General features: G+C 36.4%; 2 protein-coding genes across 3 annotated transcripts; one reads left to right on the forward strand and one right to left on the reverse strand.

Annotated features, from left to right (window-relative positions):
- Positions 1-37,403: 37,403 nt before the first annotated feature.
- On the forward strand, positions 37,404-116,537 carry SPOP (speckle type BTB/POZ protein). Of its 2 annotated transcripts, XM_074261196.1 has the most exons (11): positions 37,404-37,568; positions 40,080-40,214; positions 92,264-92,413; positions 92,990-93,111; positions 95,924-96,075; positions 96,191-96,318; positions 104,684-104,861; positions 107,615-107,670; positions 108,845-108,967; positions 112,433-112,575; positions 115,129-116,537. In XM_074261196.1, exons 3-11 carry the CDS (start codon positions 92,336-92,338, stop codon positions 115,271-115,273), a joined length of 1,125 nt encoding a protein of 374 aa, XP_074117297.1. In that variant the 5' UTR covers positions 37,404-37,568; positions 40,080-40,214; positions 92,264-92,335; the 3' UTR covers positions 115,274-116,537. The 2 variants fall into 2 exon arrangements, with proteins under 2 accessions (XP_074117297.1, XP_074117298.1); XM_074261197.1 differs by lacking the exons at positions 37,404-37,568; positions 40,080-40,214 and adding an exon at positions 53,583-53,767.
- A 16,254-nt stretch (positions 116,538-132,791) lies between these two features.
- On the reverse strand, positions 132,792-136,935 carry NXPH3 (neurexophilin 3). Its single transcript, XM_074261199.1, has 2 exons — positions 136,380-136,935; positions 132,792-133,621 (listed from the first exon to the last, which is right to left on the reverse strand). The coding sequence occupies exons 1-2, from the start codon at positions 136,431-136,433 to the stop codon at positions 132,917-132,919; spliced, it is 759 nt and encodes a 252-aa protein (XP_074117300.1). The 5' UTR covers positions 136,434-136,935; the 3' UTR covers positions 132,792-132,916.
- Positions 136,936-144,179: the final 7,244 nt, after the last annotated feature.

Raw genomic sequence — 144,179 nt, forward strand, 5'->3', positions numbered from 1 at the left:
AAGAAATTTGAATTCTCTCTGATTTCCTTTCTGTCAAAATCTGCTATAAGGAAAGGGTATGATAAACCTATTTATGTAACTTTAAAGAGTGAAGAGCTACCACCATAGGAATAGAAGAAAACATTAGTAGGTATTATTGAGGTTCAAAAGGAGACCCAAAAAAGTTGGGGTTGCAGACCAATGTGGCGAGATATCGCAAAAGAATTTATAGGCTTGAACCACTCTCTAAGTCAAGGAGCAAAGTTTATTGTAATTGTAATGTCATTTGAAGCAGGCTAAGTTTCAAAAGAATTTAGCAAAGATCCAGGAGAAAGTAGATAAATTTATAGAGCCAAGTTAAAAAAACTAAAGCGTCATGTTACTTAGTTGATAATTTTATGGCTTACAGTTGTTTTGAAAGGCAGTCTATTATCTCAGGAAATTGTTTATCACTGACCAACAGATTATCTATCTGACAGTCAGCTATGTTTGCAGAACTATCCTAAGGCCAGAAAACTTTAGAATCATTAATAGACAGATTGTTAGAACAATAGCACTTTAAGATCAGGGGACCTCAGAATTACTGCTATATTTCCTCTAGAAGTTGTACCCTATCAGGTAAGAAGGTTGGGGATCAGGAGAACCCCAAAAAGGTTGGAGTTTTAGACCAAAGCTGTGAGGTATCTCAAAAGAATTTACAGAGTCTGACATCTCCAAGTCAAGGAGCAAAGTTTATTATAATTGTAATGCCAATTAACATGGGCTAAGTTTTAAAAAAACGAGCAATTAATCAGGGGCAAAAAGATAATTTTATGGGGGAAAATTAGAGAAACCAGGTGTTTTATGTCACTGAATTGCTAATTTTATGGCTTAAAAGTGTAGTTGAGTAGTGGTCTGGTTCTGACTTTGTTCATACCTATAGAGCCCATAATTCCCTGGGCAGAGTTCATGGGAAACCTTCTAAAGGAGCCTGAAATCTAGGTCAAGTAGAAGCTACTCAATTTTCTTTTGTGCCTATGTCAACTTTAAGCACCTCATTATTGTTGCTCATTAGTGTCAAGCTATTATTTGACAGCCAGCAATTTTTGTGGCTATATTGAATATGTTATGATATGTGAATGTTACGGAATATTATTGTTCTATAAGAAACAATCAGCAGGATGATTTCAGAAAGGCCTGGAGAGACTTATATGAACTGATGCTAAATGAAATGAGTACAAACAAAAGAACATTGTACACAGGAACAACAAGATTATATAATGATCAACTGTTATGGACTTGGCTCTTTTCAACAATGAGGTGATTCAAGGCAATTTCAATAGATTGTGATGGAGAGAGCCATCTGCCTCCCGAGAGAGGATTGTGGGTACTGAATGTAAATCACAACATAGCATTTTTACTTTTTTGTTGCTTGCTTGCTTCTTTTTCCTTTCTCACTTTTTTCCTTTTTGATCTGATTTTTCTTATGCAACATGACAATTGTGGAAATATGTATGGAAGAATTTATATTGGATATATATTATATTGGATATATATATATATATTGCTATCTAGGGAGGAAGAAAAATTTGGAACACAGAGTTTTGCAGGGGTGAATATTGAAATCTATCTTTGCATGTATTTTAAAAATAAAAAGCTAAATAATTAATGTGCAACAAGAAAATGGTATTTACACACATATATTGTATCTAGGTTATATTATAACACATGTAAAATGTATGGGATTACCTGCCATCGGGGGGAGGGAGTGGAGGGAGGGAGGGGATAATTTGGAAAAATGAATAAATAAAAATAAATAAATAAAAAGCTATTATTTAAAATAAATAAATGGGAGAGGCAAAAAATATATATTTGTGGTCTTGGCATCCTACTCATATAGCATAATTGGGGCAGGATAACCTAGGGGAAGAAATATATTCTATTACAAGGCCAGGTAGCTTTAGGGTTATTGCTACATCCTTCCTAATGGCTTCACTACATCAAGATCTAGGATAGTAGGTGACACTTAGGGAGTAGGTGAATCCTAGAGTTAGTTGCCTTAGGTTCATCAAGGTTCCTGACTTCCTTAAGGTCACAAAGCTAAATATGGAAGGGAGAAGGGGGATTTTACTCCAGTTTCCAGAGGCCAAGTCAGACACTCTTTTTGCTAAGCCTTGTTGGTTTCTTTCCTTAGTCACAAAATAGTTACAAATGATTGATATTAAAGGAATTGTGATTTCCCAAGGATATTTGAATTTTAGTGAGGGACATAGCTCTTGTGTGTGCTTCAGTCAAAAGAATAAATATTTGCTGATTACTTTGGCAAATGAAGCCATAAATGTAGTGGGGTTTATTTTATTTTTTGAGATGACTAAGTTTGTTATTCAGGCTTCTGCAGTTTGGCTCCAATCTACCTTTCCAAGGTTATTCTGAATCACTCCCTCACTCCTACCTTCCAGGCAAGTTGATTGTTCCCAGAAAACTTGTCATATCAGGTTCCCACCCCCACCCCAATCCTTTCCTAGCTTTCACTAAAGCCAGCTAGTCCTAGGAATGGCCTCCCACCTTACTATGACCTTTCAAAATCCTCCTCCCTCCAGACTTAACTCAAGTACCTTTTAATTATTCTTTGGTACAGTGGGTATTAGGGTTCTCTCAAATATTCTTAGAGTATCTTGAGCTCTCCTTTTTCACCTTTACTTAGAGCCTTATTTTTTTTTTTTTTTATTTTAAGAAAATTTCTTTTTAACCTACAAGTAAAATGTAGACTTCAGAGGACAGGGATTGTTTTTCATTTTATTTTAGTATCTTCACTTCTAGAAGATATAGTTTTTATGAAGGTAAAGACCCCAAATCCTTGGTATCTGGATAGGAATAGGGAGGGACACTAATAGGAGAGGTGCTGGATTATTACAAACAATCTGAAAGCCAAACTACTTACTCTCAGAGACTGGTAGGAAAGTGTTTTGGCAGAATTATCTGTCCTTAAGCGGGCCTTTTGTTCTTAAGTAGGCCTTTAGTTATTCTTAAATTGGCCTTTATAGGCCCTTGATGAATTTCTTGTGTTCCTTGCACAGACAAAAAATATCACGACCCCACAGTTGCTATATCCAAGCAGAAGGCCAAGCTATAGATGTTAACCCTGTCTTTCCTCCCCCCTCCTTGTTTAGTTTTCTCCTACAAAAAAAGCTATTTATCTCTCACTTCTTTGCAGGTTCATCAGGTACTGCTTGCTTTATGCAACAAGTTCTCTAGGATCTTTGCCTGTCATATGGCATCTTCCCCCTTGTTCATGTCGAGTTCCACTAGGGAACTTAATCCAAATCTTTCCCCTTGTTAATTGCTACAACTCTCTTTTGGAAATTAGCCCAATGCAGCATAATAAAATCTTTGCCTCTTGATTTGAAGGTGGCCTAATCCTATAAATTCTTTTGAGACACAAGCCTGAAATCCCAATATATTTTTTGGGTTCAACTTCCACATCCAAAATTTGGTGACTCTGCATGGACCTAGGGGTTCCATGGTTTTGCACTCCTGAATCCCAACCTTAAGGGTTCAATAAAAGCTTATGGAATTGATTTTTTTTTTTAATTAAAACTTCTTATTTACAAAACATAAGTATGGGTAATTTTTCAACATTGACCCTTGCAAAACTTTCTGTTCCAAATTTTTCCCTCCTCCCCACTCTCTCCCCTGGATGGCAGGTAATCCACTACATGTTAAATATGTCAAAATATATCTTAAATCCAATATATGTAAACATATTTATAGTTATCTTGCTGCACAAGAAAAATCAGATCTAGAAGAAGAAAAAAAAAAAAAAAACCTGAGAAAGAAAACAAAAATGCAAGCAAACATCAACAGAAAGAGTGAAAATGCTATGTTGTGGTCCACATGGTCCTCTCTCTGGATGTAGATAGCTCTCTTCATCACTGAACAATTGGAACTGGTTTGAATAATCTCATTATTGAAGAGAATCACACATCAGAAATGATCGTCATATAATTTTGTTGTTGCCGTGTATAATGATGTCCTGGTTCTGCTCGTTTCACTCAGCTTCAGTTCATGTAAGTCTCTCCAGGCCTCTCTGTATTCATCCTGCTGGTCATTTCTTACAGAACAATAATATTCCATAACATTCATACACCATAATTTATTCAGCCATTCTCCAACTGATGGGCATCCACTCAGTTCCCAGTTTCTTGCCACTACAAAGAGGGCTGCCACAAACTTTTTTTGCAACATGATGGTCTTTTAAAGGATATTTAGTAATGGGGGATCTGACCCCCATTATATACAGACCCCATTAACTTGCTCTGCCGATGCACTCTTTTCAGGGTGGAGGAAGCAAAGAATTTTGCTTCTGGATGAATCTTCAAGGAAAAAGAAAAACCATGGAGCAGGCATAGACATGTATAAACCACTTAACCATGTAGCAAAAGGGAGGGTCTTTGTCTTTGGGGGCATTCCAAAAGGCCTGTGGGTATTAGTCACTTTCTCCTTATCTTATTATCATTCTCTTCTGAGGGATCTTTGGAACTTCTAATTCCTGTGTGGTCTAAGGATTTTAAAGTGAGAAGAAAGGCCTTAGAGTCTTTCCTCTTCTGAAGTCAGTTGGCCTCCCAAAATAGGCCTCAATCCTTAGCCATTCCTTTTATCTCTTTTTAAGAGGTTTGGAGTCCCCCACTTTGGGTTTCAAACTTTAGAAGAGTGAGCTATGGGAGTGTCCTGAGGCACAAGGAGCATCCTCCAGAAGTGACCTTTGGATCCCAGCCCAGCAGTGACTGAGATAAAGACTCTCCCAGCAATAATGCCATTTTTGGATTTGAACTTGGAACCAGTATTGTGTAGGAACTGAGCTAAATTTTATGCCTACTCCGCCCAGAGATTATAGTAGTATGAGAGTTTGCCTCAGAGGAACTGAGGAAAAATGTTTATGCTATTACCCTTGCCACATCTTTGAAGTAAATATTCCTTTCTAAATCCAGTTGTTGTAAAGTGATTAAATGGAACTGAGGTGGTAGTCATTGGGTGCTATCAAGTGTAGGCCTGGGCCAATGGCAGTAGAGGCACTCTAATTCCCTCAGGTACCAGAGAATCCTGAGATGTACTTGGAGAACTACAGCATACTTGATATAATTTTATTTATATTCAGAATATCATAGAACCTTTTTTTATAACAAAGAAAAATGGTTTAGCAGTTAATCAATTAACAAGCATCAAGTACTTTGTACTAGGTTTTGTGCAAAACTCTAGAGAGACAAAGAAAAGCAAAAATAATCCCTATTCTTAGATTGTTCCAACCCTTTGATTCAAATATTCCACTTCTAGACATATGCCCTAAGGAAGTCATCCACTAAAAAAATTTCCCTTATATACCAAAATATCTACCACAGTTAAGGGTAGGGGTTGTTTGTTGGGTTTATGTTGTGGGGGATAGAGAAAATAGCAAAGAACTGGAAACAAAGTAGAAGCCCATCAACTAATGAATGGTTAAATAAACTGTGGTATATGTATGTAATGAAATATTATTATGTGCTGTAAGAAATGATAAATTGAATGAATATAGAAAAGCATGGAAAGACTTGAATGAACTGATACAAAACAAAGTAACCAGAGCTGCCAAGAAATCAATATATACAATAACTATATTAACAAAAAGGGAAAGAATAATTACCACAAAACAATAAAAAATGAATGTTAAAAAATTGCAAAGAATAAATATGGCCCCAAAGAAAAGATAGAAGTAGACACCTTCTTTTCCCCCACCCCATTCCTTTACAGAAGTAGAGATCCAATGTGTGGGTTGTTGCATATATTTTCAGATTTTTTTGATGTATTGACTAATTTTGCTGATTTTATCTCTTCTTTTTCTTTTAAAAAATTCTTCATTATATGGAAATGGCTCTCTAGAAAAGGGAAAGTCAAAGGGGAAAATACAGGGAGAAATTTAAGTGATATAAAAACAAATGGTATAAATAAGTATTTATTCAGTGGGAAAAGCCAAACAAAAGACTTTATATTTGATCCTAGAGGTAATAAGGAGACATTGTAGTTTACTGAATAGTAAAGTGACATAATCAGATCAACACATTAGAAAAATCTGTGTGGAGTATAGAAATCCAGAAGAAGGAAAAAAAAGTAGGTATTTATTAAGTTCTTGCTATATGTCAAAACAAAGCACTTTATGTTTTACTCTAAACATTATAAATAGCCATTGTTTCTTAAGTAGAGGTGTGACATAGTAAAATCTATGCTTAGGGAAAATCATTTTGGTAGCTGAATGAAAAAACAGATTGAAAGTAGAGAAATAAAAGAAAGCTACTCCAATAGTCCAAGACAATGAGAACCTCAAGAAGATTGGTAGCTGTGTGTGAAGAGGACCCATAGAAGAGATGAAACAGGCAAAACTGAAAGCAAGGCAATACTTTTCCTTGCCTACAATAACCTAATATTAATGCCTTTGTTCTCATCCCCTCTGTTTATCCCTTCAATTATTCCTTCTCTCTCCCTAATTTTTAACCTCCTCCTTTCTAATTGCTTACAAATATGATCAAATTTTCTCATCCTTAAAAAAACCCTTTATTTGATTCTACTATTCCCTATAGGTGTTCTTTTATTCTAGTCTTTCATTCATAACTGTAATGCTCTTTTCTCTAAATTATAATCATTCTCTTGGGGGCAGGTTTCTTGGGGAGCTTCTGGAGGCAGCCTTCATTTCAGTTCAGGTCAATAATCCCAAATAAAACCAGGGGTTAAAGTCCAGATCCTTTATTTTGTCTTTCAAAGTCCTGAATCTTTTTTAGGACCCAGTTAGCTTTTTTAGAGGCCTATCTCTCTCCTTAGCTCCGGAGAGCTCTTGTCCAAATGTCTCCAGTCAGCACAAAGTTGGAAAATGGAATGAATCAGACTTCACCTTCAAGAGTGTGGGATTGTGGGTTTCTAAGCCTTGTGAATCTCCTGGAAGTCAATCCTCGTTCTGAATCTCCCAAAATCCCCTGAAGTTCTCCTAGGAAGTCCTCTCCTTGACTGAATCCTGACTCTGAATCTTCCTCCAGCTTCTAGTGGGCTTGTCCTTTTATATGCTCTCTAAAGGTGTGAAGTCTAATGTGTGAACCAATGAGCAAACTCCTTTAAATATATGAACTCCTTTAAAGGTGTGAACTAAGTATATTACCTTGTCTCAAGTTCTGGCCCATAACATCTGCTTGTAGGATCAGATCAATCATACTGAACCATTCTTAAATTAGATAATTATTGTCTCTATTAATTACAGTGACTTAGCTCCTTGTAAGAATCCTAACACATAACCAAATTCCTAGAAAAAAGTGGCCTTATCACTTTATTTTTTTAAACATTTATTTTCTTCCCTCTCATTTTTTGTGCAACAGTTCAAAGATCACTGGAACTAAGTTCAAATCCTGCCTCTGACACTTTAATTTTACTTTTATTTTAAGTTCCAAATTGCCTTCCTTCCTCTACCACTTTCTTTTTTTCTTTCTTTTCTTTTCTTTTCTTTTTTTTTTTCTTTATACCTTTTTATTTACAAGATATATGCCTGGATAACTTTTCAGCATTGACAGTTGCAAAACCTTTTGTTCCAGTTTTTCCCCTTCTTCCCTTCACCCCCTCCCCGAGATGGCAGTTTGACCAATACATGTTAAATAAGTTAAATACAATATATGTATACATGTCCATACAGTTGTTTTGCTGTACAAAAAGAATTGGACTTTGAAATAGTGTACAATTAACCTGTGAAGGAAATCAAAAGTGCAGGTGGACAAAAATAGAGGGACTGGGAATGCTATGTAGTGATTCATAGTCATCTCCCAGAGTTCCTTCGCTAGATGTAGCTGGTTCAGTTCATTACTGCTCTACTGGAACTGATTTGGTTCATCTCATTGTTGAAGAGGGCCACGTTCATCAGAATTGATCATCATACAGTACTGTTGTTGAAGTGTATAATGATTTCCTGATCCTGCTTCATTTCACTCAGCATTAGTTCATATAAGTCTCTCCAGGCCTTTCTGAAATCATCCTGCTGATTATTTCTTATAAAACATAATATTCCATAATATTCATATACCACAATTTATTCAGCCATTGATGTGCATCCATTCAATTTCCAGTTTCTAGCCACTACAAAGAGGGCTGCCACAAACATTTTGGCACATACAGGTCCCTTTCCCTTCTTTAAAATCTCTTTGGGATGTAAGCCCAGTAGTAGCACTGCTGGATCAAAGGGTATGCACAGTTTGACAACTTTTTGAGCATAGTTCTAAATTGTTCTCCAGAATGGCTGGATGTATTCACAACTCCACCAACAATGTATCAGTGTCCCAGTTTTCCCACATCCTCTCCAACATTCCCCATTATCTTTCCCTGTCACTCTAGTCAATCTGACAGGTGTGTAGTGGTATCTCAGAGTTGTCTTAATTTGCATTTCTCTGATTAATAATGAGTTGGAGCATCTTTTCATATGGCTAGAGATAGTTTCAATTTCTTCATCTGAGAATTGTCTGTTCATATCCTTTGACCATTTATCAATTGGAGAATGGCTTGATTTCTTATAAATTAGAGTTAATTCTCTATATATTTTGAAAATGAGGCCTTTATCAGAACCTTTGACTGGAAAAAATGTTTTCCCAGTTTATTACTCCCTTCTAATCTTGTCTGCATTAGTTTTGTTTGTTCAAAAACTTTTCAATTTGATAAAATCAAAATTTTCTATTTTGTGATCAATAATGATCTCTAGTTCTTCTTTGATCATAAATCCCTTCCTCTTCCACAGGTCTGAGAGGTAAACTATCCTATGTTCCTCTAATTTGTTTATAATCTCATTCTTTATGCCTTGGTCATGAACCCATTTTGAGCTGATCTTGGTGTACGGTGTTAAGTGTGAGTCAATGCCTAGTTTCTGCCACACTAATTTCCATTTTTCCCAGCAATTTTTGTCAAACAGTGAGCTCTTATCCCAAAAACTGGAGTCTTTGGATTTGTCAAACACTAGATTATTAAAGTTATTGACTATTTTGTCCTGTGAACCTAACCTATTCCACTGATCAACTAGTCTATTTCTTAGCCAATACCAAATAGTTTTGGTAACTGCTGCTTTATAATATAATTTTAGATTTAGTACAGCTAGGCCACTTTCATTTGATTTTTTTTTTTTTTTTCATTAGTTCCCTTGAAATTCTTGACCTTTTGTTTTTCCATATGAACTTTGTTGTTATTTTTTCTAGGTCATTAAAATAGTCTTTTGGGAGTCTGATTGGTATAGTGCTAAATAAGTAGATTAGTTTAGGGAGTATTGTTTGAATTGAAACAATTTGAGTCTCTTTAATTATTACTTTATGTAGAATATTTTTTCATGTAATTTTTGCTAGCTTTGATTTTTTTTCCACTGAAAAAATGCCTGTTCATATCCTTTGACTATTTATCAATTGGGGGAATTGCTCCTGTCTTTATAAATTTGGTCCAGTTCTCTGTATATTTAAGAAATTAAGCCTTTATCCAAGATACTTGCTATAATATCTCAGTCATAAGATGGAATGTTGACTATGAGGAACAGTAAAAAGGTCAGTGTCACTGAGAAGAATGAGGAGGTAATTAACAGGAAAGAAGACTGCAAAGGATGGAAAAAGCTAGGTTATGAGGCTGCCAAATATCTCTAAAGTCTATAGATCTTACCAGGTCACTCACCTGCTCAAGAAGCTTTAAAGACTCCTTATTCTCTCTAGGATGAAAAGCAAGCTCCCCTGTTTGGTGTTTAAAACCCTTCACAATCTAGTTTCAGCCTTTCCAAACTAATTACATTCTCTATCTTCCTTCTTAGACTGTGTTTCAGTCAAACTAGCCTTTTTGTTTCCTTTACAGGGAATTTAATGATGTCTAGAATGCTCTCCTCCCTCACCTCAATCAATCAAGCAGCATTTATTAATTTTATTCTATGTACCAGGCAATGTATGATTGGCATTGAGAACACAGATACAAAAGTAAGACAGTCCCTGCCCTCAAAGACAAAATGTACAAATGCAAATATATACATAATAAATACCAGGTAATTTTGGCAGGATGCTAACAACTAGAGATCTCACATAGGAGCACCTGAACTGAGCTTTAAAGGAAGCTAGAGATTCTAAAAGGTACAGTTGAAGGAAGAGGAAGATCTGGGCACTGAGGGTAAACACACAAAGAGTGATCTATAGGAGAAACAATAAGAAAGCCAGTGTTTGGATCATGGAGTAATAGAGGGAAAGTAATGTATAAGAAGCTTGGAAACATAGTTTGGAATTGGACTTTAAATGCCAAATAGAGAAATTTTAACTTGAACATAGGCATAAGAAAAATTTTGTATTTGATCATAGAGTTAATCTTTGTCACTGGAACTTCTAAAGCCCACGGTTAGATTTGTACTTTAGGAATATCCCTAGGGTAGTAGTTAAGTGGAAGATAGATTGGAATGGGGAATGGCTGGGTGTGGCTGGCAGAAAGAAAGAGCATTGATGGATTTGTTCCCTGGGGCAGGCAAGGAGAAAGTTCGGTTTCGTTCCAAGGTCCCACCCTCTTGACTGCAGTCCAGTGAAGGTCATCCAGTCAGAAATCCACGTTAAGTATAGCTCCTGAGGCCCACCTTCTCTGGGGATCATGGGTAGCCTCACCTTGCTATATCCTATCAGAAAGCCCAGTCATGTCCCTGAGGTTAAATTCCTTATAAATCTGCTTATGGCATATGCCATCTTTGCTGTTCTCCTTTAGGTTAGTCTACCACGGACACTGTCTCATGGTCTTTCCCCTTACCCTTCCACCATGCCAAGTGGTATCTCTCAACCCCACTATGCCTTATGGTGTTTCTCTTCTGAAACTCTGCTTCTTCTTATAGGTAACTTTTGTTTTGTTTTGTTTTGATCATTTGATGATTATTTTCTAATTTGTTAAATTTCTAATATTATTTTTATTGTTTTTTATTTTCAAAACATATGCAAGGATAATTTTTTCAGCATTGATCTTTGAAAAACCTTATGTTACAATTTTTCCCCTTTCTTCCCACTCCCTTCCCTAGATGGCATGTAATCCAATATATGTTAAACATGGTAAAAATATATATGCTAACTCTTTTAGGGTGCTAAATCCTTTTTAGGATTTAACCTGCCAGCTAAGGGCATGTCCCAACCTCTTAAGAGTATTTCCTTTCTCCTGGCTAATTGGGATTTAACTATGGAACTTGTCTTTTCCATCATTAATTGTTAAAACCCCTTTCTTGCGTAGCATGATAATTGTAGAAACGTGTATAGAAGAATTACACATGTTTAACGTATATTGGGTTACTTGTTGTCTAGGGAATGGAGTGGGGGGAAGGGAGGGAAAAATTTTGGAACACAAGTTTTTGCAAGGGTGAATGCTGAAAATTATCTATGTATATGTTTTGAAAATAAAAGGCTTTAATAATAACCGAGAGGGACAGAGAGACAGAGACAGAGACAGAGAAAGACAGGGAGAGAGACAGAGCTCTTTGGTGACTTTTGGAGGAAACAGCTAAAGTTGTAGAATTTGAAAGTCTGATTGCAAAGAAGTGAGTGAGAAGACAGAAAGTGAAAGCAATCAATGTTAAATAGTCCCCTACTCCAGGGAATTTGCTTGTGAAAGAGAGGAGAGATTTAGGACAATGGTTTGAGGGAATACCAAATCCCAGTGAGAGTTTTTTTGTGATGAGGGGGATTTAAGGACAGCATGAGAAGCCAGTAGATTGAGTATCTGAGAGAGGGGATGATTATGAGAATATATCAGTTGGAAAAGAGGAGAGGAGTAAGGTCAAGGCTAAAGCAGAGAGGATGACTTTAGCACCTCCATGGTGGGCCTCTTTCTCAGGGCCTAGAGTAAAGGAAAGAGAAGAGACTGAGCAAGAAGAGGTGTATATAGAGGAATGATATCAATAAGTTTTGAATTGTAGAGCAGTGATATCAAACTCTAATAGAAAGTGTGATGAGGGGGTGAGAACACATCGAATTAGTCTAGAAATATAATATTATCTTTGTTTTGCTTAATAATTTTCAACATTCACTTTAATAGTATTTTGAATTCCAATTTTTTTCCTCCCTTCTTCTCTCCTTTCCACCTCCCCAAGACAGAAAACAATCTGATATAGCCTATACATGTATAATCATGTTAAACATAAATACACATTAATCATGTTGTGAAAAAAGAATAAAAACAAAAAGGGAAAACCAGAAGAAAGAAAAACAAACAAACAAAAAAAGCAAAAATACTCTGCATTCAGCCAAATGTGTATAGCATTTTCCACATGAGTCTTTTGGAGTTGGTTTAGAAGAATTAAGTCTATACTTGCTGTCTAGGGGAGGGGGGAGAAGAGGAAGGAGGGAAAAAAATATGGCAATAAGATTTTACCAGGGTGAATGTTGAAATCTATCTTTGCATGTATTTTGAAAAATAAAAAGCTATTATTAAAAATCATTGTTAAAGTAAAATCCCCCTCAAAAAAAAAAAAAAAAAAAAAAAAAAAAAAAAAAAAGGAGGTAAATTTATCAAAGTTGATCATTGCACAATGTTATTACTGTGTTCTCCTGGTTCTGCTCATTTTACCCAGCATTAATTCATATAAGTCTTTCCAGGTTTTTCTGAAATACACCTATTCATCATTTTTTATTTAAAAAATAGTATTCTCATATATTGTATTTAACTTATACTTTCACATAGTTAACATGTATTGGTTAACCTGCCCTCTGGGGGAAGGGATGGGGGGAAGGAGGGGAAAAGTTGAAACAAAAGCTTTTGCAATTGTCAATTCTGGAAAATTACCTATGCATAAAATTTTTGTAAAAAAAAAAATTAAAATTAAAATTAAAAAATTAGTATTCTTTTACCTTAATATACCACAATTTGTTTAATTATTCCCCAAGCATCTTTTCAGTTTCCAATTCTTTGTCATCACAAAAAGAGCTGCTATAAAAATTTTTTATACATGTGGGTTCTTTTCCATTTTTTTATGTTCTTTTTGAGATACAGATCTAATAGTGCTATTGCTGTATCAAAGGGTGTGTACAGTTTTATAGTCCTTTGAGCATAGTTCCAAATTGCTTTTCAGAATGATTATATCAGTTTATAACTCCACCAATAATGCATTAGTGTTTCAACTGAGTGTACCTCAGAGTTGTTTTATAATTGGCATTTCTCTAATTAACAGTGATTTAGAACATTTTTTCATAAGACTATAGATAATAATTTAAATAATTTTTTCAACTGAAAACTGCCTTTTAATATCTTTTGACTACTTATCAGTTGGGAAATGACTTATATTCTTATAAATTTAACTCAGTTCTTTATATGTTGGAGAAATGGTGTCTTATCAGAAACATTGGCTATAAAAATTGTTTTAAAACTTTCTGCTTCCTTTCTAATTTGGGTTTCATTGACTTTGTGCAAATTTTAAAATTTAATATAAGCAAAATTATCCACTTTGTATTTTATAATGTTCTTTCTCCCCTGTTTGGCCACAAATTCCTTTCTTCCACATAGATCTAACAGATAAACTATTTCTTACTCTCCTGATTTGCTTATAGTATTATCATCCTTTATGTCTATATCATGTACCCATTTTGACCTTATCTTGGTATATGGTATAAGATCTTGGTCAATGCCTAGTTTCTGCCATACTATTTTCCAGTATTCCTAGCAAGTTTTGTCAGATGGGGAGTTGTTATCCTAGAGGATAGATTCTTTGAATTTGTCAAACAGAAAATTACTACAATCATTGACTATTGTGGCTTTTGTATCTAATCTATTCTGCAGATCCACTATCATATTTCTTTGCCAGTACCAAATAGTTTTGATAATTTACTTTAAAATATAGTTCTAAATATGGTATGGCAAAGCCACCGTCCTTTGCATTCTTTTCATTATTTCCCTTGATATTCTTGGGCTTTTGTTCTTCCAGATGAATTTTGTTATCATTTTTTCAAGCCCTATAAAATAATATTTTAGAAGGGTGATTGGAATGACACTGAAAAAGCAAATTAATTTAAGTAGAGTTGTCACTTTTATTATATTAACTCAGCCTGTCTGTGAGCAATTGATATTTTCCTATTATTTATATCATCTGTCTTTATGTGAAAAATGTTTTGTATTTGTGTTCATATAGTTCCTGAGTTTGTTTTAGCAAGTAGACTCCCAAATATTTTATATTGTCTACAGTTATTTTAGTGGAATGTCTTTTCCTATCTCTTGATGCTGGGCTTTGTTAATATATAGAAATGCTGATAAATTATTATTTATGTCCTGCAATTTTACTAAAGTTGTTAATTATTTTGAGTAGTTTTTTTTAGTTGATTTTTTTTTTAGAATTCTCATCATATCATCTGTAAAGAGTGATAGTTTTTTGTTTCCTCATTGCCTATTCTAATTCCTTCAATTTCTTTTTCTTCTCTTATTGCTAAAGCAACATTTCGATTTGAAATCTATTGAATTCAAATCTATTGAAAAATAATGGTGGTGATGGGCATTTTTGCATCTATGATTTTATTGGGAAGACTTGATATCCTTGAGGTAGAGGGTAAATTAGTCTTTGAAAGGATCTTCTTGAAAGAGATTCCAAAAAATTCCAAGGAAAATTGTAGCCAAATTTCAAAATTATCAAGTCAAGGAAAAAATACTGCAACTAATTAGAAAGAAACAATTCAAATATTGTGGAGTCATATTGAGAATCATACAGGACTTATTAGTTGCTACATTAAAAAATAGAGGGAACTGACAACTTGTTCAGTAACTCTTTTAAAGTGTTTACTTCTTTGATGTGTGTATATATGTGCAACCATGTGCAAGTACTAAGTGGTTTTAATGCGTATAAAAGCTTACAGGCAAAGTCAAACAGTTTATACCTTTCCACTCTTCTGATCCACGTTAATTCTGTGTCAGGCAGATAATGCTAGCGGCATTTGATTGGATGAAATGCTCTACCTACTACAAAGGTCCTGAGTCATTTTTCTGCTGCTCTAGATAGCTCTTCAACCAAGAACTTTTCAACCACATCTAAATCTGATTAGGAATGCCCATCCAACATCTGTAATGCTTATGGTATGTAATTTCACCACCTGAATCCTAACTTGAAGCATGTTTTTCCCCCCAACATGTCTCTCTTATGCTCCTACTGGGTGACTGTCTTGTATCCATGGGGACAAATCTGTGCATGTATGTGGGGTTTTTTTTTACTTAATGTACCACATAGTAATAAAGCTCTTATTTCTATCAGCTTTCCAAGAACCTAGTTCCTAGAAATTCTCCAACCCAGGTCTTTGATTTTTTTTTTTTTTTTGAAGAGATAATTGGAGTTAAGTGACTTACCTAGATCACACAGCTAGTAAATGTTAGCAGGTCTTTGCTTTAAACAGATCAGTGAGGCCAAATAAAGCAGAAAGGTAAAGTGACTGAGCCACATTTAAACTCAGGTCTTTCAGATTTCAGACCCAGCTCTCTGTGTCATCTAGCTGTTTTAGAACATTAGGTCTAACCATTCTGTAGGGGAGGGGAAAAGGCAAGTTTAAGTGGTAAGAATAGTTTGACTTGCCTAGCATATCTTGCCTCTTGCCTCTCTTTCTTGGGATACTAATCTACTATTACAGCTTGTTTGGTTTACCTTCTACTTAAATGTCAAATTGGGAGTTGGGGAATCAATTATCCATGTTTGGGGTGCTTCAGACACAAACTATAACTGACATTTTATTTTATTTTATTTTTAGAGTTGGGGACTATGATAGTCCAGGCCCCCAGGATTGGACTTGGTACCTACATAAGCCAAGAGTCCTAAGGAGATTCCCGGCTGTGGATGACTTGTAGGAATAGCACCTTTGGTATATGAGCTTGTTAAGACATTTCAGGGATGCTCATCTATCTTTGGTGTCCATGTGGCACTCAACTTTCACCTGTGTCTCCAAGAAGCAGTAAACCATCCTGGCAGACTGGTTAAATGGATTGAGGGTAATTGAAACAGCCACAAGTCTATGGATGAGTTTGGGGGTGGGGTGTCTTCCCCAAGAATGTGAATTCTTTTCCCAGAAAAATAAGCAGATGAGAACAATCATTTCCAACTGTCATGAAGGCAACTGAAGCAGGCATTGTTGAATGAATGTTCAATACCTTGTTAGATATTGAAGTTGACAATATCATCTACTTCATGGCTGGCTATCTATCGCCAGTTGTTTTGACTTTTGTCTTGCTACTGAATTTCAATGACTAGAAGAAAGAGTGGGGCAGATGAGTTTGTCCAACACTGTTTCATTTAAATCCAATTCATGCACATTACAGAGATGTCATTAGTCATCTTCAAAATGAAGGAGAAAGATCAATTTGTGAGTATATATGCTGATTCCTGGAGAAAAATATAAATTCTTGTGAATTAATCCAACCATTCCAGAGAGCAATTTGGAACTATGCTCAAAAAGTTATGGAACTGTGCATTCCCTTTGATCCAGCAGTATCTATACTGGGTCTGTATTCCAAAGAGATCATAAAAAAGGGAAAAGGTCCCACATGTGCACAAATGTTTGTAGCAGCCCTTTTTGTGGTAGCAAGGAACTGGAAAATGAGTGGAAGCCCAATAATTGGAGAATGGCTGAATAAATTATAGTATATGAATGTAAAAGAATATTCTTTTTCTTTTTGAAGACAGACATTAATCCTTAATTTACTTTGTATTCCTAGGATATAAAGAAAATAATAATTTCATAGAAGTATCAGGATTTTGGATCCTTCACTACAAAAATGAATTCAATGCTCACTACTGGTATTATACACATACATATATACATACACATATACATGGAATATTATTTTTCTATAAGACACAATCAGCAAGACAGTTTCAGAAAGAACTGGAGAGAATGACATGAACTGATACTAAGTAAAGTAAGTAGAACGAAGAGAATATTGTACATAGCAACAACAAAATTATGTGATAATCAACTGCTATGAACTTGGCTTTTTTCAACAATGAGGTGATTCAGGCCCATTCCAATAGATTTGTGATGGAGAGAGTCATCTGCACCTAGAAAGAGGACAATGGAGACTGAATGTGGATCACAACATAGTATTTTCACCTTTTTGTTATTGTTTGCTTGCTTTTTTCTTCTTTCTCATTTTTTCTTCCCTTTTAATCTGATTTTTTTATGCAGCATGATGGATGTAGAGATGTGGATGGAGGAACTACACATGTTTGGCCTGCATTGGATTGCTTGAGTCCAGGTGAGAGGAGTTGGGGAAAGGAAGGGAGAAGAATTTAGAACACAAGGTTTTTCAGAGGGGAGTGTTAAGGACTGTCTTTGCATGTTTGTTTGTTTCTTGCTGAGGTAGTTGGGGTTAAGTGACTTGCTCAGGGTCACACAGTTAGGAAGTGTTAAGTGTCTGAGCCAGATTTGAACTCAGGTCCTCCTGACTTCAGGGCTGGTGCTCTAACCATTGCACCACCTAGCTGCCCCTCTTTGCATGTATTTTGAAAATTAAAAGCTATTATTAAAATTTTTTTAAAGAAAATAAGAGAAAAAAGAAAAGTATAAACTCCTTAAGGGCAGTTATTTATTTATCTTTTGTATTGATAAAATCAACATGGTTTTATATTGCTAGTGCCAAGCATATAAGACAATGCATTTTTGTTGAATTGAATCCTGTGAAGTAGGTATTTTCAAGATTTTTTCTTGAAGATTTTCACATAAATAAATTGATTATGAGAAAATTTAAACAACTTGTCCAAAGTCATACACAATGTGGTAGTTGTAAGAATCAAACTCAGGTTTTTCAGATATTGCCTTTAGCCCTCTAAAGCAGAAATAGCTTAAGTTTTTTGGCTTTATTTTCAAAATCTTGTAAAATAATTTCAGAAACTGTACATCAACATGGCACAGATTGTATGTTTTCTACTTTTGTTTTGACCTGCACAAAAGTAAAAGCTCTGGAACTGGGTAATTAAGAAAACAGCTTGCCTAACATATAAACTGGAGTCAATGTTTACCTCAGATTATTATTGCAGGAGAGTTAAAATTTATTAGTTTATGTAACTTGATATCACATAAAAAGAACATTATGAAGGAGACAGTTTATTTTATTTTTATTGTATTGTCTTTTTTATAATAGCTTTTTATTTTTCAAAAAACATGTAAAGATAGTTTTCAACATTCACCCTTACAAAATTTTGTGTTTCATATTTTTCTCCTTCTCTCTTTACCTTCCCCTTCCCCTACATAGCAAATAATCTAACATAGATTAAACATGTGCAATTCTTTTAAACATAATTATCATGCTGTACAAGAAAAACCAAGTCAAAATGGGAAAAAATGAGAGGGAAAAAAAAAAAACAAACAAGCAAGCAAACAACAACAATAAAGGTAAAAATACTATGTTGTGATCCATTCAATCCCCATAGTTTTCTCTCTGGAAGCAGATGACTCTCTTCATCACAAGTCTTTTGGAATTGGCCTGAATCACCTCATTATTGAAAAGAGCCAAGTCCATTACAGTTGTTCATCACATAATCTTGTTGCTGTGTATAATATTCTTTTGGTTCTATTCACTTCACTTAGTATCAGTTCATATAAGTTTTTCCAGTCTTTCTGAAATCATTGTTTCTTACAGAACAATAATATTCCATTACATTCATATGCCATAACTTAATCAGCCATTCTCCAACTAATGGACATCCATTCAGTTTACAATTCCTTCCTACTGACAAAAAGGGCTGCTACAAACATTTTTGCATATGTGGGACCTTTTCCCTTTTATTATGATCTCTTTGGGATATAGACCCAGTAGAGACACTGCTGGATGAAAGGGTATACACAATTTGGTAGCTCTTTGGGCATAGTTCCAAATTGCTCTCTAGAATGGTTGGATCAGTTCATAACTCCACCAACAATGTATTAATGTCCAAATTTTCCCACATCCCCGCCAACATTTATCATTATCTTTTCCTGTCATCTTAGCATTTTGAGATGTGTGAAATGGTATATCAGAGTTGAAAGAGATTTATTTTAAAAGCATATCAATGTTGATTAAAAATGCACTACCTTCCCCCTACCCCAAATATTAAGTTCAAAACAGTAAGAACCAGAAAAAGAAAACAAAAAAATTATATAGCAGTATGAATGAAAGTCAGTACAAGATAAGTTTCTAAGATGAATACTGACAAATTAATATCACAAGAAATCTCAATTCTCAATGTAGATGTTATAGGAAAATGTAGAATTCCATTTCAAAATATGCTATTTGCTACCTGAGATTTTTTTTGGGGGGGAGAGGTAGAGAGGAGAGAGAGGTAGAAACTTTTTTTAAAGCCTGATTATTTGGGAAAAAACAAAACCAAACAAAACTCTGGAGTATCTTTGAGAGCCAAATCAAGTACACACACACACAAAATTATCCACCAAGCTCTAAGGAGAGTCTCTATGTTAATAATGAATGTTAATTTTGTCATGTTGACCCACTGTAGGCCCTAAGAAGACTCCGACTCCATTCTATAATGTAGACTTGAAGAAACATTGCAGATATTCCTGACACAATTAAAAAAAGCAATCAGTGCATTCCCTACACAGTTCTAGTACTATAAAGAATCAAACTCTATATGATATTATTTAATAAAGGAGAAGAGATCATATGACATCCACAATCTATTCCTGTTAGAGTTGTATACTGTTGATCACTCTTGTACTCACACCATCCCTAGCACAATGGAGCTGTTTGGCTTTGTAATCTCATAGAGGGGTGACGCAGAGTACCCTGGGGGTGAATAAAAAGGATCAGGATCTTAATAACTATTTATTGTTCAGAGTTAGATACATCTAGATCTTTTTGTGGTAACAAACTACATGAGGAATGATGCTGAGACATGTCCACAGCTGGGCTTGGTGGTGGAACATTTGTCCATGTCCTCTTCCTGGTGGTTATCCCTATTCATTTTGATTCTCTCAACAAATCCCCACAACATTCTCCATAGATGACTCCTTCATAATGATGTGAATGAACATGATGCTAAAAGACATCAGAATTCAGATTAAATGCAATAATTGACCTCTTTATCCCTACACATATATTCATATAGGTATTCCTATGGTTCTCTATCTCATATTCATCTTTTTTTCACAATATAATAATGTTTCATTACCTTCCTATGTCATATTTTCATATTCTCCAATCAATAGACAACTTGTTTCCAATTTTTTGCTACCACAAGAAGTATTTCATATAATATGCTCTTAATAAGTGTTGTTGGTCTTAATTAAAATTATTTCCATTTATGGATTGACTATGATAACATTCTCCCAACAGGAGAATTTGAAAGCCCTTATCTTCATGATTTTGGTTGGATTTCTAAATTGTGTGGGCTCTTGAAAAGCTAGTACTTTCCCAAATTATATGAGGAATTGATTCAAATTTTGAGATTAAAAGTCATTCCACAATTCTTAAATGGCCTGAGGATATGAACAGGCAGTTCTCAAAGAAAAAAGTCTGAGCTATCAACATGAATATGAAAAAATGCTTCAAATAACAAATAATTTTGTAATGTAAATTAAAGCAACTCTGAGTTTCTATCTCTTATTCACCAGATTGGCAAAGAGGACAAAAAAGAAAACAATAAATGTTAGATGGACTGTTGGATGCACTGTTGCTAGGAATTGGTCTAGCCTTTCAGGAAGGCCATTTAGGACTATGCCCCCAAATCTACAAAATCATGCATATCCTTGACTTAGAAATACCACAGTTAGGCCTGTACCCCAAAGAAAAAGAAAAACAACCCCTAAAAATTTAACAGGTTTTTTTTTTTATAGTGGCAAAGAATTGGAAATTAAGAAGTTGTTCATAAACTAGGGGAATAGCTGAATAAATTCTGACATATGAGTACAATAAAATATTATAGTGTTGTCAGAAAAAGGAAGAAGATGGATCAAAGAAACCTGGGCAGACTTGTATAAACCAAGGTAGGGTGATGTGAACAGAATTAGGAAAACAATGTATACAAAACAACAATATTGTACACAATAACAGCAAACTCAACTTTGAAAGACTTAAGATCTCTGTTTAATGCAATAATAAACCATGTTTCAAAAGCACTGATTGCCATCCCTGCTATCCCACCTCCTGACAGAGAGATGATACAGAATGAGATATAAAATTTTGGACATAGTTAGTATAGGAAATTGTTTTGTGAGGTTATGCATATTTATTATAAGTTATGTTTTTCTTTTTTTAAGAAAGGGATAAGTGGAAGTGGGAGAGAAAATAAATGCTTGATAATTAAAATAGAGAATGTTGTCCATTATTTCTTAAAATTAAAATTTTGGAGATCTGAATGTCTGCAGAGGAATTTGAAATCAAGTTTGTCATTGCTGATAATCTAAACCCTTATGGCTTTGCAAGTATATTCTCAGCCTTTTGAGCTGAGCTAAACCTCTGCCAGACACCTAACTCCTGGCTACTACCCAGGCGCCAGAATGAACATGGCAGGAGACCAGGGAGCACCATCTCCTAGTAACAGTTCCACAAGTTTAGGAAACAGAGCCCCTGGGGGCTGTTCCCAAGGTACTTCTTCTCAGGCTTATTCTATGATCCTGAAGTTGATTGTTCTACCTTTCTGGGCCTTGGTTTGTCCTTTTGTGAAAGAAGGATAAGTTCAGAAAGTTATAATACCTGCCTAGGGCATAAGGAGACTGAAAAGAAGTGTTACATCTATGGGATAACTTATTTCACTTAATTCTGTGTAAGAAAAATAGATATACACATGTGTGTGCATCTATGTATTATATATACATATACAACACACATGCATATACACATGTAGTATATTTTTGCATATTTATATATACATAAAGTACAAAAGTATATATATTTACATATGTGGGAAACACTATCATGCCACTTTCCCTATTTACACTTGCATTCACTCACATGTTGGAGTTCCCAAATATATTTATTGCTATTCTCATCAGGATTGCCCTGAGAGCTTAGATTTCTAATACTGTTGCTTATGAGCCCCCAACCATTGTGCTTCCCATCGACAATCAGTCATCAATTAGTCTTAATTACTGAGAAGGTAGAATAAGAAGAATAGCTACAAAAACATTCTGTGGAAACCAGGCATATATTCTTTTGGACATATAGGATGACTGAGAAGATTTGGCTCAGACATAAAGTGCAAGTTTTGAGATACATACGTAAAGAATATATATATATATATATAGTAAAAAAATAACTCCCAATTCCTGGTTACTGCAAATCAAGTTCTCTATAGAATCCTTGTAAGGGTTTCCCTCTAGGGGTTCCCTGTTGGACAGGTAGCCCAACTGAATCTTGAGGGTCTATGTCCCTGTTGAGGACAGAACAGATATTTCCCTTTGAAATTAGGAAATCATTCTTCTTGAAGCTATTTTTCCTAAGGTGAAGATTGTTCTTCTGTGTCTATATTTAATGTCGGTATGTCTCTCTTTCTATGCCTCACTAGGTGTGTTGGATCCCACTGCTCCAGTCTCCTTGATAAGGATAGTGGAAGAAGGTAAGAAAAAGAGAAACTGTCCCCTTTGACCCCATCAAAAATGAATTCATCTTATGAGCCTGGAATCCTGAGCTCCTGAATTTAGAATCCTTCATCAAAATATTGGTTCCCTACTTAACTAGCCAGCTGCTGGAATTTCTCCTACTATTTAACACCTCAGAAGCATGGTTAGCTAATTATGTGGTTTAATTCTTGACTCAATGAAACAGGAGTCACTATGAAGACAATTTTACTTAAAAATTTAAAAAACCTAATCATGCTTGTTGATTGATTAAGAATATTAATAACTGGTTTTGGAGTCAGAAAAACTTAGGTTCGTAGCATATTTCTGACATACAATGGCTGTTTGACCCTAGAAAATTATTTAACTTCTTAGGATGGAGGTCGGAAGAGGTCAAATTTTGGCCCTCCAGCTGCAGGAAAACTCCCAATGTGATCTAATTAAAATGTAATTGGAAAATGTTTAACAAAATAAATAAAAACACAGAATAAGAAAAACAATGTTAATTTGTGATTTTCTAAGTAAATGTGTTATCTTTCCTATTTGAGTTTGACTCCAGGCAACAACTCTAAAACTAAATTTTAGACAAGCTTTCCTGGATTGGTTGGACTTTTCTCATCTGGATGCTTCTTGTTATCAATGAAGCTATAGGAAGATCCTTTGCACATGCTCAGGAGTCCCTCTATATAGTGTCATTAATGACACTAGAATTCTCTTACTCCTCAAAAACATGTAGGGTTTTTTCCTACCCAGTTTGAACAGAATTTTAGTTCGGCATTTCTTGGTAGATAGTTTTTCTTTATTTTTAATTTTTTTAGATGCTTACATTTTAAAAATATTTTAAGTTCTATTCGTAGAATTTTTTCCAGTCCTGAATGTTTTCAAAGGAAACTTTTTTTTTCTACTTTTATTTTATTTATTTTAGTTTTTTTCCAAATAGGTTGTCCTCTCTCAGGATTAATCTGCTGAATTCATAGAAAAAGAATTGTTCAATGTTACTATTTATTACATTCAATATATAGAGAGAATATGAAATGTATGTGAAATTGATTTTGGTTCATTAGGTGTTGTTGCCTAATCATAAACTAATTGTTGACATATGAATGTGATCACCAGTTTGCATGTGTGATGCATGTGCATTAATTACATTATTGACTCATTGTGTTAATGTGGTTTTATATTGCATTCCTAGTACTTATGTCATCATCACTGATTTGAGAGTGATTGAAAAAATGGGGGTTGACTTGGTTGAAATGTATTATGTGAGCTGTACCAAACTTAAATCTGTATTATAAAACTGAACCAGCAGTCATCAAAACCACTTGGTATTAGCTAAGAAATAAAGTAGTAAATCAGTGGAACAGATTAGTAACACAAGACACAGTAGTCAATGCCTTTAATCATCTATTGTTTAATATGCCCAAAGATTCCAAGTTCTGGAATAAAAATACCATACTTGACAAAAACTGCTGGGAAAACTGGAGAACAAAATGAAAAAAAGCTAGGCATAGACCAACATTTCAGACCACCAAAATGATTTAGACATAAAGGGTGATAATATAAGCAAGTAAGGCAAGCAAGTGATAATTTACTTGTCAGATTTCCAGAAAGGGAAAACTTTATGATCAAATAAGAAATAGAGAACATCATGAGATGCAAAAACATTATGAGATGCAAAATGGATACTTTTGATTACATTAAATTAAAAAGGTTTTGCACAAACAAAATCGATGCAACCAAAATCAGAAGAGAAGCAGGAAGCTGGGGAATAATTTTCATAATCAACATTTCTGATAAAGGTGCCATTTCTCAAATATACAGACAATTGAGTCAGATTTATATGGATACAATTCATTCCCCAATTGAAAAATGGTCAAGGGATATGAACAGGCAATTTTCAGATGAAGAAATTAAAACCATCTATAGTCATATGAAAAAATGCTATAAGTCACTATTAGAAAAATGCTAGTTAAAATAGTTTTGAGGTACCATCTCAAACCTCTCAGATTGGCTAAGATGATAGGAAAAGAAAATTATAAATATTAGAGGGGATGTAGGAAAACTGAGACACTAATACATTGTTGGTAAAGCTGTAAACTGATCCAATCATTCTGAGGAACAATTCTAAACTGTGTCCAAAGGGTTATAAAATTGTGCATACTCTTTGATCTAGCAGTGCCATTGCTGGGTCTGTATTTCAAAGAAAACATGAAAAGGGAAAAGAACCTACTTGTGCAAAAATGTTTATAGTAGCTCTTTTTTTTTGTGATAGCTAGGAATTGGAAATTATAGGATGCCTACTAATTGGGGAGTGGCTGAATAAATTATAGTATATGAATGCAATGGTATACTATTGTGCTGTAAGAAATGATGACCAGGTAGATTTCAGAAAAACCTGGAAAGACTTATATGAACTGATATTGAATGAAGTGAACAGAACCAGGAAAATACTGTACATAGTAATAGCAATATTATGTGATGATCCACTGTGATAGACTTAGCTCTTCTCAGAAATACAATCTAAGACAATTCTAAAAGACTTGTGATGGAAAATGGCATGCATGTTCAGAGAAAGAATTCTGGAGACTGAATACAGATTAAAGAAAATTATTTCCATTTTGTCTTTTCTTTTTTGTGGTTTTTCCCTTTTGTTCTGATTTTTCCTTTATAATATGACAAATAGGGAAATATGTTTAAAATGATTGTATATGTATAACCTCTATTAGATTGCTTGCTGTCTTAGAGAGGAAGAAGGGAAGGAAAGGAAAGAAAAACAAATTTGGAACTTAAAATCTTACAAAAATAAATGTTGAAAGCTGTCTGTTCATGTATTTGGAAAAATAAATACTATTAAGTGAGGAAAATAAATATATTGTGTGATAAGTATGGAAATGCATAGGAAGCCTTTTAATATTGAGTGGATCCAGAGAGTTAAAAATGTTATAAAATATTGACAATAAATATGAAAAAGTTGTGGGATTACAGAATACTTCACAACAAGTTTAGGCCTGAAGAGATCGCTATTTTGTGAGTTGTCAGATCCATTTACTGATTAGAAATACATATTATACTGACACTAGGAGATGCTGTAAATTAATCTACAAGGCTTCTTTCTCCCTCTCCACCCCTCAGGAATCCATTAGGAGAATAGCATATTGGGCGAGCAAGAAGAATATGTCTATCAGAGAAAGTTTGAAAGAATTATTTAATGAGGAAATCAGAAACCTCACCTATAGATAGGGCCAAAACTCAATCCCCTATAATAGAAAGAGAAACCTCTTGTGTGGGTATGCCTGAGGCTAGATATTCCATTGCAAAAGGACCTAATAGGCCTAAATTAGGGACAAATCCAGAAAAGAAACCTTGGAGAACAACCAAGGAAGTTTTTTTTTTTTTTTTTCCTTTTTCTTTTTCTGAGGCTGGGGTTAAGTGACTTGCCCAGTATCACACAACTAGGAAGTGTTAAGTGTCTGAGATCAGATTTGAACTCAGGTCCTCCTGAATTCAAGGCTGGTGCTCTATCCACTGCGGCACCTAGCTGCCCCTGGAAGTTTTAACAATATGATAGAATCACTACAGTAGTGGCAGGCACTTGAGTTGGAAAAAGAGGAAGATCAATGGAATACCTTAAAGCATAGGCTTTTGGGCATGTAAATGAACTAGCCTAGACTCATAATTTATGCACAAACAAGAGAAGCAATATGATGATCGCAAGACACCACAGCAAATATATGATATATTTGCCCTCTATACAAAAGGAAACAACCACCTAACTTTGAAATGTATGTGAATGCTTCACTATAGGGAAAGGGAAGGAAAGGAGAAATAAACCCCTGAGGAAATACATGAGTTTCATTCAATTGGAGTGAGTGCATGAAAGCATGTTATTTACAGCTCAGAAATTAAATGATATCTATTTGCCATTGACATTTGACAGCATCTGACAGATAGTGAACAATTCCTGTCCAGGTGGGTAGATGGACAAAAGGCTGGTAAGAACTTTCCCTAGGAAGGCTCAACTTCAGTTGTAAGTCTAGAACATTATCTAGTTTATGGGTCATGAAAACAAAGTAAGGAAGCCATCCTGAAAATGCCAATTTGGAGGTAGATAGAAATTCTTTTGAGAATAGGACCATGCTCAAAATCATGTTACTTGGAAAGAAAGACTAAAGGAATAGAGTCCACAACAAGATGATATTATGAGGATACAACCAGAAATGAAGAACTATTCTTTATTAGTTGTCTTGAAGAGGACCAAAATAGCATTACTGATCAGACCAATACAAGTTCAGAAAGTTCTACCACAGGTTAGGCACAACTAGTCCATATCAACATTTGGAATGAAAGATGTCTCTAAATTTGTATGATACCTGTGATGATAACAATCTATAAACCTAGGTTTTGATCAGTGCCAAATTAAATGTTGCTTTCCAGCAATGAGGAGATGGTAACATTGAGAATACTGTATCTAGAACTACTGCCTAGAAAGGAATATGTGGACAACAGTCCACATAATGTAAATCACCACTTATTCCTAGACTGTTGCAATAAGCTTCTGCTCAGTCTCTTAACTTCATGTCTCTGCCTATTCCAAACCATCCTCCATTTAGCTGCCAAATCTATCTTCTTAAAGCACAGATTTTACCATGTCACTCTCCATTCAAACAACCCCAATGGATCTCTGTCACCTCTAGGATAAAATATAAAATATTCTGTTTAGTGATTAAAGACTTTGATAATCTATCCTCCTCCTATCTTTTCATACTTGGGTCCTCCTGCCTCGTGCATTTTTTTGATCTGGTGATATTGGATTCTTTGGTTCATAAAAGACATTTCATCTCTTATGGGCATTTTCATCGGCTGTCCTTCATCTGTGCTTTCTGGCTTCCTTTAAGTCCCAGCAAAAATCCTACCTTTGACTAGAAGCCTTTCCCAATCATCTTAATGCTTGTGTCTTCCCTTTGTTTATTATCTTCAATTTATCCTGGCTATGTCTTATTTATATATGGTGGTATGTATGTTGTTTTACCCATGGAACTGCAAGTTCTTGAGAACAGGGACTGTTTTTTGCTTTCCTTTGTAGAGACAAACCTTAGCACAGTGCTTGAGACATAGTAGGCACTTAATAAATATTGGTTGTAATTGAGGGGGGAAAATGATGTTTCCTTGTTGCCAATGATCTGTCTTGAAGGCTATCATCACAGCCATGGTGATAAAGAAAGAAGTTCTGAAGGTTATGTATGATGTTGGGCTGTAATCGAATATAGCTGAGAGCTTTGTTCTTCCAACATTCAGCATGCCAGCAGCATATGAAAATCATGATTCATTGAACCAACTTTTTTTGCTTCAGTTGCCTATGGATTACTGGCAGTGTGAACAGATGGCTGAGGGAAGCCAAGGAGCAAGCAAGTGACGCTAAAGGACTCAAATTCCATTGCCAGGAAGGCACCCTACTACTGAGACAAGTTGGAGTTAGGCCCTTTTCTACTAGATTGTACCTGATTCCATGAAAAGTACCAACAGGCAGGAGATACATAATACTCAATGGCCACAAAAGCAGTATAAAAGGAGTTTAGACTCACAAGTCAAGAGATAACCCTGGCCCTAGTAAGAAAAATTCTATCAACTTTTTGTGCATATTTAGAGAATAGAAAGACTAGCAAAACTTTATTGCTGTTATTATTTTAGTCATTTATCTGTTTTCATTCATTGAATAAATATTTATGAGCTGCTGGGCCCTCCAACTTGATATTATTTGCATATGACACACCATCTTCTGTCTCTAAACCTTTCCCTAGCTTTCCACCATCCTGGAATATTCACTCCTCACCTTTACTTTGTTTCTCTGACTTTATCATGATTCAGCTCAAATCTCATTTTTTTGTAGCAGTCCCTTCCTAGATTCCCTCCTTCCCTAGATGCTTATGGCTTCCCACTGAGAGTATCTTTCAATTATTGCACACACACACACAAACACACATAAACACATAATAAATATATAATGGATTGGTTTCCTTTTACTATATGCTCACAATATACATTTATGTAAAATAGGTACATGCTATATATGATGTATACATGCTATGCATAATATATAGAATTTACACTGGTAACATATGAACATATATTAATGCTTGTATATATAAGTATAGGTATATATACTTACATGTGCATATAAAACATATACACATATATGAGAAATTAGCTTTCACTTACTATATTTATAGTATATATATTGTGTGTGTGTGTATGTATATGAAAAGAAATCTTGGTGTAGATCTTGCCTTGATCAATGAGACAAACTCAGGGAAAAAAAGTAAAATATCTTAATATATTTAATAGTACACTGTAACATGCCCTCCTGGCAGTTACAATTACTAGTCTGTCCAAGGCCCAACAGAGTACCTTTGACCACTTTCCTTTTCAATGTCAACTCTACCCAGCCTGCCTCCTCTGAGGTCTTCAAAGGGCTCTGGCCACAATTTCTTGAATAGTAGTTTAATAATTGGTAGCGCATTCAAGAACGACCATGTGTAATCTTAAAAGCCTTTATTATACTTACTCACATAACGCCCTGACTTGTTAGCTCCCTAGTGAACACCTGGTCTGAAGATCCATGTGTTCACTACCAGACTTCTTACCTCTCTCAGCTATCCATCAGCTTGGCTTGGCTTGGCTACCCCAGGTTAGGGAACCAGGTTAAAGAGCGCCAGGTTAAAGAGAGCGACTGCTGTCTGCAGTGGGCTTATAAAGGGCCTGTGAGGTCACACACACACATCCAACCAGCGAGAGAGCTGTTACCCATTACGAAGCTATCTCAATATGGACAGTATCCCACCCACAGGGCAGTCCTATATCCATAGAGATTACTTCTGGGCCACTCAAATCTCCTGTTGCACTGTGCCCGCCCATTTAAAGGGCCGCTACAGTACACCAAAGCAAAAAGCAATTTGGGTGGCCTGGATAAATTAGAAAATATCACTCACTGATTCTTTCCTCTGAGCAATTTTCATTTTTGATTTTTTGAAATATGGCTCTGAAAAACAGGCTTTAAAAAGCCTGTTGTGTTTTAAATGGAGTTACTTGACTATGCCTTTAAACTCAAATCATTCTAGGTTTCACTGAATAGCCAATAATAGTCCCAGCTTAAGCCTTTGAAGTTTATTGTTTAGGTTTTGATGACTTGGAATGAGTGTAAAGAATAATTATTTTCGGTTCACACCAGAAGCTGGGGGTGAGGGAGGAAGGGAAGGAGGAGTTTTTTTTCTTCCCAGATTAATATCCTTGTGATGGTAAATTAGGTCATTTTTGTCTTAGTTCTTACTAGCCCTTAGTCATTGAATGGGTATGGCTTTGAATAAACTGAGACCCAGGGAAAGAATTAATTTTAAAAGGCCAAGATAACTCATATAATTCCTTCTGGGCTTTTGCCAATCTTTTTATTATTAATTTTTAAAAAAAATTTACAAAATTTTACAAAAATCTTATGCACAGGTAATTTTCCAGCATTGACAATTGCAAAACCTTTTGCTTCAACTTTTCCCCTCCTTCCCTCCACCCCTTCCCCCAGATGGCAAGTCGACCAAAACATATTAAATATGCTAAAGTATAAGTTAAATACTATATATATATATATATATATATATATATATATATATATATATACACACATATATATATACATATATATATGTATATATACATATATATACATATATATATGTATATATACATATATATATATGTATATATGTATGTATATGTATATATACATGTCCAAACAGTTATTTTGCTGTACAAAAAGAATCAGATTTTGAAATAGTGTACAATTAACCTGTGAAGGAAATAAAAAATGCAGGCGGACAAAAATAGAGGGATTGGGAATTCTATGTAGTGGTTCATAGTCATCCCTCAGAGTTCTTTCGCTGGGTATAGCTGGTTCAGTTCATTACTGCTCTATTGGAACTGATTTGGTTCATCTCATTGTTGAAGAGGGCCATGTCCATCAGAATTGATCATCATATAGCATTGTTGTTGAAATATATAATGATCTTCTGGTCATGCTCCTTTCACTCAGCATCAGTTCATTTAAGTCTCTCCAGGCCTTTCTGAAATCATCCTGCTGGTCATTTCTTACAGAATAATAATATTCCATAATATTCATATACCACAATTTATTCAGCCATTCTCCAATTGATGTGCATCCATTCAGTTTCCAGTTTCTGGCCACTACAAAGAGGGCTGCCACAAACATTCTTGCAAATGTAGGTACCTTTCCCTTCTTTGAGATCTCTTTGGGATATAAGCCCAGTAGTAATGCTGCTGGATCAAAGGGTATGCAGAGTTTGATAACTTTTTGAGCATAGTTCTAAATTGCTCTCCAGAATGGCTGGATGTATTCATAATTCCACCAATAATGTATCAGTGTCCCAGTTTTCCCACATCCCCTCCACATTCTTGTAGCTCATTGTGATCAGCCAACAACTCAACACACTATAAGTCAGATCTAACATAGTGATGCCATTTTGGTCCTCTTAGAGAACAAAGCACAATAACCAACTGGGAGACTTTGAAGAGAGAGATAGGATTTATACTTTTTTGAAGCTCTGTCTCACTCAGATCCAATTCATGAACAAATCAAGATATTACCTTCATGATGTCATTGGGCCTCTTTGAATGATTAATAACAACAGCAACAATGAAAATTACACACACATATATACCACATACTCACTATAATATAAACATAGTACTCTATGTAGACTACATATACCTAGCTTGTACATAATATGAATAAATATATTTTGGATAGAGGCTAATGCATTTATAGTATATATCACATATATAACTTCATATATACATATATATATACATATATATGTATACAGACATACACATATATACTTAAACTAGGTACAGATTATAAATGTGTGTCTATAAATGTATAAATGGAAATGAGTAGAAATGTGTATGTAGTATGTATATATATGGACATGTATGGATGTAGATATAGATATATAATGATCTTGGGGGCAGGAATTGTTTTTTACCTTTTTTTGTATCCCTAATATATAGCACATTTCTGATTCATAGTGAGCCCTTAACAAAACTAGTAAATCTTTGGAATTTGTTAACATTTTATGACATTTGAATTGGTATTTTATCTCTGGGAGGAGATAGCAAGAACATAGAACATACTTTCGTGGTGATCAATTATTTCCAACAGAAATAATTTCCCCTCTCCCAAACACAAATAAGCAACTCAAAGAAATGCTAGCCTTTGCAGGTATCAAGAAATTGAAAGCTATACTTTCCTGTCCCTACGGAGAGTCACAGTCTGCCTGAGTGAACATACTGATTAGGAACATTAAGACCAAAACAAAAATTGCAAGAGAGTCATCAAAATGTGGCATTCTTAGTTCATATGTACATTTCCACCAAGAATGACACTACAGTCTTTATATTTGCTGATGTTTGTTTGGCAGGTACATCTGCCTATTGCTTATATTTTGGAGGCTCAGAAGATGAAGAGAATTCAAACACTGACAATTACATCTTTGCTGAGAGAGAGGCTGAAGGAAGCTTATCAATTGGACATGATTAGCTCAGAAGAGCTCTGACAGGACTCAACAATGGTATGATGGCCAATTTCATTTTCAAGTCCTTCAACAAGGAGATATTTGCTGAGGAATCTTGGTACTCAAAAGTCATAAATGTTAGCAGATCAATGGAAAACTAATGGATGAGGCAATTTGCTTTTCTATAGGATAGTTTTAAGAGAGTGATGGGGCCCTGAAAAACAAATTTACTGCCATTTATTGTCCATGGGACAGTGAAATAGGTTCTCAGATGAGTTGAAGAAAAGAAGTGATACTTAGCTAAGAGTACTCTAAAAGAGATTACCCACCAATAACATAATGATTGTCTGAACAAGTCACTGGCTCAGAAAGTGACATTTCCAGTTAGGAGGATGTTGTATAATATAACCCAATAACCTTGTTTCTGATTGAGTTTCGAAACTTAACTCAGGAAGAAAGAACTGAACCTAAAAGCAGAATCTTTTGTCTGTAGAACTCCTGAGGTATATAGAACCAAACCATAGAACCTAGAAATGCTGATAGCTAGCTTAGGTTCTCAAAAACAAGAAAAATAAAGTTTTAAAAAAATATGCTTCCATCATACTCAGAGTTCATCAGTTCTTTTTCTGGAGTTATATAGTGTTGTTTTCTTTTTTTTCATGGATTCTTGGAATTGTCTTGTATTATTGTCTTGATTATAGAACCTAAGTCTTTCACAGTTGATCATTGTGATAATTTTGCTGTTATCATGTATATTATTCTTTTTCTGTTCATTTATCTTTGCATCAATTCATATGACTTTCCAGGTTTTTCCTGAAACCATCCTGCTTATCATTTCTTGTAGCACAATAATATTCCATCACAATCAAATTAAAATAACTTGTTCAGCTATTTCCTAATTTAGAAGCATCCCTTTAATTTCTAGTTCATTGCTATGACAAAAAGAGCTACTATAAATATTTTTTATTTAAATAGGCCCTTTATCCTTTTCTTTGATCTCTTTTGGGGTACAAACCTAATAATGGCATCAAAAAGTACAAACAATTTTATAGCCCTTTGGGTATCGTTCAAATTATTTCCCAGAATCGTTAAACTTGTTCTCTATTTTATCAACAGTGCCCCAAGTAGTGACCCAATTTTTCTATATCTCCTCCAGCATTTGTCATTTTATTTTTCTGTCATGTTAGCCAATCTGATAAGTGTGAGCTGTTATGTTTTAATGTCATTTTAGTTTCCATTTCTTTAATCAATAATACTTTAGAACATTTGAAAAATGAGATTTTTGTTAGTATGGATTTCTTCTACTTTTTCTACTCTAAACATTTATCAGTTGGAGAATTTATCAAGTGGCTTATTTTTATTTTTGTAAATTTGGTTCCCTATAAATTTGAGAAATGAGTCCTTTATCAGAGAAACTTGCTTTAACATCCCCCCCCCCCCACTTCCTGCTTTCCTTCTAATTTTGGCTGCATTTTGTTTTGTTTGTGCAAACCCTTTTTAGTTTCATGTAGTCAAAATCATCCATTTTACTTCCCATGATCTTCTCTATCTCTTATTTGGTCAAAAAGTCTTTCTGATTCATAGAACTGACAGGTACATTATCCCATCCTTCTCTAACGTACTTATAATATCACCTTTTACATATGAATGATTTATCTATTTTGAACTTATTTTCAAATATGGTGTGAGATGTTAGTTTATACTTAGTTTTTGCCAAACTGCTTTCCAGTTTTCCCAGCAATTTTTGTCAAATTTTGAGTTTTTGGAAATAAATATTTATCACTTAATAAACCATAAAGTAAATAACTATGTTCCAAGCTAAATGGTTTAAAATATTATCTCATTTGATATTCATAATAACCCTATTATTATATCTATTTTACAATTGAGGATACAGGCAAATGGAAATTAAATGACTTGTTCATCGACATATAGCTGGTGAGCAATCTAAGGCTGGATATAAACTCAGGACTTCCTGACTTTACAAATAATTGAGAAGGCCACAGTCATTCTAAACTTCTAATAGTTCTAACTTTCTAATAATTTAAATAATAAATAAATAAAAGTCATTCTAAAATTCTAATAATAAAAATACTTTCCATATTATAAGTCATACCTATACCAGTATGTTGGTGTAGAATGATGGGAAGAACAACAAGGAAATGTTGGAGGAGTTTGGATTGGAAGTCATGCACAGGATTGGACAATCCAGGTGGAGTTAAGATAGTGATCTGTGGTCAATGGATTATTAAGAAACCTTAGCCTGGCTCCTTATCACTTTTCTTCTGTCTACCCAGTTTTCCCCACTGATATTTAATTCCCAAACTTCCTTCTTTTTCATTTGTTCTCAACTGTTCTTAGCATCTGCTGACAGATAAAAGGATAAGAAGATGGAAAAGTGTCAGCTCACTTATTTCACTTTCATGTCTGAATAAATCTAAATGATCACATAAGTTTATGGCCATTAATACTGATACTGCTTGGTTATTGTATACACAGTTTGAAAGGGAGAAAAGTTTTTTTTCTTTTCTTTTAGAACTATTTGTTCAACTACAAGCTGAGGAGAGAGAGGGGGCCTAGAGAAGTAGGTCAGAGACATATAGAGACAGGAAAACAGAGGCAGAGAAACAGATGAAATAATCAGAAAGGCTAATATTTTTCCCTATAAACTTACCAGGGTACACATAAGTCCTTATGCTAATAGAGATACTTCTGGACCCTAAACTGCCAGTTCAGGCAGCTGCATGCTTAAAGTGGAACAGAAAACAGCTGCATTAGTCTGAGAGGCTTTGGGTGACTGGTTCCACTGTACTACAAAGCCCTGCTCCTAAGGGGAGGGAGAGTTTCCCAAATGTGCTCTAATAGGCATGTGGCAGCTCTAGATGAAGGTGCTTGAAATTACCAGTCTTTGGCTTGGACACTGCCCTGGTGAGTACCCTGTTGGTGGTTTTTAAAAGAAATTTTAATTGAATCAATTGATTTTTTTTTTTCCCAAATGAGGCCAAAGAGTGTGACAGAAACCTTCACTTTTCATTGTATTAGTTCTGGTAAACAAGAAATGACTGGTTATAGAAATACAAGTGTCCGAATATTATTCTTTTAAGTGGGTGGGTGCTTTGAGAACCACATCTTTCCAGAAGTCTATATGTGAATTTAGAAGCTTTAAGCATGCTCAGTTGAAAAGAATGGAAAACTTGTGGGAGGAAACAACAACTGTTTAAGAATGAATTATATATGCAAAGCAGACATTTGGTGGCATGAGAGCCTGGTCCTGTAGAAATGTCCAAGCCCTGAAGTTAGGGGATGCAGTGCCCCAGCTTGCTTCGGATACTATAGAGGTAACTGAAAAGAGAATACTTACAGAAACAGCCTCTAGCACTGAAAATCCTACTAGCAGCTTAGAGCAACTGTGTCCTCAATCATTTAATAAATTAATCAACAAATATTTATTAAGCACCTACTATGGGTCAGATTAAGAACTGAAGATAAAAAGCTGAAAATAGAACTCAAGGAGCTTACATTTCACTTGGGAAAGTCAGATATACACATTAGTAGATACAGAGTAAACACAAGGTGATTTCCAAGGAAGGCAAAAGGTGGTAGGTGGTGCTTCAATTGAGTTTTATAGGAGCCTAGAGATTCTAAGGGATGAAAGTAAAGAGGAAATCTGTTGTTATTTTAGCAAGGTGCCTCTTAGGAATAAACCCCAAGAAGGCCGGTTTGGCTATAACAGAACATATGAAAGGAGAGTAATGTGTAACAAAACAGAAAAGGCAAACTGGGGCTGGGTGCTGAAAGCCAAGCAGAATGGTTTTGTCTGTAATCTTTAAAGTAGGGGTTCTCAAAGTACTCCCCCTTTATGCCGACTGCTGGGTTCTGGCAAATGGGCCGAGGGGCGGAGGCAGAGTGTGAGCTTTTGTTTTTACTATAGTCCTGCCCTCCCACAGTCTGAGGGACAGTGAACTGACCCCTATTTAAAAAGTCTGAGGACCACTGCTTTAAAGCAACAGGAAGCCACTAGAATTTTTGAGCAATTGACGTGACTTGTACATTGAACATCATGTTAGTTTTTGTCTGGCAGCTAATCTGCACAGTGAATAGAATACCCGGCCTGGAGACAGAAAGACTCATCTTCCGGAGTTCACTTCCTGAGGGTCATCCTGGCAAACCACTTAACCCTGTTTCCCTCAGTTTTCTCATCTATAAAATGAGTCGGAGAAGAAAATCCCACTCTTTGCCCAGAAAATCCCAAATGGGATCATGAAGAGACATGACGGATAAAGATTGAATAACTGCAAAGAAATTTGTTTGGAGTATAGATTAGAAAGAGAAGTCTTAAGGTAGAAAACATATTTAGGAGGCTTTTGCAGTAGTCCAGGCAAGAGCAAATCAGGGCCTGAACAAAAAAGACGGTCCTTTAGAGAGAAGGCAATGGATGGCTGCTTCCTGGCTTGCAGGGAACCATACTTTGGGTTATTTTGGTGGGAAGGCAGGCAGACCCCGCTCCCCTTCCTTCGTTGTTTATCCTGCTCTATGTTTTGAATAAATATTTTACTGGATTTCCGTTCTTCCGGTGGTCAAAAAGTGACTATTAGGAGGCTAGAGCTTGAGCTGTGTATTTGATTGATTAGCAACGACAGACTTAGTTTCAGAGCAAGGAGTGCAGGTCATAGCGGGCTACACACACACTGATTATCACTGAACGAGCTGTTTTTCTTTTCTTGACCCAGGAGCTCCCACCTACATCTTCTCTAGAAATTCCCCGCCAACGACGCCCATCCCCCATTCTAAGTGTGGGAAATGTGGGAGTCGCCTTGTTTCTGCGGTGACAAATTTCAGATCGATCCCCGAAGCCAAATTCGCCCTTGATGGTAATGAAAAAAAAAAGGAATTTGGACTCAAAATGTTTCCAAATTTAAAACTGTATCTCAAAATTCTCCTTTCTTATTGTAAAATTTCACACCATTCAGATCTTCTCTGGAAAAGGAGAGCTCCAGAACAGGTCAGGATTTGGCTCAGCCCTAGCACCTGGAGCCTTCGTCCACCCGGCTCCACCCTGCACGCGACTCTTTTCTACTTCCGCCTTTTTCTCCATTTTTTTTGTCCTGCCCGCGCCCCTCCTTCTCACTGTCTCCCGCACCTTCGTCCCTCGGCTCCGAGGATCTGCACGGGAGGCCCCGAGACGCAGGCGCACCAAGGAGAGTGCGGCGGGGCAGGCCTCTGAAAGGACGGGGCGGGGGGAGAAGAGGGGACGGAAGGCAAGGGGTGGGAGGTGCCACTTGGGGGCGGGGTGGGGCGGGCACGCGCTCACCGGGCTGACGCCGTGACGCCATGACGCCCGGCCGGTTTGTATCCGTCTGTGTGTGTGTGAGTGTGCGCGCTCTGCGTGTTTGTGTGTGTGTGTCCGCCCGGCAAGTCCCGGATGTTGCGGACAGTATGAGGTGAGCGCACGGGGACGGGGACCAGCAGCTGTCGCGGCCGCTCTCAGGTGAGTGGGGGGAGGAGAGAAAGGGGATTGTCCAGTCGGAGGTGGGGGGGGGCCTTTCTGAGGGGCTGACCAGACCCTCCCCCCAACACTCACACACACATACACACACCCTTCCTTCTCTACCCCACACTCCGGCGATGCCGTGAATCTGACGGCTCCTCAGCCATCCGGCCTTTCCCTCCACTCTGGCATTGAATCCATGTATACTCGGCCCTCCCTCTTCTGCGTTCCCTTCCCCCCATTCACTCCCTTTTGCCCCATCCCCCCCCCATGCCAAATAGTGAGCTGTCGCCGGAGGCGAGGGGAGAAGGCATTACGCATGCGCGAGCGCTACCTAGGCGGGGTATGTGTTCCTTCGCTGTCTTAGAGGCGCATGCGCAGCATCATGCTGCGGGGACCTGCTGGATAACGATCCCTTTTACCCCACGTAATCAGACTGTGGCTCAACCTGATTACTGCCAGATAGTGAGCTTCTGTTGCTGTCCAAAGAGAGAAGTTGGTTTGTTTGAGGCGGTCAGGGGACAAAGCGTCGCTCTCTCCTGCTGTTGCAGCTGAGGCTTCGGGAGTTACACAAGCTCGGCTCCCGGGCCAAGTCGTCGCCACCTGCACTTAAACCTCCCATTACAGTTGCTAAGTGTAGGATCACCTCCCTCTCAAAATGTCATTATTGTGACTATTTCGAGCGCTATGCAAATACAATTGGATGCAAGTCCAGGTGACCGGTTTCAGAAGCGGCTAGCCTGTCTCCTCTGAGAAGAAGGGCTGGTGGTTGTGAATCATGACACTAGGAAACAGTTTCTCCCCGATATAAAGTGCTTTCCTTTCTTTCTAACACAAAGAGTGTGGCGTAATGGTTAGAACGGGAAGTCTGAGTCAGGCCGTCTGAGCGCTTCGCCCAGTTTTAAAACTGTCCTGTGCCACTTTCCATAAAGAATCTGCATATACGTTTTTTTTTTTTTTTTTTTTTTTTTTTTTAAGGAGCACATTGTTGATGTTTAATAAATATGAACTGATGACGCAAATAGAGATTATTCATTGAAAAATATTTGTTTCTGCTTTATTTTAAATTAGGGAAATAGTGGTTTTTTTCACTTGTAGACAAGAGATTAAAATATTTAAATATCAGTGGCCTAATTCTTCTGGAATCCTCCAGCCTCCTCCTTCTTTCTGCTGGCTGTTTCACTGATCTTTTCACTCTAGAGTTTAGTAGGACTGTGAGAGGTACAGTGGCTGAACCTGAAACCAGTCATTGTCAGCTTGTTAAAAAGGTTAATGAAAGTGGAGATTGGAACAATTGGCTGAAATGACCGGGAGGGGCCGGGGCATTTTTGGTTGATTTCACTTATTCATGTTAACTTTTTTCCCTCCTCTGATTTAACCTTTAGCCATATTTTCAATTCCACGTATGTTTTTTTCTCCTGCCTCTCCTACTATCCATTTTTTTTTAGGATTCAGTTGAAAGTAGTAGAGAAACTTTGTGGCCTGCTCTTGGACACTGAAAGTCTAACGACCATATTCTTGGGCCTATTGTTTTCTAACTTTTCTATGTAACCTTCCATGGTCTTTGCATAGTTGACCTCCCTTTAGGACTGTTACCTATCACCATGGTTACAGCTAGAATTGAAAAGTAAAGTCAGAAAATTTGAGGGCCTCCTTGTAGAAGCATCACCTGGTGGTAGCAAACATTCTATCCTTGGGAAAGAGCTTGGAAAAAGCACCTTCTCTCTATGTATAGAGCCTGAGGCATTAATATTGTGAAATCTCTATAGATCGAATAAGAGAGGATCATATCAGAAATTTGCTTCCCTTTAAACGGAGCTTAGAGAAGTCTGTATGATACTTGATGATATTTGATGTCAGTCTTATACAAACTTATATCAGGTAATGGTAATAACATCAAATGAAAAGATAGATGTGAACTACAATGGAGAGGTATTAAATGACCATTCAACTTTGCAGGATTTTTTCCCTTGTCCTTTAAATAGAATTTTTATATTATAAAACATGTATATGCATACATACATAAGTATACATAAATATACATATAAAAACTTATATAATTTTATTTATTTTTTTACAAAAATTTTATGCACAGGTAATTTTACAGCATTGACAATTACAAAACCTTTTGTTCTAATTTTTCCCCTCCTTCCCCTCCCCCAGATGGTAGGTTGACCAACATATGTTAAATATGTTAAAGCATAAATTAAATACAACATATGTATACATGACCAAACAGTTATTTTGCTGTACAAAAAAGAATCAGACTTTGAAGTAGTATACGATTAGCCTGTGAAGGAAATCCAAAATGCAGGCGGACAAAAATAGAGGGATTGGGAATTCTATGTAGTGGTTCATAGTCATCTCCCAGAGTTCTTTCACTGGGGGTAGCTGGTTCAAACTTATCTAATTTTCCAAGTGTTTTCTGTAGCTTGTTTTATTTAAACTTCTAAAATTGTTAAATTTCATAGTACCCTGGATTTGTTGATAAATATTATCATTGCTTTGCAGATGGGGGAGACTGAAGCAAAAAGAGATAAAGTCATCTGCCCTGGATCACACAAATCATTGACAGAATTGGGAAGACATTACAGATGCCCTGAATTCCAGTTCCTTGATATATGTGGTTCCTCCATGTAAATTCTTGTAAGACTGATTCTCATGTTTATAATAATAAGTTTTAAGTAATACAAATTTGTGATCATATTGTGGAGAGATACAGTAGGAGAATCTGTATCTTTATCTTTAAGAAGCTTCCAGTCAGTTATTTTCATAAGACATCATGAATTTTGGAGCAATAATGAGAACAATTACAAAGTGACAAAGCAAAATAATAAATTATATATACAATTACTGAAAAAAAAAAAGTGAAGAAATAATTATAGTTTATCAGTGTTTATCTCTGTGAGTTTCCTGAATTAAGTGAATGTTGTTCCAGTTTTGAAGAAGGTGATGAATTTAGATTGATGTAGAGAGATGGACATTGATATTATGAATTTACAAAGAAGGAATTAGCAAATTTTGTATGTGAGGGGTTGATTGTAGGAATTATTAGAGGAATATGGCAAGAATAATTGTATGAGATTTTTGACTGAGAAATTTAGATATAATACTGTGGGCAATGTTGAGTTCTTTTAGCTTTGAGTCTTTGGATGATTTGATAAAAATGTCTTTTGATAAAAATATTCTTTTAAAAAATAGATTTTTATTGATTTTTCTATATTGTCTGATTTCCCCCTGAATCTTTCTCTCCTCCTTGAGGAGCTACTCCTTATATCAGAGCATTTTTTTTTTTTAAGTAAAAGAGAAAAAAATAATTGGCAAAACCATTCAATACTTCGAAAGGATATAGCCTTAAATTCCCTGTGGAGACCTCTCTCTTCTTCCTACATCCACCCACATACCTATATCATTTCGATTGTTTTGTGATGGTTATTCTTGAGAAAAATATATATTGTAAATAAAAGATAAATTAGAATAGTTGGATTGAACAGGAGAGAGACTTAAAGCAAGGAGATCAACTAATTTGAAGAAATCTTGGAATAAAGTATTGAAGACCTGGATTAGGAAATGAAGAGGGAAGATTATAAAGGAATTTAAAAATTTTTTAATTATTATTTATTTAGGTGCAGCTAGATTGCACAGTGGATTGAGCACCAGCCCTGAAGTCAGGAGGACCTGAGTTCAAATTTGACTTCATACACTTAATACTTCCTAGGTGTGTGACCCTGGGCAAGTCACTTAACTAACCCCAATTGCCTCAGCAAAAAATATATATATGTAATTTATTTTAAAAAATATTTCCTAATGTAACAAGATTATTATACTCATTTTTAAAAATTTTAAGTTACAAATTCTTTTCCTTTTCTTCTGTCCCTCCCTCTTTTTTGAGAAGGCAGTTATCAGTTATACATGTGTAGTCATGCAAAACATTTCCATATTAGGCATGTTTTAAAAAAAACAAAGCAAAACCACAACAAAACAATAAAAATAATGAAAAAAATATGCATTACTGCATTTAGAGTTCATCAGTTCTATCTCTGGATGTAGATGGCACCTTTTATCTTGGGTATGAAGGCATTTTTTAACAAAGAAATGACAAGGCTTTTTGTTACTGAATGAATATGAGGGGAAAGGAGAAGCATTAAAATGACTTCTGAGTATTGAGCTTAGAACACTGGGAGGACAGACAATAACTCAGAAGTATCAAAGAGGTAATAGTTTTAAGAGAGACTATGAACCTGTTAGGTTTTGGGTAGAACTGGATATTCAAGTAGGTAGCTGAAAAGAAGAAGTCAGAATTGGAAATGGAAGTCTGAGAGTCCTTAGTATACAGATGTTGGTTGAAACTATTTTGGGGAATAGATTATTTTTGAGAGAAAAACAGGTTCAAAGACTAAACGTTGGGGCAGTAATAAAGATCAAGGACAGGAATAATCACTGATGGAAATAGGAAAAGGATTTTTAGGGGTAATATCCAGAGAGTTCTGTAACAGAGACTAATGAAAGTGTTTTAAGAAGAAAGGGAGTGGGCAACATTTTCAAAGGCAGCTGATGCATTTTAAAAATGTCAGTTTATGCTGAAAAAATCAAGGTTTTAAACTGTTAGTATTTAGGCTGTAAATCTCATGGACTTTTAAAATAGTTTTTGTCCTTATTTGAGGAATGAGATTATATTTGATTAGAGAATGCTACTGTATATATGTGATGGGGTTTTTAAAACCAAATACTAAAATTAAAGATAGGGACTTGTTCTTTTTATTCTTGGCACATTATTTCTGTTTAGTGTTTAAAACATCTTTGTACAACTGATTTTTGGACGTAAAGTTCATGGATTCTTTGTCCTGATTCTTGAAATAATGATAATGTCTTAAGGAGAATATTATTTTGCCCATTCCCCTTCAGGCACCCTTTCTTCCTTCCCTCTCCCCTTTCTTCTTTTTTAATTCTATGGAGTTTAATTCAGAAATTATAAGGAACTCTTGCCTGTCTTTAGAAAGTAACAGTGTTTTCTAAGAGGAAGGATACTCCTGATGAAATTTAAAGATCTATATTGTGTTTGGAAGCTTTGGGGGAAAGGGAAGAGCAGGGGAGTGTGTTACATGTTTTGGATACTTACAAAAACAGTTGTGTGTATATATGCACAAGCGTATATTTCTGTATTTCTGGTTTTTTTCCCTTTCTACATAGCTGAAATGTTATATAAGATTATGCTGTCATAAGTTTTTTTTTTATATACCAGTAGTAGATTTTCCTCATAAAAATGAAATGAAATTGAAATTGTTCTTAATTATGAATTATTATGTATAGGCCATAACCTTTCATGTGTATTCTGCTTGATTTGGCATTTTGATAAGTACGAATGCTTTCCATTTTTTAGGATAATTGTAAACTCAGAGAATTTTGGTGGATCCAAGTTATAGTTTGAAAAATTCACCATGCTATGGAATATAAACACAGCTGAGTCCTATAGTGGATCTCATTTGTATTGTTGATATTGGGATATGAAATTACCCTAGGACCTTGGCTTAATCTGTTGTACAGACTTTGTATGTACAATAGTTATAATTCGGATGGTTTCTATAACTTGATCTGAACTATAGACATCTCTATATAATAATGAGCCATATTATTACAGAATTTTACTATATGTGTCTGTGAGTCATCTTTGCTTACTTGGTCATTTTGTTGTTTTACTTCTAAGCTTTTTAAGGTTCTTTGAATTACTAGTTTCATACCAATATTAGTCTTATATTAAAACCTGTGTATTTTCCCAAGTATCCTTAAGTTTTCCTCTTTCCTTTTAGAAGTTAAGAAGAAATACCATGAGAATTCTCTTATATTTTTGAATTAAGGGAGTACTTGATCAAAAATAATGTTTGAAGGAGATTATTCTGAATACCTCCCTCCCTTCCTCCCTCCCTTCCTCCCCCCCCCCTCTCTTGTTTAAGCACTCAGTACAGGAAAAAATTCCCCAACACAGACTCTTTAAGGAAAGCTTTAGACCTTCATTCCTCTAGGACAAATATTTAAATAAAACTGACAGGAGTGGCCCAACTCCTCTGTGTGGCAGAGCTGGTAATACAGCCTTGGGAATGTTAGGTTAAGTTAAATGCTAACCTCATAGTGGGAATTAAGCACTCAAATATTAACCCTTATCTGGCATTGCAACCTACTACTCTTTTAGCCGTTGCTTTTGAAGGGCATTAGTTGTTTTTTGCTGGCATAATTTTAAGTGTACTAGTTGTCTCAAGGAATATCATAAAATATTTCTATACAAACCTTGTGAACTGCTCTTGTGGTTTTTAGTACATGTCCACTTTCCTCAAATTGGGTTCTATATGGTAGTCATTTCTTGGTATTTAGAAATGGCTAGGACATTAACTTAGTCATACAAAACTATGCTTTTTATTAGGATATCTCCTTATCTTAATATAGAAAAATCTAGAAATCAGTTTATTTTTATTTTGACTGTAGTGAATTCCATTTTAAATGTTTTTATGTTTTATTCCAATCCTAATAAGAAAACTCAATTCAAACAAAAACCTAACCAAGTTGTATATATTAATATTTTTTATCTTATTATGAACTTGATGAAGAATTGATTTTTTTTGTTTGTGTACCTATACATATGTATACACATAAAAATCTAGTATCTTAAATGAGTAATTAGACCATATTGGCAGATTTTAATAAAAACAAATATTTACAATATGAAAGGTGCTAATATATGATATTGACACCCTCCCCAACCCCAAAATAACCCTTGAAAAAGAAAATTGTCATGAAATCAGACTGTTGTTCTTATCCAAATATCATCAGCATTGTTGTAGCCTCTTTTAGAGAGGCATCACATTTTGAAGCAATGAAGGACATACTTGTGTCTGGGGAGAAGGATAACAGTTGTTAATTAGGGCTTTGCCTCTTTGGCATTTTTAGTAAGGCTTTGTTGGATTTTTAAGGGAGAGTTCAGGAATACCCAACCAGAATCAAGAAGCCCTGAGGGCAAAATGGGCAGCTTTGATACTCCCTAGCTGGGTGACCCTGGGTAAGTCACTTCACCTTTATTTGCCTCAGTTTCTTCTATATAATATAGCACTTATCTCCCTAGAGTTGTTGTAAGGATCAAATAAGATAGTAATTGTAAAACACTTAGCACAATGTTTGGCACATAGTGCTCTATCTATAGCTGCCACCATCGTCATTATCAACATTTAAAAAACATGACAAGTTTTTAAATAATGAAGTGGAACATCTCTTCAGGAATTAAAATCATCTCCAAACACCACAATTTAGGTTTTCTAGTTGCTTTTCAAATATTCTTCAGAGTTGGATGGTAATCTCAAAATGGCGCCTGCCATAAGAAAGTTAAGCTAAACTTAAAAATCTTTGGCAATTACCTATAAATTTGAAACCCGAACCCTTTTGATCAGAAAGTTTAATTTTTTTTCTCTGTTGCCAGAAGTGAAAAAGGCAGAGAATCTAGCAGAGAATCTTACCCAAATGACATAGCAGACCTCTGAATGGCTTGGGGAAAACACAACCTTCCCAAGCAAAGCAGATTTTCTGTAGAGAGGGGAAAAATCAAGGAAAGATTTCTTTGTGGATATTTGACTTCTCATAGAAACTACATTATTGTCATCAACAAGAATGTGCAAAACTCTGGTCATGTCATTTTGTTTTTGTTCAATAGTATTTTATTTTTTCCAAGTACAATTAGTTTTCAACATTCATTTTTGTACAACTTAAGTGTTTCAATTTTTTTTCTCTCCCTCCATTACCTCTCTCCTTACCAGGACAGCAAGTAATCTGATATAGGTTAAATATATGCAGTCAGTTTTTGATAACTTCCAAGTAAATGGTTCAGACAATAAGAGCTTGAGTATATATTTCCGAAGGGAAAGATAAGTGGGTCAGGATGGTTATAGAAGACTTCTTGAAAAAAATAGGATGTGAGAGGGGCTTTGTAGGTATGTTACATTGAAGGTGCAGGGGGAGGGGTGGGATGAGGGAAATAGGAGAAATGGCAGGGGGAATGGCAGGAATGAGAATTAAAGAATCTGGAATGTGTACCTGACTTGTTGGAGAACAGTGAATGAGTAATCTAGTTGTTTGTTGGTATAGAAAGTTCTTACAAAGTAAAATGGAAAATAAAATTGCAAGGATAATTTGGAGCCAGTTTGTGGAGGCTTTTGAATGTGAGGCCAAAGAGTTTGGAAAGTAAAGGGAAAGAAGACACTTAGTCCTTAAAGGTTTGGGGGAGGAATGATGTTGAAAATAATATCTTATTTATAATAACAAATGGGATACTAGTTTAAAAAGCTTGTATAGTTTGTATAGGGCTTTCCAGGGTGGCAGAGGGAAAGGACAAATTCAAGAAACATTAGGAGGAATGAATTTGACTAATGGAGATTGATCAAGTAGCGTTGACTAGAGAGAGAGGAGTCAAAGATAATTTTCCAGGATTTAAGCTTGGATGACTAGTTATATAGTTGTCATTCACAACAATTACTATTTCAGAAGGGGAAGTTTTTGTTTTTGTTTTGTTTTTTGTGGAGTAAGGATAAGAGTTTGAGGAATATTGGTACATGCAAGTGAATAATTATAGATGTGGAACTAGAAGGTAGGAAGAAAGATCAGAACATTAATCTCATAGATTTAAGATTTACCCAGAAGTGAAAGTTGGAATTGGAAAGTGCATGAGATCCTTTAGCAGCTAAAGAAAGAGATGAAAAGATAGTTGAATACTGGACCTTAGGATATGCTCACATTTTAGTAGCTAGAGGAAGAAGAAGAATTAGGAAAGGTAACTGAAATAGTAAAAAAAGGATTAGGAAAGTAATATCAAATACAAAAAAGGAGAGAAATTAGAAACGACTAAAATAAAGAAAAAGTCATTGCATATTTCGATATGAATAGTTTTATTTTAATATTTAGGTGACCTGAAGATGAGAAAATGGAGGGAATTTAGGAGGTGTTTGGTAGTAAGATGAAAGGAGTAGACTATTTTAATGTAAAAAATGTTTTTTAATGTAAATAATAACTGATTAATTTATTGTACTTATAAATTCTAATTAATTAGCATATTAAATTTACTTAAAATGGGGTACCACTAATGTAGTGAAATATAAGTGTGTTGGGCACAGAACTAACATAGAATATAATTTTACAGTATATGGTTATAATTACATTTCAGAGGATGGATTCTTACTCTCAATGAATTTTTTGAAGTAAAGGCTTCTATTATATTACAGATTTGTAGGTATGCTCTATTTCAGACAAATATATATATTAAAAAAAAATTCATTGCAGTTAGTTTTTGCTTTACTAAAGAATTTACATTAGAGTTCCTTTAAATCAGTTCTTAATTTTTCGTGTCATAGATCCCAGTAACAGTTCTAATGAAGCCAAATGACTTATTCTTTAACTGTTTTTAGATGAATAAAATAAAATATATATAATTATAAAGGAAACTAATTATATTGAAATACAGTTATGAAATTTATTTTAAAAGAACAAGTCCATGGACTCCAGTTTAAGTGGTTAAGAACCACTGCTTTAAATAATAAGTTCATTTAGTACCTTTAAAAATTCTATTTGTAAAAGTTTTACATAACCTTTGAAAAATCAGATTTTGAAAAGAATCATAGCTAGAAGGAACCTCTGAAGTTGTGTGGTCTAACATCTTTATTTTACAGAGGAAAAAACTGAGGCCCAAGAGATTAACTTGAAGTTATTAAATATCAGTGGAAGGATTTGAAACTATTTACCCTCTTTAACCCAGGTCTTCATTATTTCATATTCTGTGCTTTTTCTTTTACTGTGGTATTCAAGAATATATTCATTGGGTAATGTAAGGTATACAAATCTTAAGTCACATAATTTTTTATTTTTAGCTCTTCAAGTGCTTGATATTATTTTCCATAAATCCTTTTATGGGTTTAAAAAAATACTTTGGGAGGATTCCTTGTAATTCCTATGAAATGTTTGATATTTCATTGACAAGGTATATTTTATCTTATTTCCCCCAATCTTATTTATTTCCTATATGTTGTCCCACAGCTATACATTTTTAATAATTAGCTGAAATGAGACCTCATAGAGTCCCATTGCTGGGGAGGCTTAAAAGTCATTCTTTAAGTTCAGAATTACATGACCAATAAGATGTAGGACTAAATATTTTCTTTAATCCTCATCACTTCTCAACTTCTCTAAAATAGGAATTTATATACGAAGCAGAACAATTTTAGCTATCTTGGACACCAAGAACCTAAGTGAGATAAAAACCTGATAAACTAACAATAAAAAAAGCTTTTTTATTCCTAAACCTTAATATTCTCATGGAGTACCCTCTTTCCCACTGCTGCCAAACTGCAAGCTTGTAATAGAACTTAGCTCTATACCTGGTCTTCTTCACCAACTTCCCTCATTGCTTTAGAGACTCAAACATAGAAATCTAAAAAGACCACAACAGTAGTTTTTCAGTACTCTGCCACAATAGAGCTCAGCCAGAGAACTTAAGAAAATAGAGATACATAGAGGATTCTGGCAGGACATGTATCTATATGTGACTTTGAGATATTCCACTGTGTCTGAAGGCAAAAATTTCACTGGGGCCAGATCTGTCCCACTGCAAATCACTCGTGGCAGAGGTAGAAATTGGGTAAATTATCCAGCTTGGGAAAAAGCTCAGATGACTTTGAGGTCCATTCCCAGTGAAACTACCATCAAAGCTGATTGTCAGAAAATGAGCAATAGGAGAAAATAAAAGGAAAAAAAAAGATCAAAATTACTAAAGTTCTCAGGAGTAAAACAATATTTAAGATTATGAACAAATAAACCAATTCAGAACATATTAATAATAGAACAGAATATGACTTCCAGATCAGGTAAAAGGGTTCAGGCACTTATGAATAAATACATTAAGATAAAGGAAAATGAATTAATACCTTATTAGGCAGAGGATCCTCTAGGTTTTAAAGAGAATATGATACCCCAACAAGATGTTCCTGAAGAGTTTAAAAAAGAACTAAGACTTATGAAAGCAGAATTTATGACTTGCATAGTAGAAATAATTGGCAGAAGAGAAAAACTTAAATACATGAAAGTGAAGTACTGTCTGGAATAAGGAAGCAAAAAGCAGTAACATAATCATGCAGCAAAACACTGATCTCAAAGACAGGATATATAGACAGTTTAAAGATTATAGAACTCTCAGAAGAACATATCAAACCATAACTCAACAAACAATACTAGGTAACTGTCTACAACTTCTGAACATAAAGCAAATTGCTGATTAAAAGAATCCACAGATTGCCTCCAGAAACAGCAAAAAAAAATCTATGCTTCAAACTTCAAGACACATAGTAGTTAAATTGAACAATTCTGCTAATACACAATGAATTCTTCAAGTGAATTGGAAAATTTTTAAAATATATTTTTATTGATTTATATCATTTAATTATAAATTTCAAATTTCAAATATAAAGGAAAGGAAATTCAAATAATACAAGATTCCCCACCCATTAGAAACTACATGAGGATATAGAATAATACGTTCCAAATAACAAAGAAGTTCAAGTTGCCCTACCCTGCAAATCTGGGCCTACCTATTAAAGGAAAAACGATTCATGTTCAATAAAAAAGATGCATTTTGAAACATTCCTCGTAAGTGAACTAGACTTGAAGAAATTATTTGCTTTTTAAACACCCTAGAGAACAGAAATATAAGAAAAGTAAATAAATACAGCAATTAAGCACAACATAATGTTTTAACAGAGACTATTAAGAGTGCAAGCAGAAGGTCAGATACAGATGATGTTGGAGAAACTGAGACAACATGGACTAAATCTTATATCACTGCCTATAGGTGAATCGATATTTTTTGCTGGACTAAATTACAGCATGGGAAGTTGTGTAAAATAGAAGGGAGGAAGAATATAGAGGGACTATATGATGTACCTTAATTAAAAACAAAGGCTAACAGTAATGAAAAATATCTCCTGTAATCTCTCAGGAAAAAGAGATTCTATAGGAGAATGAGTAAGGAGGCTAAGGGAAAGGGAATGAAAAAGGAGCAAATCTTTTTTCAGTGGTAGAAGTAGATACTATGATGAATGCTTCCATATGAGAAGGTGTGTGTGTGTGTGTGTGTGTGTGTGTGTGTGTGTGTGTGTGTGTGTGTGTGTGTGTGTGTGTGAGAGAGAGAGAGAGAGAGAGAGAGAGAGAGAGAGAGAGAGAGAGACACAGAGACAGAGACAGAGAGAGAGAGAGAGAGAGACAGAGACAGAGACAGAGACAGAGACAGACAGACAGAGAGAAATCATGGCCTTACATGGACATAATATGCAGAGATTTGCTGTTTAGAGAGACCATCCATCCTGTTTTAGAAGGAGATTTTCAAGCTCTGAAACAACTGACACAAGAATAGGAGGAAATATAACAAAAAAGAAATTTGGGGACAAATGGGGAAAATGACCAAAAGGAGGACATAGGAAAATTCTTGCCATGGGGAAGTTCATTTTCTATCACCAGCAGAAATTAGTATTTCCAAAGAGTGAGATATATTAGAAAATAGGGGTTGGGGGCAAGATCTACAGGCCAATAATATGAAAATGATTTAGAAAATATCTGAAATGATATTTATACTACTAAAGTATAAAGACTAAATAAATAATAGAGGTCATTAATGAAAGAATAAAAGTCTAGAATAGATAGAAAGGGAAGATAAGATGATGGGAATTTTTTTAGAAGTAAAATTAAAAAAACTAAAAGCAAGTTGAAGGGAAAGAGAGAAAGGCAGGGGGTGGGGTTTGCTATTTAACAGAAGCAGGAAAATGGGAAAAATTAAATAACAGGATAAGAGCAAAAAAGAAAAAGGATTTAAAAAGCAAAACTCCAAAACTAGAGAAAATCCTAACAAATGGGGAAGTGGGTAGGGTTGAATATTGAGGGAAAAAAGATCTTATAGAAACATAGTTACTTTAAGCTAAAGTAACCAAGGAGAAAACATTGTATCTATAGAGAAAGATAGGAAGAATCCTAACTAAGGAGTGGGGGGGGGGGGGGGGGGGAAATCCAATCACTGTTAGAGACAAATGTAACCAAATATAAACCTAACTTATACACCTTTAAGTATGAAGTAGTAGCTCAATAAAAGAAAAAGTGAGATAAAGAAAACAGAATTCCACCATCTGTAGCTTACCAGAAACACACTTAAAATGAAAAATAAAATATACAGTGAATAAAAATGAGGCCCTGGGGGGAAAATTTAGTATGTATCAGTCACATCCAAATAAGTAGGAGTTGCAATCATGCTATTGGACAAAGCAGAAACAAACTGGTTCTTTGAAAAGATAAGTCAGAGGGCTAAACCTTTAAGCCAATACGATTAAAAAGAATAAGTCAAGAAAATAAAACCAACATATATAGCAAACAAGATGAAATCAGCAAAGCCATGATGCTATAAAAATAAACCCTCCAATCATCAGCTTTTCTATGTCATAACAAAATCCAAAAGGCAATAATAGAAAAATTCCATTCCAAATAACTAAAAAATGCAAGTGTCTGAGGATCAATCTATCAAAGTTCATGATTTGTGTAGATTTTCCTTTAAAAAATAAAAAACAATTTAAATAGTTGGAAGCATATTCAATGATCATGTAATAGCTTATGATAATATAAAAGAAAAATGTTACTACTACAGTTAAAATTTAGTACTTATCAAATTAAAGGAATATTTTACAGAATTTAATTAAAGAAAAAATTCATTTCCAAAACCAAATCTATCATCAAGGAAAATGATAGAAAAGAGATAAGAATTAAGCAGGAACTAGACTTTTATATTATAAAGCAGCAGTTATTAAAATCATTTGATAGTGGTTTAAAAACAAACAAACAAAAAATATAGATTAATGGAACAGACTGGACAAGGGAAACAATGGAACCCAGTATTCAATAAAGCAGAAAACAAATTAGAAAACTGCTAGAAAAACTGGAAAGCAATCTGGTAGAAATTAGGTTTGGCTCAACACCTTATACCATAATCTATAATGTATTCTAAATTGATGTAATGTAGTGGATAGAGCATCAGCCCTGAAGTCAGAAGGACCTGAGTTCAAATCTATCTTCAGACACTTAACTCTTGCTAGCTGTGTCATCTGGGTAAGTCACTTAACCCCAATTGCCTCAGCAAAAAAAAAAAAAAAAAAAAAAAACAGAACAACAAAAAAAATCCCAATACACCTAGCATTTTAAAAAAAAAGTTGAATGGGGGAGGGGGAGAAATCTTTGTATCAAATTTATCTGATTAGGTATATAATCGATTTGATTTGATGTGTAAAATATATAAACAATTAACATGTATTTATACATGTAAGTTTGTGTGCATATATGTATATACACACACATTAGACACATACCCCCAAAAGCCATTTCCCAATAGATCTTTTTATTTTTTATTTTTTACTTTTTATTTTTAAAGCTTTTTATTTTCAAAACATATGCATAGATAATTTTTCAACATTGACACTTGCATAGCCTTGTGTTTCAGATTTTCCTCTCCCTCCCCCTACCCTTTTCCCTAGATGGAAAGCAATCCAATATATGTTATACATGTTAAAATATATGTTAAATCCAATATGTGTAAATATATTTATACAATTCTTTTGCTGCACAAGAAAAATCAGATCAAAAAGGAAAGCAAATGAATAAGATAATAAAATGCAAGTGAACAACATCAAAATGAATGAGAATGTTATGTTGTGATCCACACTCAGTTCCCATAGACCTCTTTCTGGGTGTAGATGGCTCTCTTCGTCACAAGATCATTGGAACTGGTATCAATCATCTCATTGTTGGAAAGAATCATATTCATCAAAATTGATTGATAAATATTCCTAGTTCTGCTCATTTCACTTAGCATAAGTTCATGTAAGTCTTTTCAGGCCTCTCAAAGTCATCCTGCTGATTATTTCTTACAGAACAATAATATTCTATAACATTCATATGCCATAACTTATTCAACCATTCTCCAACTGATGGGCATCCCACTCAGTTTCCAGAATAAACAAATTTTCAAAAGGATAGCAACCTATCAACAACCACATGAAAGAATGTTCCAAATCATAAATAATGAGAGAAATAGAAATCACAAGACAAGAAGGAAATGACACATAAGCTAAATAATAAATACCCAATTATATATACAAGTTTTCCTTTATAAAGATCTTTGTGCTTTTATACTTGTTTGTTTGTTTATTCATTCATTCATTCATTCATTCATTCATTTATTTTTTTCTCTAAGGCTGGGGTTAAATGACAGCTAGGAAGTGTTAAGTGTCTGAGACCAGATTTGAACTCAGGTCCTCCTGAATTCAGGGCTGGTGCTCTATATCCACTGTGCCACCTAGCTGCCCCCTGATACTTGTTTTTTTTAAACCATTGAATACACCATCTAATCTTTTCACATGAGTTTTCTGCCACTATCTGCCACAGTTTTAGCAGAAAAGAATTTGAATAAGTCAGTTTTCATATTAGAATTAGAAAATCATTATCATTTCCATTATAAAATGAACCAAAATGTAGTTGAGTCCAAGAAATTTTTTATTAAATGTATTGTCATAGGATTATAAATTCAAAGATGGAAGTGAGCTTAGAGTTCATCTTACACAGCCTCCACATTTTATAATACATGAATGGTAGATATTAGAAATATTTATGCAAATGATTGGACTAGTCAAAAATTCTATGAAGTCTTAAAAACTTGAAGCATCAGTTTAGTGGCCCTTAGTTTTGACAGTTGGAAAGCCAGTTATGATGGTATTATTTGCATATATGATCTTATTGGTTAACTATAAAAAAAAATTCTAATGAGTTTGGGTAGTACCCAGATAACCAATGAATATATACTTCTTGATCACAAGACTGTCTTTAGCCAATCATAAGTCATTGTTCTCTTTTATGTCATAGAAGTAGTTTGGCCATTAACTTAGCAACCCAACCAAACATCCTTTCAGTTTGCTCTTGACCACAAGAACAAGTAGAGTGTTAAATTGACTGTGTATTTTTTTTTAAGATTAGATTTTAAGTAAAGCCTTTTTTTTTTTTTTTTTTTTCCTGTTCTACTGCATCGATTCAAGAATGTTCGTGTGACACTCAAGTATAAGAAGCAGAGCAACAAGCATTTAGGGAACATCGAAGTGAGTTTTCAAGGACGTAGTCACCTCATTCTAGCTGAAACGATTTACTTGCTTCTTTAGTTATATGACTGCAGTATTTGTCACTACTGCTTTAGTAATTTTATTTGTAAGTTAGGCTTTGATCTGTTAAATTCAATCTAGTAAGAGATTTTTTTTTCTTTCTGAAATCCATTAGGCAGAACTTGCCAGAATTGGAAGACTGTTGAATTTTTTATTTGAATTGCATTCTATCTTAAAGGGTCATTTACCAGGATCATATGCCTGCCTGGTAAGGGTGTTTTCTCTTAAGTGCTCCTATTCTCTTCTACTGTCTTGGTGCTTGGTGTTAGAAATAACCAGTTTTAGCTTCAAGGTTTAGTAGAAGAAAATATGGTTGAGTTAGGAAATAATGGATTCTCTAGCTGATTCCATCACTAAAATATGTGACCTTGGGCAGGGTCATTTAACTGTTCTGGCTATGTCAGCTCTTCCAACTTAAAAATGAGAGGGCTAGGCTAGATGATCTAGATAGACCCGAGGTCTCTTCCAACTCTTAAAGGTGTGGAAACAGGAGAAAGAAGGAAAAGAACCTGAAACTAGAATAATCTATTTTGTTATTATGTGAAGGAAAGTAGTAAGAAGCTGCCAGACAAAGCTTTGACAAAAGTGAAGCACAAACTTGATATTTGCCACCTCTCACTTAAATCATCCCTTTCTAAATTCTCCATCATTCTGTTAATTTATTAATTACCTATTGTGTACAAAATGATGGATGTATGTGCTAGGATACTAGTGTTACAAAGACAAATATGTCGCATATCTTGTTCTGAAGGAACTTAAGAGTTTCATAGGGGACATATTGTATATACATGCACACACACAAAAGCTGACAAAAGAGAGAAAGAAGAGTTCAGTGCCAATTTAAAATGGGAAAGGCCACTTTTGCCTGGGAAGGTCAGGTAAAACTTTCTGGAAGATCAGGCAACTCTGAATTGGACCTTGGAGATATCCAGAAAGGCTTTAATTAATGGTGATTAGATGGTGGAAATCTATTCCAGGTGTGGGGATTAGCTGACAGTATAAACTAGGAGGAGAACAGATGCAAAGGACAATGAGTACCATTTAATTGGAATGCAGGGCACATGAAGGAAGAATAGTATGAGAAAAACCTGTTAGAGCTAGATCATATACTACATCATTTGGACTTTGCATATCTTGTTTTCCACAAGGTGTTTATTTTATAAACTGAAAACTTTCACTGAGCTCAGTGGAAAAAATTTTTTTGACCATGTGAAACCTCTGCAACATTTTATTAAAAAAAAAAAATTAGCAACTACAGAATAGTTCCAAATATAATAATTTTTCCAATTAAATACCAAAAGTAAAGTATAAAGCATATTCTCATTAAATATAAGCTTTCTTTTTATTGAATGAATGTTTTGCAACAATCAATGCAAAAAAATTTTTATGTTGCATCTTGGAACATAGAAATTGTATATACACTGGAACAGGATGACTAACACCAATTAGCTGCTTAAAATTACAACAGAGACTTTTTTCCTTTAACAAAATTGACCGTTTTCTATGTCTGTTAAAAGTCAGTGGCCAAGAATTTCGACATAGTTGTAGCAAGTGCAAATTTGCATTTTTAAAAGGAAAATTTTAGGTTGAATAATGCTATAGAAGCATTAAAACAAAAAACTTGAGAAACTAAAACCAGTACTTGATGTCAACATTCAATAACTATTTCAAAATAAAACATCACCTACATTACTTGAAATAGGAAAATAAAAATAATTTTTATCCTCCTTTCAATCTTTTCCACAAAAAAATTATGATAGACATACTTAGGTGTTGGTTATTTCTTTTGTAATATCATTAATCTGAACTACTCTGTTTAAATCCCATTTTTATTGGATTGACTATAAGTTTTGTATCTCTGAAAATGTTTTGAAATGGGTCTTTTAGAAGCATAAATGTTAGGAAAGCAATTGTAGTTTACTTTTAGATTCTGTGGCTGACTCCTTATAATTCTTTATCAGTATAAACCAGAAAGTTGGTTGTATTCAGACTTGCCAGTCAAAAACTTTGGAGTAGTCTCTGCACAAGTCTCAAAACTTCCTCTCTTAAATGTAATAGTCCTTATGGAGCATATACATAAGTCGAGACTTTATTAGAATGTTTATTTTCTATTAATACAATCATTTAGTCATTTTTGTAATTTCTGCAAACTTGTGTGCCACAATTCAAATCCAATTTAATTTATTTTCCCCAATAAATGGAATCAGGGTGATTGTTATATCATACTATACCCAAACTTCCCTTTTCAACCAAAATTCTCAATATTTCCATATCCTTTACTTACAGAAGATTTGTATGGGGTAGTCATTTTTCAGTAGCAATATTAAACTGAGATTAGAAATTAGTGGTGTGATTTGTTCACTTCCCATTTTCTAATGGTTTGTCTGTTTAACTGCTGCCTGATGTCTTCAGTGGAAACTGTTGCCATACAAAAGTTTTTGGAGAGCCTGATAAGATATAGATCTTTGCAATTAACTGGTTACCAGGGTAACTAGACTTTGCTGCTGGTAGATGCAGGAATAAAGTGAGAACAAGATGGTATCACAGGACTGCCCAAATTTTGTGAGTTTGAGAGGTGTTGTTTCTTAGTGTGGATTTATGTCTGAATTCACAAATTCCTTAAATATAGAATTCCATAATGTTAATTTAATCATCACATAATAAACTCCAAAGTTCCATTTTGGGGAACATAACATCACATAAACTCCGAAGTTTCCTTTTGGTGGACATTGTTAGGTACGTACTATAAATTTTTTTGTTGACCTAGATGGAATAATAACCTAGAGAGATAAGCAGTATTTCATTTGGCTCTCTATTTGAGAGAAGCAAAGATTCTCTCGAATGAAAGAGATGGCAGGAAAATTTGTTGTCTGGCAGAACAAGGGATTAGTTTTCCTGATGAAAGACTTTCAGTTTTTTAGAAGTACTATAAGGAAGTCTCTCTCTTACCTTATATCAAGTCTTTTCATATATATATTCCTAAGACTAGAATAATTTTTTCCTCTTAGCATAGTAGAATTGGTAATGGTGAGATTTGGCAATTGGTAATGGTGAGGCATTGGGACTGGTCACCCAGACTTATTTCTTAGTGGAATTTGCTTTAATCCCACTGGACTGTATTAAAACTTTACTGTAAACGTGTGTAAAGTCCAACTGATTTTTTTAAAAATAGTAGTACTTTTTGTTATTTTTGCAGGTAACTCAAGTGGATGGTGTTCTAGGACAGCCTTGCAATAGTTTTTTTCCTTATTGAATAGTGTTAGAGTTGGCTTTTTTTTTTTTTCAGACATATTGATAAAAAGATCATTTGGATGTTCAGAATATATGTTCTCTGAACTTACAAAGGAAATGATTTATTTATTTCCATTTATTTATTTATTTATTTGCAAGCTCCACTCAAGAAATTCCACTTGTGGCATTAGAACTTATTTAAAGAAATCTCTTGAAGCCAGATGATTATGAAATCAACAAAACCTTGTTAGACCAAGATTGTTGATCAATCTGTGTGGTGGTCTTCAGTCACATCTTCTAATGATTGCTGGAATAAATTTTTACTTGAATGGATATATAAAAATGTCATATCATGTTCATTTAATGTGTGCAAATTTTAAAGTTCTGAGCAAAAAGAGAGAAAAATAGCAAATTAAATAGTTGCAGTAATTCTGTGAATCTTTAGCTCTCTCACTTTTGATTCTTGGGTGGCTCTGTACTATGAATACCTTCCTGTGACAGGGTGGGATTCTAGAATCTTGATATCATACTTCTGACAAGCTACTCATTTCTACTTAGGATTACATTACAAAGACAAATATGTTACATATCTTGTTCTGAAGGAACTTAGAGTTTATTATGGGACATAACATGTACACAACACAAAAGCTGACAAAAGAAGAGTTCAGTGACAATTTGAAATGGGAAAGGCCACTTTTGCCTGGAAGGTCAGACAAAGGTCAGGTAAAATAAGATAATGATTTGTAGTCAGTTTTGATAGAGATACTTATAGAATATTTAGTTATCAAATAGGAGCTCAGAAGAGAGAGTAGAACTGGATAAGAATGCAAGAATCATCTGACTTAGAGATGATAATTGAACTGATAGAAAATGATGGTCAATAAATGAGAAGATAAAGAAAAGGGAAGAAGATCTAGAACTGAGATTTGAGGGAATGTTCACAGATAATATTACATATGAAGAAACAGCAGAGGAGACTGAGAAGTTAGGTAGAAGTAGACCCAAGAGAAACCAGTCATGAAAACCTAGGGGGAGAAAAGAATGTCCTAGAGAGTATGGTCAACATTGTCAAAAGGTTCAGATGGTTAGAAAAAGCCATTACAGTTCACTGGTCATATGGTATATGGAAAAGAGTTTAGAAGTTTAGAAGAGTTTAGACTTTAGAAGAGGATGAAAAATGAAAAAGACTGAGATAAATGACTTTTTCAAGATTAGCTGATTCAACCACTAAGGATATTTTCCTAAAACTCAGATCTTATCATGCCATCCCTTGCTGAATAAATTCCAGTGACTTCCTGTTGTCTCCAGAATCTAATACAAAATGTTCTGCCTGACATTCAAAGACCTTCAAAACATAGCCCCCTCCTACCTTTTCATTCTGTTTATATCTTGCTCTCCAATAGTACTTTTTTTTCTAATGACACTGGCTTTTTAGTTGTTGCACAAACAAGATACTTCCATCTCTCAGCCCCCAGGCATTTTCTCTGGTGGTTCTCCCTATCCGGAAAGCTCTCTCTCTCTCCTATTATTCTTCAAGCAAACTAAGGAATTTGTAAGATTATTATTTTTAACTTTTGTGCTGGCTGTAGAACCTATAATCCAGCTTTTATGCTTCAAGATAGGACTTTTTTGTCTCTTCAACCCAAGTTCAGTGAGTTAAAGCAAAAAACATCATGTTGATGGGAATTACAAAGATTAAGCCTCCTTCACCAAATCCTAAGACCTTCAATGATTTTGTAGCCTTTCCAATTTTATATCTCTTCTTTCTCTCTATACACTATTAGCTAACCTTTTCTCCTTTTTTTTTTTTTTTTTTTTTGCTGAGGCAGTTGGGATAAAGTGAAGTACTTGCTCAGGTCACACAGCCAAGAAGTGTTGTGTCTGAAATCAGATTTGAACGGAAGTCCTCCTAACTTCAGGGCTGTTGCTCTATCCATTATACCAACTAGCTGCCCCTCTCCCTTTGTTCTTTAAAGATATCTTGTGCTACTCCCACCTTTGCTCATACCATTCTTCCTTAGAGGAATCCATAGATTAGCTGGAAAGATGAAATCAATCGATAGGCATTATAAAGCAGCCACTTAAGATTAGCCAAGTGCTAACTTGTTCCTGGGGCAAAAGACTACAAACTAAAATAGTTCTTAACATCAAAAGAACTTTCTGTTAGAGAAAAGAAACAGTACACATTCAAGTATATAGAAAAAAATATATATTAAAGACCTGGATAGTTTGGAGGAAGAGGCAATAGTAGTTGAGAGGATTAGAAAAGGCCTCGTTTTAAGTATTACATGGGTCATCTAGGCTAACCCATACTTGAATAGGAATTGCTTTTTCTTTGTATTTCTAAGTATTAGTACAGTCCTGGCAAATCATGCTTAATATGCTTATTGATTTATTGATGACAGCATCCCTGAGAAATGGTCACACATTCCTTATTAGTTAGATAGCTCTAAAAGAGAGGAAGTTTCTGTTGTGGTAATGGTAATCATTGTTATTATATGTATTAATTCCTAGTTTTTTGTCTCCTGGGGTCAAAGACTTTTAGTCTTTGCCTTTGTCATTGCCTCTGTATTAACTTATTTCTCCTCTAGAGAGCCTTTCCTTATCCCAGACAAGAGTGATTTCTCTCTCTTTTGAATTTATATAATAGCAGAGCTGAAAATACACTTTTAATAAGAATGGGTGTTGTGTTTTATCAAATGCCTTTTCTGCATCTATTGAGATAGTCATATGGTTTTTGTTAATTTGGTTATTGATATAATCAATTATGCTAATAGTTTTCCTAACACTGAACCAGCCCTGTATTCCTGGTATAAATCTTCCTTGGTCATCGTGTATTATCTGGGGAATGATTTTCTGTAATCTTTTTGTTAATATTTTATTTAAGATTTTTGCATCAATATTCGGGAGATCTATAATTTTCTTTCTCTGTTTTCATCCTATCTGGTGTAGGTATCAGTAACCATGTCTGTGTCATAAAAGGAATTTGTTAGGAGTCCTTCTTTCCCGTTTTTTTTTTTTTTTCAAATAGTTTATATAGTATTGGAGTTAATTGTTCCTTAAATGTTTGGTAGAATTCACATGTAAATCCATCTGGTCCTGGGGATTTTTTCTTAAGGAGTTGATTAATAGCTTGTACTATTTCTTTTTCTAAAAGGGGACTAATTTAAGTAATTTATTCCCTCTTCTGTTAATCTGGGCAGTCTATATTTTTGTAGATATTCTTCCTTTCACTTAGGTTATCAAATTTATTGGCATAAAATTGGGCAAAGTGACTCCTAATTATTGCTCTAATTTCCTCTTCATTGGTGGAAAGTTCTCCCTTTTCATTTTTAAGATGAACAATTTGATTTTCCTCTTTTTCTTTCTTTCTTTCTTTTCTTTTTTTTTTCTTTCTTTCTTCTTTTTTTTTTTTTTTTTAATAGTTTTTATTTACCAGATATATGCACGGATAATTTTACAGCATTGACAATTGCCAAACCTTTTGTTCCAATTTTTCCCCTCCTTCCCCTTGCCCCAGATGGCAGGTTGACCAATACATGCTAAATATGTTAAAGTATAAAATAAGTACACTATATGTATACTTGTCCAGACAGTTGTTTTGCTGTACAAAAAGAATAGGACTTTGAGATAATGTACAATTAGCCTGTGAAAGAAATAAAAAATGCAGGTGGACAAAAATAGAGGGATTGGGAATTCTTATGTAGCGGTTCATAGTCATCTCCCAGAGTTCTTTTGCTGGGTGTAGCTGGTTCAGTTCATTACTGCTCTATTGGAACTGATTTGGTTCATCTCATTGTTGAAGATGGCCACGTCCATCAGAATTGATCTTCATATATAGTATTGTTATTGAAGTATATAATGATCTCTTGGTCCTGCTCATTTCACTCAAAATCAGTTCATGTACGTTTCTCCAGGCCTTTCTGAAATCATCCTGCTGGTCATTTCTTACAGAACAATAATATTCCATAGTATTCATATACCACAATTCAGCCATTCTCCAATTGATAGGCAGTTTCCAGTTTCTGGCCACTAAGAGGGCTGCCAGAAACATTCTTGCACATATAGGTCCTTTTCCCTTCTTTAAGATCTCTTTGGGATATAAGCCCAGTAGTAACACATAGTTTCAATTTCTTCATCTGAGAATTTTCTGTTCATATCCTTTGACCATTTATCAATTGGAGAATGGCTTGATTTCTCCCCCTTCCCCCCCAGGCTGGGGTTAAGTGACTTGCCCAGGGTCACACAGCTAGAAAGTATTAAGTGTCTGAGACCAGATTTGAACTTGTGTCCTCCAGAATTCAGGGCTGGTACTCTATCCACTGCGCCACCTAGCTGCCCCCTTGATTTCTTATAAATTAGAGTCAATTCTCTATATATTTTGGAAATGAGGCCTTTATCAGAACTGTTTTCCCAGTTTATTGCTTCCCTTCTAATCTTGTCTGCATTAGTTTCGTTTGTACAAAAACTTTTCAATTTGATATAATCAAAATTTTCTACTTTGTGATCAATAATGATCTCTAGTTCTTCTTTGGTCATAAATTCGTTCCTTTTCCACAGGTCTGAGAGGTAAATTATCCTATGTTCCTCTAATTTGTTTATAATCTCATTCTTTATGCCTAGGTCATGAACCCATTTTGACCTGATTTTGGTGTATGGTGTTAAGTCAATGCCTAGTTTCTGCCATACTAATTTCCAATTTTCCCAGCAATTTTTGTCAAACATTGAGTTCTTATCTCAAAAGCTGGGGTCTTTGGGTTTGTACTGACAGTTATTTTAAATGGAATTTCTTTTTGTATCTCTTGCTGTAGGATTGTGTTGGTAATGTATAAAAATACTGATGATTTATATGGATTTATTTTGTATCCTGCAACTTTGCTAAAATTGTGGATTCTTTCTAATCATTTTTTTGTTGATTCTCTAGTGTTCTTTAAATATATCATCATATCTGCAAAGAGTGATAATTTGATTTCCTCATTACCTACTCTAATTCCTTGGGAGTTTGTTTTTCTTAGTTGAAAAATTAAAATTTTATTAAAGGATAAAAAGGAAAGCTAGAAATCTTAGTTTAAGTCCATTTTATGTCAGATTCCCATCTATGGTTTCCCTCAGCATTTTTAATCTTCATTTTAGGAACTGCAGATATTTAAACTTACTAAACACTAGCCTACTAAGGTTTGTTTGTTTTTGTATCTTGCGTACCTGATCTGTTCGATTGTTCAAGTTCTGTATTTTAAAACCAGTACCAAATCAATCTAGATCAAAGCTTCTTAAACTGTGGGTTACCACCCAATTGGGGAACTAAATGTGGATGTTGTGAAAAATTTGGCAATAGTAAATCTTTCTGAACGTGCAGTGACCAAAATTAACTCAAAATCAAATGCAAAATGAATCTGAGGTGTCTGTGGCAGTGCTCGTCCATGTTGCATCGCACAACTTCATTGTAGCCATGATTCTGAATACACAACGCACACATTTTGCACTTTTTATGCATGAAAGCTGTCAGAAACGCCTTAATTCATATTTGAAGCAGGGTCACAAGTGAAAATAATTTAAGAAGCCTTGATCTAGATGATGGTTTTTGTAGCATAGTTTGAGAACTGATACTGCCAATGCCCCTCCCCCTTCCTTTCCACTTTTTGTTCATTATTTCCTTTGAGACTTTTGGCCTTTTGTTATTCCATGTGAATTTTATTATTTTTTCTAATTCTGTGAAGTGTTACTTTGGTACCATGTTCTCTTAGTTGCCAATTTTCCCAAAGTCCCAAATTCCTCTCTTCATCTTTCTTGACCTCTGCACCATTTGACACTATTGGTCACCTTCTCTTAAATACTCTTTCCTCTCTAGAGTTTTGTGACACTGTTTACTCCTCATTCTTCTACTTATTTAATTGATCTTCTCATTTTATTTTGCTGGATCATCTTCTAGGTTTATTCATACTAACCATGGATCTCTCTCCTAAGATTTTGACCTGCTCTTTGTTTTGTGTTATTTTTTGTGATCTTACCAGCTTTCATGAGTTCTATTATCAGGGTTCCTGATCTCCTGAGTTCCAGTCTCACATCACTAACTGGTTCTTGAACATCTCAAACTGGTTACCTTTTCTTCCAAATGCTCCTCTCTTTCTAACTTACTGTCATTGTTAAGGATATCACCACATTCTTTGTACTACTTCTTTACTCCTCACTTTCTCTAATATCATATTTTTATTTCTATCTTCACAATTCCATGTGTCTCCTAAGGGTTTGACCTGTGCTCTGTTTTGTATTATTTTTCTTCGTGATTTCACCAGCTTTCATGAGTTCATTATTAGGGTTCTGATCTCCTGAGTTATAGTCTCACATCATTAACTGCTTCTTGAATATCTCAAACTGGTTATCTTCCAAATGCTCCCCTCTTTCTAACTTACTGTCAGTTAAGGATATCACCACATTCTCTGTATTGCTTCTTGACTCCTCACTTTCTCTAACACCACATATCTAATTTCTTAGTAAGTCTTTATTTCTACCTTCAGAATTCCATCCCTCTCTCTTTCCTTCCCTCTCCCCATTCAAAATTCTTTGAATACTGGAATCATACTTTTGCCTTCTCTGGCCTCAAGTCCCATAAAAATGTAAGACACATTTCCCAACCTTCTTAATTCATCATTTTTTATTTATCAAATCTATAACTTGCTTTGTGTATGTTTTGCTTGCACATTGTCTTTTTCATTAGATTGTAAGCTTGTTGGGGGCATCTAGGTGGCTCAGTGGATAGAGCACCAGCCTTGAATTCAGGAGGACCCAAGTTCAAATCTGGTCTCAGATACTTAACACTTCCTAGCTGTGTGACCCTGGGCAAATCACTTAACCCCAGCCTCAAAAAAAAAAAAAAAAAAAAAGATTGTAAGCTTGTTGAGAGTAGGGATCATGTCTTTTACCTGTATTTGTATCTCTGGTGCACTTAGCTTGATCCCTGGTTAGGTTCTTAATAATAATATTAATAATAACATGTTAGGTTCTTAATAATATTTATTGATGAATCACCTTAATTTGTATCCCCAGTTAGTAGCACAGTACCCTGGCACATTGTAAATGCTTTATAATGCTTGTTGATCAGAATTTGAAAAAAGAATATTGAAATTGTTTTTATATGTAATTGGGAAAAATATTAAATTTTAAAAATGCCATTTGACTAATTGAGCAATTGATAGAAGGGTTGTCCCAGAAATTATATATTCCACAGAACCCTGTACACAGTGGAAATCAATTAAACAATTTTAACAATTAAAATGTTATTATGGGTCCTAGCAAAAAGAAAAAGATAATTGGAAAATAGAACAAAGAGGACTTCTAGCATTTTAAAAAACTTCAATCAGACATTGAAAATCTACTACATGCAAGACACTATTGAGAAATAAAATAGACCCTACTCTTAAAAAGCTTACCTTTTATCAAGTATGAGGTAAATATGAAAGAATAACAATTATACACTAATAATTACAAGACATGTTACAGAATGATGATCATACAAAGAAGAGATGGAAAGTCCTGTAAGAAATTTGAACAGGAATGATTGCTTCCTGTTGGGTTACCTGCATCTTGTGTTCCTGCATGTTAAACAATTTTATTACTAAGATTTCTAAATACCATAATAAATTCCCATATTACTACATTTTTAAAGATTGATGTTCATTTGTCATCCTAGCAAATTTTTTTGTTTGTTAATGTCATCAAGGAACACCTGATCCCAAGTATGCAGTAGATTCTGGAAATAGTGTTGAAAGGGACCATAGACATTATCTAGTTCAAAGCTTCCTAAACTGTGGGGTTTGGATCATGAAAAATTTGGCAACAGGAAATGTTTTCTGAATGCAACAACGAGAAATTAATTCAAAATCAAATGCAAAATGAATCTGAAGTATTTCTAGCAATGCTTACCCATGTTTCATCACATGACTTCACTGCAACCTTGGTTCTGTACACACAATATGTATACTTTGCATTATTCATGTATGAACTCTGCCAGAAACACCTCAACTCAGATTCTACATGGTGGGGGGGGGGTGTCACATTTTTTTAGTGAAAAGGAAGAGATCGTAAATAGAAAAAGCTTAAGAAGCCTACATGTAGTTCAAGAAGGTTGTCACTTGAAATAACAATGTCTTTATTAATATACATACAATAGAGGGAACTTAATTAATATTTTAAAAGTTTGAGCATGGTATAATGGGAAACTACAAGATTGAGATTCACAAGAGCAGGGTTTTTTCCCTAGCTCTACTGCACACTATAATTATGTGAACTTGAGTATATTACTTCATTTCTATGAAGGTTCAGAGTTTTATCTTCTAATAAAATGCAAGCTCCTTATGAGCAGGGGGATGATTTGTGATTTTGATTTTGCATGCCCAGTTTCTTGCGTAGGGCCTAGCATATATAGTAGATATTTATTAATTGATTGATTGATCTGTAAAATGAAGAGATTAGACTAGATGATCTCTAAGGTTCTTACGAGTTCTAATGCTATTCAAGTTTGAACTATTTCCATCAGTAAAGATCTATTTTTGAACTGAAATATAATGGATAAATAATTTAGAGGATTAAATGACTTTGAGCTATCTAAGCACATAGCTACTTTATTTTTATTTTTTTTTAATTTTTATTTTATTTTATAATTATAAGTTTGTTTTTGTTTTTTTTTTTTTGACAGTACATATGCATGGGTAATTTTTTACAACATTATCCCTTGCACTTACTTCTATTCAGATTTTTTTCCCTTCCTCCCCCAACCCCCTCCCCCAGATGGCAGGCAGTCTTGTACATGTTAAATATATTACAGTATATTCTAGATACAATATATGTGTGTAGAACCGAATTTCTTGTTGCACAGGAAAAATTGGATTCAGAAGGTAAAAATAACAGTTTACACTCATTTCCCATTGTTCCTTTTCTGGATGTAGTTGATTCTGTCCATCATTAATCAATTGGAATTGGATTAGCTCTTCTCTATGTTGAAGATATCCACTTCCATCAACATACATCCTCGTATAGTATCATTGTTGAAGTGTATAATGATCTTCTGGTTCTGCTCGTTTCACTTAGCATCAATTGATGTAAATCTCTCCAAGCCTCTCTGTATTTCTCCTGTTGGTCATTTCTTACAGAACAATAATATTCCATAACATTCATATACCATAATTTACCCAACCATTCTCCAATTGATGGACATCCATTCATCTTCCAGCTTCTAGCCACTGTGAAAAGGGCTGCCACAAACATTTTGGCACATACAGGTCCCTTTCCCTTCTTTAGTATTTCCTTGGGATATAAGCCCAGTAGTAGCACTGCTGGGTCAAAGGGTATGCACATTTTGATAACTTTTTGGGCATAATTCCAGATTGCTCTCCAGAATGGTTGGATTCTTTCACAACTCCACCAACAATGCATCAGTGTCCCAGTTTTCCCACAGCCCCTCCAACATTCACCGTTATTTGTTCCTGTCATCTTAGCCAATCTGACAGGTGTGTAATGATATCTCAGAGTTGTCTTAATTTGCATTTCTCTGATCAATAGTGATTTGGAACACCCTTTCATATGAGTGGAAATAGTTTTAATTTCATCATCTGAAAATTGTCTGTTCAGTTGACCATTTATCAATTGGAGAATGGCTTGATTTCTTATAAATTAAAGTCAATTCTCTGTATATTTTGGAGATGAGGCCTTTATCAGAACCTTTAACTGTAAAAATGTTTTCCCAATTTGTTACTTCCCTTCTACTCTTGTTTGCATTAGTTTTGTTTGTGCAGAAACTTTTTAATTTGGTGTAATCAAAATTTTCTATTTTGTGATCAATAATGCTCTCTAGTTCTCCCTTAGACACAAACTCCTTCCTCCTCCACAAGTCTGAGAGGTAAACCATCCCATGTTCCTCCAATTTATGATTTTTTATGCCTAAATCTTGGACCCATTTTGATCTAATCTTAGTATGTGGTGTTAAATGTGGGTCCATGCCTAGTTTCTACCATACTAATTTCCAGTTTTCCCAGCAGTTTTTGTCAAATAATGAATTCTTATCCCAAAATTTGGGGTCTTTGGGTTTGTCAAACACTAGATTGCTGTTTTTATTCACTATCTTGCCCTGTGAACCTAACCTATTCCACTGATCAACTAGTCTATTTCTTAGCCAATACCAAATGGTTTTGGTAACTGTTGCTTTATAATATAGTTCTAGATCAGGTACAGCTAGACCACCTTCACTTAATTTTTTTTTCATTACTTCCCTTGAAATTCTTGACCTTTTGTTGTTCCATATGAATTCTGTTGTTATTTTTTCTAGGTTATTTAAATAGTTTCTTGGAAGTCTGATTGGTATAGCACTAAATAAATAGATTAGTTTAGGGAGTATTGTCATCTTAATTATATTCGCTCTGCCTATCCAAGAGCACTGAATGTCTTTCCAATTATTTAAATCTGACTTTATTTTTGTGGCAAGTGTTTTGTAATTTTGCTCATATAATTCCTGACTCTCCTTTGGTAGATATATTCCCAAATATTTTATACTATTGACCGTTATTTTGAATGGAATTTCTCTTTGTATCTCTTTCTGTTGGATTGTGTTGTTAATGTATAAAAATGCTGATGATTTATGTGGATTTATTTTGTATCCTGCAACTTTGCTAAAATTCTGAATTATTTCTAATAGCTTTTTAGCAGAGTCTTTGGGGTTCTCTAAGTATACCATCATGTCATCTGCAAAAAGTGATAATTTGATTTCCTCATTTCCTACTCTAATTCCTTGAATCTCTTTCTCCACTCTTATTGCCAAGGCTAGAGTTTCTAGTACTATATTGAAAAGTAATGGTGATAGTGGGCAACCTTGTTTCACTCTTGATCTTATAGGGAAAGGTTCTAGTTTATCACCATTACATATGATGTTTACTGAAGGTTTTAAATATATGCTCCTTATAATTTTAAGGAATAGTCCATTCCTATACTCTCAAGCGTTTTTAGTAGGAATGGATGTTGGATTTTATCAAATGCTTTTTCTGCAAGCACATAGCTACTTTAGTCATTTATGTAGTATTTATTAACTGGTATGGACAAGTGTGCAAGACATTAAAGTATTTGATCTCCCTGTAATTGGCATAATGGCTGATCACTAATTTGCATATTGATTTCACTCTGAATACCATAATGAGGCAAATTAAATAGAGCAGATAGTTTAGTTGATTAAATGTATTTTCAGTGAATTAAAGTCCACATGAGAAGAGTAGCAGCAGATAAGTTTCTTCAGAACCTTTCTCCAGAAATACTCATCAAAAAGGGAGAGAACATTTAGTAATTCAGATAAGATACTGCTATACTAAAGCCACCCCCGGGTCAGACCAAATACTCCTAGGATCAAGTTATCATAGCGTTAAAAGACATTATGATTTCCTTCCTGAAACATAGAGATGATCCTTTAATAACTCATTATAAAATTTTTATAAATTTATTTATCTAAGCCTATTTTTGAAATTGTATCTTTTTTATTAGCTTCACCTTTTGTGGGAATATTGAGTTCTGGAAATTGATTACCTATTGAGACAAAGTGGTACATTATTCCTTTTATTTCTTTTAATTTTAACTTATTCAGTTTTCTAGAACTGCCTCATAGTGATTTGTTGGTAGATTGGCATTTAATCAGTTATTGCTTTGCCTCTCTCCATTTCTGATTCTGTAGATTGTATCCTACTTTCTCTTTGGGCTAAAAGTGCCTGATCCTTTTAGTCATTCTCCACTCTCCAGATTCTACTGACCACTGGATCATTTAAATTTGTTTTTTTATTTTTTGTGTGTTTTGGTGACCCAAACTGCATATATTCCTAATATCATTTGTATGTTTGGGCATATACTTTGTTTACAGTATTCTGCCTAATGACATCCTGTTTAGTTTGACTGATTTGATTTCAGCAACACATTGCTATTATCTTCAGGAGCCAATCTCCTTTTCTTTCTGGCTGTCCCTTTCCTATATTGTAAATTGATAACACTTGGAGTCTCATAATCTTTTAACTACAATCCAGTTTAGTTCTTCTCTACATGTATTTATTTTAGGTTGATTTGTACAGAATGTTTTCTCTCACTATTCTACTTAAATTGTCATACCTTAAGTGTAATGTTTGGGCTAGCTTTCTGGAAGACCTTGGGACTAGCCTTAATCTTAGTAGAGGAGTGCAGGAGGCAGGAGAGCCACCAGAAAGAAGACTTGTCACAAATAGAATGCCTCTCTTCCATTCCTTCTTAGCCCTTATATATCTTATTGTAATTACATCATTACTGCATACTATTTATGTGTGAACTAGAGAACCATTACATCACCATGCTAAGTACTAAGTATATGTATACTACTCATCATCTCATCAATTCCACTGAGTTAACACCTTATTGTTGTAAGTATCCTTGTTTCAAGTATACTTCTCCAAAGTTCTGGCCCTCTATATTTAAGGAGGCAAAGTGATATGGAAATAGCACTGAATTAATTGAGAGGATCTAATCCTATTTTGGCCTATTTTGATTTTGGACAAATCATCTTCAAATCCTCCTTTGTTACTTAATATTTGTGAGACTTTGAATCATTTAATCTTTGATTCTGTTTCTTAAGGTGTAAAATGAAAGGAGTTAGACTAGATTTTCTCTAAAAGTCCTTTTTCATTCCACTGCTCTTAAGAAATCACAACATTTCTCTAGGTCTTAGCTCTCATCCTTAAATTAGACTAGATGTTCTCCTTTCTAGTATTGGAATTTTATGATTCTTTGAGTTCAAAAAAGGGAGAGATCACTTGGCCTCTTTGGTCAGAGCACCTTTCCTGGAAAAGGAATAGGTAGGCTTTTTAGGCAGAAAGAACAATGTGAACAAAGGTGAAAAATCTCAAGGCATCTTTTGAGTACAGTTTGACCAAAGAATAATGGAAGATAAGACTGGAAAGAGGCTTGATTTTGGAGGACCTTGATATAGGAGTTTAAGGAATTTGGACTTTATACCATTGAAGGTTTTTGAGTAGGGAAATAATCTAGAATAATTTCTTTCTGGGAACTCAATTTCTTCATCAGAAAAATTAGATGACTATCTCATAGGAAACCCTTCTAACTCCAGAAATTCATGATTGCTCTGCCTCACAATTTTCTTATTACACTGTTATTTTCTTATCTGGTTGATACTGAATAATACCTATAGACTTAAAGAATTTATAATGAACCTAATTAAATGCTTTATAAACATGTTAAATAAAATTAGTCCCTATTTGCCATATTTCTCCATCTGAAGTAATTTTTTCTTCTTCTTTAAAGCAGATCCTTTTATATTTTATGGATCTCTGATTCCAATTAAGTGGTTGCTCCGTGTATTGATACAGTTCAAAACCCATCATTGTTCTTATTCATAGCTGTAAAGGATCTAACTAGTATAGTTTGACAGTCTTCCTCTTCACATTGTGGCTGTGCATTTTTTATCTGTTGATTTTTCCTTGCTCTCACTATTAAATGGCTAGTCCACCTTTTCTGACCATATATATATCTTTTGCTAACATGTTTTACTTAGCTTGTTATTTATTAGAAATATTATGGCCTACTCATGCCTAGTATGAATCCCTCCATTTCCTTTTAGATGACCCCTCTTAATTCTTTGGAGAATAGTATTTGGTGACTTAGTCATAGAACATTACTGGAAGAATATTATTGTTAAAAGGATGGGCCTGCATATGAGGCAGAAGTGTGGGTCATTAATAGCACTGGAACACTTTTTAAAATCAGTCCATCCTGGACTTCATCCTTGATGAATGTGTGAGAAAAGATCAGGCAGTAATTTTTATTGTAAAGACAGCTTTATAGTCATAGAGTTGACCAAAAGGAATGGAGAATGCAAGATACCATTTTATTTTTTATCTTTACTAAAAAAGCATTTGAGTCCTTCAAGCTTCTCCCATATGTATATGTCAGAACCATACAAAAATTCTTTGAAAGATATAACAACAAAGGTAACTTTGTTGGAAATGGTGATGATTAATACAAATTTAGCCATAAAACAGGGAGATAAAAATGTTTTCTAAATGTTATAGCTACCATATGGTTATAGATGTCAGAGGTCAAATGAAGGAGGGTTTCCTTATTAATGGTAAAGACTTCAAGTTGCTCTTGTTTGGACAAAGCTTTGTTTAAGCCTCAGAAAATTTCAGGGCTTCTTAAAAGAATTCAGCATAACTTTTGTGTGTGGTTAAAACCATATGGATGATGAATGCCTGTTATGCTGGCTATAATAAATAAAGTGGAGAGACCTATAGAATGATCCATCCTTATGTCTTAAACAGATACTGTTCATGGACAATGAATAATGGGCCCATAATTGAATTAGGAGAGTCATATTTCTATGGAATAAGTTGTTTCTAGCCCATTCTCATATTTGAATCAGTCTTTAAAATGATTGATCAGAGGCTATGTGTATCCTATGGTGTAGAGTAATTTATTTCACAGCACAGAATATGAAAAAGGTTTTGTGGATATCTGGTCATGATCAAATATTCAGGAAGGAAAGAGTTGAATGAGGTAAAGATTTTGGCAAGATTAAAGATGGTCTTGATCAAAAGATAAATATATGAAAAATAGTAAAAAGATGACTGAAAATATGACCAAGATAATTATGCTTTGTTTTGTTGTTATTGTCATCTATACACAAATATGTTCATGGTGAATTCTATTTGCTTTTGTTTTGGAGTCTCAAAACTGAATCACTGAATTAGGAGACAATTTTCCTTGACATGGTGCATTCTACTTTTGCAACTGATAAGTTAGGTTAGTTTTAAAAATTACTAATTGGAATAAATAAGTGTGGATTTTCAGATTATGTCTTCTCATGGTGCCTAAATTAGGAATAGGGATTTCATTTGTGATGTCTTCAGTAGCAGGAACTACAGGGTAAAGAAAATTCCTTCTACCTGTGCATATTGATGACTTGCCTAGGGACTTAACTAGGATGTGTCAGGAAGTGAGAAAATGAATTTATGTATTGGCTTTGAGAACAGCTCTTTGCTCATTGCACCATGCTGCCTTTATCTAAACTAGTAAAAATTGTGTGTGTGTGTGTGTGTGTGTGTGTGTGTGTGTGTGTGTGTGTGTATCAACATCATTAAGTTCGAGGCACATGTTAGCTGCTGGGAATACAAATATATAGAATGGAACAATCCCCAGCTTTACATTCAAATGGGAGTGAAAAGTGACCATGAAAGAGTATAGACAGTATGAATACAAATGAGAAGACAGGGAGGGAGGGAAGACACTGGGATTTATGGGGATCAGGAAAGGTATAAAAGATAATTCTAATGTAGGTCTGTAATAACACATTGCACTTAGTCTTTTCCGATTCTTTGAAGTATAGTTGGTGTATTATATGGGCAGTTAAGTAGCACAATGAATGGATAGAGTGCTGGGCTTGGAGTTAGGAAGATCTGAGTTCAAATTCAGTCTCCAACATTTACTAGTTATGTGATCTTTAGAAAGTCACTTTGCCTTGCTTGCCTCAGTTTCTAGTGTGTAAAGTGAGTTGGAAGGAGAAATGGCAAATCACTCCAGTATTTTTGCTAAGAACTCCCTAAATGAAGTTACACTGAGGGTGGGCATAAGTGAAGGACATGCAGAGAGGCTGATGCTGAGTGAAATGAGCAGAACCAGGAGATCATTATATACTTCAACGATACTGTATGAGGATGTATTCTGATGGAAGTGGTATCTTCGACAAAGAGAAGATCTAATTCATTTCCAATTGATCAATGCTGGACAGAATCAGCTACACCCAGAGAAGGAACACTGAGAAATGAGTGTAAACGGTTTGCATTTTTGTTTTTCTTCCCAGGTTATTTTTACCTTCTGAATCCAATTCTTCCTGTACAACAAGAAACAGGTTCTGCACACATGTATGGTATTTAGGATATACTATAACACATTTAATATGTATGGGACTGCCTGCCATCTAGGGGAGGGGGTGGAAGGAAGAGGGAGGGAAAATTCGGAACAGAAGTGAGTACAAGGGATAATGTTGTAAAAAATTACCCATGCATATGTAATGTCAAAAAAATTATAATTATAAAATTAATTTTAAAAAAAGAGAAAAAAAAGTAAGTGAAGGATATGACTGAAATAACATTGGGATTATACTCGCCCTTTGTGTCAGGTTTGGTGGTGTTTTTGGGGGGATGGTGATGGCAGAAACAGGCTCTAGTCTCTTTTACATAATGAAAAAACAGATTCACAATGAAGTAACTTGCTCAGTATTAGACAACTAAGTATGGGGTAGGAATTGAACTTTATTTCAAATCCAGCACACTGTTTCCAGAACCTGCAGTGGAGACAAACATAATCTGGGCTATATAAAGTGATCTTGTTAAATTTACTAATAGTATTTGTTCTTACATAGCTTTTTTTTAGAACATAGATGGTATTTGTTCTAAAACAGGGATTCTTAACCTGAAGTCTTAAAGTATTTAAAGTATTTAAGTATTAAAGTATGAACTTCTTAAAATATTTTGAAAATTATTTCAGTATAATTTGTTTTCTTTGTGATCTTAAGAATTTTGTATATTTCAATTGTGCATACCCTTTGACCCAGCAATATTTCTACTGGGCTTATATCCCAAAGAGATCTCAAAGAAGGGAAAGGGACCCATATGTGCAAGAATGTTTGTGGCAGCCCTCTTTGTAGGAACTGGAAACTGAGTGGATGCCCATCAGTGGAAAATGGCTGAATAAATTATAGTATATGAATATTATGGAATATTACTGTTCTGTAATAAATGATCAGCAGGATGATTTCAGAAAGACCTGGAGAGACCTACATGAACTGATGCTGAGTGAAATGAGCAGAACCATGAGAGCATTATATACATCAACAACAATACTATAGGATGATCAATTCTGTTGGATGTTGCCCTCTTCAACAATGAGATTTACCAAATCAGTTCCAATAGAGTAGTAATGAATTGAACCAGCTATACTCTATGAAAGAACTCTGGGAAATGAGTATGAACCACTACATAGAATTCCCAATCCCTCTATTTTTGTCTGCTTGCATGTTTGATTTCCTTCACAGGTTAATTGTACACTATTTCAAAGTCCGGTTCTTTTTATATAGCAAAATAACTGTATGGACAAGTATACATATATTGTACTAATTTTATACTTTAACATATTTAACATGTATTGGTCAACCTGCCATCTGAGGGGGGGAAGTGGGGAGAAGGAGGGGAAAACTGGATCAAAGGGTTTTGCAATTGCCAAATAAAAAGCTATAATAAAAAAAAAAAGAATTTTGTACATTTCAAAACAATATTTTGAGAAAGGATCTGTAACTTCACCAGATGGGGGGGGGAGAGGGAGGTCCCTGACATTCACACAAAAGAAAGGTTAAGAATTCCTAAATATTCTAAAGGATTGTGCCTTGAAATTGAAATCTGAACGGACTTTAAACCATGCTTCTTTTTTCTGTGCATGCAATAAATATTTTTTTCTAGACAAAGAATCGCCTAGACTCAGAAATTATATTGTAAGATTTCTTTTTTTGGACAGAGAGCCCAACGGTCTTATTAAAACTGGTAAATTCTAAATTAAACTTCAGAACTGAAGTGAAGAGTCAGTAAGTGGATGGGGAATTACCATGGTTTTATTACTCTGTTTGCCTATGTGTCTTTCTATGTACTATTTATGAAAGGGAAGTATGTTAAATTCTGGAGGGAATGCAAAGATGAATTAAGAACTTCCTGCCCTCAAACTTAAAATCTTGAAGAGTCAAGCTAGTTATTGAATGATGTGTTTCTAACAAATGTTCTTCTTTTCCATGATTACTACCAGTAAGTACTAGCTGAACTATGAGCTACTATAATAATAATGATACATAATACATAATAGGATGAAATAAGTTTGGTTTTGTACTTCTTATTTGGTAATTAACGATTTCTTGTTATTCAGAACCATGATGTTAAACTAAAAGGAAAGCAAGAGGAGGCACAGTTTTCAACACAATTTTATCTTGGGGTTTACTTTGGCTGTTGAAATCTTTTTCTAAAGAACCAATTTTTTAAATGTAACTTATTATAGCATAGGAATATATCAGTGCTAGAGGCTCAGTGACAGTTGAAAGTGGCAGTTGGTCAGTAAAAGGGAAGAGTAGAAGGAAAAAGACACCACAAAACAGAATAGGTTAGGATGGGGAAAGTAATGGATTTTGAAGAGGGATAAAAAAAAAAAGCTAGATCAAGTTTCAAACAGGCCTGTGTCAGTAAAGTTGCATCTCCCTTTTATATTCTTGAGAATCTATAATTACAAATAAGCAAACTTTGATAGTGGGGAAAAAAGGGAGGAAAAGAAAGGAAGGTTGGTTTGAGGGGGTACCAGAATTAGAGATTAATAAAATCACATTAGGAAAAAGGGAGAGAATTAGTCTGTTTAAAAGGATTGAAAAGGTAAAATTGGGAGAGATTTAAAAAGAGATGCTATAGTAAAATATGTTTATAATGATTTTCCCATTAGTGTGCTATCTTATTCTTTTCATTTATTTCTTTACTGTTGAATTCTTGAACATGGATCTCAGACATTAATTCTAACTTCTTCCTGCTCTTCCCGTTTATATTTTAAAACAAATTCAAAATTACAGCATGCATAATTTTTTTTTCCTGTTCCTTTTGCCTAAGTAGCAACCATTTCTAAGTAATAATGATATCTGACCAGAGGCAGAATATTTTACCAGAAAAAAGTACTTACTAGAAAAAGATTTTTTAGTAATTTATACTTTTTTGCAGGATTCCCTAGAATTCTAAGTTTGGCTTAGATTGTGGCTACTATTTTCTCTGTGTATATCCATTTATATATACATATGTGTGTATATATGTACATGTTACATATGTATAACATTAGGATTGATGAATAGTGCCCATTCCCCAAGAGTGATATCAAATATGAATTCTATTTACCTCCTCTGGAAAGGAGGATGTAGAAAATGTTATATAACTTGGAATTCTACTCAAAAATTCAAAGGCTAACAAATTTCATTTCAGTATAGAACTCAATATTTGACAAAATTTGGCAGCCTCTCTTAATTAATTTTTGTTTTGCTTTCCTCTTTATTGCCAATAGCCATTTTCAGTTTCATTAACTCCATCACTCTTTTAAAACTTCTTCCTCCCCCCCCCCCTGCATTTTATGGCTCTAAAAAATCTTCTTATTAATTATACAGCATATTCATTGCTTTCCAGATCACTTTTAGGAATTGATTATTTAACTTTTAAAAACATAATATGATCCTAACTTAGTTGAATGTTTCTGAAATAGTTGTACCCTAACTAGGTAGAATTAAGCATATATTATAAAATCATACCTACATATTGATATCAGACTAGAATAATGGAAAATAAGTGTTGCTCAGAGCCCATATATTTTATTTATTGCCTCATGATTTACAATTCTTTTTGTATTAATATGGTTTTTTTCAAGATATTTTAATTCAAAACAGCACAAGATAGTAATCTATTTAATTTAAAACTAAGCGAGGTTTTTCTTTGGTATAATTTTTTTCATTTTTGTTTTTCTTCCTTACAAACATAAATCCTGTTCGAAGACCAATTGGAAATTTTCAAATGTTACAAATGAACTTACCTTTCTAATAGTATACTCTATAAGTAGCAAGCATTTGAGTAGGGCTTCCTTTCTTAACTATGTTAGGCAGCCAGTTGCCTAGTGAATGCATCAACAAACTTACTGAGTTGGTCTTGTGTTCAGTTATGTGAGTTCCTTTATCAGAAGAGATCCTGAAATTGAAAGTGGAATAATGTATACAGCAGTAGTAAAATAATTAGAGCCTATGTGTTGGCTGTATTAAAATCCCATGACTTATATTAGGATTTGTTCTATTCTTTTAGTCCAGCTCCTTGTTGTGAGCATGAGAAAGTAGTACCATCCTTCTGTAAACGTTTATAACTTTAACAATTATGTCTTATAAAGCTTTGTAATTTGCCCTCCCTTCCACTGTCATAAGATACCAATGATACCCAGTAGCATGAATTCCTATAATGGTTTCCTTTATTGTAGTCCTGATTTTTATATCTATTTTGGCCTCCTCATTCTTATAATTATTTTCCCAATTTGTTTGCAGTTAGAAAATGCAGTCAAATCTTTATGAACTGGAATGTGACAGTGGAAGTAGTGCTGAATTTGTCGAGAGAGAGACCTACATATATATTTGTCCCAGCTTTGACATACGGATTACATTTTTTTCTAGATATCATTTCTTCTTCTCTGAGCTTTAATTTCCTTATTTATGCTACATGAGGATAGCAATAATAAATAGTTGTTATACGAAACTATTTTTGAACCATAAAATCTGCTGTGTGATAAGCACATCTATGTCCATATAGAAAAAGCTGTGTTAAATATCTCTAAAGAAATGTCTCCAACAGTTTTTAAAGATTGAAATTATGTATTAAATGTAACATTGATGTTAATGAGATACAGTTTGTTGCTTGTGCCTTTTTTGGGGAACTTGCCCATTAAACTTGTCTTAAAACAAAATAGAGCTTTTCTAACTATGACTACCACTAAGTTCTAACTTGGATCTTTCCAGCAGAGACTGTGTTTTTCTCTTACTTTTGTCATTTGAATTATTGATGATGAGACATAATAGAACACAAGCTAACTTTTAAAATTATAAGTCTTGGCTCCTGGTTCAAAAGAGTCAAAACTTAAAGGCAAAACCTAAAAGTATTAAAGTGACACAAATGAGGTATTGTATTTTTGGTACTCACTTCCAAATAGCTTATTCATAAGAATCCCATAAGGAACAAGCAGACTGGTAATTAGCCTAAGAAAAGCAACTGAGCTTTGCCACAAGATGTGGCTAAATTTAAAGGTACCAAAGGCTTAGGGGAATGGCTTAAAGCTTAAGTTCTTAAATGGGAGAAAGGAAGAGGGACATTCTGGGCCTTATCCTTCCATTTTGGTCAAGGGAAATCAGAGACCGGCATCTCCTCTTTCTTCAGGTTACCTTGTTTCTAGGATTCTGAGAACTTCCCACCAAAGTTAAGGCTGAGAGCAAGGCATATTTAAATCTTCCTACCAGGAATGAACTGAGTAACTGTGTACAGGGGAGAGCGAAAGCAAGAAGCCTATGGAGGGACTGGGAAACTAGGACCAGAAGCAGATAGGGCTTGAGAAGGCTTCCTGAAAACTTTAATGAGAGGCTGTAGACATAAACTCCTATGCCTCCCCTTCCATTTTTATGACACCATGGAAAGTAGGTGATATTGTGTAATCAGCTAGGTTTAGCTTGGGGTCAGGTCAGGTTAAGTTCCCACTGCTTTCTTGTTTCTTTTTGGAGTCCTGGTTTATTGCCACCCCATGCATGAGGTTATCGGTAAAACTTGCCTACCATAAGTTTGAGTAGCAAGAAATGGATCCTAGCAGTACACTTAACATTATTTAAGATAGAAAGCTATCATTCTGCAATCTTATTTTTCACAGTCAAACTTCTAGGAAAAAGCTCCATACTTTGCTTCCATTTCTTCTCCTCCCATTTATTTCTGTTTACCCTTACCAGTTATCCTTGCCAGTCTGGTTTTTTTTTTTTACCTCACCAGTCAGCTGAAACTGCTTTCTCCAAGGCTCTCAAAGATCTATTCATTGCAAAATCCAATATTTTCTCAGTCTTCATCTTTCTTGATCTCCTTACAGATTTAAACAAATTGCTATAAACTTGACAGACATCAACAAATAAGAGTTTTCACAGAAGCATAGCAAAAGAATATTACATGAGATTGTGAATCTGGTACAAATCGCTGGCTTTTCCAAAAATTAAATAGATTAAAATTAATAGATGTAATATTATATGTATAATATCAATATGATTCTGTGTGTATCCCCTTTTGAATTTCCTTTCTGCTCTCTTGGCTATTTTTAAATGTTTCATTTGACTCCTTAGACAATATTCATAACTCTCCACCTTCTGTCGTTCTCTGTAGTCTTTTGACTTTATTGAAGTCATGATGTTGCTTTCTCTGGTTCTCTTCAGTTTCCATGACTGTATCCATGTACCACCACCAATCATGAGTCTATGTCCTGCCACAGTCTTATCATTAAACTTTCTTAATTGATAATATCATTAGTTTCTATAGGTTCAACTATTATCACTTGTGCAGATGACACCCAGATCTTTATGTCCAATCTCCTGACCTCTTCAGCTTATAAATTACTTTTTTTTTGGTGTCTCCAATTTGATATCTCAAACTCCACTTGTGCAAAATGAAACTCATTATTCACATGCTCCTCTCCAAACCTACTGGCTCTCCAGACTTCCCTCTTTCTGTGGAGGCCTCATCATTCTCATCATTCCAATTAGCCTAGTTTTGGATTTCATTCTAATTTACTCTTTTCCTTTATCTGTCATATCCAACTAGTTGCTAAATCTTATAGATTCTACCTCATGACATCTTTCATTCATCTCTCCACTCATGTTCCTGCCATTTTAGTTCAGACCATTGTAACCTTTCATCTGGATTATTTCAGTAGCCTTGTAATTGAATTTATGGCTTCCATTGTCTCTTCTTTGCTCCATTTGGCACATGGTTGCTAAAATAATTTCCACAAAACCTTCCTGACACTTTAGGTACTAAAAATCTGTTTTCAGCCAAGTTTTTTTTTTTTTTTTTTTTTTTTTAATTATAGCTTTTTATTTAAAAGTTATATGCATGGGTAATTTTTCAGCATTGACAATTGCAAAACTTTTGTTCCAACTTTTCTCCTCCTTTCCCCCATATGTCAGGTTGACCAATACATGTTATGTTAAAGTATAAGTTAAATACAATATATGTATACATGTCCAAACAGTTATTTTGCTGTACAAAAAGAATTGGACTTTGAAATAGTATACAATTAGCCTGTGAAGGAAATAAAAAATGCAGGTGGACAAAAATAGAGGGATTGGGAATTCTACGTAGTGGTTCATAGTCATCTCCCAGAGTTCTTTCGCTGGGTGTAGCTGGTTCAGTTCATTACTGCTCTATTGAAACTGATTTGGTTCATCTCATTGTTGAAGAGGGCCACATCCATCAGAATTCTTGCACATGTGGGTCCCTTTCTCTTCTTTAAAATCTCTTTGGGATGTAAGCCCATTAGTAACACTGCTGGATCAAAGGGTATGCACAGTTTGATAACTTTTTGAGCATAGTTCCAAATTGCTCTCCAGAATGTCAGCCAAGTTTTCTAACTTCATTTTGAATTACTTTAGATCTGGACATTTTACATTTTAGCCAAATTGTCCCACTAGCTGTTGGGGTTAAATGACTTGCCCAGGGTCACACAGCTAGGAAGTGTTAACTGTCTGAGACCAAATTTGAACTCAGGTCCTCCTGACTTTAGGGCTGGTACTCTATCCACTGCACCACCTAACTGCCCTTCCTTTTCCTTTTCCTAAACTGGCCCTTATGCCTGAAATTTACTTCCTCTTCACCTCTAATTTTTAATGATTCCCTTGAGGCTCCTTTAGGAGATTTTTACTAATAGTTTCCTGGATGCTCACTGGGGTCTTTACCCGTAAATTGTCATGTGTGTAATTAACTATTTACATGTTGTATTCTTCTAGTAGAATATACTTGAGAGAGTTTACAGTAGTATATACACTTAAGGAATGAATGTTGGTTTGTGTTGGAAGCTACTAGACAGATGATTTATAGGGTCAGCTCCTCCTTCTTCCTGTTGGTATCCCATTTTGTTTCTATTCTACGTGGTTCCTTGACTCCAAACTGAGAATGACTTTCTTTTCTCAAACCCCAGATATAAAAATTACTAGTTATGGCTCTGATAGTGGGAATTAAAGTTAATAAGGTAAAACTCAGGAATCATTCATGCTTTTTGTAATATCTTAGACAAATTCTAGTGGCCCTTGTTAAATGGGCTTATAAAATTTAAAAATAAAATCTGAAGAGATAATGAAAATTTTTGTGACAGATACTGTAGAAATATGCCTAATTTAGTTCTAAAGCAAATATGCATACAAGAAGCAAAAGGAAATACTTTTCCTTCCTGTCAAATAGATATGTAGATATTTACTACTGAATATTTAGTCATTGCTTCTCCAAAAGAAATCAAATTCCTGCAGATATTATACTGGTAGATGTCAAACGTGTATTTTAAGGAACAGGAAAAACTGTCAGATGATCTTGACATATTAACTTAAAGTTAATAAATGAGCTGAAAAAGCAAAATTCTTTACTTATAGATTAAAAAAAGTGGTATAAGAAAAAGTCCAATTTTATCTTACATTTCATCTACTCTAGCTTTTTAAAAGTATTTTTTCTCCAAGTCAGATAGTTATCTATTATATGATATTATAGCAGTTTGTGTGACTCTGTTTAAGCAGGATAAGATTTTATAGATTAATTTTAGTGTCTAAATTTCACTTAGCTTCAACATTGACCTGTTTTGACTCCAGTAACTTGGCAGATTAAGTGTAACTCTAAACTTACATTTACCAAAGTCTAGTAGATTGAAGAAGCTCATTTAGGCCAGTGTAGGTTAATGGATGTGTGCTCTTTTGTAATTATAAGCACCTATTTTTAAAGAAAGATTTGTAGTTGGCTCTTAATTATATCAAGTACTTGAATTTCAAACCAGGCCATGATCCATTGCTGAAGGTCTTTCAAAACTGCTCTTGTTCTACTTATTTTTGTTAATCTTGCTTTTTTGATTTGATAATAACTAGAACTAATGTTATTGCTTAATCAAACTATATGACCTGTATTTCAACAGAAATTCTTCCTCCTTCTTGCTTTATATTAATCATCACTAATTCATTCATAATGGTATTGTTTAATGATGATCACATAAAGAATTTCCTCATCTGCTATTTCTTAGCAGTCATAGGAAACCTGGCTTTCCTTAGGATATACTAATTGGGTGCAATTTTCCTAATGTATCTCTTTGTCAGAGAAATGCAAAATACATTGTAATTCTTTCATTATATACTTTGTGAGGTAGGTGATAAAGATTATCATTTTATTCCTTTTTTGCAGATGGATTGAAATTGGGTTACCTTTTTTTGTTGTTGTTGTTGTTGTGGCTCACAATCTAGCTTCTAGGTGTAAACTTATTTTCCTGGGCCACACAGTTCTGAAAACTGAAAAACAATACTAAGACTGACTATTTATCTATTTAACTCATGTAAGAGCAATTGTAGTAATTTGAGCCAATGTATGTGAAAATTTCCCCTCCTCTTTGCCAGAGCAATTAGGACTTCAATTAAGTGTTTTATTCATTTCTTTTTCTAACTGAACAAATTGTAATCAACATTTGAGAATAAGTAGATTTTCATTTTCATCAAATTTCAAAATTCATGTAAATATAAGGGCAAAAAAGTGAAATGCATAGAAATTGTTAATGGTTGCAAAAAGTGGCATAATGGAAAGAATATTGAATTTTAATTCAGATCAAGTAGGATCTGTTGCTTGCTACCTTTCAGCAAGTCAATTACTTTCCATCCTCAATTCGATCCCATTCCTCTCTTGTTTCCTCATCTGCAAAATAATGTTACTTGATTAGATCTCTAAGGTCCTGAATTTTTTATAAACTATAACTTCATTTACACTACCTAACTGAAGTAATGTATGCAAATTTCCCAAAACACTACAAATAGTGCACAAGGAAATGGGAAATATTTTGTTAACATAGAACATATATTTAAAAAAAATTTTTTTTTGTCCTACCCTTGGTCTTATTTTTTTAGTATCCAGGTAGGAAAGAGAGGTAGGACAAAAGACCCAGAGAAAGGAAAAGATTTTGTACTTTATATAAAGGAGAAATCAGTGTTTTTCTTTAAATGACAACACATGTTATTGGAGAACTCTGATTTCTAAGTAAAACTATTTTCCTCATCCAGTAACTCCCTAGTGTAACTGGAATTGATCTCTATAAATGGAAATGCTACCTTAAAACAATTCATGGGTTTCATTCTGCTCTATAAAAAGAGTTTGACTAAGTAGATTGCCTTATTTGTGTGTTTGACTTAGAGCATCAGCACTCTGTAACAGTGTCCTGTGCAGTGCTTGGCATCTTGATAATTTACTTATGGTGAAAAGAGGTTCTTGGCTAAAAGCCTTATGCAGATTTTCATAATTTCATTGGATGAAAAAGGTTTTACTCGCCAATAGAAACCTAGAAATTCGATTAGTATTGATAGCATGTCTTTACTTTCCCCAGTTTCTGTGTTGAATTTTGTAATGAATGTTGTTGTAGTGTGTGCTCCTCTTTTGGGCCATTTAGCATTAGAACCCAAATGTTAACTGCTTCCCATAGCTTTGGGAGGAAAAAACTTTCATAGTAAAAGAAAAACACTTCAAAAGAAATGGGAACTTCATTTTTGCTGGTTTCCTAGGTATAGGGAATTAGTGTTTTATGAATATAGCTGCCACATTTGTATGGTTTAAAGAAACTATGCTTTAATAGAAGCTGATAAAATGCACACAGAGAACTGATTTTTCTTTTTAAATGAGATCAAAGAAAGTTTAGGGGTCTTAAGCAAAAATTAATTCTTTCAAGGGATGCTAACTTCTATCTTTTAATGTATATGTAGGTAGTATTAAACTCTAATTGGTTATCCATGTGGTCCTGGAGAGAAGACATACAAATTGCAAATAGCAAATTTTAGGTAAATAACCTCATTGAGATTTCTATAGTAGAAACTCAGCTGAAACCCAATGTCTCTCTTGAGATGAAACCATAGGGACTTTGTCCAACATGCATTCAAATTGTATTAGAAGTAGTATTTAAACATAATTTGATCAAGGTATGTACCAAACCAGAAAGACAGTTGTATTTGGCTCCTTTAGAGCCCAGAGGACTCCAAGAGATTATGCAACTTCTGTGTATTAATGGTTCTTCTAATCTCTTGCACCTTGGACATGTTTACATGATTTTGAGGGCCAGATCTTGAATCTGTTTGTCATTTTCTGAGAGCCTTTATGAATTTTGTAGAAAGGAGATGTTTGAATGAATTATCTTTTTCTGTATACTATTTTTGAGACCTTGGACAGTTCATTTCAATCACTCAGTTACCTTAAAACAATTCATGGATTTCATTCTGCTTTATAAAAAGAGTTTAAGCATCTAATAATATATGACAGGCACTGTGCTAGGCACTGGAGATACAAAGACACAAAATAAAAATTCCTGTTCTCATGAAACTTACATTCTTTTGGTCTCAGTTTCTTCATCTATAAAATGAAGGATTGATTTAGATGTTCTTGGAAGGAGCTCTTCCCAGCTCTAATTCTATGGTGGTCTAATTTTCTGCCTTTGTTCTAGTTGAAAACCTTCATATTTAATAAATAACAAGTGTTAGATTCTTCCTGTGTATATTTTTGGGGTCAGGGAACTGTGCCAGTATTTTCAGACTGACAGCTAGTTTGTGCTGGGTAATCTAAAAGGGAAAGAATAATTCTGAGCCTCAAAAAAAAAAAAAATTACCATTTCCTTTTAAATGACAAAGTTTTGCTGTTTTTGTTTTGTGATGGGAAAAAAGCTTTCTTCTTAAGGTGAGAATTATTTCATATTTTAACCTTTGAGCTGGCTGCTAAGGTCCCTCTAGGGACAAGGACTATTTGCAGTTATTTATAATCTAGAGAGAAGGGCACTGTCTATAAACAACTGGCTCACACAGAGACTTTAGGAAGCACTGTGGAGTGTTCTATTGCTAATCCCTCTGACTTCCGTGGTTTGGGATTCCTTCATATATCTTCTTGGTTATACTCTGTTTGGCTTTGTCTGGAAGAGCCTTGCTGCCCAGGTTCCTTCTGTAATACTCTGAATTATTCTTGGATTGGAAGTGAAAAGTTAACATGAAGATTTATTCAGATTGTTCTCTGAGATTCCAAATCCAGGCCTACTAGGAAATAGCTGCAAGCTGGGAAAAAAACCTCATAGGTACTAATGTATATGCAAGTTTTGGAATTTTCCTTATGTTTGACAAACAACTGTCTTGATATGGCTTTGAAAAAAATGCAGCAATACATCTAGATTTGTGGATGAATAGGTGGGGGGGGGGAAGAGGGAGGGAGAAAAAAGGTGAGGAGAGAGAGAGAGAGAGAGAGAGAGAGAGAGAGAGAGAGAGAGAGAGAGAGAGAGAGAGAGAGAGAGAGAGAGAATGTTTTTTTATCAAAACAAAGAATTGTGGAAGGTGCATTCCATGAATTAGTTTTTAAATGGCAATAGATATGGAAATTACAGATCAAATTCCCAATGCAATAAACTCTGGGGGCTGCCCAAATTCTTACCTTATGCTGGAATTTTATTGCTTTAACTGTAGTTTGAAATAAGTAGGTCATTGGCTGAATCTTTATTCTTATTTATTGTAAATCATATTTTTTGTTACAGGATGTGGCCTTCCTTTATTTATCAATCTACTATGCAATTTTGATGGTATTTCTGTATAATCATTTGTGTGCTGGAAATTCCCCATATATGTCTATAATTTTTTTTTTTTAAAATAACATTTCCTCTCCCTGTCCTCTTTTATGACATACGGATTATTCTAATTTTTTCTTTTGTTTCCGTCTTCTTACCAGACTGAAGTAGAAATGAAATCATTTATAGTTGGAATTAAATGAGTTGATAATTTTCAGGGTTCCATAGTATTACAGATGTGGCCAGATTTCATATTACCTCTAATAGCCATATAAGGCAAGAGCATACCAGTAACTTAAATCTCGTTGAGGAAATATACTACTTCAAATATGTTATATGCAAGCCCTCTTAATTTAGTTGTCTTTGTTATAAGATGGTCACAAACTGTCCCACAATTTAAATATTTTAATTGTAAAGATTGAAAGTATAGTTGTAAAATTTTAATGTAATAAAGAAGCAGCCATCTTTAATTAGAATATACATCATTCACAGAACAGAATTAATACAAAAACCAACTAGTTTTAAATCTTTTATCCGTTGCCCTATTGTGTAAAATACATATTGTCCTTGATAGTCTTTAGGATTATCCTCAGTTTCATTTTAAGAGGTGTCTGAATAATAAAACCACTGTACCTTCTGTAACAAGAATCCATTAGACTAGATTGAACTGCCAAAAGTTTGCCTTTAAAAGTCAGATGAGCTTTGCAACAAAGGAAGCAGTGTGACCTGTAATAATCTGTCCTTGGGGTAATGAGAAGGAAGTTACTACATATTATTGAGTACACATGAATAAAGGAACAAAGAAAACTCTGTAGATCATAGTAATCCTCAAGTATTATGGTTTGTCCATGTCTTCCATGTCTTTTATTTTTCTTAGTCAACAATTTTTTTTGTCATCTTCTGTTTTGGAAAGTGCAAGCGTCTCTCAGTTTTAAAATAGTTATGACACTGGAATTTTTCCTTACTTGAAAACTGAACTATATTTTAAACCCAGGCCAAAAAAAAAAAAAAAAAAAGGTGATTTTTTTTTTTTTTTTTTTTAAGGGAAAAAAGTTTCCAATATAGCAGATAGTTGCAGGAATTTATTTCAACCTAGCAACTTAAAAGTTTGTATACTGAATCCACACTTCTTTCATTTATCTGGGTGTTTTAAGACTGACACTGGGGTAAGGATTACCCATAGTAATCATAAATCTGATATGGTTGTACCAGTCAGGAGAGTTTTAGGTTCTATGGATGAGTGTTTTGAATCAAAGATAAGATAGGGAGGTCACTGGGGAAATAAAATGATACATAAAAATGACTGCAAAATCTGTCTGAAACACTAAAGACATTCTAGCCCAGCTATGCCCAACTACTGGCATTTTATTCCCTCTCCTACAACACTCTGTTGCCCCAGAAAGAATCCTGGTTATGTAATACTTAAGCAGAAGTGTTTTATTTCAAATCATTTCCTGATTTTCACTAGGAATTGTTCCTGGGTCTTAAAGTGAAGCAAATTCTCTATAATTATCTCCTTCCTTTCAGTTCCCTCAGCATTAAGGAAGCATTCCTTCAAACTTTAATAATTCACCTTGGCTCTGGTAATTTAGAGGTTAGGTGCCAAATTTGCATCAAGGCCTAGCATATATCCTGTCCAAAAGCCTATATTAGCAGACTTCATTTATGTCATAGTTTTCATTTCATTGTGAGTCTTGCACATTCAGCATTGTTGGAGCCAAACCTGTATTGAGAATTTGAAATAAAGGTAAGAGAAAAAAATTAATGAGTTTGAACAGAAATAGGTATTTCAGTACACTACACATGTTTGTTTGAAAATACATTCTATGGATCAGGACAACTTATTACCTATTCTCCTTTGGCCTAATATTAGAATTAGAATTCATATTGATAGTATTCCTTTTTCATATTGGTGTCAGTCTAACTTGGAAAAATTCCTAATGTAACACAAGAATAACAGCATCATGCTTTCATAATGTAATTTTATAGGTATTTTTGAGGATCATATCAGGATTGCTATTAGCTGTTTGAAAATATCTTCACATTGTATTTTTAGGCACACTGCAATATTTCTTGATAGGGCCCAAATATTTTCAAGATAGGAACAGAAATAAGAGAGAGAGTAGTGAGCTCCTGGCTGTGAGAAATTCTTTAATGTCCGAGTTGGGATTACCAGAATTTTGCCAGGTTCAGTAGTCTTTGAAAAACATTTTAATACATTGCTTAAAATTTAAATTATCTTTTTAAAATTGTCTTTTACTAGAGAGAACTTTAATCTTATTTAAATCTGTTTGAAGCCAATAATATGTTTTATTACTGCCTATTTCCTACAGAAGTTCTCAAAAAGATGATGCCCAAATAGATCTTTTTTCTTTTAAAATTGTTTCTCCACTGGGCATCTGTGGCAACTGTCGTGGTGTGCTAGAGAGTTCATGTAGCACCAGGCTTCTGCACTGATGAAGCACTTTACCAATGGTGCCTGCTATGAGTGAAATTAATTAGATCTGTGCTATCCTAGTCAATTTCTCTCTCAGCAGGCAGTGTGGATAAAGCTCATCAATGTGGGAGTCTAGTTCAACCAGCTGCTGAATTGGACTTAAAAAGAAAGAAAAGTGGAGTTAGTAAAGGAGGACCAGGCAACAAGAATCAAAAAAATCCAAAGAAACTTCTATGACCACAGTAGAACTTCTTCTATCACTTTAATTTTATTTATTTTTAAAATTTTAATTATAGCTTTTTATTTACCAGATATATGCATGGGTAATTTTATAGCATTGACAATTGCCAAACCTTTCCAATTTTTCCCCTCCTTCCCCCCCTTCTCCCCCCAGATGGCAGGTTGATCAATACATGTTAAATATGTTAAAGTATAAATTAAGTATAATATATGTATACTATCACTTTAATTTTAAGGAATATTATTTAAGCTAAGTAGAAGAATTTGAGGAATATACTATTTCATTAGTTTCAAGATTTATTTAGTTATTAGTTTTGGACTCATATACAAAAATCCTGGCCAAAAAAGTAGATAGATACAATTTTGACTTGGATTGTTCAGTTTAATCTAATACATGGACAAATTGACAGCAACACAGGCTACTACCTCTGTGAAGTACTATTTCCAGATTTTACCTAAAAGTTCTTTTGCTTGAAAGATTTGGGTATATTCTTGAAGAGAAATGAAATAATTCTTGGAATGCCTTTATTGAGTATTTAAATGGATTTGTTTCTCTTTTAAATATTTGTTCCTATATTAGCTTTTTCATGTAGACGTGAAACCAAATTCTTTTGACTTAAATCACTATTCTATAAAATGGGTGATTTTCTAATTTTTTTTTTTTTTTTTTTGAGGCTGGGGTTAAGTGACTTGCCCAGGGTCACACAGCTAGGAAGTGTTAAGTGTCTGAGATCAAATTTGAACTCGGGTCCTCCTGAATTCAGGGCCATCCACTGCGCCACCTAGCTGCCCCTCAATGGGTGATTTTAAAATATACAGTTGAAACTGATATTGTCATATGTGATAACTGTAACAAGAAATTAGTTTTAAGATATTAATTTTCCATGTCTAAGTAATTTCTTTTAAGTTCTTTTTTTGTTGTTGTTCTTGTTTGTTGGGGGAAAGATGGGAAGGCAATTCAGGCTTAGTAAGGCTTACCAGAAAATCAATCATAGCTAGATTGTGACCAGATTTGATCACTGTGATCAGCAATGATCAGATTTGAATTTGGGTCCTTTTTACTCCAAGGTTGGTGCTATATTCACTTTATCTAGCATCCTCTTTTCTGTTCACATCTAATGGATTTTTTTTTTTTTTTTTTTTTGTCCAAATGAGTGCTATTTTTAAGTGAAATTTTGAAATTCCCTACTGATAAAGATGACCCATGCTGGACCAGCAACAGCTCAAGATAATGGGACAGCTGCTAAAATAATTTTCATGCATAGGTCTAACCATGTTACTTAAAAATCTTAAAAACCATGTTTCCCTTTTGTTTCTAGGATAAAATCAAACTTTTCAACTTGGCATTTAAAGCATTTCTCATTTTGGTTATAGCTTGTCCAGGCTTATTTCACATTACTCTCCTTCTATGTCCCCTCCTTTCCAGCAAGGCTTATATCCTATTTTCTAAATTTGGAATTCTATCTCCTGTCTCCATGCCGGGAATGTACTCTTTTCTCAGCTTCAACTCTTAGAAACTTGAGAATAATCAATCAGCCTAGAGTTGGAGAGAACTTTTAGTGGCCATCTCTTCATTTTATAGATGAGGAAACTGAGGTCCAAAAAAATTAAGTGACTTATGCAAGATAATTGTAAGTTTTTGTCGTAGGTGAAATTTGAGCCCATATCTTCTGATTATGCACCATTTCTCTGTGGTCCCCCAGTGTAGACTCCTTTTTTTTACTGTGCTATTACTGCTCTCATAGTTTCTTTCAAAGCCCAGATTAAATACCACTATCTAGAGCAGGCCTTTCCTGGTTAGTGCTTTTTTTCCTTCTTTGATAATAACATATATATTTTTCATTTCTCAACAGCCCCCTCCCCCCCCAAAAAAAACAGCAATAAAAAACTACCAAAATTTAAGGGTCTTGAGGAGAGAGACTTTTTTTATTTTTTATTTTTTATTTTTAGGGCCTGGCACAATGCCTGGAACATAGTAGGTAGCTGTTGAATTTAAATTCAATTAGCAGATAAATTGTACTATGGTGATGCATTTCATAAGAAACCCAGTCTGTTGTAATAGGCAAGAACGCTGGAGAAATAAATTTAAGCAAGGATTCTTACAATAAGGTGTTAACTCAGTGGAACTGACAAGACAATGGTTATCTAATTTAGCATGGTGATTAATAGTTCTCTAGTTCTATACACGTACTTAGTACTTAATATAGTTCTACAAGATTGACACCTGTTATACAAAGATTCACACCTACGATAATGTAATTATAATAGAGTCTATAAAAGCCAACTAGGACTGGACTAGAGACATTTACTCCATTTCCCAACTCCGTGGGGGCTGGCCTGTCCTTCACTGAGACCAAATCCCATCTGAAGGCTCCCCAGAAAGCTAGTCCCAGTGAAGGAGAAAACTAACTTTTTGGATTTTAACACTTGACAATTCTTGTGGTAATTACTCTGCTGAAACAAAATCTGGTCCCAAAGACCTCCAGAAAACTAACTTAGAACCTTACAGTCTATCTTCCTCTTCTTGGTCATGAGGTTATCAGGACATAGAATTTAGAATTGGAAGGGACTTTAAGAAATCATTTGTTTGATATATCATTTCCATTTTATGGATTAGGGAACTAAAGCCCAGAGAGGAAGTGACTTGACTAACCAAATTTATATAACTAGAAATTATCAGAGATGAGATAGTAATCATAGAGGGGCAGTTGAGCTCTTTTCCTAAATCACTATGTTGATTGATGAAAACTAGCAGGGGCAGTATTTGGCTAGTATAACTGGGATAGATAGCCATGTGTTACAATTATATCTCACTATTTCTTGGAATGTTCTGCTTGTAAATGCTTAAGGGGCAAAACAAAACCTCCGACTTCAGTTGTATTTTATATAGTAGTTAGAACCTTATAAGAACAACATTTAGTTTCATATATTAGTGATAATGTGATATTTTATGTAACTTTTTTTCTATCACCAACTGAATGCTCTTCATTCATTCACTTGAGAAAGGTCTTATCCTCAATGAAAATAGCCTCAAAGACATTTTTCAGCTAAAAAATTCTTGTCTCTGAGGCTCATTCATTTCAGTGTGAAATCTCTGTCCTTGCCATAGTGACTAATAAAGATGCTGTCTTCTAAAGAGCACAGATAGTCAAACCAAGCATTTTAATCCTTTCTCTGTAAATTTATTTCCAAGTTGACCTCCTTAACATTTGCTGTCGTTCCTTTATAGGAATAGTCTCTGATGAGGAGACTAGAAAATATGTTGAGATTTAGCCCATCACCAACTACCAAGTTTTCTCTGGACCTCCAGTGTATCTAGAATGTTTGTAGTGAAAACCATGGTGCTTCCTAGGCAATTTGGGAAAAGAGAGATAGTAGGTAGCAAGGTCCAGGTTTTTTTCTGTAAAATTAAGAGTACTGGATTCATTGACCTTAAAGCTATAATGCTATGGTAAGAGAATTTCAGCTAAACACAAATTTTCTTCAGGATGATCATTCTTCCATTCTTCTCTCTTTTTTTTGCTTTTCCTTGGCTTTCTATTTCTCTGCCACCAGTTCTCATTACTAGCAGCCACCCCTCCAAAGCCTATATTAACAAACTCATCTTTTTACTTCAGTGGCATTTGGCCAGCAAAACTCTCCCAACAGTTTATTATAGTGCTTAGAAAAATCAAACAGAAAATGAAACCCTGAAGGGATATTTGGCCTCATTAGATATTTAACCTCAGATGGAAATGGGTATATAGTATACATATAATTGCTACAATAGTTAGCATTTTTGAGGATCAGTATTTATTATCTCATTAACTTGTTAGTGTAAAAACATTTGTTATCACCTTTTTAAAAGATACCTTTTTTTTTTTTTTTTTTTTAAGATTGGTGCAAATTAATTAGATGGATGAGTCTGTTTAATGTTCCTTTTGTACCTCTAGCATATATAGTATTGTATGTTAAGGGTTAGTGGGAGAGGTTCTAAAAGCTTATTTCAAAAATAATTTTATAGCTCTCAGGCAAATAAGACAGACAATAATTAGTGTCCCTGGAGTTTTAACTGAAGTTCTATTGTTCCTTGGGATTGACAGGGTGAAGACTAAATAGAAAGGTGTTTTTTTTCTTCCAAACTTGGGAAATTGCATTTAACCTTCAAACTGGCGATGTCAAGGGTCCCGAGTCCTCCTCCTCCGGCAGAAATGTCGAGTGGCCCTGTAGCTGAGAGCTGGTGCTACACACAGGTAAGTTATTAAGTTATTATTTTTTAATATGTTGATCTTACAGGATTTTTGGAAGTCAAAAATATGAAATTATTTCCTTATCTTGAGTATCAAAAATTAACACTTTTAAGTCCTTAAAGAGAGGGATGCCAGGAGATAGCAATCTAGAACAGGAAAAATATCCCTGCAGCCCTGGTCTTTACAGTCTTCTAGAATATTCTGTCATACATCAGAACCTGTCTGAATGTTCTAAACATGGTTCCGAAAATCATAAGTAGCACAAATTGTTTGGAGAAAAGGCAAAGACTTTTTGATTAATGAATACTTCATTTACTTCATTCTTTTGCCTCAATGTTTTTTTTTTTTTCTTCCCACTTTCAAATAAGTGTTTTTCAAGTATTATTAAAAGAATTTGTGAAAGTGACCGTTTGTTCTTTCCATGTTGAATCTGGCCTTGTCCCTACTTACCTTCCCTAGTTCACCAGTTGAAATTGGCATTAAGCAAGAGGGGATGGGGGGAGGAAAGAACTGAGTTTCTTTCTGCTTCTTGTACTTGACTGTTCTTCATTGAGTTGCTTTCTGACTTTCTGTCTGTAGATCAAGGTAGTGAAATTCTCCTACATGTGGACCATCAATAACTTTAGCTTCTGTCGAGAAGAAATGGGTGAGGTCATTAAAAGTTCAACCTTTTCATCAGGAGCCAATGATAAACTAAAATGGTAAGGAACACATTCAGCACAATGAAACTTAGAAGAAGTGTTTCCATCTTGTTCAGTATACAAATATAGGAGAATGCAATCTTTAAAAATCTTTATTGGGTACCCACTGTGTGCATGGGACTATATCAAGTGCTTAGTGAAATGTTTGATCCTGGCATTTTGTTCAAATGCATGTTTTGGCAAAGTATGTGCAAATGATTTTGGTAGCATATACTCTTTGTGAAGAGAGGCATAGGGTTAGGCTCCTGGCCAAGAAGAGGTGCCATAACTCTGGTATGGCCTAGAAGAGGATACATATGGTTTGTAGATTGAATGTGGCAGGAGCAGCATCTGAATCTACATGCTGTGTATTCAACTTGTGACATTTATACTTTAGATAGAACCCCTTAAGTATATAACTCTCTATATAAGCTTTCATTTTAATTCATCTACGGATTTGTATCATTGGCTGTGTGTGTAAGTACAGTTAGAAACTAATCGATAAAATCATTTCCAGAAAAAAATGTCATAAATTTGTCTTTGTTCCCCATTCCTACTTCTTCAAAAAACTCTTTAAAAAAAAAAAAAAAAAAGCAAAACCTTAAATAACCCATACTTTAAAAAAAAAATAAAAATTCTTCATGACCAGATTTGGTAAATTTCTGTCAAATCATTATACACTTGATAAAGTCCTTAAAAATGGGATTTTTGCTATTATTTGCCCAGTCCTACAAAAAACCCAAACCCTAAAGATTTTATTAAGCTCTTGCTGTGTGCAGAGCACTGTGCCAGACTGGGACAAATGTTTAGGTAAAACATAAGTCTTCACAGTGCAAAGTTGGGAGAAAGGCTCAGAACAGAGCAAGAAACCAATAAACAAAAATATCTGTAACATATGATATTACATAAATGTATTGGATAAAAGATGAAGTGATCCCAAAATGATCAGATTTGCTCTAGAGAATCAAGGAAGACTTCCTGGAAGAGATATTAAAGATAGGCTTTAAAATATTGGTATTTCCACAGGAAAAAAATGAGAAAGGATGGGATTTCAGGCACAAGGAACAGCTTTAGCAAAGGCAGGAAGGCAGAGTGAATACTTAGAGTGGGGAAAATTGTTCATTTTGGCTTGAGCCTGTGGAAGACAATTATGAGAGATAAGGCTGAAAAGGGAGCATGGTACCAGATTGTGGCCTTGAACCAGAAAAGTAACTGAAGAGCTTTGAGGTGAGGATTGACATGGCCAAGACAGATGTGAATTGTAGAGGAGTGAAATGGCACCTTATACCAAATTTTATCTGAGAAGGAATGGAGTAAGGGAAGAGTCTAAGATGACCTCCAGGTTATAAACAGGTACTACAATAAAGAGGTTAGCTCAGGAGGACCAGAATTCAAGGTAAGATGGAGCAGTTGAATATGCAACAGAAGTTCTATAGTTCAAAAAAGAAATTAAGACGAGAGAGAAAGGGCATTCAGAATCATTTGTTTAGAGGTGATAGTTAAGCCATGAGAAATATGTAAGATTGAGGTAGTAGAGAAGTCCAAAGACAAGACCCACTTGAGAAACACCTATATTTGGCAGTAATGAAAGGTAAGAGATGTCAGCAAAGGAGAAATTAGGGAGGAGAAGCAGGTGACAGCACAAAAGTCACTGGGGATACAGTTGGTTGTAAGAAAAGAGAAGGAAAGCTTAATATTGTGAGGAAGAAATAGTTTACAGATAGTCCTGCAAAATAGAAGAATTGCCACTTCTTTGAAGTTATAGGAGAAGAAAGTATCCAGTAGAAGAGAGATGGTTGTTAGTGTTAGAAGCTGAAGAGAGTGCTAAGGATGACTAGGGAAAGGATTTACTGATTAGGATATCATTGATGACCTTATAACAATTTTGTTAGAATTGATGTGTTCAGAAGCCTAATTATAGGGAATTAAGAAAAATGATTGTGAAGTAGAAGTATCAAATATAGATAACTTTTTAAAGAAGTTTACCAATGAAATGGGATTTGGAAGAGTCAAGGGAAGATGTTTTATGGTAGTATTTTTAAAGATTAAAGAGATCTGAATATATTTAGACAAATGAGAAAAACTGCCTTTGGGAAAAATTGGAGACACATGAGAAAGGAGATGACTATAGGAACAAAGTGGAAAAGGGTTAGAATTGGGGCACAGGGTTAGGCTTGGAGCCTAGGTAAGAATTAGGAATATATCCCATTTGTGGCCAGAGAGAGTGATGATGCTGACAATGTTTGAGATATAGAGAAAGGAACTTGAGGGAGCCAACAGTCAGTTGGTTTCAGTCTTCTCAGTAAAATAGGCTGTCATCTTCTAAGAATGTGGTGGTGGGTGCTGCTGCTGGTGAAATGAACATAAAGCTTTTTAAGAGAAGAGAGAAAAGGTTGAAATACTCATTGGGGAGAAGATTGTAAAATAGAAGAATTAGTGATTTTTGCATTAAAAGCTCAACTGAATGCTTTTTGGTTTGGTTTGGTCATTTTTTTGTTTAAGACTCCAAAGCCAGGACTTTCTTTACTAGCTGAAGTTATGTACCAACAATTAACCAGTAGCTCTTCCAAGGATTAAGGTTAACTAAACTAAAACAAAACTAGGATAGTTAGAAAAACGAGGAGAAAAAAGGTGATTTAGAAGATTATAGAAAAAGGAAAAGGGAAAATTCAAATTCTAAGTGATAATTAGATCAATCTAAAGTACCTCCTTTATATCTTATTAATAAATGAATAGCTGAGCTATTCTCAAGAGAATGTTCCATGTTACTGCTTGAGATAAGAATCTGAGAACACAGCCACTTTTAACTTCATTCATATCTTGTCCTGGGTAGGTGTTTGCGGGTGAATCCAAAAGGACTTGATGAAGAAAGCAAAGATTATTTGTCACTATATCTGTTATTGGTCAGCTGTCCAAAGAGTGAAGTCAGGGCAAAGTTCAAATTCTCCATCCTGAATGCCAAAGGGGAAGAAACGAAGGCAATGGGTAAGTGTCGTCCTCTTGCCTTGTCTCACTGCTTTGGCCCACGGTGACTCCCTCTGCTATGCAGATGTGACTTCAGACTGTTTTCTTCAATTGCCTTATTGATATCTTTTTGTAGAGAGCCAGAGAGCCTATCGATTTGTACAGGGCAAGGACTGGGGATTCAAGAAATTCATCCGTAGAGATTTTCTATTGGATGAGGCCAATGGTCTCCTTCCTGATGATAAACTCACTCTCTTTTGTGAGGTAAGTCCACCAAGAGTGCTGTGGGGTTGGCTAGAATGGTGGGGAATCCAGTTGTATTGTATTTGGGAGGAAAAAAAAATGGGGGAAACCTTAAAGGGTAATGCCATGCACAAATTACATTTGGAATGAGAGGATCTGGGTTCAGATTTCACCTTCTGCTACTTACAACCTGTGTGACCTTGGCAAGTCACTTCACCTCTCTGGGCCTTTGTTTGCCCATCTATAAAATGAGGACATTGGATTAGATGATCTCTAAATTATACTCTAGCCTTATGATCTTATAAATTCTGATTTATGGGATCAACTGAAGACTGCCTTTCCTGATTTTCAAAGTTCTGGATTGAAATGCCTGTTCTTACAAGATTTAAAAGCAGGGATTTTCTTGGTAAGGACTATATTCTTTATCTCTGGATCCTGGGACTTTTCCATTGAAGGCCTTTTTAGGCATTCCTTTGTAGAGCTGACAATACACCCTCATTTGCTTCTAGAAATGTGAAAGCAATATTTCCGGGGTAGGTGTGTTCACATGCATGTATGTGAACATACATAACACAGTACAACATATACACATACATCAGCTCAGTTGCAATAATTAATCTCTTTTTTTCTACCCCAGGACTCTAATCAGGATCTGAGTATTTATAGTTTATTCTATTTAGGAACATCTTAAGGTGGGAAGGTGAAAAACAGTATTGATAGAAGGGATGCTTTAGGCTACTGCTTAACCTGTCCTAAAGGATGCCAGCTGTCATCCACTAGCAGAGTGTTAGGAAAGGACTCAGTATTTTGCTGTTGTCCATCACATAGTCTGAGAATCACTTTCTGAGCAGTGCCAATATTGTGCCAACACCTTGATGATGACAGCCTAGATACAGTTTCCCAACTATTTGAGAACTATATAATGGCAAGATCCAGTCTCCAGTTAGAGGCAGCTGTGGTGGCACAATGAATAGAGAGCTACTCAGGAGTCAGAAAGCGTGAGTTCAAATCCAGCATTCAAACCAGTTGTATGACCCTGAGCAGGTCACTTTAACCTTTGTCATCTGTAAACTGGGGAATAATAACACATGTCTTAAGAATAAATATTGTATAAATGTCAGTTGTTATTTTTATTATTATTATTGAGTTAATTATTTAGTCAACAAGGAAGAATTCTCGCCCCTAGGAATCTATGTGAGCATCAGAGATCAGTGTGTCAATACCTGTTTTGTTTTCCATGTCACAGCTTTTCCTATACCTCCATGGAAAATTTGATATCTGGTGTAAAATTTTTTTGGGGAAGAAATGTTTTTAACACCATACTGCTTATATAAAATGGAGTTTTGTGTGATGGCTATTTTCTCTTTCTTTTATTGTTGGGGCAAAGTAGAAACAGTCCAATAAGAAAAGGGGATGCCTAACTGTGGATGTGGAAGTTCTATGTCTGAAGATTTTTGAAAGTTGAATTCCAAGTAGGTCCACTTGTGCACAAATTACACTCAATGGGCCAGAAGGAGGAATTGGAGGAACCACTTTAATGTTTAATGTGAGGTTAGACACTATTTTAAAAAACAAGCCATGCTCAATTTTGTATGATTGTACAATCTAATCCAGAAAAACTATGCTAAGAAGTCTTTACCTATCTTGGAGCTTTTTATTTCAAAAGCAACTAGAAATGGTGAAAATCTTAATTCCTGTTAGAGAAATGAAAACAAGTCATGGAAGTCTTTGTTTTCTGAAGGAAGAGAAGCAATTCTCTTTAAGTGTCAACTCCAAATTTTTTTATTGGCATTTTTAGACAATGCCACAGCCTTTATTGCAACATTCCAGAATTTCACAGTGGAATAGCAACAGTTTCTCTCCCCATTCGTAGGTTCAGATTCTTCCCATTTTTTTTTTTTTTTCCTCAACCCATTCCAGCTGTTTCAGTCTGCCTTGTGTTGACAGTCTTGATTTGGAAGCAGTTTACTTAAGTCCTCACGTGGCTGCCTATTTTTCTGCTGTTGAGTCCATGGCTGTTCTCCAATCCTCTTTGCCCTCACTTTTTCATATGAGATTCCCTCAGGAGGAGAAGTCTTGTGGTTAAGTTTAGCTTTCCCTTGCTAACTTGGGAGGGAGGCGAGATTACACTTTGGGAGTTGGAAGATGTTGAACTGGGAAGCGTCTGCTGGATTCTGCTGACGCCATCAGTTTCTTCCCATCAAACCAGGTGTGCCATATGTTCCTCTCACACTTCTTACTTGGCCACAGGTGCAGAGCTCTGTTTCTTGCTTTTTGGACTTGTGCCCAGTGAGGCTTGTTTCCTGTTCCAAAGCTCTCTATGGACTTTATAACATTCATCATTGCAAGACTGTTACAGAGAGAAAGAGAAAGGGAGTGAATGTGTGTGTGTTTAAAAAAAATCTGTAGCTCCTTTCATCTGTTCAATGAGAAGATGTGGACTAGATGACCTTTAAGATCCCTTCTAAATGAATCCTTTTATCCAAGTTTGTAATACTTTTTTATGGCCTGTTCATCCTTGCATTTAAATTCCAACTCCTTGATCATTGCTGCTTCCTATCTTACATGGAATTTTTATTTACATATGTAATATTTATTCATATTCATATTTAATTTATGTTTAGTGGCTCTTGATAGATATACTCATATAAATTCACACTGAATATTTATTCCTAATTTACAGCTTTGTTCTTGTCTCTGGTTTATAGACTACTGGTTTATTATGATATAATGCAATTGCTTTTATGGTGACTTTGTCACATCTCTAGAATCCACAAGAGAAATCTCAAAGTGAAAGATTTGAGAAAATTGATCACTTTTATTTGTACATTTTGGGATGTTTGTAGTGGCTTTATTTTAATGAATGTTTAGATAAATCATAAAATCTTAAGGCACATTGTATTGTATTTACATGTATATATATATAGCACAGAATCCACTTTTGGTGATGTGCAGTGGCTCTGAGGAGTATGCTTTTCCCTGGTTTAACTTGAGTCTGTTTAATTATAGCACACAACATTTTAAGAGTCACTCTGCAAGAATCTTGAGAGTTTAGTTCATCTTGTTTTATGATTGAGAAAAATAGTGACTGGAGAAGTTAATTTGCTTAGCATCATACCAGAAATCTGTAGTAGAGCTCTGATTAGAACTCGTAGTCTCAGTTTTTTCACGTTTTTAGAATGTCACTTAAAACAAAGTTTTATTCCATGGAAGGCAATGCAGGTGATACTACATTTGAGAGGAGAGACAAAGTTAATAGCAATTGACTTTAGAAAAATAAGGGAGGGAAATAAGGACACAATATATCTTTGATTTGAATTTTAATTTTTTTAATTAAAATTTTTTTTGTTTGTTTTTATAACATCTACATTTCCCATAGTGAAGACTAAAAAAAAGGGGAAAAAGAAAAAAAAAGTTGAGCAAAACCAACAAAATATAACTTTACAACTAGTGTTTCAGGCCCATAGTTCTATCACTGCTGCAAAGAAGCCAGGGACAGTTTCTTCTCATAACTTTTGTTTAGAGGGAAACTTGGTCATTATAATTTCATAGATTTTGATTATTTTGTTGCTTTTGTTCTTTCATTTCCATTGTGGTAGTCTTGAGTATTGGCTTCCTGGTTCTATTTAATTTTTTTAATCAGTTGTAGTAGGTTCCCTCCCAGCTCCAAAGCTTTTTTTTTTTTTTTTTTAATTAATTGTATTCATTGTTTCTTACATAGCAGGTGATAATCATTCCATTCCTTATGATGAGGTGCAAAAGATGTGGTTAGTGGTAGTAAAGAGGTGTGAGATTGGAGTGGGGAATCCCTTTTGGTCTGCACTGGGTTCCATGTGAAAGAATTAGAAAACCTGAAAATCTGTATGGCAAGAGAGATTTATTTTTCACCGTGAAGGAAGCTTTCTTAGCAGGCAAAACTCCTTAATAGGAATTTGACACTGAGAAGGCAGCTTTGCTAGGAAGACAGACTTCTTAGTGGGTAAAAAGGTCCTGTTAGGGAAATAACAAATGTTAATACTGAGAAGAGAATATCTTCATAGTGGGTAAAAGTCCTGGCAGGCAACCTTGCCAAGAAGAGAGATTCCTTGGCAAAGCAAAATCCTATTTCGGACTTCTGCAAAGATTGGGGATTCATAGTTGTCTTTTATTAGCTTTCTGAGGCTTAGGGCTTCAATTCAAAATTGAATGAGATTCCTTCAATGTTATCAATGCCTAGGGCTTAGATTTCTAATTGAAAAGAGAGCACTTATTTTAGGAGTTTGAGCTACTAGGAGTGATCCCAGAGTAATCTCCAACTGAATGAGATCACTTAACTGGCTGTTGTCTGGGAAAGGTGTGCTTTTCCTAGGAGCGAGAGCTCCCCAGAAGGGGATCCAGGATTCCCAAAAGATCTCAGTTTATTTCAATTATATTTTTATAGGTATCCTCTCAGTTTTCATACATTTTGAACCTTAGGAAACCAAAATAAGAACATGATTTGGTTCCTGAATAAAAATTTTTGCTTGTGTTTGATGAGAATTAGATAAGGAGTATCTAAATGAAATTAGGTTTAATTGAGGTCTAGTGGCAGATTCGGGGTACAGGGAGTCAAATAGAGCTCCCCTGCAACCCCTTTGGATTCAGCTCAAGGATACAGAGTTAAATGAGGTCTAGTAGCAGCCCAAGAGTCCTCTGTAAAGGAATTTACAGACCCAAAAACCTAGCTTGATAAAAGAGGTTTATTGTGGGGTTTGGAAGTAAGGCTGAAAGGTAGAAAGACACCAGGGCCAGGGCTGACACCGGTGGGCAGAAACCCTTGACATAGCCTGCCTAAGTATGCCATGTTTGGGGACTTCTGCAAAGAGTGGACTCCAGTTTCCCCCTTTTAATCTGAAGGGGTTCCTGGGTGGAGTCCCAGGTTAGCCTTTGGCTTGGGGTTCTGCCAGGGTTAGAATTTGAATAGAATTCAATAGGTTTTTAGATAAGGAACTGTTTGTGCTTGGAGTGGGGGTTGGGAAACCTGAGCAGATCATTAGAATGGGGGCTGGGACAGCCCAAGTTGGCTCAGATCCGATGGGGGCTGGGAGCCCCGATATCTTCCATTGGAATTCATGGGGGTTGGGAATTAGAAAGGAATCATAACCCACATCATGTTGACCAGTGTCTCTTCTAATATTGAGCTTTTTAGTGTTGAAAACAAGTGGCTATTAGCTATGAAGATACATATTTTCCACCTTCTGGGAAATATGGTGTTTTAGTACCCACTTTGCAGTATTGTGATTAAGGTTGAGATATGACCATCATTCTATTTCCAGGGGCTTTTAAACTTTTAAAAAACGTTCCTTCTGGCTTCAAATATAACATAGCCCTTCTTAGCCCAAGATTTTCAGGTCAAATTTGAAAGAAGGGGGTTTTGCCCATTTTCATTATTCTAGATTGCATTTAAACACACAAATGTCAAACAAAATTTAACTTTGCTGTTTAACTTTGCAAGTTTCTGTAACTCAAGAAAAAGATTTTTCAATGTGGCAGACTCCGTGCTCTTTAATGAAAACTGATTTTGTTTAGAAAGAGGAATGTATTTTTAAAAAGAAACTCTTACAACTTTAAATTTAGGTGAGTGATGAGACGTTTTCATGTAGCCATTTATAAGAAAGGAATGTCACATTTGTGTCAGGTTTACACTTGTAATTCTAAACGAGTCTCTATAGTCAGTTTATAGGCATTGGAAAAAATCTTTGCCTTTTGAAAAAAAGTAATGATGTAATAGAACTGTATCCCCCTGATCTTTGGGGTGGAGGGGAGTGCATTTGGATTTGAAAAACCCTGAATCTGGGAAAATTACCTGGTTCCCATGGGAAATTCCCACCTCCAATTGATCTGGGAATCATTTTGGCCTGGGAAACAATCACCACCCTTAATGATTTGGAAATTAGCCCCTAATTGCTCCCTAGCCCCCACGCCATAGAAGGCTAAATAAAATTAAAAACTCTGTACCCCAATCTTATTAGGAAGAGGCCCACCGAAAGAGAGAAAGAGTTTCTTAGTGAAAATAAATCCTTTTTTCCAAAAACCTCACTTGCAGACTGGGACTGAGAATTCTTTCTCAAAACTTGCAGCACTAAGGAACCCCCATTGCTGTTAGGGTATTCTCACCCCTCAACAGTATCATTTGCAAAAAAAAAATTGCTTTTTAAAATTACAAGTTTAGACTCTGAAGACTCACAATATCATTTAAAATTTGTTATATAAGTATATTTAATGGTGGTAAAATGCTCCAAATCTGAGAGCCCCAAGGGTTGTAGCCTTCTAAATAAATATTTACAGAATAAATCCAGTCTAGGTGGCAAAACTACATATCAATTTTGACTATGGTTATGTGGAATTCAGTGTTGACTTCCCAGTTCATTTCACCCAATCTTTAAATGCTATCAAGTGTTAAAGACTATAAATTGCTGTCAATCTGGTTTAATGTAAGCTGCTAATCCTGTACCAGATCTTCAGTCTCTTTGTCCCATAAGGCCTCTACCTTTGTGTGGAAATTTGGTGTAATTGCTTTTTTCAACTCTATTCTGAGGTCATCCGTGTTACTGTGCTGTAACTGGAAACAGACAATGTAAGTGTCATTTAATGTCAAAGGACAAGAACTGTTATTATTATGCACGGGTCAAGAGGGAAGTCTCCTTGGGGTGGATTTAACTCTGCCCGTGGCTATCAAAATAATGCTGTAATCTTTTCTGATTAATGTGCTGCTAAGCACATCCATAATTTATCACCTTGGCTGCCTCATTGCCCTAGACCATAATGGCTAGTTTAAAACAAATGAATAAATTTCCAGACATGACAGTAAATATCACTTTCCTGCACAGAAGAGACTCAGGGTGAATTGTATGAAGCATTAATTTTGCCTCTGGGTTTATATCAGCATTCAGTGGATGACTTAAATCTTGATTTTAAAAAGCAAGTTGGGTATTGGGGTATCCCTGAACTGTCTTTCCTGAACTGCTCTATCAAAAAGAAAAAATGGGGAACTAGAAATTAGACCTCAAATTCTGTTTTCACCTAATCAGAGACCACTTTTAGCAAGTGCCTTCACCTTATAGTGTCTATTTTTCTCATCTTTCTAAATGGTGATGATTGCACTTAATTATCTGATGGTATAGGAGGTAAAGTTGGAGGCTGACTGTCAACAGAGAATATAACTGCAAAGCCTTAGTGTCAGTTAACTGCCATTTATTAAGTACCTACTATGTACCAGGCACTGGGCTAAGTGCTGGGGAGACAAAGAAAGAGAAAAGATAGTTCCTGCCCTCAAGGGGTTTTCAGTGTTTTGAGACAGAGAGCATTCAGTCCATTGTGTACACACAAAATATGGAATGGAGAAATGGGAATAATCAACATAAAAACCTTAGTGTTAAGGAGAGGGAAAGGTTTCTTGCAGAAGATGGAACTAACTTGTATTTAAGCAAGTAGTGACAGGTGGTCCTATTTCCTTTATGCTTAAGGGATTTGCCAAAATTTCTTTGACTCACTTTGGAGAAAATATCTTTGTTTTATTGTCTGAGTCCAGGTAGCTTAATTATTTGAGACATACTACTGAGACCATAGTCCTAATTTTGATTTTACTATGAGCTGGTTGCTTTCATCAGCTATCTTGCATTGGTGTACCATTTGGTACCATGGAGTACTAGACAAGTGAGTGATAATAACCTTAGCATAATATATTTCTGTACCTTTAATGAAAAAAAACTTCAAAGCACTTGTTCAACAGATGATGAGTCTGTAATGTCAGCTTCATATATGAAAGATGGCACATTTTATTTTCCTCATTCTAAATTCTGAGTTAAATAGATTATCTTTTGGGTATTATTCCTTTGGCTTAAGAAATCAGGCTCAATTCTGGCAAGGCGTCCGATTCAAAAAAGTAGTCTTTTCAGGAGCTCTTGATACCTGATGTTTTGTTTAAGTCGGAATAAGGTGGGTATTGTTTTTATTTTTATTTTTTTTCTATCATATTTACCTCTCCCCTTCCCCTCCCTTCCCCTCTTCCTTCCTCCCTCCCCCCAGATTCTTGGCAGTACTTAGAAGGTAGTACTTAGGAAGCCAATGAGTCTTGGCTAAGAGTAAGTTTCTGGGCAGTATGAACAATTTAGGTTAGGAAACAGAGGGAGAAGGCATGGTTCTAAGAGAGGAAAAAGAAGTTAAATATGTTTTTGAAATTATTTGATTCAAAAAAGGAAAGGGGGTAGAGTTAATTTCAGAAGCCTACAGCTAGTCCATATTATCATTTAATTGCAGTAAAAAAGCTTGGGGAAGTAATTGGCAAGACCTTTATATCACCCCTTTCTCTAAAAAGAAAAATGTCTGATAGGAAAAAGCTTTGATATACATTTCCTGCCTTTCACAGGTGAGTGTGGTGCAAGATTCAGTCAACATTTCTGGCCAGAATACCATGAATATGGTGAAAGTCCCTGAGTGCCGGTTGGCAGATGAGTTGGGAGGACTCTGGGAAAATTCCCGCTTCACAGATTGCTGCTTGTGTGTTGCTGGCCAAGAGTTCCAAGCTCACAAAGCTATCTTAGCAGGTTGGTATTGATTCCAGGGGTGAGTTTTAGTTACAAGGTAAGATCTTGAGAGTGGCCAGGTAATCTTTCAACTTTTGGAATTCACTTCAAGAACCATTTAATATCTGTTATGTGTAAGGAACCTGTGCTAAGCCCTGAGATAATTTAGAGATAAGTAAATTATAGATTCTCTTTTAAAAACCTTAGTACTGATAAAGGATGGGAGGGTGTGAGGTGATAGAGATAGAAAACAAGACAGAGGAGATGAGTAAATACAGTACCTCAAGAATTCACAGGAAAAAAAGATCCTGTGTCTTTTGGTGGGAAGCAAAGCAGAGTGAGCAGAAAAGCCTTGTTATGTGAGCTGAACCTTGGAAGAGCAAGTAGGTAGCAATGCAGTATGCCAGCAAACAGCATGAAGAAAGGCCCAGAGATCAACAAGTATACACTGCCTTGGGAAAGGGTAAATAGTTGAATTTGTGCCATTTACTTTATCATCTTATACAAGTCCTGCATATCTGTGTGGGCTTCATTTTTCTCATCTTAATACAAAGTAGTTGAACTGGATAGTCTTTAAGGTTTATTCCAACTCTGAAATGCTGTGATCTTTGATCTTTAAATTTAAATATCTGTACTCATTTGTGTATTTGTTTTTAGGAACATTTATCATCTGTCTAACCCCTTGCTATATTGAACAATTTAAAAACAAAATAAACCCACATTTTCCAGGGAAACAAATTCCCACACTGGGGAAAATATAAGTCTTATTCTGGGTTTTAAATTTTATTACCTCTTTGTTGGGGGGGGAAGGGACAGCTTGATTTATCTTTAGTCCTCTGAACTCATTTATTTATAGTAATCAGAGTTCTAAAGCCTTTCAAAGTTGTTTTTTTCTGTAATGTTATTGGAATCCATGAATTAATTTTTTTAGTTCTGTGTACTTCACTCTGCATAATATCGGAAAGGTTTTTCCCAGTTTCTTCTTAAATTGTCTATTTCATCATTTCTTATGGCACCATAATATTTCCTTATCTGTACATATTATAGCTTGTTTATCCATTTCCCAATAAATGGGCAACCCCTATACCTCCCTTAGTTTCCAGTTTGTGGCTACTACAAAGATTTCTATTCTAAAATATTTTTATACAATATTATTCTTTTTGATCACCTTGAAATATGAATAAGTCTAATATTAGTACCTGTTTTGAGTCTAGTTTCAATTTTCTTTCTAGAATGACTGGGCCAATTTGTTAGTATAGAATTTCTCTTTATAAGACAAAGCGGTAAGCCATTGAAAGTTTTTAAGCAAGGCTGTAATCTCATCAAACTTGTGAATTACAAAAATTAATTATGGTCAACCAATGTTGGCCATAATCAGATGAATTGGAACAGGGAGAGAACTGAGTCATTTCTTTTAGGAGTCTGTTGCAGCAATCCAAGCAAGAGGTAATAAGAACTTGCATGAAGAAGTTACAGTGGGATTAAGGAGAAAGGGGATAGAGTGAGATTAAAAAGGCATACTAGAATAGGCCTTGACATAGGGTATAAGGGGAAACAGAAGAATCAAAGATGATTTTCTTAGATTTTCTAACTTCCTTCAAAGATCAACCCAGGTGCCATTATTTGAAGAAGCCTTTCCTGATTCCTCTTATTGTTAGCATCTCTTTCTTTTCAAAGAATCTTAAATTTACTTATCTGTATAATTGTTGTATATTTTTTTTTACTCCAGCTTGGAAGTCTTTTGATGGCAAGATTTTGTTTTGCTTTTATATCCTTAACACTTCATCCATTTCATTGCCTCACACACTAAATAAATGCTTGAGGAATTGAATCAAATTGTTCCCAAGGGCTGAATACTTAGCTTGCTCATTCTAAACATGACCAATAGTTTCTTCTATAGTACTGACAATACCAGACATTGTGCTTCTTTATTTATACCCCTGCCATGAACAACACTTCCACTTTCTGAGTTACAGTGAAGAAAATAGTTTTTAAGCCTTTGAGAGATTCCAGGCACACATTGGAATAGGAGCAGATTTTATAATTTCATATCAAAACATGTTAAAAGTTTTTCAGAACCATAATGCTTTGCTCACAGTAAGAGTTTAATGTTTGATTTTTAATTTTTTTTAACAAAAAATAATATTCTGATATCAGGTTCTTTAGTTATTTTATTCTATTGTAATGGGTTCTTAACTTAGTGTCCATGACCTTTAAAAAAAATACTTTCTGAATACTGCACTTAAAATATAGTGACTTCTTTTGTAATCTAATGTATTTTATGCACTTAACATGACTCTGAGAAGGCATCCTTGGTCTGCCAAAGGATCCAGGATGCACACAAAAAATTCTAGACTAAAATTCTTGAGTACTAGAGATCTTGAATATATAAACTTTCTATTTTCCTAATACCCAGCATTAGGAACTTAATAAGTGTTTAATTTTTGAAGTTACAGTGAGAGATTGTTAATAGAATCATAATATTATAGAAGATCATCTATTCCATTCCCATCATTTTATGGCAGAAACAGGTTCAGAAAGATTAAATGAGTTGCTCCAAATCACAAGCTTGTTGGAACCCAGGTCTTTTGAACAAACTATACTTACCATCTTTCCACAAAGCAGCTTTAGTCATGTTTGGGATTGATACTACTAGTATCCTTTTCTTTGGCAGTAAAATAGGAAGCAAATTGCAAATTTTATCATCACTGGATAGGACAAAGCATCTCAAAAGTTATAAGTTAACTCTATGTTTCTATTCTGCTTCACTATAGCCCGTTCTCCTGTTTTCAGCGCCATGTTTGAACATGAGATGGAAGAGAGCAAAAAGGTATGTGCCTGATAAGATATGGAACATCTTTTTTTTTTTTTAAATTACAGCTTTTTATTGACAACATATGCATGGGTAATTTTTGCAGCATTGTCCCTTATACTCACTTCTGTTCCAACTTTTCCCTTCCCTCCCTCCATCTCCTCCCCTAAATGGTAGGCAGTCTCATATATGTTAAACATGTTAAAGTATATCTTAAATACAATATATGTGTACACATCCATACAGTTCTCTTGTTGCACAAGAAATATCTGATTCAGAAAGGTAAAAATAACCTAAGAAGAAAAACAAAAATGCAAGTAGTCCACATTCATTTCCCAGTGTTCCTTCTCTGGTTGTAGCTGATTCTGTCCATCATTGATCAATTGGAACTGAATTGGATCTTCTCATTGTCAAAGATATTTATTTCCATCATGGAGCATCTTTTTTAGACAGGTTACTAAATCTCAGGTCACCTGTTATCAGCTTTCAATTGTCCTTGTTAATAGAGGAGAACTGTTGTGTGGATGATATAAAATCAGACATAAATCAATGTGTTAATTTTTGATTTAGAAATGCAAAAGATTTACCTTCCTAATTCTATTTCTGTTACCTTAATATGAAAATTCATCTGTCAGTTCACTTTGCATGTGTCATTAAGGTGACCAATTGTTTTCTAAGACTATGCCACTATAGTCACAAGGTCCATGAAACTGGGAAGACTAAAAGAGTATGTGTCCAGGTATAGACTCTGTGCCTGTCCTCTAAGTATCAACCAAGCAAACTTCAGAGAGGCTCTTCTCCTGGGAAGCTGGACAAAGCCAAGATATTTTTGGCCATAGTAAATCAGGAAATTGTGATCTGCCTTGGGTAGAGGGAAGGAATTAAATTGTAGATTCTTAAAGCATCAAAATATGTTTAAGTTTGTTATCATAGCCATACATAATAATTGAGACCTGGTCCTTGAGGTTATCTGGGAACCACTTTACAGATTGTTTTGCTATTCGTTATGTTTCATAGAATACTAAGGTATATATGCAGGAAAAAACATTAGATTCAAATGGGACATAACACATTTTTCCTAACCTATTATAATCATAGTAACTACTTTAATATTGCAAATCTCCTTTGAAATCTAATAATGAAAGTAGCTGATGAATTGTTTTGTCGAAATCTTTCTCTGTTTGGGACGTAGAACCGGGTGGAAATCAATGATGTGGAGCCAGAAGTTTTTAAGGAAATGATGTGCTTCATTTACACTGGCAAAGCCCCCAACCTAGATAAAATGGCTGATGATCTTCTGGCAGCTGCAGACAAGGTAAGGCCCACATCTTAGAGGCTCACGGTACACTTGAATTTCCATGGCAGACCCTATCAGGCACTATCAGGAAAGAAGCATGAGTTTGATGACCTATACTTTTTCTACTCTCCCTTCATTCTCAGACTGAGCTGTGTCATCTTAACGTAATGAATCGCTTGTTGTGAAATTAACTATCTAGGAAAAACCTCGGGGTGGAGGGTAGGAAGAAATGGAAAATGATCCCTTTTCGTTTTGTTTTCTTAGTTGGCATTTCAGGATTTTATTAAGTGATCACTTGAAATATTTGCAAAATAATCCAATGTATCTGAGTACATCAAAGCATGCTTCTTGACCCACTCCCACAATACCACCTAATAGGTCATGAAAACAAAATTCCAGGAGGAATAGCTGGTAAAGAAACAAAGATCCATTCTTTACTTGTTATTTGGTGTTTGCTGTCTTGAAAATAATTCTGTTTTTGGAGGAATTTAAGAAAAGTGTGCTGGGAGGATACATGTAGCTGCAATATTATATCTTGTTGGTGGAGAAAGGCGATTTTCTGTTGAAAGCATCTTCTTTTCCTGCTCTGATGCTACAGAACTCATCAGAGAGAAAAGATGGCTCCAGCCTAAGGGCTCAGAGCTTTCCTAGGATCTGCTGATCATCATGGTCTTCCTCCACCTCCTTTGGCACATCCTGAGGATGGAGGAGATCACTCTATGACTTCTGTTTACAGGTGGAGAGTTTATATTTCTCAATCAGATATGTTTATTAACTTTGTTTAATTGAATTTTGGGCCTTTTTATGGGTAGGAACATTTTGAAGATAATTTAATGCTGATATCGGAATTGGTTTGACAAAACTAAAGATATTTTCTTCTGCTAAAGTCTTAGAAACACACAAGCTCTATATAATAGAGATTTGTGGCTTCTATGTACAGTCCTCTTCTGTTTTTCCTGTGTATGTGAAAATGTTTGATGTTTGTTGAGTACAAAGCAAAAGAAAAAATTTAATTTAATTTTAAAAATCTTTTGAAGGGAAAAAGGCCACATAGGTTCCTCATTATTCTACCTGCCTGGGGATACCTGCTTTCCAAAGAATCACAGAATCATAAAGTATTAGAATTAAAAGGGACTTTGCAGGCTGCCATCTGTTTTACAGATGAAGAAACTGGGGACTCATTGTGGGGGTGGGGATTAACCTGAGATTATATAGCTTGGCAGAACTAAGACTACAATTCATATCTCCTGATTCCCCTTTGATTGCTTCTTCTACACTGCCAAGAATTGGTGATGATTTAGCAATCAGTAAGTATTTATTAGTCATTGGTTGGTTTCAAAGTACTGAAAATATATAATAGGAGTACAAGTAAAAGTTAAAGATAAGACTGTTTAAAATATGTTTGATCTTATATTCTCCCTTTATTTTTTCTGCTGGGATTTTTCAGTAATCAGTCACTTGTGTCCATTGTCATCTAATGGGTATTTGTTCACTAGAAACTAAGACTATTTTTGCCTATTTTGCAGTCATCAGATAACTTTTCCCCAAATTTCATGAGACAAATAATCAGCAATCCTAGTTTACAGATAGATATACTGAGTAGCAAGGCCCTTCAATCACTTAGTATTGTGCAAAAGCCATTGGTAGAGCCAAGATTAGAACCTGGGTTTTTCTTTGGTTACTCAGCCAGGGAACCATGTTGCCTTTGACCTATTGTAGCTCCACAGGGGAATAGCTTCTGCAGCTATTCCCAAGCAGAATATTGTCAGAATAACGTGTTCACTGGTATTAAAAAAAAAAAAAAAAAAAAAAAAAAAATCAGTTAAAGCCATTAAATCCTAGCATTCCCTTCCATTTTTGAAAGAGAAGCTGATAAAATAGAATTTTCAGGGTTTATTCAGAATGTCCCAACTTTGGGGGTCTTGCCCTAGCATATTACTTTTAAACTTTCTTGTGAATGTAAGGAAAGCAGAAAAAGAAACCATTCATGGAAGGACCTAAATCATCTAATGTTTGCACAAGAGGCTAAACCAGCTTCTTCAGAGCCTTTCCAGTCCCCTGAGAACATGTGTAATTAGACCAAAAACAAAGCACATCATGTCTGCCAGGCCCAAGAGACACAGTTCCAATCTCTTGGGTAAGTACTGCTATTAGGTAGGTTTTTCAGAATCATAATTAAGGGGGAAAAAACTTTAGTCCCCCTCCCACAGGACTAAAATGGCTACTGTTGTCTAATTATGCATTTGGGGATCAGAGCTATTCGTAGTATAGGTCCTTATAATACATGGATGGAGGAAGAATGGGAAGATTCTCCTACAGTTGTAGAGAGCTGTCCCAGCTTTAGAATGCAGAAATCTCATCCTACTGGTGTCACCTGGTGTCATTATTCTTTTACTAAAAGTGTTTTCCCACTTGCACAAATGTAGAGACTGAGAGAGCACCCAAACCAATAAATCTCTCTCTCTCTCCCTCTTCATCCCTCTCCCCATCTTCTTTTGCTCTTGGATATCAGAGTGCCCAGTAGATTTGCCCTCCTTATCCAAAATTCATAAAAAATACTATTAGCCTCATTTTTATTGCTTGAAGGGAGGTTGCCCCATAGAATTCTGCAGCTCCAAAGACAGATCCTAGGTGCCTCCATGGCACAACAGCCCACTAGGGAATCCTGTTGAATTACATTTTTATTGTGCTGGCTTGGTTTCTTCTTACAAAGTCCCAAAATCAAGTCAGTTTCACATTAGGAACTAAAGAATACTGTTATATCAAAGCCATCCAAATAGGTTGTGCTTTGTAATCCTGCTTTCCACATTCAAGGACATTAAGATCTTTTACTTAACTATAGAGAGTTTAGAAACTAGAATTGGGGGGTAGGAAGGGGTGGTCTCTATTGCTTTGTCCATGTTTCCTTAACCCCAATAGAATAGGACTCCATTCAACCCTTCAGAAGACGGTCTTGAACCACCATAGAGTTCTTTTTTCCCATTTGGAATAACAAGTTGCTCTTTCAGGCAAGAAAGAGGTAGAATAAAACCATATTTCACCTCACTCTGGTTCCAAAATAGTATGTAGCAGAAGTTTTAAAGTGAAACTACTGCTAAACTGTAAACAGTAAAATACCATATACTCCTATAAGGTGGAGGGAACTAGGATACATTTTGGGGAGATAATTCTATGATAATTGCTATTTTGTTGCAGGTAGACTTTAGAATTTCTATTTAATTATTATTGCGTGCCAGATATTTGAAAGTTTTCTTGCATGCCTTTGTTTAAAACTTAAATAATTTTCCCTCAAAATGTGCCAATTTGCTATGAGTAAATGAACCAGTATTTTTTGTGGTCTATCAATGTGTGCAACTCTATCCCTGTGTCTAATGGAGTCTGAGGTCTGTCTGGAGGAGAATGTACTGCCAAGGAAGGCAACTTAAGAATCATTCTGCCCATAGCTATTACTGCCCTGACCATGGTGGTGTTTGTGTCTCACAGTATGCCCTGGAGCGTTTAAAGGTCATGTGTGAAGATGCACTCTGCAGTAGCCTGTCCGTGGAGAATGCAGCAGAGATTCTTATTCTGGCTGACCTGCACAGTGCAGATCAACTGAAAACACAGGCAGTGGATTTCATCAACTAGTGAGTTGGCATCTTCAAGGCCTTTTGGGGGAGTAAAGGGGAGGGAAATTGATGAGAGAAAACTCTTTCAGTGCTGGTGACTTCATTAGTCCTCCAGATTTAGCAGGTAAGGTTTTGTATATTTTAGGCAATTCTTTACCTCACATTTTGGAAAATAGTTTTACCTTTGTGGGTATGATTTTTTTTGTGACTTGAAGTTTTTGATTAATTTTAAAAGGGAACTATATTAATTTATTTGTAACTTGCTGATTTGAAAGAACATTATACTCTCAGAAAATAGTTGTTTTACTTCTTACTTCAGTTTTGGGATTCAGTCCAGTAAAAGTTAATTGTGGAGATCTTCTTAAGCCAGAAATGTATTTTATGAGTTAATGAGATTTCTCTACCAGTGTGTTATGAAATGGGAGAAAATAAGGTTAGACTAATAAGAAGATTAGGCTATTCAAAGTGGAAACAGTCAATTCCACTAGATCTGTTCTCTCATCTTAAGTGAAAAAATTATCTGACCATGAAATAGTCTCAATTAGCAATAGTCATCAGATACATGAATGTGCCAAAAGAATGTCAGTATTTTTTGAGCAGCAGTCTTCTTCTTGCTCTGGTGGGCATATCTCAAGTGCAAATTCTAGAGACTTTTCATCCTAGAGATGGGACAAAGACAAAAAACAAAAAGTGTAGAGCTTCAGACTAGGGATCTGGAGGATGGCAGACCTGAGAAGCCAGAGGAACCAGTGAAGCCAGGGTATTTCATGATCAGATCATTTTTTCATTTAGGTTAAAAGAGAAAATTTGATAGAGGGGTTTTTTTTTTTTTAATAGTATTTCAAATTCTAACAAAAGTAGCTTAACTACATTGGTGGATAAACTTCACTAACTCATAAAGCACATTTCTTAGATCTTAGGATCTTAGTAATTAGCTATTTCTGGACCAAATATGTTGTTTTTTTCTTATCTTTTCCCCCTTTAAATAAACTTCTTAATCAGTATCCTAGAGATATGTGACCAGCATATCTTACTGAAAATCCTTGAAGATAGAGAACTATATTTCTTTGCTTATCAATGAAATTGTTTTCAAAGAGACACTTGAACAGGAGTAGAGGAGGTTGGGAATTTTACTGTATAAAAGATTATAAATTGTTTCAGCCAGCGAGCATTTACTAAGTGCCAGTCACTTTTATAGGGATTGGGGATAAAAAGACACAAATGAAGCAATTCCTGTCTATCAAAGAACTTTCTACATTTTTTATGCATGTACATAAGGAAGTAGGTGCAAAATTGAAAATAAATGCTAGGTAGGGACAAGTGAAAAGAGACACAAGAAGCTGAGAGGAGTCAGTCAGTGCCTCCTACAGATGGTGATGTTTGAGATGAGTTTTGAAGGAAACAAGTGATTATAAAAGAAGTGAATTCTAGGCACTGAAAAAACATGTAGAATGGAGATGAGAGATTACAAGTGAGGAAGTAAGGCTAATTTGATTGGACTGAAAGTGATGTATAATAAGTAGGAAAGGTAAGTCTGGGTTGTGAAGAGATCCAAATGCCAAGTCAGGATTTACATTTTATCCTTAAAGCAATCAGGAGCTCCTTGGTTTTACTTGAGTAAGTGACATAGTTAGGCTTGCACTTTAGAAAGATGATTTTGGCAATTGTTTGGAGAGTAGATTGAAGTGGAACCACTCTTGAGAATGAAACAGCAATTAAGAATCCATTGCAGTAGTCTTTAGGACAGAGTAGTGACTAAATGAATGAAGAGAAGGGATCAGATGGGAAAGGGATATTGTGGGAGTACAAATTACAACTTGTGGCAACTGAGCGGACCCCAAGTGGGTGGGGTAAAGGAAGAATAGAAAAAGAGTGATCTTTTGCACAGAAATAGGGAAGGTCAAAAGAAGGGGGAGGTTGGAAGAAGAGAGAATGATTTGTATTTTTGTATGTGTTGAGTTTGAAATCTTTGGGACAATCCAGTTTGAAATGTTTGGTAGATAGTGGGTAATTCAGAACTGGAGCTCAGGAGAAACACTAGAACTGGACATAGAGATCTGGGAGTCATCTTAGTAAAGATGATAATTGAACTCATGACAAGAAATGACATCACCAAATGAAAAAATGTACAGAGAGAAGAGAATAGAGCCCAGGACCTAGCTTTGAGTACATCCTCAGCTCAGGGTGATGATTTTGGCAAAAGAGACCAAGAAGATATGGTCAGCTTGATAGAGACTCAAGAGAGAAGTTTGAAGTGTCAGGAGAGTGTCCAGGGGGAGAGATGATAAATGGTATCAAGTGCTGCAGTCAGAAAGTCTGAGGCCTGAAAAAAAAGCCATCAGACTTGACCTTTAAAATCATTGGTGACCTGAATTTCAGAGAAGTGCAACAAAATACAGTGAGCAAAACTACAAAATGCTGTTGTCATACATCCACATCACCCATATATGTGAGCTCCTGTGAATCTTTGTTTTTGACATTTTTAAAAATTAGACCAAAGGTAGATATGTACTCCACAATTTGCTTACCTCCTCTCTTCACCATTAACTCGTCTGTCTGTGTTTCTTCTAGTCATGCTTCAGATGTCATGGAGACCTCTGGATGGAAGTCCATGGTGGTTTCACACCCCCATTTGGTGGCCGAAGCGTACCGTTCCCTGGCTTCAGCACAGTGCCCTTTCTTGGGACCCCCACGAAAGCGCCTGAAGCAATCCTAAGGCCCCTGCTTGTTGCAGGACCCAATTTTTTTTTTCCCAGAAGCAGCAGCACGTTTGCTGTCCTTGACCACTACATAGAGACAGCTCAGTCTGTGGAGCTTTTACTCTATTATGGGGGGAAAGACTGTTTCATGACAACCTGACTTTTAAAAACAGCACCAAGTAACTTGAGGGGACATGGGGGAGGGGAGGGCCTGGGGCTCGGGGCAGTTCATCCTAATGAAAACCCTGTTGCTGCATTGTCTGTGTGTTCCCTTCAGCTTGGACAAGTCGATCCTCCAGGGATTTGGTTTAGGTGCTGACACCCCACAAAGACATCCAGAAGGTGGTACTAGGGTATAACCCATCTCTGCATCTGACAGCACAGAACAGATCAAATCGTCAGGTGCCTGGAATAAAAAAACAAAAAAGGACGTTTAGTTTTTAAGAGAAGGGAAAAGAAAAAGGAAGAGGAGGAAAGAATTTTTGATGGAATTTCTCAAACGGCCGTTTCTGGAGGATTCCAGTAGTATTTATGTTGAGAAAAAGAAACTTTAGCCCTTTCAGCTGTGCTAAAACTGGGACGTTTATGAAAACGCTTTACCGTCGTACAGCGAACAGAAGAGCAGTTCTCTCTTGTTATTAGCACTTATATGTTATTTGCAAAAACGGAAAACACTCTTTATCATTCTGTGAGGGAAAAAGACCTGTGAAGGTGAGAGGCGGAGAGGAGGTCCTCTGGTTTGGGAATCAAGAACTCGGACATGGCGCCCTTTACAAAGAGTCTTTATTGGTTTTGAAGAACTGGGGGAAAACAATCCTTCATCCTTATCTTGTACTTTCTTGACAAGAACTGTGGTTCTCTGTTTTTAGATATTGTGGAAAATGTTTTTTGGCATTTTTCTCTCATTTTATTTCTCCCTCCTCTTTCTCTCCAGCCCTCTTTTTTTAAAAAGGGTAGGGGGGAAACTTAACACATTGTTAGTTGTTCACTAACACTGCGTGGGGGAAAAACACTGAAAACACTAACACACACAGTGTTAATCACTAACACTGCGTGGGGGGGAAAATCCACCCCACTAAAAACACTAATATGCTGTGTTAGTTGTTCACTAATACTGCATGAAAAATTCTTGGTCCTGAAATGCTCAGTTCTTTGTACCTGACTTGCCGCCTGCATAGGAGCCAGTCTTGTTCTTTTCCTTTCCTTCCTCCCATGGGGAGAACTTCCAAATGGTCATTTTTTTTTTTTTTCTTTTTGAAAATATAAATAATTACTATTTTGTACTGTGTGGTATCCCTGGTTTTCCTTTTTTTTTTTTCTTTTTTTTTCCCTCCTACTTCCTTGCTCTGTTTTGCATCAGAGGCACCTGTTCAAGGGAATTTCCAGGGCTGGTTGGCTCCCTAAAATTACACCTAGCTAATGCCACTTTTCCAGGTGTTTTATTAAAAATAGTAATTCTGATCTCAGTGCTTGAGCAGCACAGACTCAATGTCTTTAAATGGGAAATAGGATCAAAGTTACCTTTTCAAAAGCTGTCAACCTTTGTCAGCCCTATCCTTACTTAACACTTGCCCTTTCATTCCTCTGTTAGAGTAAATATTAAGTAATTATTTAATTACTCAGTAATTATGCCAAGATAGGAGCCTACTATAGAAATGAGAGTAAGAAAGTCTGACCCTTCTGAAACTCCTAAGATCTGTGTCACTCTCCACACCAAATTACAGGATTACAGGACTACAGAAATTACAGACCTCACTTAATAATGAAACAAAAAAGAATTGAGATTGTCATCACAGAATCACTAAGCAATGAATTTGGTACAGTGGCATACTGTGACTGAATTGAGATTGTATTGTGTCTTTTCCATTGTTCATCCTAATCTAGCTATAGAAAAAAAAGTAGCGCCTTTGTAATTATGTTACTAGTGGACATGCTCGTAAAGCTAAATTTCCAGAGCACTTGGAACCCTGAACACTTTTTATGCCCCATTCATAGCAGTACTCATCAACAATGGAGTCCTAGATGCACTTAAGCTGAGCTGGGCTGTTGGATTTTTTGAGTGTAGGTCAAAACTTAACTTTATTCATTTAATTAAGTATAGTGTAGATTCTAAACTAAAAATTAGAGGTTTTATTCTGTATGGCAATATGGAGGAAGAAAGTCATGACTGAATAGACCATATTTTATCAGTATGACCAAAGGCAAGACTCTTACCACATGCTATCTGAACTAAAGTCTGATCTCATTCTATTAACAATATCATTGTAAAGGAATGGGCTGTAAATTTTTTGGCTTATAATTTCTTGTCTCCCCAACTTTTGAAATTGATATACAGAACAAGTCTGCAAGGTAGCCGACATTCATTTTATCTCTTGCATAGCTGGTAATAATGCATTTGTATTGTGCTGCAAGGTTTTCAAAGTTCTTTTATGTGCATTTTCTCATTGGATCCTCTCTAAGGGTCTCAAGAGTAGGGAATTGTTATCCCAGGTTGTACAGATAAGAAATGGGGATGATTTGCCCAAGGTTCCACATCTAGTAAGTGGCAAAGGCAGGGACAGAACTGCCCAATGCTCCAAGATTCAATAATTAACCCAAGGAAGCTTCTTTTTTGGTGGGAAAGCTGACAAAAGGAAGTTTTTTTCCACTGGGAGTTGCAAGAATGATTCAGTGTTGTGATTCCTTAGATAGTTCCTAGTGAACAATCATAGTTAAAATTTGATTTCTTATTCCTTCACTGAAAAACTAGAGGTTTGTCCAAGTAAACAGGGATTTATGTAACATATGGAAGGCTTCTGGGACTTTGAAGTATTTCTTTTGGGATTATCCAAGGTTTGTGAAAATTCCAATTTAAGATTTACACCAGGAATTCATATAATTCAAGCATCTCAGGTGAAAGTGCTTTATAGGTTTTCTATTGTTGTTGTTATTATTAGGTGTGGTGTTTGGTTTTTTCCCCCCTAAATGATACTGTTGGAACCATCTGTTTATGACCACTTCAGAGCCATAGCATACTGTTCATAAACCTCCCACTATCACTAGCCCCTCCCCCAGCTCCCTCACATCTGAAATTTAATTCGAGTTAACTCCACAATCTGTGGCTTGTGCTGTCACTGCAGAGATGTCCGTGCCAGTAGAACAGTTGGAGATTTCAATTCCACAAGGATATGGCTTATTTATCAAAACAATATTTCAGGCAAGTGGTTGCATAGAATCTTAGGAACTGTGGTTTATGTCCAATTGAAGTACTTGAAATCTGTATCCATCATCCTCACATCTCCCCCTTTTTGTATCCCCACCTACCCACCTCATATCATGTTGTCCTCAGAATTTTTTTTCCATTCTTTCTAGAGAGATCAAACTTCATTTTTTTTCTTCGGGACTTCCAACTCCTTTTTGGGGTTTTAGCAACTTGGGTAAGAAATCCCTGTTTCCTTATTAATAATAAAGTTACTGACTTTGTAAACGAGAGGTGGAGAATCCACTTTATTTTCAAAGGACTCTGCAATCCTTAACTGCAGTGATGAACCAAAATCATCGATGTTGTAACCACTGGCTTGGTGCTGCTGCTGCTTGAACTGTTCTGGGTATTTGTTCTTTCATTATCTAGACGGATCCCAAGGTAGAGGTTCTCTCTTCCTTGTGTGAGCCTCGGCAGATGAAAAGAAACAGCTTGTCTGTTTATGAGGATAACAGCAAACAGAGGGGGAGTTCAGCCCCCACTTTGAAACTGTCTGTTACTTTGTTTTGGCTCTTAGACTGCTGTTAAAAGAACAGCAGCTAAAACCCCATACATGTCTGCTCTGGCTCCTTTGGTTCAAATTTAAGAATTGAGTATAAATTCGCAGCTAGGACCCTACCATGTTTTCCACAAGTAATTATCTTATTTAATTATTGTGGATCCCTCTGCACTTTCATTTTCTTTAACTTGTGATTTGTTTGAACACTGCCAAGGAATTATTGAGTCTAAATTATCTAGTAGACCATTAGAAATTAACCAGTGGTTAGGTAAATCTTATAAAATGGGCAATATTTCTTTTTCCTGACTTTTGATTTCAAGAGGAACAGACCAAATTCTCAATAGGTTAATCTACCCCATAGGAACCGGAGATTAAATAAGACAACCACAATTTTTGGATACTATTTCAGATAATGAGCCAAAGGAGACAGAAAGGTTGAGTTCAAGACAAGGTGTGATTGAACAAATGAAATACAGACTTGGAAAAGTATTGACTCATATTTTTGAGTCAATAAGCCAGAAGAATCACATTTTAGTAAGATGATCACTATTTCCCTTTCACAATTTGTATGACTGGTTTGGGAATGGCATCTGGATTTTTGTTTGGTTCTGATTGCTACAGTGCCAGGAAAAAAATAGTTTCAGGCTGGAGGGAATTCAGAATAAGCAACAAAAATGATTAAGGGTTTGGGAAGGATCAACTCTAGGGGAAAACATGAAAATGAAATCTGTATAACTTGGCTAAAGGGTTTAGCAATGGTGCCTTCGATTTTCACATCTAAGAGTTTTTGACATTTTAAAACTCTAGGTATGTCCTGAAGAGACAATCTTTCTCCAATGTGTATATTGGGATATTGTTTCTTCAACATTGACTTTGCCTTCGATGATTTTGAGAGCTGAGATCTATCAGAAAACAAATTATTTTGATACCTAGGAACAGTAAACCAAAATGAGAATAGGAATCTAGAGTTACCCTAATAAGTCAATAAACAAACTATTTACTCAGATGAGATGAAGTTGCAATATGCAAGATAGAAAAATGTGACATAGGTTAGGTAAAAGGCTAGAGAAGCCCAGATGGGTCTCTTCCTTATATGAAAAAAATTGAAAAACTTAAAGGAGACCTTGGTATTCACATAAGCCATGCTCCTCCTGTCACATACAATGAAATGATCCCAAAGCAGAGAAGTGACTAATTCAGTGTTATATAGCTGGTTTGGAGGTAATCTTGGATTAGAAGCCAAGTCTTCTTCTCTTAGCCCAGTCTTTCCACCATAGTATTTTGCTTTGTCTTCCTATCACTTAAAGACTTGAGTTTACTGGCCAAGTGCCAAGTACAACCATTTAAAGAAAGGACGACTCTCCAGGTGATTGTTCATCCTAGTGGTGGGATTCTCTTCAAACCATATTCTTATGTCTTCCATAACTCTTGAAAGCTTTAACGTTGGCTAAGTACATCTAAGGACAAGAAGAATTTTTGCATATGGGTTATCCTAGGTCTCTTAGCAGTCTTCCAAGGCTAGTGGTTCTAATATTATTCATGGCCTGTTAGTAGTTCACAAGGGTCCTCCAAGCAGTGTCCTGGAGTGATGCCTTAATAGAATTAATTATTACATTATCAAGGTGACTGCACTTATATTTTTGGCACAATAATGTTGGGCCAAATACTAAGGTAATTTCAACAAAAAATAAGTATAAAACTTTTTAATATATACTTAATAAAATCTATAAAATGGTAATGTTAGAATATTATTGTACATAAGATGAAAAGTGGCCACCATCAGCTTCTATTCATTTCTGAGAATGGCACATAGTAGACTATTTATTTTAACTTACCCTGTTTTCCAGGTGAATTGGGTGTACAGGTATTCAGATAAGCATATCGATATCTTGAAACTTACTATCAAAGACATAAATTGTCTGGTAGATGTCTAGATTTGGAATTTGCCTCTATTAACTTTTTGTAATACCATAAATTCTCTTAATATTGTCAGATGTGATCATGCCATTTTAAATTTCTACTTTTGTTTACCCATACTGCACTACGGTCAACACATCACTAACAGCAGCTAATAGGCTTATTATACCACAGTATAAATTTGTTGCATTTCTTTTATGTTTATTATTTCCTTAATATTGAGATTGCGCCTTCATTTTTTTAAAAAACACTTTTAAAAATTCATATCAGACATTACTATGCTGGTGCCAGTCTTCTCATTCACAATTGTTGGCCATCTGATTTTCATTTCTACTCCTATATTTACTGTTAGAGACTAGCTAATCATGAAATCCCATGGCTGTTTTCCAATTCTTATCATCTTATCTCTCAGTAGTATTTAACATTGTTCACTAGCCCCTTTTTGCATTCCCTGTCATATGTAAGATGTTGAAACCCCACATTTTTCTAGTCCCCCCTCTTATCCACTCCACCTCTTTACGAATTTGCTCATTCTCCTTTTAAAAATATACATTCCCAGAAGTTTTACTGATGCCCTACTACACTGATACCCTCTTTTGAGTTCTACTTTTACCATACACATAATGACTGTAATTTATAGCTCCGGTCCTGGCTTCGCTAAGCTTCAGACTTACATGTCAGACTGTTTACAGGATGGATGGTTCTGTACCTGGATATACCAGTAGTACATTAAAATTTGTGCTTCTAAAACCAAGCAGTTTATCTTTCCGGAAAAATTATCTGCTGCTGCTCCTGACTTATTTCTATCTTATGGTAACTATTCACCCAATTTCCTGTGTTCAAAAACCTTGGTTCAATCAGTAAACATTGATTAAACACTTTTGTGCCGGGTGCAGCGTTAAGTGGTTGGGATACAGAAAGAGGCAAACAAAAACAACAACAAAAAAGTCTCTGTTCTTGGAGAACTCATATTCTAATGAGGGAGACAACTACTGTTACAAATTCCATACTGGGAAAATGGGCAATAGAGGGAAAGCACTAGAATTAAAACCGATTGGGAAAGTTTTCCTGTAGAAAGGAACCTGGAGGAAGTCAGGGAAATAGGAAGACATGAGGAGGGAAAGCATTCTAGATAGGGAGATAATTGGAATGCCTAGAACCAAGATGTGTCTTGTTTGTGGAATAGCAGAGAGGCCAGTTCACATTTTGCACTCACCTTTTATACCCAGTTCCACTCATGGAGCATCTCTAGTAGCCATCCCTTATAATTACCAGTAATGCTGCAATCATATACCATCATTGCTACTTTCTGGATCAGTAGCCCACTGTAAGTGTTTAACATAATGATTAAGATTACATAGCACTATATTTTGGGTTCAAGACTGAGGGTTTTATACTTGATAGTCACAACAAACCTGGAAACTAGGTGCTATTAGCCTCATTTCACAAATGAAATTGAAACAAAAAGATTTAAGTGACTTATAGCCAGATTTGAACTCAGGTTTTCCTGACTTCAGACCAACTGCTTTATCCACTGCATCTACCTAGTTTCCTAAGAAAATAGATTCATTCATCTCAACAGTATTTTTTAAAAATTGGCTTAAATTGCTACTGTAGAAAAGTTTAAAGAAAAAAAAAATTCCTGGTTAAAAAACTTGGGAGCAATCACCCAAAGGATGTGATGGAACTTACTTTCCTAAGGATTCCTAGAGAAGAAAGAATATTAATTCTTTCCAAGTGTGTACTCTAGCATTTACCAGTTCACAGGTAATTTGACCTTCAGATGACCTTTAGAAGCACAAAGTAGGTAGGTAGGTAGTCCTTGCTTTATTACAATAAGCTAAGATTTCACAAGGTTCTGTGACAGCTAGTTAATGGCAGAAGAGAACTAGTTTAAAACAGCCTTTCTCAAATATTTTTCTATTCTAACCCACTTTTACTAGCCATTAGAACTCACTCTATTAAAATTCAACAGACATTTAATGCCAACCATTCATCCATCCTATTAAGTGTTGGAGAAAATGCAAAGTTTAGATCCAGTGTGGTTTATATACTCATGGAACCTAAGGAGAGAAAAGTTAATTTTTACCCTGACAACAGGAATCAATGCCAAAAAAGGCTTCCTGGAGGAAGTGGTATTTGAAATTTTAAAGATAGCTAGGAAGAATATAAATCAGAGGCACTTGAGGCATAAAGGGAATACTGTGACCAAAGATTCAAGCTCAGAATTTTGCAACAACTGTAGAAAAAACAAGTAGTTCAGACTAGTCAAAGCAAGAGAGTTTGGGAATGAAGCACCTTGAAATTTGGCTGGGGAAAAAAATGCTAGCCAATTATGCACAGCCTTAAATGCCAAAAAAGTCATCTGAACTCAGGTGATAGGCAAAAGCAAGCCAGCCATTAAGTATTTTTAATTTTACTTTTATCAGTTGTGAAGTATTTTCTTCCAACTCTTCTTCTTCCCTTTCCCACCTACATGAAAAACAAAATAAACTCTTATGCCTAACATGCATAGTTAAGCTAAGCAAATTTCCATACTGGCCATGTTCAAAGATTTATTTTATTTTGCATTACCTCTGTCAGGTAGGTCACATTTTTCATATGCTTTCTGGAATCACAGTTGATCAATTTGATCAGAGTTTTTAAGCCTTTTAAAGTTCATTCCTACAGTTTTTCGACAAGTATCTTCACTATGCTAGATGCTGGAGTTGCAATTAGCAAGAATGAAAAAAATCCCTCAAAATGAGCTGAGCAATGCTATGGTCAAAGAGTTCTACAAGCAATATGATTTAGAAGAAGTGAGAATGGAAGTGGGAACTCTTAAGAGGCAGAAGTTCAAGTATGGTAATGAAGACATACTAAGGTGGTGTCATTGGGAGTGATGAAAAGAGTAATGGGCAAAGATTTCAGAGAGGCAAATTTCAACTCGATGTAAGTAAAAACTTAAAATTTAGAGTTGTCCACAGTTGATATGTTAGTTTTTGCTGAACTGTATTATTATTATTTTTTTTTTTCTTTTACTATTTCAGGAGATGGCTCACTGGGTAGGAGGGGGAGGAATCTATAGGGAAATGAAGTAGTTGCAAAAACAAATTATATAAATAAAGCCTTTCAAATTAGAAAAGAATTAGAGCTATCCTACCCAACAAGAATTAAGTTAGTTTAGGACATAATCAATTTCTGAATATCTTTGCAGAGATAACTTTTTTTTGGGGGGAAGGCAGATATTATAGAGAGAACATATATATATATATATATATACACACACACACACACATACACACATATATACATACATATACAGAGAGGCATTGAGATTCTTTTGATGCAAAAGAAGTTTGGTATAATTAATAGGACTTGGTAACTGATTGGTTATGCAAGGTAATGAAAGAGTGTCCCAATGAACATTGACTTACTGGTGGTTCCATTGAAAAATAAGTTTAAATTGTAAAAAAAAAAAAAAAAAAAGAATGATTGGCAGGAAAGATGACCTTAGTTTTGAGGTTCTAGGGGGACATCCAGATAGTGCTGATCTCTTAGCAGTTAGAAGTGTGGGTTTGTGTTGCTATGATGAACTTGTGAGGGAGGTGACAGGTTCTGCTGGAGGCTTTAAGTCCCATCTAGGACACTGTGACTTTGCATTAAAGGAATGCAATGGAAAGGCATTGATTAAGCATTTCCCATGTGTTAAAGCATTATGCTAAGGGTTGGGTTTACAAATAGAAAATTGAGACAGTTCTTACTTTCAAGGAACTCAGTATTTTAATTGGGGGAGGTAGAGAAAAGGAAGATCATCGCTATGTTTAGTTCATGGCATATGAGCTCAGGCAATATTTAGGAAGGGAAAGTAGCAGGGCAGATGCCTAGGCTCAAAGGATCTTGGGGAGTAAGGCAGAGCAGGTGATTTGTCTCCTACAAGAAGAGAGTGGAATTAGGGTCAATAAAATGGAATTCTAGAGCAGGTAGGTGATGCCATAATGGATAAAGTGAGGGGCCTGGAGTCAGATTCATCCTCCTGAGTTTGGGTACTGGCTGTGTGGGCAAGTCATGTAACCCTGTTTGCCTCATCCAAGTTCCCTATCAGGAACCCAGTTGGAACTGAGAAAAATTTGGAGGAGGAAATGGCAAACCATTCCAATATTTTTGCCAAGAAAATCTCAAATATGGGAGTCCTGAATAGATGAGCCACTGACCAACCAAAAAAATAGGATTGTGGGATATTGTTAGCAAAGTGAAAGGATCTTGGTGGGGTGGGAAGGGTCAACATTCAGTTGTCAGTGGGCATACTTTGTTTGGGAAGGTATAAATTGGACAATGAAGGTTATTAGGAAACAAAACAAAATATATTAGATGACTTCTCAGCTTGAGAGTCAAAAGTTTCTTTGAATGACCAAGATCTGATTTCTGAGGGCATGCTTGATAATAAATTAGAAGTTTCAGATGGAACATAAGGAAGGACACAGTTATGGTACTTAAATTGTGCTGCTTTCTCCCTTCATTTTCTGATGAGATAGCAACATTAGCTTATTTAGATAGTGCCTTAAGATTTTATAAAGTGCTTTTCTCTGAGATATTATTTTCCCCACTTTAAAGTCAGAAAACTAAAGAATGGAGAAGTTAAATGATTTGTACAAACTCATATATAAAAGTTTCAGGGACAAGATTTAAACTTAGATCCCCAGTCTCCAATAGCAGTGCTTTTTCTAACCATCTTTAAAAGGATTAAATATATAGGTTTCCTCAGGATCACCTGTCCCAGAGAAAAAAAATGAGCCGAGAGATGAGGCTGTCCCAGATGGAAAAATCTTAACAGAAAAAAAGGTGAAGTCGATTGCAATTATGAATTTGAACTAGGGAGTCGGTCTTCTGGGGCTACTACATTCTTCTGGAAAGGGGCAGGAATCAGAGTAAATCTACTTGATACAAGACATCATATCTGCAGAAGTTCATGCCCTCCTCCTGTCCTCAACATTCTTTTCCTGCTTCTATTTTTCCCTCTTGTCCCCACCTCCCTCAACATTATCTTTTCTCCCCTTCCTTCTTCTCTTTCTCCTTTAACAATATTGATTGATGCTTCCAGTTTTCTCCCATCTCCCCCCCCCCAGGCATATATCTTAGACCTCCTACCTCCCCCTCAATTTCCTGTTCTGCTCAGTAGAGTGACTTCCTGAGCCAGATCCTCTGCATTAAAAAAGGTGGGGGGGAGAAGAAAAGCTACCAATAAACCCGACAGATCAGATCTCTGATATGATGTAGCAGATGGCAGAATCAGAATGAGGGAGCAGCAGGCCCTATCAGAGGCCTGAAAACAAAGTGAATGGAAAATGGGGTGTTATTTCCCCTTTGCTATACAACTCCATCCCCATTTCCACAAACAAGTAATTTACTTCCCTTGCTTAATGCAGTTTTAAAAAACTGAATTCTTTATCCTTTTTCTGTTTTCAGCTATCCTACTGTGTGGATTTCTTTCCATCTCTCAGTTCTCTTAATAATACTTGGTTTTTATATTATTATTATTATAACTCAATTTTCTCCCTATAAGGTTTGCAAAGTGCTTCTTCACATTAGCTCCATTTTAGAGATTAGGAAATTGAGGTTTAAAGAGATTAAGTGGCATATATACATGGCTACAAGTAGATATCAGCACCTGCATTCAAAACCAGGTCTCCTGACTTTATGTATAGCACTATTTCTTTTTAAATTGTTTTTCCAGTGAACAAACATTTGTTTTCTCTTTTTCAATCTCTTCTATACTCTTAAAAACAAACAACCCTTGTAACAGATAGGCATAGTCTAACAAAAATCCACATTGGCCATGTTGACTGTTTCCACTGTATCTGAGTAAATTGAACCCAACAAGCAGGACCAGTCAACAAGTATTTTCTGAATTAATTATAAAGAAATGTTCCCTACAGGAAGGAGAACAACATTCACAAGTGAGTCCCAGGCTGCTCTCCCCAAAGGGTTTCTGATCTTCAGAGGGGCTCAAATTCCAAATCTGTTCAGGTGGTGGCCTGCTTTCACTGCTACTAGGAGTAAAAGTCTTTTCCTTAAATTCACAGAGAACGGGTCCTTGAAGTTGCTGAATATGGGCATCATCTTCTTTCTGGGGTGTCTAGCCTGACAGACAGGTCTTTATGTCTGGATTAGGGCTTCTTTGAGACAACATTTCTAGAATCTATACTTACCAGTTATATGTTTCTGACTGGTTTAGTTTATCTGCTTCTTGAATTCTAAGGTAAGTTTAGATAGTACAGTAGATAAGAGTTCTGGACTTGAGTTCAAATTTGACCTCAGATCCTCACTAGCTGTGTGATCTTGGGCAAGTCATCTAACCCTGTTTGAATTGGAAAAAGAAATGGCAAACCATTGTAGTATTTCTGCCAAGAAAACCCCAAATGGGTTCATGAAGAGTCAGACACAATTGAAAAAAATGACTAAAAAACAACAGCAAACAAGTCTATTTTCATATTCTATTTGTTCAGGACTTAGTATTAAGTACTAAGCAGCAAAGAAGCAATGAAAGACAAAATCCTCCTTCCTGGAGATAGTGAATCAGGTTGAATAGACACTGTTTGCTTATCAGGAAGTTTCCATTGTGATTGGGGGGGGGGGGGAGGAACACTGTCTCTACTCCAAAGGTGATTTTTGTCTGTTGTGGGAGACAATCTTTGCTCTTAGGGAGTTTTTACTGTGTTGGGAAGATACAATCTCTGTACTCAAAACGGAAAGACATAGTTCCCATCAAGTGTGATGAACTCCCCTCCCCCAAAAATCAGGACCTGTTAATGCTATTTTTGATGGAGTTGGGATCTCCCCCTCTTACCAATCACCTTCAGTTGGGAGTTTCAAAGCTGTGTGGTTGCAGGTCTTAATTAAAGGGTCTTAATTAAATTAGGATCCCATCTGGCTGGGATGAGCCAGGCCCTTAATGAGGATCTTATGTCAGCTATATTGGAAAGTGGATGGGGACCTAGCTGAGCAGAGGTTGAGTTCTGGGGCTAGAGTTATTTCAAATGGGAATTAGAAGACTGTGGGTGGTAATGAATGCTTCTGAGCCCTCTATGGCTATGAAAGAAACAGGTTTGGATGACCCCAACCCAGAGATGGAGATGAAGGACATGATATCAGGAGAGTATTACATTTGTTAAAACAGTTTCACTTTAAAAAAAAAAAAAAAATGTCATTGTAACAAATTTGAGGTATTTGTCAGGGATAAACCTTGTTTTACAGATGGAGAGACTGAGGCCCAAAGGCAAAAAGTGGTTTACTCAAGGTGTCACATGAGGACAAGAATCAGTAATAGAATCTGCTTTTGTAGCCAGCCACACTGGAAGTGAAGCTCAAGATATTGGAAACCCATCGCAGGAAGCAAAGAGATTGGCTCTTCCTTTTACCCAGAGCAGTTTCCAAAACAGTCCTCTTGGCCAACTATCTGGGGAGAAAGAAACCTATTTGGCTGTCTCTGTGGCCCAGGAGGTGCTGGATTCTCCTTGCCTTAGGCTGTCTGGCTAGGTGCCACTTGGGTAGGAGATCTCACTTTTTCTCCCCTATCCCCCAGCTCACATTTGGGGGTCTATATTCTGCCAAGAAACAGGATCCTCCTCTCCAAGCCCCCTCTCCTATGCTACTTCTCTCCAGGGGCCAGTTCCTTCCAACAGACAAATCCCCAGTCCTCCTTTCCCAGCCATATGTGAGAGGTATGACAGGGAGAGCGTTCTACCACGTTGAAATTAGGGAGGGCAAAGGCAGCTGCCGATCAATCCCCTGTGACTTTGGGGTAATTAGCAAATGCCTCCACGATTTCTCCAAGCTCAGGTTTCATGGAGTTGGAGGGCATCCACATTGCTATGTCTCATCCCCTTGCCTCTCCCTACACACATGCTAACACACATAGATCCACCAGTCACCAGCTCTGCTGGCAACACCACGGGACTGGAAGTCTTCGGAAGTGACATTTCTCCCACTCCCAACCCCACCAGTGGATTATCTCCCAATGGGGAATAACTAGCTCATTCTGTATCCCTGCTTCCTTCCTCACCGCCCTTCCCTTTCCCATATGAACACTGTGACCCAGATGCCCGAGCATCATGAGCCTTCTCTCCCAGCCGAGCTGCCCACCCACCATTTCTCTCTCTGAGAGTCAGGAAACGAGCCCAGGTCACTGAGAGAAGAGATGCGGGTGACTCAGTTTCCGCTTGCTCATCCCCAGAATAGCAGGAAGGAGCGAAGACTGTTAGTTCCACAGTAATTTATCCCTCTACTTTTACCAAGAGAAACCATCAGCTTGATTGACATTCAAATAGATAGTTCACATCATAAAGCCCTCTTACTATCCCATAGGACAACAAGGACATTTGGAGTTGCAGATTGGGAAACTGAGGCCCAGAGAGATGATGTGATTTGTGTGAGGTCACAGTGTGAGGGAAGGGTGGATCTGATGCTCCAGGTCTCCCTCTCCACATCCACTCCTGAAATTACTTTGTATATATTGTGTATTGACTTATGTGTATATGTCTTATTTCTCCTTGTAGAATGTAAGCTCCTTGAAGGCAGGGACTGTTTTATTTTTGTTTTTATGTCCACAGTGCCTTGAACATAGAAGGCCTTTAATAAATGATTATTGAATGAATGGATGTTCTGACATCCTAGTTGAGGTTCTTGCTATTAGAACTAAGCTCTGCCATATAGAACATGGTCCACTTCTTGAGAGCCGTCATTGGCACTCCCAGCCAACAGAACAGATAACAATCTCAGACACACCTATGTGGACAGGACCTATAGGACATGTTCCCAGCAGCAGGACAAAACAGCAAGGCTAAATGGTACAGTAGACAACTGTTATAGTCTGAAAAAAGACCTCCAGAACTTCCATGGGTGTGGGGGACCTGGAGAAATTCTCCCAGAAATTTCACTGGGATGGGGGAGGAATAAAGAGACTCTCCTGAATACAGGAAAGAAAGTTAGAGCTTGAAAGCCTGAAGTGCAGAGGAAGGGAGGTCAGGCATAGTACTTCCCAGTGATCATCTCTCCAGGTGGAGAGACTCGTTCCGGGCATCCTAAAGAGAGGGTTTTTGAAGGATGGTTTCAATGTCCTATATAGAAGTAGAGGAATAGGCAGTTAAAATCAAAAAGGATTGAAGATTGACACTATATTGGGGGTGGGAAAGAAATATAGTCAAGAAAGTAAATGAGTAGTTGGAAATAGGATCATAGATTTGGAGCTGAAAGGACTTCTTTCGACCTACATTAATGTATAGAAGGGGAAACTGAGGCCTGAGAATTTTAAGTGACTTGCCCCAAGGTGTCACAGGCAGGCAGTCTGTTGAGGCAGAATTTAAACCCAGATCTCTGATTCCAGAACTAGGACTTTCTCTACTGGTCCATATTGCTTCAAAGAAGACGGAATAGTAGAAAGCAGGTTGAGAATGAACATTTTTGGCCTTGTTGGAAAAGGAGGGGGTGGGTAGGAGGGAAGAGCATAGGGGGTGTGAAATGAAGTAATTAAAATGCAACAACCCCCTGCATAGTGAGCACTTGTCGGGCATGCAAGGCCCAGGGTGTGCAGCTGCTGCCAGCAGCTGGATCTCTGCAGGTTTGAGGAGCAGGATGAGGGTCAAGGAGAACAAGTGAAAATTAATTTTTCAGGTTGGGTCTCGGGGAGATGGGGGGGGGCACTTCTCCAGAGAAAAAAGAAAAGCAAAGGGATTGCCATCACTGACCATCTCCACCCTCCCTCATCTTAATGCCCCATCCCCTGATTTCAATCCACAGACATGTCCTGGTTACCTCCAAACAGAGAACATGCTTGACCAAATGATAAGGTCCTCTACATCTCATCCAACCAGTAAAAATAGCGTCCTCATGCTAATAGTGAAGGAGAGTGGGGTGGCCTGAAGTCTGAATCTTCCAGATATGTGTTAAAGGAGCTATGTCCTGGGTCGAGTTTAAGGAGGCTCCCTACTGCTTCCCTTTCCCATGTTGACCCTTGAAGGACCTTGGGGCCAAGGGTCAGAAAACTGGTCAGCAGTGGTTGCCTAGTAACCACACACTTCCCAGACCCCACTCAATTGCCTCTGGCAGTACTAGGTGGTTGGCTTCTGAAAAATCACCCCTCATTGCCTGTTCCTTTGTTGACACATCCTTTGATTCAATACATCTCCTCCTAGAGAAAATCTGAAGGCACAAGCTCTTATGACTGACTCTTAACTCTTCATAAGACATCATTAGCTGTCTCTTTTGAGGAGAGTGGGAGTGCTGATGGCAGCAGGCAGAAATAAAATAATACAAAAATTAAATAGTATTTCTACATTTCAAAATCACTTAGAATCACAGATTTTCTAGAAACATGGAATCTCCAGATCTAGAAGCTTCTCAGCATTATCTCAGATGAAGAAATTGGGAAAAAAAAAATTTTAAAGGAATTTGCCTAAAGTCATGCAGCAATTCAGTGACAAAACTCAGACTAGACTTTAGTTTCCCTTCCATGAGTCTACCTTCCCTTCCCTCTGTCCCCTGAAAACTGCTTTTCTAAACTTCAGGAGAGGAAGAAGGAACAGCATGAAATTTTTTCTAACTTTGATCATGTAGTTATGATAAATATCCTCAAAACAGCCCAGTGATCCTCTCCTTATCTGCATGACACTGACTCTTGGAAGGACAGGAAAAATGAAAGAATCCCATAGCCCGAGCTGACCACCACCAAACATTGGTCAGAAACTCTAATTCTGGTCTCCAAGACCAAATGGACCAATGAGGGATAAGGAAATGATATGGGGATGGAGTTTAGGTAAAGCAAATGTCATTTCTCTCATTTAGACAACTAAGATTCCCAAGTCCTGGGAATGCTTTATTCTCTGTTCCAAAAACATGATTCTGCAAACAAATTGACATTCAAGATAATTTTACAAGACATCCCCTTTCCCTCCCTTTCCTCCCACCAAAACCCTCCCCCTCCCCCCATTAGACTCTACAGAACAAATGAAACAGAGACCCAGTGCCCTCTGTCTCATTCAGCCTTGCTTCTTCCCAAGTAACTGGCAACCAAGAGCCAACTGAAGAGGAAGCAGAGATTGCAGAGGGGACTCGGGTGTTTTGAATCCCCTCCTAAACTACTTTGGGGAAACATACCCAGTACAGAAGGATGGAACTCAGAAGGGATTGGGGGGCAGAGGAGGAGACATTAATAGTACAATGTTTGAATGTCTTTCCATCTGTGCCTAGTGAATCTCTTGCTGGGGTTAGAAGACTCTTCCCACACCCTAGCAAATCTTAGCCCATCAGACTATACCTCCCAACATTGAGACTAGGAAGTAGGATTTCCTTAAGGATCCTTATTAGTTGGGGATTGTGGCTCTTGAAGATGAGGGGTGTGGGAGGATGCTCCATTAACTCCATGAGACCTTTATGATCAATGGGTTATCTCTCCTACTTCAAAGACTAGGTGCTGACCACTCAACCATTAGAATGGGCATTTTTTTCTAAGCCAAATTGTTTCCACAGGGTTGTTGGAAATGCCCTTCTCAACTCTAAACTTCCCTGAGCCTTTCCAATGTTGCATTTTCTCTGAAGATAGCCACCATCTCATGTCTGTCTCATCTTGAGTACATTGGCCAAGGAACTAAGGTTCTAGGTGCCTCTATATCACTTGATCCCTAGATATTTGATTTTAGACCTTTACCAGAGGCTTCAATAACTCACTCCTCCCAGATCCTAGAACTCGATGTCTACCCCTAAGTCATAGTCTTCTGCAAGTCTGTTACCTAGAACCCATCCCTTTTCCATTTCACATATTCAAGGTTATTCCATACTTTCCACTCCAAAGCCCTTATTCTGATCACTTCCCCCCACAATTCTCTTCCACTATCCCTTCCTGCTGAGAAATCAGTCTTTCCCATCCCATCCCCCCCAGGTCTCCACTTTTTCTGGCAGTATGATCCCTTTCAGCCCCTGATGGAGGGAGGGAAGGTACCTGAAGGTCCTCCCCTCTACCCACCCAGGGCATCACCCAGAAGGATAGTAGGGAGCATCACTATGGTAGTTGTAATCTGGGCACACCTTCTGGACCAGCCGATAGTCTGTGCTGTAGAAGGCGATATAGATACAGATGACCTTGAAGGGTTTGGAGCAGTTCCACGTAGCTGAGCTCTGTGTGTGGTCCCGGGAGCAGGTTTTGGCAGGGTCATGAGTGCAGAGTGAGGTCCGCCGGCCCCGATCCACCTTCTCCCATTCCACCCGGCAATTGAAACTCTTGGATGCTTTGGCTTCAATGAATATCTGCTGCTCTTGGTGGAACTCCACAGCCTTGCTGGGGGGCACTAAGCTGACAGAGATGTTCCCTTGGCCAGTGGCATTGTGCTGGAAGTGGACACTGAAGGTACCATTGCCATGGTCCACAATCTTCCCTGTGACCAGGAGATTCAGTGCCACTGTCTTGATGTTGGAATAGAAGTCGCCCCAGCCAAAGATTTTTTTCAGCTTGGCAGGAGATGCAGCACTATGGTGGGAATGGGCAGGGGGCTGTCCTGGGTCCCCCCATGACTCTCCTGGTGGGGCCAGCAACCCAAGGAGTGTGGAGCTGGTAATTTGACGGGACTTGGGAGAAAGATGTCCCCGTTTCCGAGGCACACGAGACCGAGGTTGTCCCTCAGTATCATCACGTTCAGGGTCATCAGAGCTATGGGGGGATTCATCTTGGCCACAGATGACCTGGGGAGGTGGGAGGAGAGAAAGGTGAGAGTCCCATTCATAGCAAATCTAGATGGTCAAGTCTTTGCTAACTCTTCTTCCAGACTACTGATGTTATCTCTGGTTCTATGAGTCCCTCCCTTCCTTGAAGGTATACTTCAAGTTCCATCTTCTACATGAAGTCTTTCCTGAGACTCCCAAAGCTAGTGTCCTCCCCCCACCAAGCTACCTTGTATTTAACTACTTCACATATATTAATTTGGTTTTAGGCTATATATATATATATATATATATATATATATATTCTTTTTATGCTGTGTATATACTTTATATGCACTTGTCTCCCCCATTAGATTATAAGAACCTTGAAAGTAGGGATTGTTTCATTCTTTGTACTTGTTTCCTCAGTGACTAGCACAGTACTTGGTGCAGAGTGGGTACAATAAATGCCTTTGATTGATTGATAGAACAAAGGAGTATTCACTCCTCATTCCTACTTTAAACCCATACCATATGAAGAACATCTGCCCTAAGTTGAAAGTTTCTCTTGTTTCTTTCGTGTTCTTTTCCCCTTCCTCACATTCCCAATTCCTTTGTAGTAGAATAAACACTGAACTTGCCGTCAGGAGAGATCTGGGTTTGATTTCCAATTGGGACATTTACTACTATGTGATCAGAAACAAATCACTTTTTCTAAGCTTTACAGAAATAATAATGCTTACATCATGAAGCTCATTAGTTTATTGTAAGAAAGCCCTTTGTGAATCTTAAAGCAGTATGTATGAGTTTTTTCCCCTATTATTATTGCCATCATTATTATGCTTTCAATTTTGAGGCTTTTGCTCCTGAAATCTCACTAGCAAAGGAAGTAATACAGCACCTAATCTGAGATAGCACATTCCATCTATATAGGATATACTATTTGGAAACTGATGCCCAGACATAAAAAGGGCAGACAGTGGAATATCAACATGGACCAAACCACAAAGGGCTTGTATTCATGACTAAGGATGCATGTATATGTTATGTTGTATACATATGTATACACATACTCTAAATAGAGATCTATTTATGTATCTATATGTGGAGGGAAAAAGAGAGAGGAAGGGGGGGGGTGTGGCAGAGAGGCAGACAAGGAGAGAGTCACCTCCCAAGACATAGCTGAGCTAGAGAATGCCAATTTTCTCTCTCCCTTGACAGATCTTTCTAGAGGAGAGAGGAAGGGAAAGGGTGCTGCTAGGAAAGGATGTCCAAGCATATGGACAATCTGAGGGAATCTAGCCCAGGCATGGTAGCCTGAAGGTAACACAGTATGTGTGCAGGGGCATTTTTGTAAGTATGTCTTTGTTGGGCTTGCATGTGTTTCCGGATATTGACTTAGGTCCACTGAATGGCATATGGAAAATGCTGGACAGCTCCCTGATTCTGACTTGGAAAAGAGTCAGTAATAAATAGGTTATCTAGTGATAAGGGGACTGATGTCCTTATCTTTCTGAAGGACACTACTGCTTCTTTTGAAATACCTCTCTCTCCTTCTGTCAGTGTCAGAGACTGTGTATCCATCTCTGTATCATGTCCCTGACACATACTAGGGGCTTAATAAATGTTTATTGATTGACTGACTGGACTCCCCCTTGCCAGGTGAATCTTCCTGGATCTAGAGATAAGGGATGAGAGGACATGGGTCCGGAGGGAGACTAAGGGTTAGGAGTCGCAGATCCAGATGCGTAGAGCTGAGGATGGAGGTGTGGAGTAGAGATGAAGGCCACAGGTGGCTGGCTGAGAAGAGAGGACTGTTTTATTAGGGTGGGGGAGGGGTGGGATTTGTTGATGGCACAGGGCCAGAAATGTGCATCTGGGATCGGGTTTCCACGTAAGATTTAAGGAGTGATTTGAAGATGTTGAGGGAAAAAAGGTGACATGGGGGCATGTCAGGTAGGAGCTGGGGAACAAGTGTAAGAGACAGACTCCTTGTGCGGGCAGGGGGGTGGGTCAGAAACACAAGTGGCCATTGGAGGGAGAAGTCCAGGAGTTTGGGGAGGGGGACTTGTTTCCGTGGCGATGGGCGGAAAGCAGGAAAAAGGGAACAGGGAATCAGGGAGCTCCGCTCAGCTGCCGAGAGAGCCCGGGGCGGGGAGCCGGCTGCCAGAGTCCTGTGGGGCTTGGGCTGCGCGCAGCCGAGAGAAGAGAGGAAAACAACAGGCGGAGAGGAAGGGAGGGAGCGAAGGAGAGAGAGAGGCAGGGAGGTGGGGGCCGGACCCTCTTCAGATCTGACTCCGCGCTGGGGGACCCAGAGCCTGGGGGGAAGTGGTAAGGGGGAACGGCCCACCATCCACAGTAAAATCTACGAGTTCTTCCTGCCATCTATTTACCTCTATTCCCCGAGGGCTAAGATCAGTTGCCCAGAAGGCGGGAGTGGGGGGGCGGCGGGAGGCAGCCCTTGGGTTAACATCCTGGGGTTCGTCCCGTAAGAGAGGGCCCCAGTACCCTTTAGGACTTGTCTCCGGCCCTCCCCCTTCAATTCTCCTCTCCTCTCCCTCACCAGGGAGTCACTGTGGGAGGGACGTGCCACCCAACCCGCCGGGTCCATTAACCCTTTCCCGCACAATTCTTTGCCCCAGCCCCGGGACTCTCGCTTCTCTACGTCCAGCCTCGGGAAGTTGGGAGGTGGGGGTGGGAGAGAAAGTTTTGGTCCTCCGAAGCTTCCCGCCTTCCTCCCCCCTCCCTCATGCCTAGAGACCCAGGGCCCTCCCCGCCCAGCTTCCCGCGGGCTACTCACCAGATAAAGGCTGCCCTGCACCAGGAACACGAAGCAGCAGCGAGTGAGTTGCATTTTCCTTCCCTTCTTCCTCTGGGGGTACCACCTTGCCCCCTTCACCTGCCCCTCTCTTTTGGGTTCACTGTTCCATTCTCCGGCTCCCTGCGGGGAGCGCCCCTCCCACTTCCAGCTGTCTACGATGGGCCCCGCCCCCTGCTTTAGTCCAGCTGTGTGGCCGTCCTCTCCTCTTGCAGCTGTTCGAGGTGTTAGCCCACCACCACCACCACCCCTAAGTCCCAGCTGTGCGTTCTGAGCTCCTTTCTGGATCCAGCTGCGCGACCGCTCCTGGGGTCCAGATGTGCGTCCTGCGCGCCTTTCGGCTCCGGCGGCGCCGCCGCCCTTGGGCCCCCTTGTTCTTCCAGATGTGCGAGGGACTATCTCGCAGCCCCTCTTTTTTGCAGCCCTAATGCCAGAGGTGAAATCTATCCCCAGCCTGGCAGCCCACCCCTTCGGACTGGCGCGCCCCCTGGCGTACGTGCCCCCCTCACTGTCTGCCCACTCCTCCGGAGCCCTCCCGTTCTGCTCCCGGCTATAGCGCGGGCCCAGACTGGAGCGCTCCCGCCGCCCAGCCGGCTCCCTCTCTCCTCGTCCCTCCCTTTCTCCCTCCCACCGGCAGCGGCGGCGGCAGCAGGTACAGTGAGTCGAGCCGGCACCTCCGGAGTTAACTCCTCCCCTGCCGGCCCATAGGCCCGGGGACCCAGGCGCCCTGTCCTCCCAGCTAGGAGCCAGGCTTTGGGGCTAAAGGACAGCTCCTGGCCAGGGCTGAAGTGCACTTGTGACCTTACTCAGTCAGTCCCCCTGGAGCAGGGCTCTCCAGGAATCATCAGATCCAGAAATCCATCCCACCCATCTCTAGAAGAGCCGTCGTGGATTCGCTGCTTCCCAGCCGGAAAGACCTGAATTCAAATCCACTTCTGACATATTGACTGTGACCCTGGGACAGAGATGTCACTCACTCCACCGGGTGCGACCCCACCAAACTCCATACCATATTAAAACTCAACTGAAAGTATTTAATAAAATTGTGATAAAACATGGATAATATTGGTATTTGTTTCCCTGAATCAATAAATAATGCTTAGGTGTGGTTTGATGGCCTCCATTTCTGTCTGCGTTTGACACAGATTGGATTAGGCGACTCTAAAACCAGGTGCTGGCTTGTATTGGCCAAGCGAATCCGTTCACCTTAATCAGCCTTGTCCCCAACTCCGAGGGGAGGGTGCGTTGTAGAGGGGAAGAGTGATCCTGCTTAGACCTATGGAACTTCCTGCGGCTAACCTGGGGCCTCCTTAAAATCACCCCGTGTCTCATCGGTAAAAACCTTTCAGAGAGAAAAGATACTTTCCCCTCTGAATTCTTTTCAGATTCTCCCTCTTCTGGAAGTCTAGGCTAAGTCTGCCCATTTGCCAAGTTTTTGTCTCCAAGTTTGGGCACAGCATTTCCTCTGATTTAGAGATAGTCACTTCCTTCTCAATCACCCACCCCCCAATCTAGGGGCATTGACCATCTTTTCTCACCCTCTTTGACCTGTTCTCATCTGACCCCTTTCTGAAGGTTTTTCTGTGAGGCTGAAGACAAGACCCTAATCCTGGATGCAGGTTTTTCCCCGAGTCCATCTCATTAATCTTCAAAAGGACTTTGTATATAGTAGGTGCTCAATTCAAGTTTATTAATTGAATAGTGAGTGATAGGTCAGAACTGGTGACTATGGCTTTTGGAGTGTGGCTGAATGGGGGGGGGGCAATTCTGTGATGGACAGAACTCCTACAGTTTCTTTTTCTCTCTTTTCTCTCTTCTTTTCTTCCTCCTTCCCTCCTTTCCTTTCCTCCCTCCCTTTCTTCCTTTCTTCTTTCCTACCTTCTTTCCTTGCTTCCTCACTCCATCCTTCCTTCCTTTTTTCCTTTCTCTTTCTTCCTTCCTCCCTCTCTCCCTTCCTCTCTCCCTTCCTCTTTCCCTTCCTTCCTTCCTTCCTTCTTTCTTTCTTTCTTTCTTTCTTTCTTTCTTTCTTTCTTTCTTTCTTTCTTTCTTTCTTTCTTTCTTTCTTTCTTTCTTTCTTTCTTTCTTTCTTTCTTCCTTCCTTCCTTCCTTCCTTCCTTCCTTCCTTCCTTCCTTCCTTCCTTCCTTCCTTCCTTCTTTCTTTCTTTCTTTCTTTCTTTCTTTCTTTCTTTCTTTCTTTCTTTCTTTCTTTCTTTCTTTCTTTCTTTCTTTCTTTCTTTCTTTCTTTCTTTCTTTCTTCCTTCCTTCCTTCCTTCCTTCCTTCCTTCCTTCCTTTTTTCTTTTCTTTTTTTTTTTAACTGCTTCTTGTTATCTGTGGTTCACTCATCCAAGCCTGGCAGTCAGGGTGCCAGGTATTCAACAGTTTCAGGCAGAGTTGCTTCCAAATGGCCTCCAAAAGCAAATTAAAAGGGAGAACAAAATGAGGCTAATAAAAGTGATCCCCCAAAATGAGGGCCTTCATTTCATATACTTACTACCTTCATTTAACTTTTCTGTGCCTCAGTTTATCCATCTGTAAAATGAAGAGACTGGACATAATGGCCTCAAAGGCACTTTCGAGCTCTCAATCTATGATCCTCTGATCCCTCCCTAATCAGGAAATACCTTCGTTTAATTCTCATCAGTGTTCTTTGAGGGAAACTGTTATATCATATGGGGGGGGGGGAAATGAGGTGGAAGATTCCTGTAATATTATTGGAATCTTGGAAGATGGGAGATATCATCTAACCTCTGAGGTCTGATGTAAGTCTCTACATTTTAAATCCATCTCTCAGACTGAGAAGGGGGCCCCTCCTCAGAAGGGATTAGAAAACCCTTTCTCAGTGCTTGGCCTGTGGGTTCTGTGCTCTGTGGATTGTCCAAGGCCAAGGTTTTATCACAGGATGGCTTCCCCCCTGCTCCAGCCCCCAGCCACCTCCCCCACCATCTGTCAGTCTGTGTGTGCACAGGGAATGCAGATGAATCTTAATATCAGCTTGAGCTAGTGTAATGAGGAAGACAAACAAAAAAGTGTTTTAGGATGCATTGCCAAGCCCCCATTTTATTATTATTATTATTACACCACGGACTTGGATGATCAGTTCCCAGGGGAGAACTGCTGGGCTAGGTGGAGAGTTGTAGATATGTATTTAAACAGTGACCCTTCAAAAGCCATAAGAAGAAACAAAAGACATTCCAGACGAAGCTAGCCATTGGGGATGTCTGAGAGGAAAGCTGCAGTTGGGGCAGCTTGTAGAGACAACTCAGCAGGCTTTGCAGTTGTGCCTAACAGAGGGTCATTTCTAAGGTCAGAGAGGGAGAAAGCTTTGCTCAGTCATCACTTCACTGGGAGGGCTCCCCTCCTTCCCAAAGGGAGTGCAGAGTTCTACATTGGGAGTCAAAGCCCAGGGGTCAAGCAAGTCCCAGCTCTGAATAACAGTGCTTCTCCTGGTTAAAATCAATCTATCTATCTATCTATCTATCCCTTCTCTCTAATATATGCCCATTACTTTATATCCTCTGTCTGTGTATCTCTTATATCTCTATCCTCTTTGTCTCTCTCTGTCTCTGTCCTCTGTCTCTGTCTCTGTCTCTTTCTCTCTATCTCTGTCTCTCTCTGTCTTTCTGTTTATCTGTATGAGTCTCTACTTTTTGTCTCTGTCTCTCTGCCTCTGTCTGTCTTCTCTCTCTTTGTCCTCTCTGTGTCTCTATCTCTCGTCTGTCTGTCTATCTGTGTGGGTTTCTACTTTTTGTCTCTGTATCTCTACCTCTCTGTCTCTATCTCTCTTTGTCTTTGTCTCTGACCCTCTCTCTCAAACTCAATTACTATCCCTTTTCCCAAAAAACTCTGCCTTGTAATAAGAATAATAGCCATAGCTGGCATTTATATAATGCTTTTAAGTTTTGTAAAGCCATTTTTAAAAAATTAGCTGTGTGATCCTGGACAAGTCATTAATTTTGTTTGCTTCAGTTTCCTCATCTGTCAAATGAACTTCAGAAGGAAATGGTAAATTACTCCAGTATTTCTTCCAAGAAAACCACAAATGGGATCACAAAGAGCTGAATATGACCAAAATGACTGAACAACAACAAAAAACAATTTTTAAACATATATTATCTCATTTGATCCTCATAATAAGCCGCTTGGGTAGGTGTTATATTTATCCCTGTTTTGCATGCTGAAAAATAAAATGACTTTTCCAGGGTTACACAGCTAACCAGTATGTCTGAAGCAGAATTAAAACCCAGGTCTTCTTGGCTCCAAATCCAGCATTCTACCCATGATATTGTGCAAGTAAGGACCAATACGTTGGTAAAAGATGAAAGATTTATACAATCTTAAGAGAAACCAGAGTATATATGCTGGACAGTTCTAAGAAGGTTTTCCCCATTTTTTACCTGTAGCTCACTATCTCTCCTCTTTGATGAGAGAAAAGGTAAGTCTTTTTCACTGAATCCTTTGGTGATAAGCCCCCTTTCCTCCACTTCCATGAAGTTTTATCCAGCTAAGTATACCTCCTGGCATCTTTTTTTTTTTTTTTTTTTGCTTTAAATTCCCTCATCACTGTGGGTATGTTTGTTAGAAGTTTCTGGGAAGGAGGGAGAAAGGAGTAAGACTCTGAGGAAGAATTCTGGGAATACTTACCAAATAGGAGAAGTTTTGCTATGTAATAATAATAATAATTTATTATTAAGTCATTTTTCAGTTGTGTCAGACGCTTTGTGAACCCATTTGGGATTTTCTTGGCAAAGACACTGAAGCAGTTTGTCATTTCCTCTTTTGACTCATTTTGTACATAAGGAAATTGAGGCAAATTGGGCTAAGTGACTTGCCCAGGGTCAATAGCTAGCATTTAATGCCTGAAATGTGCCAGGCACTATGCTAAGACCTTTACAAACATTATTTCATTTGATATAATAACCTTGGGGAGAGAGGTAGTTTTCTAATCCCTATTTTACAGATGAGGAATTTAGAGTTTAAGGGCTTTGTACAGGGTCACACAGCTAATAAGTTTCTAACACCAAATTTAAACTCATGTCTTCTTGATTCCAGACCTGGTGCTCTATCCACTGAACCACCTAGCATTACTATTAACTACAATCCTACTACTCCACAATTCTGAAAAGGAAATAGTGAATATTTTGGAATTTGAGATAAGATAGATTTTTGTGAGATAATGAGCAATGCTGTGCCATGATTCAAACTCTTTTAGAAAATTAAAGAATCCTTTGCTGATAACAGAATAAATAATTTTGGGTAACCACTTTTCCTCCTGAGTCTCAGTTTCTGCATCTAAACAATGAAGAGGTTGGACTAATTGATCTCTTAGGTCCCCTCCAGCTCTGGCTTCTATTTTATTTTTCCCTATTCTAAAACTACAGACACTTTAAGTTTGCAGAAATCTGAGAAATAATCTTATATCCCTACACAAAGGACTTTGTTGTACATGTAGGACTCTCCTTTGGCTTGAAAAGGCTTCCAGGAAGGGAGATACAAGAGTCATCCACATTAGGATTTCCCCAATGCATCCCTATCAGGAAATGTTTCTACTCATCCAGACTCAAGTTATCCTTCAGCAGTTTTGCTCAGTCATAGATAAGAAGGTCATAGTCTCCTACATTTCAAGCCAGAAGGTAATGGGACCTTAGAAATCATCTCAGTCAGGCATTCTTTTTCTGTTATAGATCCCTTTTGACAATCTGAGGAAGCCTATGGCCCCCCTCTCAGATGAATGCTTTTAGATGCATAAAATTAATATCTTAGAATTATAAAAATAAACCAATTATATTAAAAATAAAAATGTAATTATTTTCCCCATCCAAATTCATGGATCTTGTGAAATTTATCCATGAAATCCATAGACCCCAGGTTAAGAACCGCTGTTCTAATCTTACTCCCTCATTTTATTTAATAAAAGAGAAAACAGATCCAAAGAGATTACAAGGTCATACAGGTAGGAAGGGACAGGCATGTTTAGAACCCAGTTCTAGTGCTCCTTCCTCTGAACCATGGCCCATTTTTCCTCAGACAATGGACTTAAAGTTTCCACTAGACCTATAACTGAACCTTCACTTGGTAGGGTGTTTCTTAGCTTTCTCTCTGACGGCATTCAAAGGGTCACAGGTTAGGAGTAGAACTTTAGTAGAGATGTAGGTGAATAATGGGTTAAAATCCTATCTCAGTCCATTTGTGTTCATTTTTTGCCCTAACCCCACAAGACATATTTCCTTTCTTTCTCTCTCTCTCTCTCTCTTCCTTCCTTCCTTCCTTCCTTCCTTCCTTCCTTCCTTCCTTCCTTCCTTCCTTTCTTTTTCTTTCTTTCTTTCTTTCTTTCTTTCTTTCTTTCTTTCTTTCTTTCTTTCTTTCTTTCTTTCTTTCTTTCTTTCTTTCTTTCTTTCTTTCTTTCTTTCTTTCTTTCTTTCTTTCTTTCTTTCTTTCTTTCTTTCTTTCTTTCTTTCTTTCTTTCTTTCTTTCTTTCTTTCTTTCTTTCCTAAGGCAATTGAGGTTAAGTGACTTGCCCAGGGTCACACAGCTAGGAAGTGTTAAGTGTCTAAGACCAGATTTAAACTCAGATCCTTCTGACATGAAGGCTGGTGCTCTATCCACTGCCCCCCCCCCCCCCAACTGCCCCTAAGACATATTCTTTTGTGAATCATTTGGTATTTGCTTTGGGGGAAAAAAAAGGCATTAGAAATAAAGATGCAACAAACAAGTGCAATGACATAATCATTCTTGTTTTAAGAAAAAATGGGTGTTTGGAGTTGTTTTTTGTTTTATTAAACATCAGGGTAACAACTGCCCTCCCCAAATTCCATTTAAATGAGGAAGAAAGGAGGAATTTTCTTTGGTTGTTGTTTTTTGTTGGAAGGATATAGAGGGGTTCAGGAGCCTTGTATAGCTCATCTTCAGGTTCTAGATTTCCTCAGCTCTCTGGTCTCATGTACAATCAGTGTAAATAGATGATCCAATATAATCAATCCAATGCAAAGAGTGAAATCCTATCAGCAGGTTACAGGGATCAGGAGAATTGGGGCTACTGTGGGATACCCAAACCCAAAACGTAGATTTCTGGCGCTCAGCCCAAAGCTCCTGGGGCAACCCCAGGTCTGTTTGTATTTGGCATTAGGGTCCCCCAGGGGGCGGTGGAGAGTCAGCGTCAGGACTGGTGAAATGTTACATCACTGTTGGGTAGGTGGGAGAGGGTAGGTGGTAAAGTGAGGTCAGATTGCCACCTGGTGGACAATTAGGGATCCGGCACCCAGGACCAAGCAACATCCTGTGGCTTTGACAATAGTCAATTGTGTGCTTTGCCCATATGGAGGAGGCTAGAGAATTCCTAGCTATCCATCCAACCGTTCATTCATTCACTGTTTATTTCCTGGATGCCTATTGGCGCATTCAGCAGTGTGGGGGAGTTAGAGATTTTGTCCCATTCCCTTAAGGGTCCCTGGTCTTTGGGTTTCCTTGGAAAGAGAAGATGTACACTAGCAGATGCTTAAGAATAGAAAAGTCTATAAAATAACTGTAACAACTGCCATTTGTAGAGGGCTTTAGGGCTTTAAAAATTATTCAGATACATTAACTCATTTAAACCTCTCCCCAAATTTTGTGAGACAAATGGTACAATATTATTAATCCCATTTAACAAATGAAAAAACTGAGACCCTGAGATGATGAGCTTTCGGTCAAAGATGAGGTGACGTGCCCAAAGTCTAGTCACTTCGAATCAGACCAACGAACATTTATTGAATTCCTATTAAGTGCAAAGCATTCTGTTATGTGTC

This window comes from Sminthopsis crassicaudata, chromosome 4, assembly GCF_048593235.1.
Source record: "Sminthopsis crassicaudata isolate SCR6 chromosome 4, ASM4859323v1, whole genome shotgun sequence".
Classification (NCBI taxonomy): Eukaryota; Metazoa; Chordata; class Mammalia; order Dasyuromorphia; family Dasyuridae; genus Sminthopsis; species Sminthopsis crassicaudata.

What these genes read in the sequence shown, in the direction of transcription:
- NXPH3 (XM_074261199.1), bottom strand. Translation starts at nt 136,433, where the DNA reads ATGCAACTCACTCGCTGCTGCTTCGTGTTCCTGGTGCAGGGCAGCCTT. An exon ending in TGCAGGGCAGCCTTTATCTG is followed by an intron (nt 133,622 to 136,379) that starts GTGAGTAGCCCG and finishes CCACCTCCCCAG; the next exon opens with GTCATCTGTGGCCAAGATGA.
- SPOP (XM_074261196.1), top strand. Translation starts at nt 92,336, where the DNA reads ATGTCAAGGGTCCCGAGTCCTCCTCCTCCGGCAGAAATGTCGAGTGGC. An exon ending in GCCAATGATAAACTAAAATG is followed by an intron (nt 93,112 to 95,923) that starts GTAAGGAACACA and finishes TGTCCTGGGTAG; the next exon opens with GTGTTTGCGGGTGAATCCAA. An exon ending in AGATGGAAGAGAGCAAAAAG is followed by an intron (nt 107,671 to 108,844) that starts GTATGTGCCTGA and finishes TTTGGGACGTAG; the next exon opens with AACCGGGTGGAAATCAATGA.